Source organism: Aethalodelphis obliquidens, unplaced genomic scaffold (assembly GCF_003676395.1).
Source record: "Aethalodelphis obliquidens isolate GAN/ISIS:26980383/991018 unplaced genomic scaffold, ASM367639v1 scaffold8, whole genome shotgun sequence".
Classification (NCBI taxonomy): Eukaryota; Metazoa; Chordata; class Mammalia; order Artiodactyla; family Delphinidae; genus Aethalodelphis; species Aethalodelphis obliquidens.
The window spans coordinates 37,942,769-38,086,947 of NW_020837952.1; the positions used below are offsets into that span (position 1 = coordinate 37,942,769).

At 39.7% G+C, this 144,179-nt stretch overlaps 4 protein-coding genes across 7 annotated transcripts in view; 2 read left to right on the forward strand and 2 right to left on the reverse strand.

The window, feature by feature from the left end:
- NUDT4 (nudix hydrolase 4) overlaps nt 1–14,721 on the forward strand; it is a 16,380-nt gene extending 1,659 nt beyond the window's left edge. The window contains exons 2-5 of one of the 2 annotated variants that reach the window (XM_027107184.1): nt 8,692–8,802; nt 9,593–9,637; nt 11,513–11,597; nt 11,890–14,721. In XM_027107184.1, coding sequence (XP_026962985.1) covers nt 8,692–8,802; nt 9,593–9,637; nt 11,513–11,597; nt 11,890–12,092 — 444 coding nt within the window. In that variant the 3' untranslated portion in view covers nt 12,093–14,721. Of the gene's footprint in view, nt 1–8,691; nt 8,803–9,592; nt 9,638–11,509; nt 11,598–11,889 lie in introns of both variants that reach the window. The other variant, XM_027107183.1, reaches the window with a different exon arrangement.
- Nucleotides 14,722–21,009: 6,288 nt separating this feature from the next.
- Nucleotides 21,010–56,342, reverse strand: UBE2N (ubiquitin conjugating enzyme E2 N). Its single transcript, XM_027107185.1, has 4 exons — nt 55,985–56,342; nt 23,940–24,186; nt 23,606–23,746; nt 21,010–22,754 (listed from the first exon to the last, which is right to left on the reverse strand). Exons 1-4 carry the CDS (start codon nt 56,012–56,014, stop codon nt 22,714–22,716), a joined length of 459 nt encoding a protein of 152 aa, XP_026962986.1. The 5' UTR covers nt 56,015–56,342; the 3' UTR covers nt 21,010–22,713.
- Nucleotides 56,324–102,452, forward strand: MRPL42 (mitochondrial ribosomal protein L42). Of its 3 annotated transcripts, XM_027107187.1 has the most exons (7): nt 56,324–56,429; nt 71,946–72,117; nt 74,767–74,905; nt 79,086–79,149; nt 80,346–80,430; nt 86,309–86,472; nt 102,279–102,452. In XM_027107187.1, the coding sequence occupies exons 3-7, from the start codon at nt 74,836–74,838 to the stop codon at nt 102,322–102,324; spliced, it is 429 nt and encodes a 142-aa protein (XP_026962988.1). In that variant the 5' UTR covers nt 56,324–56,429; nt 71,946–72,117; nt 74,767–74,835; the 3' UTR covers nt 102,325–102,452. The 3 variants fall into 3 exon arrangements, 2 of the variants coding, with proteins under 2 accessions (XP_026962988.1, XP_026962987.1); XM_027107186.1 differs by lacking the exons at nt 56,324–56,429; nt 71,946–72,117 and adding an exon at nt 73,196–73,235 and having other exon boundaries at nt 74,725–74,905; XR_003432941.1 differs by lacking the exons at nt 56,324–56,429; nt 71,946–72,117 and adding an exon at nt 101,978–102,120 and having other exon boundaries at nt 74,725–74,905.
- On the reverse strand, nt 65,291–65,743 carry LOC113620837 (10 kDa heat shock protein, mitochondrial). The gene has a single exon (XM_027107188.1). It carries the CDS (start codon nt 65,715–65,717, stop codon nt 65,409–65,411), a length of 309 nt encoding a protein of 102 aa, XP_026962989.1. The 5' UTR covers nt 65,718–65,743; the 3' UTR covers nt 65,291–65,408.
- Nucleotides 102,453–144,179: the final 41,727 nt, after the last annotated feature.

Here is a 144,179-nt window from a genome sequence, read left to right on the forward strand (position 1 = left end):
AGTCCCTGTAGTTAGGGTGAGTATGACATAGCGTACTCTCAGTGGCTTAGTTGTTCTTACTATGCTAACAAAGATCAAAGTGCCTCAGAATGGTGCTCTTCAAACTCTTGTCTTGCCTTTATTTTTTGAAAAGAAACCAAGCCCTTTAGTGCTGATCCGGTGCTCAGTTGGGGGTCTCTAAGTGGTTAAACTTAAATTCCAGAAGAGTTTTCAAGGGAAATTGGTGTCTTTGAACTGGGCCTATTTAGGAGAGCCAGAAAGTAGAGAGGGAAAGGTTTTTAGCATTTACAAAGTCAACAAGCTTTAAGTGCATTCTGTTAAAAAGATTAGAAGGTCCTTGAGGGAAGGACCATGTTAGGACAAAGCAAACTTTGAATATAAAATAATACAGTAGCCAGAAGTGATCAAGATAGGTCAAGAATCTTACCTGATTGGCTCCCTATTGTGTAATTATTTTCTTAGTTGGGTGCTTACTAGGTGCTGGGCACTGCCTGAAGACCTTTAAGTTTGTTACATTTAATCCCCTTAGTGCAGGTTTATAGGTGAGGAGACAGTTGCAGAGCATAAGTACTTTGCCCAAAATGACGTAATTAGGAAGTGGTAGAGTCGGAATTCAGCATCGGGTCCTTACTCCTGATGCTGGGCTCTTAACACAGGGCTCAGTCCCTAGCGACTGGGCACACGGAGATTTGCTTGAATGAGTGAGATTTTGTGAGGCTGAGCTTGGAAGACTTTGCGAAAGTAGTGACTTTGAAGTCTTGCCATAACGTGAACTGGGAATTCAGGCTTTGTAAAAACAAAAGTTCCCAGGGGAAGATATGGGAAATGGGAGGAAATTGAAATGATCTGTATTGTGTGAATGGTAAAGCAAAGTCTGAGGAGAGCTTCAGAAGTTAACCTCAGCAAATAAATGAGTTGTTTTTGTGCTTTGAAATTGTTTCTACTGTAATAAATGCTAAATTCCTAGCCTCTGGTCGACTCAAGAGACCAGTGCCATTATAAAATGAAGTAAAGAGCAAGATTTGGAGAATTTAGTAGATAAGTTCATTGCATAAAACTTTGACAACCTGGAGGTTGTGAGACCAAGTGAATCGGTTTGTTAGAGAACATGCTCTTTAATGTCTGGTTTAGATCTTCAAGATCTTCATTTCTGTAGTTGTGTTTATAGAATGTAAGTTGAAATAAAATAGTAATTGCCGTTTGACCCTCAAAAGCTATGCAGTATTCTAGTCTGGCTGTCTGTACTGAAGGGGGTCTCAGTAGACCTTACTTTAGAATAGGTTATTGTAGGAAGGAAAGATGTTCTAACAGCAGGAGTCTTTATTCTTTTGGGTGTGGTTTTATGTACTTTCCCATTGTATCTCTTTCTGCCCTGTGAGCTAAATAATAAGCATTAGCATTTGTATAGGAAGAAATTAGGCAGCAGAAGTAACTTGTCTCGAGGTCACAGAAGCTGGCAGATCATTTTGAGCCCCTTTATTTCTAAATCTCATATTCACTTGATCCTCTCTCCAGCTAGTTATTTCTGTGGGGAACCACCCTTACTTTTGACAGTTGGGCTTCCAGTCAAGGCAACAAGTAAGTGTTCCATAGAGTAGCTGGGATACTCTGCTTGTGCAGTGGAAGTGGACAATACATTCACAAAAGGTAACCCGAAATGGATTCCATTGAACATATTTGCAGATATGATAGTTGGAACAGGGATGCAAAGATGAAAAGTGTCACCTGGTAAGGAACATGCTGTACAGCAGGAGGTTAGACAAATAACTGATAAAAAGGAAATAAAATAAGGTTAAAAGTACCATCAGGTACTCCAGGGTTAAGATTCAACGTAAGTCATTTGGAGTTGGATTTCAGTGAGTGGGAAAGGAAGAACCAAGCCTCACAAACAGTAAGACTTGGGGCTGTGGTCTAGTTAAGCTGCAGCTTAGGATAGCATAGAACAAATAATGGCTGAAAAACAATGAGCACCTTAAATGTAAGGTTAAGGAGTTGCTAGGCAAGAAAGGAACTCTTACTTTTGGACAAGGAATATTTTGATTTTAGATGTATTCAAGTTTGAGAATGATCTGGCAGCAAAATAGGCTAGAATTCTAAAGAGAGAAATAGAAATGACTTGATCCTGGATGGAATCCAGGCACAGTTGCAAGTGGGAAACATAGACAAAGAGTCTTAAGAACTTCCATTTGGACTTTTTGTTCCAATTAACTTTTTTTTTTTTTTTTTTTTTTTTGTGGTACGCGGGCCTCTCACTGTTGTGGCCTCTCCCGTTGCGGAGCACAGGCTCCGGAAGCGCAGGCTCAGCGGCCATGGCTCACGGGCCCAGCCGCTCCGCGGCATGTGGGATCTTCCCGGACCAGGGCACGAACCCGTGTCCCCTGCATCGGCAGGCGGACTCTCAACCACTGCGCCACCATGGAAGCCCCCAATTAATTTTTAAGCTCCCTGAGCCAGGGGCTGCATTCTACAGATAGTAGAATCTCAATGCAGAATGTATGTTTCCAAAATGTCTGCATTCTACAAAATCATGCACTAAAACTAAGACTTGCTGGGAAGAGTAGAGTCTCAAAGCCTACGGAACTCTAAAACCAGAGCTCTCATAAACCAAAACTAATATTAATACTTCTCCCTACTAGTATTTTAACCCCTAGGATCAACAATCCTTTTCAGACATATATTCTGGGACTCTTACTTCCTCAGAGATTTAAGTCCTTGAAGATGCTTCAAATGGAAACCACTTTCATCAGAATTAACTATCCAAAGGTAGCCTTTTCTAAATCCAGGAAAATGTCACCAGCCCTCTTCATCCGTGCCCGCAGCTCTCCCAGACCTAGAGAAGGGCTACTTCGCCTACTCAGCCAGCCACTTCTTTCAAGGGAAGGCACTTCTGTACGATTCACCTCTGGTTTTATTCTTGTGATTTTGGTTTAGCGCCAAGGCATTCTCTGCTTTTGTAAAAGTTTACCTCAGCACTTCAGAACATTAACATGCTAGGAGAAAAAGTCATGGTCAACCCAACTTACCATTATCTACCAATCCATATAATCTAATTTGGGTTAAACACATTTTCAACACAATGCACTGTTATTTCTGATCTTCTTATAGCACTCTGCCTCTATAGCCCAAAAAAGTAGTACTAGTTTGCTTAGTAATAGCAGTTGGTAGTGGTTAGTGGATATAATAACTATTTTTGTAAATTACTATCTTTTAAAATGTGTATGTGTGTAGTAGGTGTTCCTAATATGCTGCGGGCCTAATTTTGGCTAAATGCCTATGAAACAGTTAAGTACGGTAGAGCTCGTTTTAACCATTCATGCTATCCTTATTCATGATAATGTGGGAAGAAAGAACAACAACCCCAAAACAGCTTCTAAATAGCTACAATTCACAAAATAAAATTCTTCATTCTTAGATTTAGGCATCACTTGAGGGGTTCTCTGGATAGCTTTGTTTTTTCTAGGAAAGAAGCGGTAGTTTGTAGTGACTAGTTGTTCGCCGCAGGGGGCCATGACCCAGAGCGGTTCTAAGGGTAAAAGCTGAAACACGAAGGGCAATTTGGGGCCCCTTGGTGTAGGGAACTAACAATCCCATGTACCTCCAGCCTCTGAGGGCATGACTGCATTATATAGACATTGAACAGCGTTTTCTAGTTTACACGCTTTTACGCATCCCCAGTGAGGAGGACTTGGGCAATATAGGGTATAGAATCTATATTATAGGTTATTCCAATTCACAGATAAAGCTTTGTCCAGCAAGACTCAGGACTGGTTCCAAGTGGACCACTATCACTATACTGTTGCTACTAAAAGTGAAGAATACTTCTGTTCCAAATCTTAAAACATTAGGTATCTAAGAAAAAGACAAATGTGAGAAATGACTTCTCAACAATGCCAGGTGAATAGTGTTTTATTCTGATAAATTGCCCAGTACATGAAGAGGGATAAGGTCTGATAGTGCAGTAGGAGGAATGCTGATATGAAGGTGGTCAGGTTGAATCAGGGGAAGAAGTGTCTTCACTTTTCACCACTCTAATGCCATTGGCTTTGGGGTTTGAGTGTGATTCAAGTCCAGCACTGCAACTTGGTGGGTGGACTAGCCTCCTTTTTATAAATCTTTCCTTTGGTCTCAGCTTTGGCTTATCTGGAAGGTTAAAATGTCTACTTTCATCTTTGTCATCTTGTCACTAATGTGACAGACTGTCAACTTGTTGGGTGCATAAAATCTTATATGCCTAGAAAAGTAGTTGAAACGGAATTTAAAACCTGTGAATGACCATGTATGGATCTGTCAGCTGTTGATGTATCCTCTTACTGAATAAGCTTTTGTAACCTATCTTTTGTTACTTCAGTAATACCGTTCTTTTTTTTTTTTTAAAGCATTGGTCATTTCCTTAATAAATAACGGTAATATATAAGTATAAATATATTCATATCCATATATATGTTTAGTGGCAAATATCAGTAGACTTACTTCAAAGCAACTGCTCTGTACCCTCATCCCTTTTGTCTTTTACACCTTATCCCCACTCCCTTCACTGTCTCTCACTTCCTTACAGTGTAGATTGTTTTAACCTCCAGCAAATTTCACCACTTTCTCTCAGATTTTGCATCACAGACGTCTAAGAGGCAACCTGGGATTTTTGGAGCCTGTAAAATTATGGATCCTTTTTGGAAGTCTGAGGGAAGAAAGAAGTTTGTAAAAGTTAATGCAACCATAGAATTTAAAATTGTGATAAGCATTATTTTGAGACAAAGTATAGATGGAAGTGGATAGTCTGAGAACCCTTTTCTCTAGAAGTTTTTGTTTGTTTTTAGTAACACCATTCTTAGAGCATTAGTTAGCATTGCTAAAGCTACATTATAGATCTATTACATTGGGGATGTTATAGAATGTTTAGATGGCTTTGCAGGGGGTGAGAGGGAGATATTGCATAATAATGCTTTGTGATATGGTTCTATAGGTTTTGATTCTTCCAATGTGTAGAAGCGGTTTTAATTGTCCTTGTTTCTGCTTATGGTGCTCAGATTTGTTTCTTCTACCCTGGCAGACCTCTGCCATAATTCTGTTTATTCTTGTCTATGGAATATATCCCTCAGTTCTTGCTCTTTTTTTTTTTTTTTTTCTGTACGCGGGCCTCTCACTGTTGTGGCCTCTCGCGTTGTGGAGCACAGGCTCCGGACGCGCAGGCTCAGCGGCCATGGCTCACGGGCCCAGCCGCTCCGCGGCATGTGGGATCTTCCCTGACCGGGGCACGAACCCGTGTCCCTTGCATCGGCAGGTGGACTCTCAACTGCTGTGCCACCAGGGAAGCCCTCTTGCTCTTTCTTAATCACCATCCTCCTTCCCCCCCCCCACCCCCCATGTAGCCTTGACCTCATTTGAACTCCAAATAAAGTACTCAGGATGAGTAGGCAAGTACTTAATAACATACTGGTTTCCAAATCTGTACCATCACCAAAGGCTCGTTATCAGATCTCTTAAGTTAGTTGTTTAGATGCTGATCATCTAAACATTTAGTTGGTATACCTTAGGTATTACTCATTTTAAATTGACCATTTTTTTAAAAGATACATTTGAAGTTAATGGTTTAATCAAATTTAATCACTTTGGAATGTCAAGAGACTCTTGCAGCATCATAAGTTCTTGATTTCAGCTAAATCATTTGGAAGAAAAGCTTAGTCATATGATAGTGATATCCTGTAGATAAAGATTTGGTTTTAAATCGGAAGCTTAAGTGTTAGTTCAAAAACAGGCACAGACTGTACTAATTGTTTTTCAACATTATTAACCTTATGTAATTTAGTTCTTAAAGACTGTCTTGGTCAAATAGGAACATAATAGTCATTGACCTAGATATATGACACTGAATTTCATTTTTTCAGAACTCAAACATTATAAATATTGATGGTTTTGAAACTCCCTATTTACTAAATGAAGATGTACTTTTCTGGTGGCTAGCCACCTGCACTGTCCTGTTCCATTATGAAGGTAATCAAGGAGGTTGCTTAGAGAGCATAGCATTGTGTAGTAAGAATTTTGTTTGGATAATAGAAACCAGATTATCCCTAACTCACACCTAGTAACCAGGAAAAGAGGCTTCCAACTCTGTGGTCAGGACTGGTGGTTACCATTTACTTCTCCCTTGATGTAAGATATAACACTTTGGTGCCTTAAACATTTTTGTTTTAACTTAAAAACTTACATTCATTTGCCAGTCTTGATAATAGGGTCAGAGTCTTTGAATACCGTAGATTCTTGGCAAGTCTCGTTTTTGAATAAAATACAAAGGTGAAATCTGATTTGCAGTTCGCTTTGTACAGAGTAGAATTTTAACTTTCTGGATTTTTAAAATTTCCTTCTTGTAGTCTTTTTTTAGTATCTCATCCATACTTAATTTGATAGCAATTTTTTAAAATTTATTTTTTTATTATTTATTTTTGGCTGTGTTGGGTCTTCGTTGCTGCATGCGGGCTTTCTCTAGTTTCAGCAAGCAAGGGCTACTCTGCATGCTGTGTGCGGGCTTCTCGTTGTGGTAGCTTCTCTTGCGGAGCATGGGCTCTAGGTGTACAGGCTTCAGTAGTTGCAGCACATGGGCTCAGTGGTTGTGGCTCGTGGGCTCAGAAGTTGAGGCTCGCGGGCTTCAGTAGTTGTGGCACACGGGCTCAGTAGTTGTTGCTCACAGACTTAGTTGCTCCACAGCATGTAGGACCTTCCCAAACCAGGGCTCGAACCCGTGTCCCCTGCATTGGCAGGCAGATTCTTAACCACTGCGTCACTAGGGAAGTCCTTGATAGCAATTTTTAATAACACATTTTTAATGAATCTTTGCAGACCCATTTTTGGTAATTCCTTCTTGCTGTCATTTATCATTAACTGTCAGTAATTATAAAAACAAGTACAACTGGCAAAATTTGGGAAGCAAGCTTATCTTTTTTTTTTTAATTTCTTTATTTTTTGCTGGGTTGGGTCTTTGTTGTGCTCAGGCTTTCTCTAGTTGTGGAGAGCAGAAGTTACTCTTTGTTGCTGTGTGCTGGCTTCTCATTGCGGTGGCTTCTCTTGTTGCAGAGCACGGGCTCTAGGCACATGGGCTTCAGTAGCTGTGGCTTGCGGGCCCAGTAGTTATGGCTCGCGGCCTCTAGAGCGCAGGCTCAGTATTTGTGGCACACGGGCTTAGTTGCTCCGCGGTATGTGGGATCTTCCTGTACTGGGATCAAACCTGTGTCCCTTGCATTGGCAAGTGGATTCTTAACCACTGTGCAACCAGGGACATCCCAACAAGCTTGTCTTGATAGGCTAATTCAACTCAATTGGTGGGAAAGCAGAAGAGCTAGTAATGGCCAACAGTGAGTATTTAGTCTAGGATCTAAGGTATTTAATACTAACACTCAACAGTCTTGAAAGGATAGTTACTTCTTTTTACAGAGGACAACACTGGTACCCATCACCATGTGCATCAAGAAATGAAACACATCTTGTTTATGATCAGTAGAGTTATAAACATCTTCAAGTTGAAACCTGTGCTTTCTAGTTCTTGCTAGATTTGTTTACTCTGGCTCTTTAGTTTCTAATTTTGATACATAAGCCCTATTTGCTAATACTTAAGAAAGCTTAAATTTAAGGCTGTCTTACATTTTACTTTACCAAAATTGCTATATTTGGACTTGGTGGTTCCCTCAGTGTCAGCCATTAGTACTTTAGCTAAGGCTTTGTCAACTGTTGGGTTAATTTACAGTGCTTTCTCTGGACTTGCCACTGTTCTGCCAGTTATATACTTGGAGGAGTGATGCTGGTAGGAGCAGTAGAGTCCTATCCAGATCGAGAATGAGAGAAACGGAGCTCAGATCACTGGAGCATTAGTTGATCCACTGCTCTGTGGTGATGGTGTGTCCATAGGCAAAGGTGTGCTGCTTTTTTCAAGTTGAGGGGGATTGTGCACCTGGACAGGTGTTCCCTCATCTTCCAACCCTGTTTTAGAGGTTTGGGGGAAAGGTGTGGGACTTGCTAAACTACTACTGTCAGCCTGGAACTTTCCATTTGGGGAAGGTTGAGTTCTGGCAACTTACTCAAGTAGGTGAATTCTGGGCTGGCTGTGAACTCCTGAGGGCCATCCGTTCCTCTGGCAGTAGGGAGGAAGCTGGGCAGACAGCTGGCACAGTGTCAGAAAACCAGAACCTGCATTGGGGATCAAGCTTTGCCCTCAGTTGATTGATTTCTGGTGAGAATTCTTTGCGTTTACTTGAAGGCAATATACTAAGGTAATTTTGCAGACATTTTTGTTCAAGTTGGTCAAGATGTTACCTTCATGAACATTATTTGGTTATTTATCATAGCCTTTCTCCACCCCCCCAACTTCGGTGAATTCTAACCTAACCTGGCACACAAATTTTCACTTATAGGATGAATATATATTTCCTGTTTCAGATACCATTAAAAAGTGAACTAATAGGATACTACTCTGTGATAATATAGTGTTTGTTTTTGTTTGTTTGTTTTTAAGTGTGTGCACATTTCAATCTCAATGCTGTTCTTGACCCAGATTTGCAGAGTTTCCTGTAAAGGCCAAACAGTGTTTTAGGCTTTGTGGGTCATACCGTTTCTGTTGCAATTGCCCAATTCTGCTGTTGTAGCATGGGGAAATGAATGTGAATGTGCTTCTGGGGCTGGGGTTTACAATTATGGTCGATCTTGCAGGTGCTGTTGGTGAGCAGCAGTCGGTACCCAGATCAATGGATTGTCCCAGGAGGAGGAATGGAGCCCGAGGAGGAGCCTGGCGGTGCTGCCGTGAGGGAGGTTTATGAAGAGGTAAGATGAAGAGTAGCACGTTCTGGGTGAGATTCACAAACAAGGCACTTTGCTGCGTACACCGGGGAGAAGGCAAGAAGACAGGCAGATCCCACAGGTGCTGTTTGGTTGTCTAATTCAACATTTTAAAGCATGTGACTACAGCTAGTGCTTTGCTAAGCAGATTTTTTTTTCTACCTGGTAAAAATAGACAGTAAGTCTGATAGGTGATCAACATATAACATTATGGCCTTGCCCCAGAGCAAGGTTTGTATTAACTGAGCAAAAATGCACAGAGACATTCCTCATATGCTACAATTCCTTTTCAAATGAATAAAAAAGCCAGTTGCTTTTATTTTACTGGCTTATTCTTAAAGTTCAGTAAAATAAGGGCACACACGTGCACAGAAGCACACTTGGCCTGCCTGTCTTCTCACACCTGATGAGAGATAGAACTTGCTGTTACCCAGGGGCAAAACAGCATAGATCAAGTGCCATAAAAACTTGAACAGCATTTAGGGCATAAATGAGAAGTGAATGGTAAGGCTCTCATTGGGTGTTGGTGCATAATTGGAAAGGTTTCCTAGAGACGGGTCTTAAGGGATGAGCATCCTCTAGGAGACAGCATGTGCCAGTTTGTTATTTTGCAGTATGGGTTTGAATGGGGCACACACCGAAGTTCCAGTGTCACAGTACTAGGTAAAAGGAACAGGACTGTGCAGTGGAAGTGTAACACATAGAAAGAAAATAACTTGCATATAAATTTTGTTATGTAGAGGTAAAAATTTTACATTTCATCTTTTTTTAATAGGCTGGAGTCAAAGGAAAATTGGGCAGACTCCTGGGCATATTTGAGGTGAGTTACAAAAGTAATCCTCATCTTGCTGATGATAGAATTAATGATTTCTTCCTTCCTAACAGGCCAGCAGCCTGAACCAGACATTTCCTACTTCTGGCAGCAGCCTGAACTAGACATTCCTCTAAAACTATCAGTAGGCAAGCAAGTCATAAGGATTAGGAGGGAGGGAAGTAAAAGCTGCTTAACTTTCGTATACCATTAATTTTATACAGCATTATTACAGTGGTAATTTGTTTTATATGACAATACAGTGGGGCTGATATAGACAGACTTACCTCTTGGTTCACTGTATACAGTTTAGGTATAGACTTTTTAGGAGGTGATATCCTCAGTATCACCTAAGGGCTTACGTTTCTCATGGATACTGTCTTGAAATGTACCCTTTGCCTTCAGCATGTAACATTGGGTGATATACATAATGACATGGTATCCTGAAAGGTATCCTGAAAGGTATCATGGTATCCTGAAAGGACACCATGAGGATGCAGAACTCAGATACACAGACTAGATACTAGAAGCATAGAATTTTCTTGTATAATTTGTTATGACTGAAGTCAGAATGGAATTTGTGGAGAGGAAATTTGGAAGTGACAGGTATTCTGTGGAAGGTGGGGAGAAATGAGGTCAGGTCATGAGACCCAAGCTGTTCTCAAATATATTTTCATCCAAAATTCAGACCTAGATACATAGTATATCAGACACATTGTGACCTTTTTTTCCCCCAAGATTAAGTGTTAGTTTAGTCCTGCTGGTAGGACTATGTAAATACAGTCCTTACAGATTTTAATTTTAAGTCTTTTACAGGGATTCAGAAAAAATTCTGATTGTACAGCACTTGATAGAATTGATGACTTCCAGAATACAATAATTGTTAAGAATAAAGTTCTTAAGATACTATTCAAAATTTTTCAGAATTCAGCACTTGCTTTAGCCAGTTAAATAGCACCATCTCCTGGTTAAACTGGAAAACATATTGCGAGTTTTCTTTCATTCTCGAAGACATAAGACACTGAATGAGTGGATTGCTCAGGTGATTTGTGGTAGGAAAAAAATAGGGCAATTATCTAAAGTCTTAGACTATAGCAAACAAGGCTAACTTTAGTCAAGATGAAGATGAGCCCCTTCATCTTAAGGCCAACTTGGGTTTAATTTTGAACCTAGAGACAAGGCTAGGCAGCAGTTTTAATATGGTTAAAAATTGAGTTTGGGCATATAGGACTAAAATATCAATGTAACATTCCAGAAATGGACTATCCTAGGTATTATTCTCAACCATTGCTGCGCATAGTTCACCTGGAAGCTTTTAAATACTTAGGCCTCCTCTCAGACTCACTGAATCAGTGTCTCTTAAAAAAAATTTTCATCCTGGGTGATGAAGTAGATGGTCAAGGTTGAGAGGCCCTGGTCTAGGTTAATAGGGCTGTGCTCTGTATGCATCTTGTGACCCTCTAAGAGGCATGTTCTAAAGGAACTGGGGCTATTTGCTCTTCTACAGAGGTCCTAAAGGAAGCAGTTTCCATAGTCACAAAAGACTGTTGGGATTAGCCCACAGGAATAGGACCTAGGATAAAGATGACAGGAATGCAGTTCTTTTAATATAGATTCCATTCCAATCTTAAGATTTTCTTCATGAAAATTGTCTAATGGACAGAAATCAAAGTGCTAAAAGTTTAGTATTGGGAGCTAATTTCACCATTTTAAATATTTTGTCTCATATAAACTCACTTTTAGGCTGGGTTATGTGACTGAGTATACTTGCCTATATTGGCAAATAGACTATGCTAATGTATGCCACACTGAATTTTTCACACGAAAATGTGTATATGGCTAGGTCTTGTAGATTAAAATGCTTTTCTTTTTATATTCAAGCAGAACCAAGACCGAAAGCACAGAACATATGTTTATGTTCTTACTGTCACTGAAATATTAGAAGACTGGGAAGATTCTGTTAATATAGGTAAATTCCCTTTCCTTTTGCTATCTGAATTCTCTTAATTCAAATACTACATATGTGTATTCAGTTTTCATCTTAAATTATTTTGGGTTACTTTTTAGAGAAGATCAATATACATCTCCAAATTTGAATTATCTTAAAATTGTTCCCCAATATATTGTTGTCTAAGCCATTCCCAAAAACATAGTCATTATTTGTGGAGACAGTTGAGGGGGCATTGTTAATAGTGTATAGCTTTTTAAAATTGACCTCATTATTTTTTATTTTTAGTAACCAATTTCATACTGTTTTTTAGGAAGAAAGAGAGAGTGGTTCAAAGTAGAAGATGCCATCAAAGTTCTCCAGTGTCATAAGCCTGTACATGCCGAGTACCTGGAAAAACTAAAGCTGGGTTGTTCTCCAACCAATGGAAATTCCACAGTCCCTTCCCTTCCAGATAGTAACACCCTGTTTGTAACTGCTGCACAGACCTCTGGGCTGCCATCTAGTGTAAGATAGAGAGAATTGGAAGGACCTCTTCCACCATGTGCAGTCTCGTGGGCAGAGGCTTTATTATCCTTGGCAAACATCTGAATGACGCTTGCAAACTGTCTGAATTTGCCATGCAGGATTTTCAAACAATCTGCATGTTTTTCAGATGCTTTCAAATCTTCTTTAAAAAAAAAAAATAGTGTAAAATATTTTAATAAGCCAAAGCCATGTGGAATTTTTTTTAGATGCCTTAACTGTGCCCCCAGCCCACCAACCTTATTATTTTGGTTGGCATTTTCACAGCATTTTTTTTTTCAGTTTTTTGTCCATTTGATGTCAGTCTGTGGTTTTTGTCAGATCAGCTTATTCGTGGGTATATTTTTCCCCTAAATTGTTTTCTCATTCACAGTATTAACATATTCAACAAATCCTTCTGTTGTGGTAATTTACGACAGTAATTCTTGATATTAAAGCAGTCCATCAACCCAAAAACTTGTTTCATAGGATCACAATTTTGATTCATAGATTCCAGATTTGGACTATTTCTATATGGCCCTATTTTCGGGAATTTGTCAACTCATTTGTCTCAATTTTCACAACCGGTATTATGTCCCTAACTACCTGATATGGCCAATTCCCTTAAAACTCAATAGTTCTTTAACACAAAGTTTAACTCTGTAGAGCTGGTGATTGTTAGGGCAGGTACAGTAAGCAAAATGCATGTAGTACATAACATCACGAAAACTGTATTCATGGAATTTGAGTTAGCATGCTCCATTGCCAATCCCCTTCATCCATAATCTCTCCTTACACAGAATACATGAGAACCACATTTCCCTCAATGTAAATTGCTTTTAAAAACATATTTCCAGTTTTTTAATTTAGTGACATCTCTTTAGTTAAACTTGCTGGTTACCACCTTAAATGCCAGTCAGTGCTGACTGCATCACAATTGAGTGAAATGGCCTCTTGTTCAGCTGTTACAGACCTAGATTGTTAAGGCACCTTAGAACATCTCATCTTTTACAGCTGGTTAGTAGGTACTATTTGTCATATAACTAAATATTGGGGCACTGGAACATACCTGAATTAAGAATTACTTTGTCTTACACTTGTCTTTATATTCACTTAAATCCAAGAATCCCATCTAAAACACATAAATACCTTGTCTGAAACACCTATACTTCCCTGACCAAGTCAGAAATGAGGTGGGGCAAGTGAAAGATGATTCCATATGTAGACATTCGTTAGCTTCTTGTAAATAATTGTAACTGGTGGAATATAAAGTAGAAAATAAGCATAGTTATACATTTGTTCTATAAATTGTTAACCTTTAAAAATATAATTGCTGCTAAAAATAGAGTGCTGTTACACTTAAGGAAAATTGGTGCCACTGTTTTGAAAATGAGATCTTGTGCCATAAATGCAGCTGAACTAAATATAAATATTAGTTCACAAATTAATGCTGTCAAAGGAATGAGTGAAGTAGAAAAACTTTTAACCAGTGCTATTTCATTCTAAATTATGTAGTGTGATCAAACGTGATCATCCAGAATTTTTATATTTTTCTTTGTACAGAGGTTATGTATTCTGGGTGTTTTTTTAAAAGGAAACATTTTAAATCCCACAGATTGACACTTTGTATCAATCTTCAATGGACTAAGGGTTTTTTCCTCAGTGATCTCTGAAGTTTCTTTAAATTATATACTTAACACAGCAGAGAAACTGGATTGTTTTTGTATATAAGACTGTGTACACCTGAAATGTTGTCAGAAGTACTGGGAGTGGGGGGGAGGGCTGGGTATCTTGTATATGATATTAGAAGTAATAATGCATGAACTTATTTTATAAACCCTTGGACTATGTATTTGACATGTAAAATATGTACAGTATTAATGTCAGCCATTTCTTAAAAGTGAGCCTATAAATATTGTTGTATAATTTTCTTTGGTCAGAAACATTTGGACTAAGTAGTGCCACTGGGTCGGGTTTTCTTCAGTGCCATTTAGCAAACCACCTGTCTTTACTATGCAACTAGCAAAAATTTGTATAATGCATCAGAATATTTCAGTCGTCACACTTCAAATTTCACATGAAGGGTTCTTCACTATTCTTTTGGAACCCAGCCTAGCAAAATTAGAGGAAAGGCGCTAAGGAGATTTATTTCTGTTAAGAGAAAAAAGCCTACATTTGCAGACTCAACAGTTGAATCTACTATAAATAACAAATACTGTCTACTATCTCAACTCTTAAAAGTTTACAGTGTTGGGACTGTCATTTGTGCTTTCTGTGGGGTAGTTGGATAAAATTGGGCAGCTAAAATTTTCAGTTCTGTGTGGCTCCTAAATTTTAAAAAGTTTGTAAGTTGATTCGCAGACACAAAGTAGCAGCTATCTTGCATGTGTGTTGTTGGGTTTTTGTTTGTTCGTTCGTTTGTTTGTAAACCGGTGAAATTTTCCAACCAGGCACATGCCATTCAATTTTCTGTTGATCATACAGTTGTATAAAGCAGCAAAACTGAAGGGGGAATGATTATTGTATACACTTTAAATTGCTTTGCATGGTCTCATTTGAGATAATTGGTGTAAGAATCTTGACTTTTTTTATATTTGGAAACATCAAATAAAAAATGGGAATGAATTTTTTTTTTAACATATCTTAACACTGTCCAAGTGAAAACTTGTCTGGCATTCCACAGTAACAACTTTACTGTTTTCCCATGGGTGGCCATATAATTATCTCTTAGTAGTAGTTCATTTATACACTTCCCTTTTATGATCCTTACTAGTGGAACTGAGTTAAAAGGAACAGCTCACCAGTAAGGTGTTGCCATTACGCTCCTAATGTATGTTTTCCATCTTATTGGACACCAGTCATGCCACTGTGGTTGTCTTATTTATTGCTAGTCCCCTTTCCTAATGGGGTTTGTGTTATAATTATTTTAACAATTTTCAAGGGCTCTTGGCTTATTCTGTGAGTATTTTGCTGTAATATGTTGCAGACACTTTCTACACTACCATCACATTTTTTTTTTATATATTTATTTTGGTTGCACTGGGTCTTAGTTGCGGTACTCAGTATCTTCGTTGCCACCTGCAGGATCTTTAGTTGCTGGACGCGGGCTCTAGTTCCCTGACCAGGCATCAAACCCGGGCCCCCTGCATTGGGAGTGTGGAGTCTTAACCACTGGACCACCTGGGATGTCCCCATATTAATTATTACAGCTCTGTTTTAAAAGGGTGACTGGTGAGGCCATTATATTTACCCAAAATATTATTTACCTAAGATGAGCTTTAGAATCCTCACATAAAAGTTCTACTCAAATCTCATTTGGTTTTTCATTAGGATTGTTAAATTGGAGGAAAAGAGAAAACTTGGCATTTTCTAATGTCTTCATGTTGGAATACAAGAATTCTCTACATATCTCTTACACAGACTAAACACTAGTTGAGTATTTATCGAAGTATGATTTGTAATGGATTTGTGACAGCTGGAACGTTGCTGTGTAGCTGACTGTCTCGAAGTTTCCATCCAATACCTTGTTTCATAAATTCTTAATGCAACTGTTTACCATTAGCTGCACAGTAGTCAGCACCTTCTTTATGCCTAGCATTAGAGCTACAGAACAGGTTTGTACCCTCAAGGATCTTATATTCTAGTGAAGTAGAGATGAGTGATAATTATTTATACATCAGAAAATGTCTTTCAACGTGTTAGATCTATTTTTTAAGACATATAGGTACCATCTTCAAAAGCAAAATTTTATATAAAAATGTGATCCCCATCAAATACTTTTATACATACATTTTTATATGGAATTGTAGAACAAAGGTTGAAAAGTGATCTCATCCCTGGTGCTACTTTCTCTCATTTTTAATACCTTCCTGACTAGTGCCATTGGCTAAATTCTAGCAGTAAGATGAGAAGGCTTCTAAGGGCCAGCTTGGCATTGCATTATGTCAAAGACCCTAATTTACTCTGAAACTAGCTTTTTTTTTTTTTGACTGGGTTGGGTCTTCATTGCCGTGCACGGGCTTTCTCTAGCTGTGGCAGGCAGAAGCTACTCTTCATTGCAGTGCACAGGCTTCTCACTGCGGTGGCTCCTCTTGTGAGCACAGGCTCTAGGCGTGTGGGCTTCAGTAGTTGTGGCGCATGGGCTTAGTTGCTGCGCTGCATGTGGGATCTTCCTGGACCAGGGGTCGAACCTGTGTCTCCTGAGTTGGCAGGCGGATTCTTAACCACTGCACCACCAGGGAAGTCCCCAGAAGCTAGTCTTAAATTCCTCTACTTTGATGCGATTTCAACTAATTATCCCAAAAGTTACTCTTCCCAATATGTGGAATACTACCCTCTGGACATCCCATTTCCTGGTTCTAATTAAACACCAGTGCCAGACATTATAATAGCATAATAAAAGCAGTAATTCTTAACTGCTTTTCTCAATTTTTACTCAAATTCATTCCTTAATCAAATTAGTGAAATAAAAAATACTTGGCTATTACTGTGCATCAAGAAATAAAATACCTTTTAATCAAGTTACTACACTAGGAATCTAATCTCCAGGAATGTGGACACCGATGTACCTACCAAGATAAGGCAACCAAAGTGGTGAGATGTGGAAATAAAATGCCCAGGCCCAAAGGGGTAATGGTTAACTAGTAATATATCCATATAATGGAATATTATAGACATAAAAATGGCATTCAGGTTAAGGATGCAGAGTAAACCGGTATGGCCTTTTTGAGAGCAACAGTAGTAGTAACTATCAAAATTTTAAATGCATATAGCCCTTTCACCAATTCCACTTCTGGGAATCTAGTCAACAAAACTACTTCAACAAGTTGCAAAATCAAACTATGGTCAAAGATGTGTATTGCATTATTTATAAAACTGGCATCAATTTAAATGTACAAACTGGGGGATTAAATTATGGTCATCTACTTGATAGACACTATACAGCTACCAAAGAAATGTGCTGCCACAGATGGAGGTCCTTTCAATAATGCTAATTGAAAAAGAATACAGCATTACCTGTTAAGGTCACATTTTTTAAAGGAGCCTGTACAGATTTCAGATTTCCTTTAAAAATCCTGTATAGGGACTTCCCTAGCAGTCCAGTGGTTAAGATTCTGCACTTCCACTTCAGGGGGCACGGGTTCGATCCCTGGTTGGGGAACTAAGATCCTGCATGCCGAGAGGCGCAGCCAAAAAAATAAAATCCTGTATAGTTTTTAAGTGAACGTTCTGAGAAATTTTCAGTGTGAAAATGTTCAATAATCTCAAATGAAAAAACTGGGTTTTATAAGTGCCCAACCTGTATATAACTTATCAAAATATATATTACTATCAAAGCAGAAAAAGGAAATCTGCACCACAAATCTTTTCCGTTATTGGAGTAACAGTAACATATCACTTTTTTTTTTTTTTAAAGGGCTTCAAATGCTTGGCTTATTTATTTGTTTGTTTTTGGCTGTGTTGGGTCTTCATTTCTGTGCGAGGGCTTTCTCTAGTTGTGGCAAGCGGCGGCCACTCTTCATCGTGGGGCGCGGGCCCCTCATTATTGCAGCCTCTCGTTGTGGAGCACAGACTCCAGACGCGCAAGCTCAGCAGTTGTGGCTCACGGGCCCAGTTGCTCTGCGGCATGTGGGATCTTCCCAGACCAGGGCTCGAACCCGTGTCCCCTGCATTAGCAGGCAGATTCTCAACCACTGCGCCACCAAGGAAGCCCCGTATCACTTTTTAAAAGGGGGAGGAGAGACACATCTCCGTCGGTTCTAACACAAGAGCAGTGGAATAATCAATCACTGCCAAGGAGGTAGGGGTTAATTCAGCCTACAGACCAAATGGAGTCCCCAGCCTGTTTTGTGTATAGTCCACAAACTTGGAATGTTTTTAACATTTCTAGTGGTTGGAAAAAAAATACCTGGTGACATGTGAAAATTAAAGTTTTGTTAGAGAAGAGCACAGCATGCCCATTTGTTTAAAATTGTCTATGGATCCTTTCTCACCACACTGGCAGAGTTCAGTAATAGAGACAGACTTATGGCCTGCAGAGCCCAAAATATTTACCGTTTCAGAATGAAAAAACACGGATTACAAGAATTTGGCCCTACTCTTTTGGTTACTCACAGTCCTGATGCTTCCTGCCGAAACATAAGGAAAACAGCACCAAGTTCAAATTTAGTGTAACCAACATATCGTGTCTAACCTGCTTTTGACAGTTCTGAGTAAATCGTCTTGAGTAGTCTACTGTTGAACCTAAGCCAGAATACTTTGTAAACTTGCTAGGTTATAATGAAACAAGAGTTATTGGGATTTACTAATCTAGATCATGAACTATTTCAAAAGGAGTCACATGGTGGGTGAGTATGGATCAGGAATATGTAAAATGGAAATGTGCTAGTTATTCCACATGATAGGAACCTGAGTTATCAAATCTTCCATAATTTCTAAAACTTTTTTTGTCCCATAGGTAAAAATGCTTAGCAGAGCAATGTTAAAGCTCCTTAATGAGCACCATAAAATGTACGTCTACGAGATCATGGGATTTCAGTTGCTCTGCTACGAGACAAGGAAGGTCTAAATATTCAGACAATTACCATATGCTTCTCCAACCAACCAGAAACAACTACATCAAGTCCACAGCGGCTCAGCTTGGTTAGCAAGTCTGCATTCATACGCTTTCGAAATGCTACGCCAACTGGCACATACGAAATGAGATCAGCTAAAGGGTAGCAAAGGTGAAATTGCAGGGAGAAGGGAGGACCCAGACTCTTGATGTTGAGTTCCATACTTAACAGGAAAAACTTTAATCCAACTCCCAGTTTTGCAGCCAATGGGAACTTGTCCAATTTGTAACATAAAGCTGTAGCAAAGCCAACTCTTGGAACAAATCCTCCCAATTTCCAACCTCAATGATAAAAATGGAAATTAACTCAGGGGGTGGGGGATTTGGTTAAGGAAACAAAGTATCACCAGTCTGGATGGTGGAGTACAGATTTTTATTCTTAACATTTCAAGTTATTACAGTCAACTTATTTTGCGTTTGTGATCAAGTCATTTAAAAATAAACCCCTGATATTTCTTAAACGAAGCAGCATGCTAAATAGCTAAATGAAATGTTGCCCCCAGCCCCCAAATACATTATTCCAATGAAATATTTTTTTAAAATAGACTGTTGAATTAGCTGCCCTATAATCATGGCATTTTTTTTTTTGCCACCTTTTGTAGGTAAGGCTGTATTTTTAAACCTTTGCTACTGCAACTAACAAAAAGTTGATGTGGCTAGAGTAAGTAGCCAAAAGATTCCTGAACCATCAAATAGAAAAATAAAGCCGATTCCTATCATTCCCATGATACCATTTAGTTCCATTTAGCTAAAATTGTGTTTATGTCTTAAAGGATACCAGGTTTCCCCGCCACACTCTCCTTTAATAGTGCTAAACCATAGCACCTATGGCTGCTGTGTATTGATTTATTTTTAAATGCTCTGAAACTGTATTAAAAGTGTGTTCTTGGTGTAGAACAGGGTTTAAGTTCTACATAATTTCAAATCTGAGATCTCATTAGACAGCCTCTGAGAGGACCAAGACTAACTAGTGTGGAAGCAAATCACAGCAAAGGAGACAACAAAATTTAAAAATCACATGAAAAACAAAGCTCCTATTAATACCTCAGGATTTCAGAAAAGCTTCTGAATGGGCACAGTTGACTTTCAAGAAGCACTTATCAATATATTCAGATTCTTTTCCTCTCGCAGGGCTTTGCACATGCTGTTCCCCAGCCTGGAGGTGTTGAATCCAGAAGAGCGGCCCCTCCCAAGTGCTTACTTCCCTTCTCCATCAGAGTGGAAACTGCTCTTTGTCCATGCCCCCCTCCCCCATTAGATTAGAAGGTCCACAAAGGAACGTCCCATGCCAGTCTCATACACCTAATCATCCCCAACAAGTAGTACAGTGTTGGGCACATATTAGGCACTCTTACTTGACGAATAACTGTGTCCATAAGCTTAGTAGTTACAAAATCAAAGATTTACGAGCGAGAAGAACTACATAAAGGAGCAGGTGGGCTGGGAGAGGACTCTAACCAGCTGGAGAGTCACTGAATTAAGAGAAGAATGATAAGCTCTTCTTAGGATGGCTGCTACTCAGCTCCTCCCAGAAGGTACCCTACATAAGCCAGGTCATGTCTGCTGCTGCCAGAACTTCAGATCATTCAAGTTACCAGAATTCTGGATTTTCATGTGAGTCTCCTGATTTTTTTAAACGTTGGCACTGAATTCAAAATGTTTTAACCAACCACACTGTGTGGGCCAAGGAAAACAGGCCCCAAAGCCAGATGTAGCTCTCAGTTTTCGAACTCTTATCTTGGACTCTTCCAGAGCCCCTTAAATCTTAAGAAAGCTCAACACACTGGTTCTTGTTTCATCTCACTGGTTGAGAAAGGAAGTATTACCAAAACAATGGGGACTCTTATCAAAATTACAAAGGAAAAAACCATGATGCCATGAAATTAGGAATTCATGTATTTGAAATAAAAACAGTGAATTATTTCATTTCTGTATTTCTAGAACTCAAAAACTCAGAGGCCTATTTTAGATACATTTTGTAGAGCAACAGATTTAAATCTGGAATTTTATAACTTGTAAATCACTATGTAATACTAGCTATCATCATGAGTAGTGCCATCTGCAATAAATAAAGCTGATCTCTATTTAACTGCTTGAAGTGTTCACTCATTTTGGCCCCAGAATGAGATTCAGTTTCCTTACTGGCAAGACAACTAAACAGCTCAAGAATTGTTATAAATGACAACTGCTCTTAAGTCTTTAAATTTACAATATTAGGGTTATGAACAATTTTATTCTGAGTTAAACTAGCATTTGTTTCCAAGCAATGCATTTATTTGGAAGGATATCAGTTACCAGTCATCAAAAACTTTTGTATGTTGAAAATGTAATTTTAATAGATAATTCTTCATCTTACATAGGAGCACAATAAAATACACCACATTCTGAAAAAACTCCAGAAGTTACGAGAATAAGAGGGGGGAAAATTCAGATGGGCTACAATATCCATTACCTTAAACTGCAAGAGACAAAGGTTCCAACCCACAGGTTAACATTTACATACTTATGACTGACTACATTTATGTCTTAAAAATAACAAGAATCAGGAATTAGATATGGAAGGGTGGGAAAGAACAGTTTTGTGGGGGAGGAACTCTGTCAATGCAGAAAAAAGAGTTGATTATCAAATTAAAGAATAAAAGGAGCTCCCGTAGCAAATATTAGAGGGATGACAGTAAGAATCATTAATTGAGGATATGATGCCCTCTAAGGGAGAAACCTTTCTGATGACACTTATGCAAGCTGGCTGCTTGAGATTTGCTCAGCAGGTCTGTAAGAAAGACTCATAAATGGCCTGAGCAAACCCCAAGTGATTATCAGATTGGTGTTTCCTAATAACACACACCAGTGGTCACACATGAAGTTCTGAGACAAGAACTAAGAGCAAAGTCATAATGCAAATGCCAGACACAAATGTGGCACATGTGAAAGTCCCACATAAAGCCAGTCACAAGTGTGGCTGTGCTGTGACTCTCTCTCCTCTACAGTAATTTTCAAACATTGTGGCAAGACACCAATGATCATCTAACTAATCAGACAACACAAACACATTTATTTCAAATTTCTAGGAGGTAAAAAATGTCACATACTGATGCTTTAGGCATGCTCAGGGCCAGCGTATAAATACTCCATTCAGTGATATATCTTAACACAAATTTTGCATTAGTGAAAAGAAACTGGCAAAATCCTCCTCTCGCCATTCAATTTGTCAGACGTTGAAGACCAAAAGAGAATGTTCCATCAGTTTTAATTTTTAAATACGATTGTCACATTGGGAAAAATGAAATAAACACAGTAAAATAAACTGTACAAAGGCAAAGTAGAATAACAAAAAATATTTTACTAAAACATAAGATTTACAGAAGTTTCCAGACAAGCCATACAAAATGGTCACAAGCTTTTTCTTGAAGGGAGGATTCTACACTTGACAGCAAAGTCACAATGTTATTAGTGAGGGCTGTGATGTTTGTTTAATGTTCCCATTTTGGTTCAAACAATCAAGCTTGTCCATCTACAGTGTCTAAATAAAGTTAGACTTGGCTAGAGAGCATATTCTAAAGAACTGGTTAGCTGCTTTTAACCAATGCAATCAGATCACCATAAAAAGGGGGAAAGGAGCCCATAAAATTAAAATAAAACTACCTTCCCCCCACCACCAAAAAAATAATAATAATAAAGAAAAACACCCACACCCCTGCAGCTAACCCTGACAACTACCTTCATTCACAGTGCTTTATACTCAAACCATGATGGGGAAATGAATAAAAGCAGAGAAGGGCCACTGCTTTTAAACGTTTCGCAACAATCCAGATGACACTTCTAGCCTCTGCTCATGCTTTACAACAGTGAATCAGGACAAGACATAGATTTGCTAATGTGCATTTAATCACCAAAGGACTGAAGATGTCTGGGGCTTTTATTCTGTAATGTTTCTAAGACTGTGTCCATTAAATGCAAACAAAAAAGGAAGAAGTCTTGGCAGAACAAGAGAAGTGATGCACACTTGATGATCGGATCGATTTAAATATTATTCATGGCATATAGCCTAGTCCATGCTCTAGCTGCAGACAAAAACAAACACGCAATTATTACTTTACTTACTTCAATATGTTCCTTTCCAAACTCTATAAAAAGTAAACAAACAGTATTAAGTTAATTATGGAAACAGCATGCTGTAATCCCTTAAATTCATGCCATTTTCTATAATCTGGATCAGAGCAGAAAGATTGTCTATGTGTCTAATTACCAAAACACTACAATAGAATTTTAAAGTTCTACAAAATTCAACAGGATGAAAAGAGCTGTCTTCTTTTGTCTCCTTCATTTCTAGACATATAATCCTCCTCATTAATTATGTTAAAATCTGTAGCAAGAAGCTTACTGATTTCAAACTCCCTAACTAAAAACTGACACATAGTTTAGTTTAATCAAACAGATTGCAAAAAGGAAGCTTAAAGGTCTTCCATTATCTTTAAGTACTGCTAGATGAATGGCAGGCACTCAGGTATTTGTTAAATCATGTGTAGTTATGCAAGAGTCCAAGATCTCCCAATTACAGTTCCTCTTTAAATTTGGGAGTCATGTAGCAGGCTATAAGATGGCGTTTGAACATCTTTTGTTAAGAGGTTATTTACATACTATAAGAAAGATCTGATTTTTTTCCTTTTAATGTATTTTTTCTTTTTCTTGTTAAGACTCTAAATGATGTTTTTAAGACGGTGGTACAGGGGAATTCCCTGGCGGTCTAGTGGTTAGGACTCGGTGCTCTCACTGCCCAGGAGACCTTAGGCCCAGGAACTAAGATCTGGCAAGCTGAGCACAGTGCAGCCCCCGCCCAACCCACCCCCCCCAAAAAAGGTACAGGTTGTTTTTTAAAGTGGAAGTGGAGTGAAGGAGAATGAACATTAAATACCTGTTTCTATGGCTTGGGCTTCGTTGCTCTTCCACTGCTCCGCTACATCATTTGCTAATGGATCATCTGGATTGGGAGCACTTAACAAAGCCTGGATCGATAGCAGAACTGTGCGGATCTGCAGTGCTGGGGACCACTTATCTACGAAGGCAACAGGCCCAGAATGACCAAGCATGAAAAAAACAGCCACAGAACTGCTGCATTTCCCTCCTACAGAGTTCTGTGGTCTTTATATTATATAAGGTAAGATTACAATATTCAGATTCTCAAAAGGGAATGCTTAAGAGAAAAAGGAGAAATCTTAATAGCATATAATGATAAAGATAACACTTACCTTTCAAAATATCTAAACATATTCTTCCCAACTTGTCTACATTAGGATGATAAATTTTGGTCATGAAACGTACTTTAGGGGCTGCCATTGGGTATTCTTCTGGAAGGAATAGTTCAAGTTTAAAAGTCCCTCCCTCAAAGGGGGAATCCTGAGGGCCAGCAATGACCACATGAAAATAACGGGCGTTGCTCTCATCTGGTTCTGCTTTAATGCCGGGAACTGGCTCTGCCAGCAAACGCTGGGTTTCCTACAACAGAAAAACATAACACATCTGTGAAACAAATATCATTTTGCTAAACATCAAAATAAAAGTTAGAAAATTTATCTCTTGGAATTGGACATAAAAGAACCTCTCCAATCTCCTAAATAGTTTTTATTTAGCTTAATAAAATGCAAAGTTCAAAGGAAAAAACATAAATAATCACAATCAGCTGAAAGCAACTGCAAGCAAATACTGATGATATCATATACAATTCCAGCTACAAATGTCTACAAATACGTTGAGAATAAAATTAGACTAATGAAACTGATCTTATACTCAAGGAAAAGAAAAAAAAACACTAGAATTACTACATAGGTAAAGTAACTTGCTCTGTTTAAACTTTACCAAAACCAAGCTGTTTAAAAAGTAAAATTAGTTTTTAAAGCCATTGAAAAATCTCCCCTCTGAAAAATATAATGGAACAAAATAAGTACAAGTGCCTAGGCATTTAAACAGGGCTAGAGAAATATACACAACCACGCTGATTAGTCTCTAAAATTGACAACGACTCAAATGGACCCTTCCTGCTCCCTCAGCAATCATATCATTAGTTCTCTTTTCCATCTTTCTCCCTCTCTCCTAAATAACTGTAATATCCTTCCTCCTCTCTGTTCAAACCTCCAATATCTCCATCCACATCCTCACTTTTGGCTGGTAACTCTGCTTTGTATTTCATAAGAAAATAGAAACCTCCTTAAGTTCCCACTGTAGCATTTGTATACCAACCCGCATGTGTGTGCCCATGTGCTCTGCACCTTTTCTCCTGTTACTAAGGATGTAATGGCTGTCACTGGCTAAAACCAACCTCTCCTCTAGATCTTATCTCCTTCTCACCTACTCAAGGACATTGCTCTAGCATCGCTTTCCTCTCTTGAATCATCAGTTTCCCCTCTTTATTGGATCTTTCCCCAAACTGTACAAACTTACTGTAATTTCTCGCCCAAAAAAGGAGAAAATGACCCTTGACCTGACTCTCCCCCACCAGCTACTGCCCCATTGCTTTGCTCCTCTTTGAAAGTTATCTATACTTGGATATCTCCAATTTCTCTCCTCCCCTCCTATCTTGAACACAACTCTCCAATCAGGCTCTAGCCACCAACCTGCTTGTTGAGGTCATCAGTGATTCCCACATGGTAAAATCAAATGGCTAAAGCTTAATCTTCATCTTAATTGACTTAAACACAATGTCTTACCCAGCTGGTCTGCCCTCTCCTTGGTCTGCAAGGCTTCATCCAGCTTCTTGCAGCTGGCTCTCTTCCTACTTGTACACTCTCCTGGCTCTCTTCCTACTTGTATGGCAGCAGCTCCTTGCAGTTTCTTCCCACCTCCCCAATACTCCAATATTGACGTGCGCCAGGGCTCTGTCCTAGGTCTTCTACTCTGCCTACACACTTCCAGAGTGATCTCATCCAGTCCAATGAATTTAAATACTCAATCCACTCCATATATGCTGAAGCCCCAAAAGCATATCCTGCACAGATATCTCCCTGAATCATGCCTCTCCTATCCATAACTGTCTGCTCAACAGCTGCTCTTAAATGTCTAATACGCATCCCAAATGTAGCATGACCTTTCCCCACCCTCAACCTGCTCCTCCTCAAAGCCTTCCTCGAGTCAGTTAACCAGAAATCCATCCTTCCAACTGATCCACCTTTTCCTTCATACCCCACCCATCTAACCTGATCAGCAAATTTTGTTGGCTTGAACTTTGAAATCTACCCGGAATTGGACAGAAGTCTCATCACTCCACTGCTACACTTCTGATCCAAGCCACCATCAGCTCTCACCTGGCAGACTTCAACAGCCAACTAACTTGTTCTACCTGCTTCTGACCCTCAACCCCCATCTGTATTCCACAGAACTTTTAAAAATCAAAGTCCTTATAATGCCCCCCAAAAGAAGCTTTACGTGATCCCCTCATTCCACCTATCTCTTAGCCATCTTCAGCTATGCTTCTGCCACCCTATCCCCCCATCTCATCTGCTTTGTTCCAGCCAGACTAGCTTCTATGTAGTTCTTCAACCTGCGAGGCATACTCCTCCCTCAGGTACTTTGTGCTCACTTTTCTTCCCCCAACTTTCTGTAGAGCTCACCCACCCAGTTCCCAAGATCTCCATTCAAATGTGTTTTCTCTCAGTGAAGCCTCCATAATTGAATCTGCAAACCCCACTCCACCCTATCCCACACCCTCCCCCTCTATCCTTGCTCCCCCCGCCCCACCAACTGTATCTCCAGGGCCTCTGAACATACTACATCTCACTTGTTTTGTTTGGAATGTAAGTAACACAGAAGGGGAGATTTGTGTTTATTTATTGCTATATCCTCAGCATTTGGAACAGTGCCTGGCACCATAGATGTTCAGTAAATATCTTACTGATTTATGAATCTATCTAATGTTACAAAGAACGAGGAATAAACAATCAGAAATTTCATCTTTAACATTAATGTTATTCAAAGCAGGATGAGCACATCACAAGAAGAAAAAGAATCCACTCAGGGGCTTCCCTGGCGGCGCAGTGGTTGAGAGTCCACCTCCCGATGCAGGGGACACGGGTTCATGCCCCGGTCCGGGAAGATCCCACATGCCGCGGAGCAGCTGGGCCTGTGAGCCATGGCTGCTGAGCCTGCACATCCGGAGCCTGTGCTCCGCAACGGGAGAGGCCACAACAGTGGGAGGCCCGCGTACAGCAAAAAAAAAAAAAAAAAAAAAATCCACTCAGGTGTGGGAAGAAGTAATCTAATTTATATTTATAAATTATTTAGCCAGAAAAATGTTAATATTCAATATACAAACTGACAATAATAGTACATGTAGTTTTATATATTAGTAATGTATTTTCAACACTTCGAATACGTATGTGTAGTCAAAAACATTTAGAACACTGCAGTATCTAAACATTTAGGTATGAAAATCAATGAATGAGAATATTGTATTCACACTGCCTTCATTTAAGAAAAATTATACACCTTACACTACTTCACTCTACAGCCTGCAGTGCATATACTAAAAAAAGATTTCTCTGTCAGCACGGTTATATATTGAAATAGTCACAAGATGCAGATACAAAATCAAATCCTTTCCCAAAATGTGTTAAACTCATTTAAAGTAATGCTTTTAGTACTTTAATTCAAGACTAGTTTGTTTTGTTTTGTTTTAATCATGGCAATGCAAGGGCAAATCAAAAACTGAAATGATATACACTACTTTCAGCAAAATATTCTTTAGATTCAAACAAAGTAAAACATTTTTTGGAGCATTAAAAATCTCAAGAGGCAATAAAGAAGCCTCCCATCTTGGGAAGTCCTCCAACATGTAACTAGAACAAAAGAGAAAAAGTAAAGATATCAGGATGAACAGCAGGCGTGAAGGAATGAGAAAAGAAGTGGATGGTAAAATTCCTTGAATTTTGACTCCTCAGCTCCATCCTCCTTTGGTTTTTACCCCAGGTCTTCATATTTTTAGAAAGCCATAAAGAGAGAGACTGGGGGAAAAAAAGAGAAAGCTGGGGTCCAAGAGCCCCAAAACACCGTTCCCTGGTTAAACGAAATAGTAGCTCTATTCAAAGCTATAAAAAGCTTCCAGAAGGGCCTCCAAGATCACATCCCAAAATAGCTTCAAAATCACTCTCTGTAGACATTGTCAGAGGCAGAGAGGGCATTCTCCTCATCTTCAGTTCACCCTCAAAATCAGACAGTCTTTCTAAAGAACGTACATATTAAATATATCATGTGGCCTGATCAAGTATCAGATTTAATCGGAACACATTCTAGAATAAGCTCTTGGGTATCGAAAACTTTTTGAAATAGTTTTTATATGCTCTCAAGTCCTAACGGATTTTGATATAATGAACAGATGCATAATTATTTGACTACACAGCACTGATTTCCCAAACCCACAGCATAAATTACAGGAGGAAAAAAAGAATAAAATCCAAACCAAATGGAACAATTCTCTCCCACAGAAGTTGTCGATTTTTTTCCCTAAAAAGGCAAAAACTGGGTAGGAAATAAAATCCTTCCTGCTACTACTTTCACACATGGTTATAACTGTGAAACACGTTCTAGTTTTATCCTATCCTTTGGTAGAAAGACAGTGAAGTATTCTTCAAGTCTAGAAATAATGGGTTCAAATTACTAGTGCATTGCTTAACTACAGTTTTGAGCACGTAATTTACATTGCTCTGAGCCTCAGCTTCCTCATCTATATAGTTAACATTACCTCTCATGCAGAGGTGCTATGAAGAGCAAATGAGGTAACACTGTAAAAGGACTTGGCAAATGAAGTCACATAAGAGGGCCACAGTCACATTATAACCAACTCAAAAAGAATCTAGGGTAAGAACAAAGCACAGTAACAAGTCTCAAGATTTATTAAATAACAGTGTTTGTTTTTAAAGAAAACAATAACCTGTAGTTGCATTTTGTGATCCTATTTGTTTAAAAGCAATCCTGGGACTGAATCCCAGGTAGAACTTAGGTTAGGCCATGCAGAATAGAAAGTAATGTAGACTAGTTTAGAAAACTGGTTACAAAAAGTAGAAAAGGAAGTACATAAAAGGACAACATGAATTTAAGTGGCAACAAGATTAGGTCGCAAGGAAACTATGTCATCTTACAGAATGCATATAGCAGTTCATGCTACAAATACTTTAAAGGATTTAAATAACATCAAATTGATCTGATTATCAACAGATCTATTGGGACTCAAAGAGCAAATCCCAGAATAACACCACAGTAATGACAACACTTGACATTCAATCAACTAAACTCCATTAACTAGGACTTTTCCTGTTTTTAGGTTCAGTAATAATTTGTGTGCACTATGAAACAATGTAAGGTCTTACAAATTTTAAGGCAATGAATTATGTACAGTAAAATTTTAGATAATAAACCACTCTTAGAAAAAGAGTGGTAATTTTCATGTAGGAAAAGCTGTCCCACTTATTAACTGTATATACCCCCAACACATTATATGTGCAGCAATTAGAGTTTTCCCCATTTAGAATATTCTCTGAAACACAAAACTGCAATTGTGGATCTTTTAGCTCATCTCGCCTAAGATCTGACTCAATAACTCTATCAGGGACTCCCCTGGTGGCGCAGTGGTTAAGAATCTGTGTGCCAATGCAGGGGACACGGGTTCGATAACTGGTCCAGGAGGGTCCTACATGCCGTGTAGCAACTAAGCCCATGCGCCACAACTACTGAGCCTGTGCTCTAGAGTCCTCGAGCCACAACTACTGAGCCCACGTGCTGCAACCACTGAAGCCCATGCACCTACAGCCCGTGCTCCGCAACAAGAGAAGCCACGACAATTAGAAGCCCGTGCACGGCAACCAAGGGTAGCCCCCGCTCGCCGCAACTAGAGAAAGCCCACGCACAGCAGAGAAGACCCAACTCAGCCAAAAATAAATAAATTAAAAAAAAAAAAAAGAGTTCGCATGCTGCAACTAAAGATCCTGCACACAGCAACGAAGATCCCACGTGCTGCAACTGAGACCTGGTGCAGCTAAATAAATAATAAAATAAATTAATTAATTTTTTAAAAGTAATGTGGTAAAAAGAAAAAGGTAAAATTAATTTTAATATTTTATTTAACCCAATATATTCAAAATAGCATTTCAACACGTAGCCAATATAAAAATTATTGATGTATTTTATGATCTTTTTTTATATTGAGTCTTCAAAATTCAGTGCGTAATTTATACTTAGGGCACATATCAATTTGAACTAGACACTTTTCAACTGCAATCTCCACATGGGACTGGTAGCTACCATATAGGACAGTGAAACACAAGACAATCCTGTTATGTGATGATTTTACTTACAGGTCATTAAGAATAATTTAACTTACTTCATATAGTGAGTAAAATTTGGTAGAGAAATTTTAAAGCATCACTATATTCCCCTCAAAAAATTCTTTATGAAAGGTAACGTCAGGGAATTCCTTGGCAGTCCAGTGGTTAGGACTCGGGGCTTTTCACTGCCAAGGGTGCAGGTTTGATCCCTGGTCGGCGAACTAAGATCCTGTAAGCCACACAGCACGGCCAAAAAAAAAAAAAAAGTAATGTCAGACATCTGAATCACTAATGGCGGGAATGTGTATTACTGTTTTTACAGTCACAAGATTGTGTTTGAAAATGATTTGTAGCAATTAAAAAAAAAAACACTGCATGGAGAAAAATTAATTCAAACAAGGCAAGTTCACAATGAAATAAGGGTTAATCGGTGAGAAATAATTTTAATTTTTATGGTTCACACTACCCCCTAGTGGACATAAGACATCATCTACTTATATCAACCCCTTTTCCTTGGCAAATGAAAAATCTGACAATCATATAAGTTAATTATTTTACCCTAATTCACTGTTTTTTAAAATGCTTATCCTAAAGTTAGATGAGAATAATGATTCTAAAGGCACACCCTCCTCCTCCTTTTTCTCCCTCTACTCCCACACACTTAAATCTCATAATTTCTTAGGTGGTACACTCAGAGATGGAAAAATGGAGGTAACTGTTTCAAAGGCTCTGGATACCAAGACATCACTTTGTTGAAAAGCTTTATTTCCAGTCAGACTGATAAGTAACAGTTAGGAAAGTACTCCTGTGTTCCACTTGGAGTAACATCCAATAGATAGGGTGGGATGACTTGGGCAAGAAATCTCTCCATTCTAATTTTTCTCCTCAACCCAAGACCAGATCAATACTTCTGTTAAGTTCAGTGAAAAGGAATGGAGACTTAGGAGCCAGAGAAGAACTTTTCAAAGGCTAAGTATATCCAACCAACTTACTTCTCAGGTCTGAATTTGTCTGGAAGCATCTCCCTATACTTCCAGTTTCCGGCACCTTAGTACCTCCACTCCTCTTACTATAACTAGCACAATAACTTGGTTTACTTGTCAGACCCTATACTATTGGAAGATGGGAACTCCAGCTAGCAAATGGTGGTGGTTAAGTGCTAAATAAAGGCTTCTTCCAGGAGTAAATGCATGCACACTCAGGTCCCACACAGCTGACGAGGATTACTATCCCTGCTGTCAGTTAGTAACTTCTACCCCAGGAACGGCACATACAATTATTCCAATCAGTGACAATGGACAAAAATCTGAAAATCCTACTAACAAACTGTGCATCCAACAAGGAAAACTATTAGGCTGAATTCCTTGTCTTCCTTGTCTACTACCCCCAATTCTTTTGCCCCCTAAACGCATCAGGTTATGTTGCAATCTGTTTCTTTTCCTCCCGCATCACTAGCCTGTAAATTCCATAAGGTCAGGGACTTTATGCAATTATCAAGCAATGTTCCCAGATCAGCAGAGAATCTATAAAAGCTCAAGTAATAAAAAAAAACTAGGTCAAATACCAATTTAAGTGCTTTAAATGTATTACTAACTCATTTAATCCTCAGACCCATTTTACAAATGAGGAAAATGAGGAACTAAGAGTGACCACTTAACAGTATAACCAAAGCTAGCAAGTGACAGAGCCAGGTTTGAAATCCAGGCTATTGGGCTCTACTCACTGTAGCTTCAGAGCCTGTTTTCTTAATCTCAATGGTAAATAGAAAGACAATTAATACAAACAGTAAATATCAAATGTTTGGTAGGACAATAAATAGCACAGAAGTTAAGGAAGGGCTTCATAATCATGAGGAAGTACTTCATGAAAAAGGTAAATTAAGCCATGTCACTAATTTTTTTCTTTTGGGATTGTCAACTGAAGAAGTATATAGTCTTACTAAGATAAATAGGGTAGGGAAAAAAATCTGCTATATTTGATTTAAAAATTGGTATAGACCAATTTTTGCATTCTTTTTTAAATTTTAATAATGGTTATTTTTTATTTATTTGTTTATTTTTGGTTGCGCTGGGTCTTCATTGCTGCGCGTGGGCGTGACCCTAACTATCTGCTATATGGTAAGCCATTCTGTCTCTGATATTACAAAAACCATTATGCTCTGAAATGTTCTGTGACTTTGAAATATGAACTTACTAACAAATGTATTAATTCCTTATTTTGCTCATGGTATTGTGGCATCAACTAACTCTAAGTAAGAGTAAAGTAGAGTCCCTTGCCCCCTCCCACCCCAGGAATTTATTTCAATGTGAGTATAAATATACACAAAAGTCAGAGTTTTTTTTTTAAACATCTTTGTTGGAGTATAATTGATTTACAATGTTGTGTTAGTTTCCGCTGTATAACAAAGTGAGTCAGCTATACGTATACGTATGTCCCCATATCTCCTCCCTCTTGCGTCTCCCTCCCAACCCTCCCTATCCCACCACTCTAGGTGGTCACAAAGCACCTAGCTAATCTCCCCGTGCTATGCAGCTGCTTCCCACTAGCTATCTATTTTACATTTGGTAGTGTATATATGTCAATGCTACTCTCTCATTTCGTCCCAGCTTACCCTTCCCCCTCCCAAAAGTCAGTTTTTGGAAGATGCATTTTAGAATGGGTATCTCAAGGTCTTAGAGTAGGTACAGGTATGAGTTAGGGACACTATATGAACAACAGGACTAGATTGGGGGCATATTTTTTCTTGGTTATTTCTAAAGACACTTTAAAAGTTTTCTGGAAAGACAGAAACTTTACATCTCCATCTTTTTTTCCCTGTTTTTTTGAAAGATTTCTAAATATTGGCATCACAGTTAAAGACAGTATCAACTACTCCTTCATATAGCACTCATGAAATTCTTGGTGGTAAAAATGTCCTTTGAATACCCAGCACTGTAATTAGTAGACTGATAGAAGTTATGTTTCCCCATTTCTCTTGGTTTCTTATTTGATGATGCCATAACACTTCATGGCTTGAAATGACTTTAGCACCAGCTCCAAAACTAAGTCTTTAGTGATTTGAATACTTTAACTGTCCATCTTAATGAATTCTGTGTCTTAGGAATGATATTTTACACCTCTGAATGAAGAGAGGACCTAATAACTTAGTAACACTTCATCAGTGGGATTGCTATTGTGCCAAGGTACTTAAGGCACTGTTAATAAACCCATTTAAAAAAAAAAAACTTGCATATTTAAGATTCTGGTAGGGAGGGTGTAACTTAACAGGTGGGGGAGGGAAAGTCTTCTGAATTCATCCTGAATGGAAACAGGGAAAAATTTTAAATGCCTGTTCCTGTATGGTGAACACTAATTATGAGTGATACATTAGCAAAAACCAGTGAACACGTACTTTTTAAAAAATTCATCTTAAGTTAGAAATGATCTAGATTGTGGGTTTCTTTCTTTCTCAAAGTTTTAACTCATTGTTTGAAGTTGATAATTCATTTTAAGGCCCTTATGTGTGAGTTTAGACAGTTGTCTGTAAATCTATCCACTATTAAGCAACGGTAAAAATTCCCCATTTGTTCATACCTTTCGCTCCTCTTCCTTAGTGCAATGTTCAGGTTGGGAGCTTAAGAAGAATGTGAGGGACTTCTCTGGTGGCGCAGTGGTTAAGAATCGCCTGCCAATGCAGGGGACACGGGTTTGAGCCCTGGTCTGGGAAGATCCACACGCCGCGGAGCAACTAAGCCCATGCGCCACAACTACTGAGCCTGCGCTCTAGAGCCCGTGAGACACAACTACTGAGCCCGCACACCAAGAGCCCATGCTCCACAACAAGAGAAGCCACCAAAATGAGAAGCCTGCACACTGCAACGAAGAGAAGCGCCCACTCACCGCTACTAGAGAAAGCCGGCACGCAGCAATGGAGACCCAACGCAACCAAAAATAAATAAATAAATATTTTAAAAACATAACCACTATATAATTTAAAAAAAAAAAAGAATGCGAAAATTTGAAGTAACTGTTGTAGAAAATAGAAAAACTTATCTGTGGTCACACAGAAGGACTGCCTGGCAGCAGAAGGCAAAATGAGGTTCGTAGTAGACATTCATCATTGCTTTTGGCTACCCAACAGCTAGAACACCCTTTTTTGGGAAGCACACTCCCCAACCTTCATGGATCCTCACCTCCCTCAACAGAAGCTTTAGTCTTATTTCCTAACTCTCTTGCAACCTAGCATGTGAGACCTAGGCTCAGTCAAAAACCTGTGCATCAGAAGCTAAGAAATAAGGATCCATTCTGGAGGGCACAGCAGTAGTTACCTCTAGACAACCAAGTGCAGCCTCCTGTACTTGGCATCAGCAATCACACTGTAGTGTGTGTTGCATGCGATGCCCACAGTGAAGTCCGTGATGTGAGTCCGAGCCTTGTTCCTGACTGCCTCTCTCTTTGGCGCTCCTAAAGACTGTGTTAGATATCTCATAACTCAATAAATACTACTGCGGATTAAAATAGCCAAAGTTGGCTTCCATTTTTTGCTGAAAACAAAGTCTAAGTTAGAAAAGAAAGTGAAGGAAAGGTTAAGAGCTAATAGACTGGGGACTTTCCTGGTGACGCAGTGGTTAAGAATCCGCCTGCCAATGCAGGGGACAAAAGTCCGATCCCTGGTCCAGGAAGATCCCACATGCCGCGAAGCAACTAAGCCCAAGCGCCACAACTACTGAGCCTGCGCTCTAGAGCCCGCCAGCTACAACTATTGAGCCTGCGTACTGCAACTACTGAAGCCTGCGTGCCTAGAGCCCATGCTTCACAAGACAAGCCACCGCAATGAGAAACCCGTGCACCACAATGAAGAGTAGCCCCGCTCGCTGAAACTAGAGAAAGCCTGCGCACGCAACAAAGACCCAACACAGCCAAAACTAAAAATAAAATAAATTAATTTTTTTAAAAAAAGAGCTAATAGACTGCGGGTAAAATGAAGAGGTTAAGAAGCAGCTATCTCTTTGGAATTAAATGGGGTCAAAGGAGGAGAGCAGTGAAGCTGGCTAATTTCTTTATCAAAGAACTTCTACGGGCTTCCCTGGTGGCACAGTGGTTGAGAGTCCGCCTGCCGATGCAGGGGACACGGGTTCGTGCCGCGGTCCGGGAATATCCCACATGCCGCGGAACGTCTAGTCCCGTGAGCCATGGCCGCTGACCCTGCGTGTTCGGAGCCTGTGCTCCGCAACGGGAGAGGCCACAACAGTGAGAGGGCCGTGTACCAAAAAAAAAAACAAAAAAAAAAAAAAAAAAAAAAAAAAAAAAAAAAAGAACTTCTACCTAGTTTAAGAGCCTTTAAAGAGGGAGCTAATTTACGTTAGAGAGCTAACTTCAACTAGGCATCCTCGTGTACCTACTAGGGAAAAAACTTTAGAGCTAGGAATCTGAACTTAATCCCAGTTCTAATTGTGCTAAATTGTTATATAACCCTACAAACTCTTTTACCTCCCCAATCTACTAAAATTTAGTCCCTTGAACATTTCAAAGGTTCTCTCTAGCACCAAACTTGGCTAAACATTTTATCATTGGAATGCGTTAAATCTTACTGCTATATGCTTCCTTCTACTGGACGGTCCCTTTTTGTAATACGCTTTAGCCTTGTAATTACTGTTCAATACTCAGTATTTATTTCATCTTCCCTGTTGAGGGAAGGGATATAAATGAATATACTGTATCCCCAGTATCTATGACAATGCTTAATACCTAAATAAGGAAGAAATCTGTTGCGAATGATACCTGCTTTTTCCCCCAAGTTTATTTCACCTGCTTATTAAAGAAAAATACACATGAAATCAACTTAAAATCGCTCTACTCCTAATAACCAAAATCCGGTTAATATTCCAGTATATTTGTATTTGTTCTGACAAAGACAAAATGCTTAAAAACCGTTTAATGTGTTTACACTTTTTCACTTATTATGTTCCTGCACGGTGCTTTCCTGGTTGCTTTATAGATAATCAATATTCTTTGCAAACCATATGACATAAACAGGCATTTTTCCTGGCCTACCAGCTAGTGGCTACACTTCTACAACTCCTATATATTATTTATTCAATCCTTTTCCTTGATTACTAGTTATTTCAGGTTTCAAATGTGGCAATCACAGCAAAATTTAAGTGCTAAATGCCTAAGGACTCCACTAACAGGAAAGGCCTCTGTTGATATTAACAGACAAGAAGACAGATGGAAGCTCAGCAGTCAAAATTTTCAGTGAGGCAAACAAAAACAAGTTACAGTTGGTCCAGATTTGAATTCTCAATCCATCTGTGTCACTGACATAATTTTGTCCAAAATCCAAACCACCAGAAAGGAAAAATTAAGTTTTTTTCACACTCTGCATGCAACTGTGTGATAAATTAGGAAGCAATCCGATATTAGGGTCTGTCTCCCCCAAATAAGCATCCTTTAACAAGTCTGCCACACTGTACAGCTCCAGGAGAGGACCATTCACATCACAGTCTGCATGAATGACACCGCTTGAAGTTGTGCAGCACAAAATCCTAAATACTCTGGATTAAAAATAAAACTTCAGTTTAGCACCTGTAAAAATAAAGTTTAGTATTGTCTAACACATGGAAAATTGACTACATATATGATAATTCTAATAAAATCAAAATATATTATTTACCCCAAACATCCCATTTCCCTACCCACTGTTGACAAATGGTGTTCACTATGCTTTAAAAATCTATGTCCCATGGAACTTCCCTGATGGCACAGTGGTTAAGAATCCGCCTGCCATTGCAAGGGACACGGGTTTGATCCCTGGTCCAGGAGGATCCCACACGCCGCAGAGCAACTAAGTCCATGCACCACAACTACTGAGTCTGTGCTCTAGAGCCCGCGAGCTACAACTACTGAGCCCATACACCACAACTACTGAGCCCGTGTGCCGCAACTACTGAAGCCCGTGCACTCTAGGGCCTGCGTGCCGCAACTACTGAACCCACGTGCTGCGACTACTGAAGCCCGCACGCCTACAGCCCATGCTCCACAAGAGAAGCTACTGCAATGAGAAGCATGCACACCGCAACGAAGAGTAGCCCCCGTTCGCCCCAACTAGAGAAAGCCCGTGCGCAGCAACAAAGACTCAATGCAGCCAAAAAAAAAAAAATCTATGCCCCATTTCAGAGTTATGTTTAATATTATCTATTTTGTTGAACAAATATGAAATGACAATCATAGGTTTCCCAAACAAAATACGTTCATTCTTCTTAGACTTAGAGTGAGGCAGTATCTTTGCAAAATCAGAAAACAGTAGTAAGCAATATTAAAAAAGGGTCAGAATTACATTAGGCTCTGTTCTATGCAATCCAACTCTCCCAACCACTCTAGAGCTAGATTAGTATATTAAGCAGATAAAGAAGCAGAGAGATCAAGTGAGGATGTCCAAGCTAGTATTTGGCAGAGCTAGAAATCAATCCCAGAGAGCCTGGCCCCAGATTCTGTACTCCTTCCACACATAACCACACATCTCCATATACACAAAATCCTTTTGCTCTTGAGAATTAGGAAGTAGACTTAAGCCATTTAAGCCATAAAACATTATTTTGCCCACAAAGCAGCATTTCTACAATTTTGAAAGTCAACTGACAGTTAAAAGAGGTAAGCAACTGACTAAATGCTACTGTGGCCTCTCCCATTGCGGAGCACAGGCTCCGGACGTGCAGGCTCAGCGGCCATGGCTCACGGGCCCAGCTGCTCCGCGGCATGTGGGATCTTCCCAGACCGGGGCACGAATCCATGTCCCCTGCATCGGCAGGCGGACTCTCAACCACTGCGCCACCAGGGAAGCTCAAATGCTACTGAAAATTGTTGGGAAGCAGGGGTGTACCTTCTGTAGAAGGCCATCCCTTACACACTTCGCCACCCTACTGTTGGTCTCCCAACTACACCTACTCCTATAGGTCAAGGCCCAGGTCTAATGTTTGCAGTCCCAATGCTGAGCACCACACTGTCTCACATTCTGTACCAGCTGAATGAACAGATCTAACTACTACTGACTGGGTAAAGAGGATCCAAGAACTTCCAAAAATGGTAGGCCCAAGGCTTTAAGGAGCCAGATGGTGGCTGTATATGGCTGGAAAAAAAAAAAAAAAAAAAAAAAAAGGACTTTTTTAAAAATTCCAAATCCAATCTTCACAAACTATTTCAAACTTTTTGCTCAAAAGCTTTGGCCTTGGTACCTTCCCTACAGGTTGTGCACTTAAAGGACCAAATACTAAGCAGCAGAGATAGCAGGCTTAAGTTTCTGTTGCCCCTTTAGCAACTGTGAAGATCCAATAGTCATCTTCCTCAACTTTAATAATGATCATTTGCTCAGTACTAACTGGTTGACATATTAAAGATTCAGTCCTCTACCTCAAGGTTTTTAGAAGAATTTGGAATGAAATTTCTCAAGAAGCCAAATTAACATGAGGTTAAGGATTTTAATATTTCAAAGATTATCAATTTGGTTGAAAGTTAAGTAATCTTAAGAGATCCAGCTGGAGTATAACTTAGTACATATAAGTTTTTTTTATTCTTCTGTGATTTCAGGTGATTATTTTGTCTTGTGCTACTGAGCCACAGGAGAAAATGACCATGACAACTCAGATTTTAATATAACTGAAATAAGCACAAATTTACATACCAAGGCAGAAGTATTATATGATACAGCACCTGTGTACAGTAATACTGGTCAAATTCATCCACTTCATGTGGATAGCCTGAGTCTCTGAAACAATGCAACCATACATCTAAAGAATATGAATGCTAGACTTAGGGCTTGCTGGCAATGTGAGCTAATATATTATGTAAAAATACATCTGAACAACAACAATAAAAAAAACAGGCTACAGAACCATAAAATAACTGATTTAAATTGTCCAAGTAAACAATGGCTTCTTTGAGGAAAGGAATTACCTGAAAGTGGAGACACTTTTCAATGAGTACCCCCCTTTGTTGAATTCTGTAACATGTGCAAGACCAAAAAAAAAAAAGTTTTAAAATAAAATCATCTAAAGAAATTGTGCATTTTGAGTAACCCTATTTTGAAAGTAACAATGTCTCATTATCAAGACAATCCTTAAAACTCAGAATAGTCAAAGATTTAAAAAAACAATGCTATTTAGTGCTGTGGAGAAAACTGGATCTCATATACTTGGCTGGTGGGACTACACGCTGGCCAACCTCTAAGAATTCCACCTCTTGGAACATATCCTAAAGAAAAACTGTGGATGTGCTCAAAAGTACACCTCCAGAAATAACGATCACAACAAAGAAAAAAGATACTGTAATGTAACAGTGTAGAAAAATATTCCTTCTATATAAAGTGAAAACACACTTCAAAACAGTATGATCTTTTAATTTAAGTGCTGTGCTGGGGTGATGGAATGTTCTAAATCTTAACTGAGATGGGCTTCACAGCTGTATACATTTGTCAAAACTCAAATTGTACACTTAAAATGAGTGTGTGTAACTGTATGCAAATTGCACCTTAATAAAGTTGATTTAAAAGAAAAAAAAGTACAGTATGTACCGTGCCTTAAGCTTACTGAGGGAAGGAACTGGGTCCTAATTTAGGGAAACAGGGTTCTTTATTCACCTGAGTACTTGCCAGGATTTGGGGGCAGGAGCTGCACAGTTTGACCAGGCATTAGAGAATCTAAGCAGCGGAGCAATGCAAGTGGAGAGAAATGAGAAAAGAGAAAACCGAGAGCCAACAAGGTGAGTTACACCATTTGCTGCTAAACTCCTAACTCAATAAAAATCACTAAACTTGCAAGACGCTTGCAACTAATGGATTCTTGTCTCAGTTAATAGCATGTACAATCCCAGAACCACACAGAAAAAAAGGAAACTTCAAGACCTTAAACTACTAATAAATGGCCAAACTTTGGGCAGGACATTAGACTTTCAGAGCTTAAAGAACTGGAGAGCTAGATAAATTTAGTTAAAACTCCAATGTGCAGGGACTGACAACTGGATTAATCCCTAAAATTGAGTTGGATGTTCACATACATTGTTTCATTTAATTCTCATAAATGCACACAGAAGCCTATCCAGTAGAAGTCCACTCTAGAGCCAAGGGTTCTTTTCACACATCACAATTAGAGCCTGGAATCCTCAGCATCCAGCAGTGCTTCACACCTCTGCCTTCACGTTAGGTGAATGACAAAGAGTTTATAACTAAAAGGTGTAAAGAGAAAATTATAACTAAAAGGTGTAAAGAGAAAATACGTCTCTTAACTTGCTCTGGTAGTATATGAAGCCCTGTCCTTAGGGCTAATGCAGAGTCAAAGGCAGGCGGAACTTGTCCCCCTTGGCATTTTCTCTCTTTAATCCCCACTTGAAGGTATGCAGTTCTGTCTTTCCTGAGATTTGAGGGCTGGCCAAATAAAGTGGGGGATTCCAGTGATTTGGTACAAAGGCATTTCTCTGTAGTATATAATACTTACAAAAAAAATCAAAACAAATACACACATTTTAAAAAACTATAAATTCCTAATACTGTAGGACTGAAGTCAAGCCAAATACTGCCATATCTCAAGAGCTTCTTGCCCTTCCCTGTCATGGGCTGGACCAGAAGGTCAGGCAGCTTTCTATGTTTAAAACGTCTATACTGGGGACTTCCCTGGTGGTGCAGTGGTTAGGAATCTGCCTGCCAATGCAGGGGACACGGGTTCAAGCCCTGGTCCGGGAAGACTCCACATGCCGTGGAGAAACTAAGCCCGTGCACCACAGCTACTGAGCCTATGTGCTGCAACTACCGAAGCCCGTGCACCTAGAGCCTGTGCTCCACAACAAGAGAAGTCACTGCAATGAGAAGCCCGCGCACCTCAATGAAGATTAGTCCCCGCTCGCCCCAACTAGAGAAAGTCCACACGGAGCAACTAAGACCCAACACAGCCAATAAATAAATAAATAAATTTTTAAAAATTAAAAAAGAAACCAAAACCCTCTACACTGGGAAATTTATATCTGTGCCAGATGTAAAGTAAGTATCTCTCACTTATCCTTCTATACTTTGTGATTCTGGAGGTGGGACTCTGCAAACCACATTTCTGCTCTGCCAGGGGCTCCCTGTTAAACTCAGCAGATGAGGTGGGCAGTGCTAAAGCTGCTAGAGGGGACTTGCCTCTTCCAGGCTTCTTGTCCACCTGAAGTGCCTGTGAGCATCACCCAACATCCCTGCAGCAATTCATCCAATTCGCAGTTTATCCCACACTGAGAGAGCCAGTTTGTCACAGCACCTCTCCCTGCACGGCCCCACAGGCTCCCCCACAAGAAGGCGAGACTCTCTTCAGAGGTCTGGATCCCAGCTAGGGCTCCTTCTCTCAAGTTTCTAAATTTTAATAACTTCAACTTTTTCTCTTCATTTCTCCCCCCAGACTTAGGAGATGTAGCTGCTTCCTATAGCTGCTAGCTCCACAATACCTTAAAGTTCTCTTTTCATCTTTCAGTCATCTAAGTAACAACTTGACATATGTGACAGCTCCCAGGTGTTCACAGACTGACAGAGTAAGGATCAGCCCAGCCGCCTGCACTCCACCTAGTACCACCCCACCCCTCTGGCCCTCTACTCAGCAAAAGACACAAAGGACAGCTGGGAAGCAAGAGGGCAGCTGTGCCAGTTAAGGAAATGACAAGTCTAGAGGGAGCCCACACAAGCACCATGGCCCACAGATGTCTGGGAGCCTTTCCACTTGACACAGGCAGAAGCCACAGTGCCCATATCCAACAACTAGAAAATAATCAAATTCGGGATTCAAAGGTGATTTATTGGTATCAAAGTGAGTTTCACAGAAGTCAGGACCAACCCCATACTAACTAAAAGCCACCTTTCCTCGCCTTTCAAAGCAGAGGACCTCAGCTAGATGCTCTTTAGAGAACAATCTGATAATGTGTTCTAAGTAAGCCTCACCCAAGTGTGAATGACCCAAACAGAATTTCACAAACGTGGGAGAATTCTGAGACTCCCAACCACTATCCAACCAACTTCTCCCCAACCATACTTCTCCAGTACCCTGATAAAAGATTTAAAGTCCCGGGCTTCCCTGGTGGTGCAGTGGTTGAGAATCTGCCTGCCAGTGCAGGGGACACTGGTTCGAGCCCTGGTCTGGGAAGATCCCACATGCCGCGGAGCAACTGGGCCCGTGAGCCACAACTGCTGAGCCTGCGCGTCTGGAGCCTGTGCTCTGCAACAAGAGAGGGCCGTGCACCACGATGAAGAGTGGCCCCAGCTCGCTGCAACTAGAGAAAGCCCTCGCACAGAAACGAAGACCCAACACAGCCAAAAATAAATAAATAAATTTATTTAAAAATAAATATTTAAAGTCCAGCAATTCTGCACACAGCTTGGTTATACTTTGAGGCGACAATTTCACATATTTGGGCATCAAATGAATCTAAAGAAAAAGGTAAGCTGCACAAATCAAGATTAAGGAAAATGATCTTCCTGCCAGAGGATATAAATAACCTTTCTCAGTCTTTCTCACTTCCATTATAAAGCTTTTCAGTAGATGTAAGAACAATAAGACTCTTGATACTGAGCAAAATGGGCAATATTTCTGTAGTTCGCAATCACATTTTTCTGTTTTCCAACAGAAGTTATATGATTAACTCTGTGATATAAATAAGAGAGACTAACTAGTATGATAATGTAAACACCTACAATTTTATAATTATAAGGTGAATCTTTGGACTTGGACTGCAACATTTGGGGCTTTAAAAAATACAATCTTCTTTTTTTTTTTAATGAATGTTAGTGTGTTTCTATACTACCCCTCTCCTCCTGCTCCAGCCATACACTGGCTTTCATTTTACTAAAGTCAAATATTTGAATTCAATCATTCTACTACACATGCCAGCTAATGGCAAAATGAAGTAGCTGATATGTACCAAGCAGAAAAAATTACCTTGAGTATTTGTTTTAGTCTGCCATAAACAATAGAGGGACCTGTCAACAATCAGTACAAGGAACACAGTAGATATTCAGTGTACTCACTAATACTCGTAATGTTTAAAATGTTAACATACAGGGCTTCCCTGGTGGCGCAGTGGTTGAGAGTCCGCCTGCCAATGCAGGGGACACGGGTTCGTGCCCCGGTCCAGGAAGATCCCACATACGGCGGAGCGGCTAGGCCCATGAGCCACGGCTGTTGAGCCTGCGCGTCGGAGCCTGTGCTCCACAACGGGAGAGGCCACAACAGTGAGAGGCCTGCGTACCGCAAAAAAATAAAAATAAATAAAAATAAATTTAAAAATTAACATACATTGCTCATAATTTATTTACATAAATACATAACCCCAATTGGCTTAATGATTCAACCAAAGAAATAAAGTAGCAGGACTTCCCTGGTGGCGCAGTGGTCAAGAATCCGCCTGCCAATGCAGGGGATACGGGTTCGAGCCCTGGTCCAGGAAGATCCCACATGCCGTGGAGCAACTAAGCCCGTGCGCCACAACTACTGAGGCTGCGCTCTAGAGTCCTCGAGCCACAACTACTGAGCCCATGTGCCGCAACCACTGAAGCCCATGCACCTAGAGCCCGTGCTCCGCAACAAGAGAAGCCACTGCAATGAGAAGCCCGCGCACTGCAACGAAGAATAGCCCCCGCTCGCCGCAACTAGAGAAAGCCTACGCGCAGCAACGAAGACCCAATGCAGCCAAAATAAATAAATTAAATTAATTTATAAAAAAAGAAAAAAATAAAGTAGCACTTTGCAGTAAAGAAGTGTATGTGTGCACTCTTAAAATATTAAAATTGCTGTAACTTGTGCACTCTTAAAATATTAAAATTGCTATAACTTGATTACTCATAAGAGGGAACATATGCAAGACCTACTTTCTTTTTTCATTATAGTGGACCTAAATATCTGCATTTTTACATCCACACCTGAGGGGCTTAGGGAGTGAAAGCCTGCTGAGTAGGACTGGGTTCTTGGCTATCAGAGTCCCATTGCATACTAATACAGTAAAATCTGCTAGTGCAATCCCTACAACAAATGGAGATGACATTGGTCTTCTCCAACTCGTATGTTTATGGCCCTGTTACAACTAACCCACTATTATCAATTAAGCAGTAGAAAACAAAAGGCTAGTGTGTATGTATGAGAACCATGAGGGCAAGGGTATACAGGCTTTTTAAAAAAGTATACATGGCGCTCAAAACCCTGACCCAAGGAGTGTCAAATATTTTATTTTTCTGATGGCTACAAAGAGCAAATTAAAATATCTTTTCACCAGTTTTTAAAAAAGAATGAAATCTTGCCATTTGTGACAATGTGGATGAACCCAAAAGACATAATGCTAAGTGAGATATGCCAGACACAAAGACAAATGGGCATGTCACTTATGTGCAGAACCTTAAAAAAAAAAAGTCAAACTCAAAATAACAGATTAGAAAGGTGGTTACCAGAGTCTGGAAGGTGGAGGGAAAGGGAAGATATTGATCAAAGGATACAAACTTTCAGTTAGAAGACGAAAGACCTAATGTATAGCATGCTGACCATAGTTAATAGTAATGTATTATATACTTGAAATTTGCTAAGAGATCTCTCTGACCACCAGAACAAAAACAACAAAGGTAAGTAAGTAAGGAAAGTGACAGATAATGTTAGTTTGTGGTAATCATTTCACAATGTATACATATATCAAAACATCACCTTGTACACCTTAAATACACACAATTTTTATTTGTCAAAAATTAAAAAAAGTTTTTTTCACTATGATGACTCAATTAACAATACGTCCAACATTTGTTTCCTAGAGTGCCTTTACAGGATTTCAGAAAATAAAGCAAATGACTTAAATTTTATCCCTGATTTTCTTTTCACGCAGAAAATAGTATTTCTAGTTTCTGTACCACAATATACTTCATACTAGGAATATAAGCAAGATGACTACAGTCAAGATTGTCTCAGAAGGAGAAAAAAAACCCAATCCCAACCAACACAGAGTGCTGGGCAGTCACATTTCATACAAAGGATGTTCCCTTGCCAACATGGCATAATTCAAAAGTTGGAAAATACATCATTTTAACTGGTAAACACCATCAGTATCAGACGTTGTATAGGAGAGGGGAGACAGGGAAGGAGATGGCAATGAATTAAGATGAAAAGACCAGGTTGTGAAAAAGCCTTGCATGCCAAGTTAAGGAATCTGAACTCTAGCCTGAACACAGTAGAGAGTAACATGATCACATTGGGTGTTTTTAGAATAATGTGGCAATGTGGAAAATGAAGAGAGAGAGAGAAACAGCACGTGTGTGTGTGTGTGTGTGTGTGAGTGTGAGTGAGTGAAGACAAAAAGATTTGTTCTCCGATTACTGCAAAAACATGCAGGAGAGGGTAAGAACCTGAGAGGATGGGAGACAGGAATGGGTTAGGAGGACAGGCATTTCTCAGGTTCAGTCGGCTTATGACTGAATGTCGAAGAGAGAAGAGCGGGGAGGAGAGAAGAGGAAACAGAAGTCAATTGTAGGCAACTGGGTAATGTTAATGTAATTAATAAAGAAAAGAAACACCAAAGGTACTAATGCAAGGGAGGGGGAGACAGCAAAATGAATACATTCCACTGTAAAATAAAGTTGATTTTAAAATGTGTGCAAGACATCTAAGTGGAGATAAAAAGTAGGCACTTGGAGAGACCTGAGACTCACCATTAGATTTTGGAATCACTGATCAATGCTGACTGCAGCCAAGAAAATGAATAAATGTGTTCAGGAGAATATATAATGAGAAAAGGTCCAAGGTCTGAACCCCAAGAGAACATGAACATTTAAAGGCTTTAAAACTATCATAGCAGATAGGATACAGGCCTTCATATTAGCTATACTGGAAAGCTATTCAAAATTTCAGAATATTGCTACTACTCAGCATTTGTCCTGGGTTGTTTTTTTTTTTTTTTTTTTTTTTTTGAGAATTGCTTAAAGTCCAATCTAAAAGCCAAAAAGGAAAGTCAGTTCCAGGATTAAATGATCATGGCTTTGTCTCAACGAGAACTTTTTAAAAAGGAACTAGAAATAATGGAGGCCCAGGAAAAGTGAGTTGGCCAAGGTCACAAAGTTTCTTAATACTTAAGACAAAAATAAAAGTCAGTGCTGTTCCTACCCATTATTCACCAGAATTGGCTCAAGTTTTTCATTCTCCAGCAATCAAAACCAATCTTTTTTTTTTTTTTTGGCCGTGCTGTGCAGCTTGCAAGATATTAATTCCCTGACCAATGATTGAACCCAGGCCCGGTGGTGAAAGTGCCCGCTGGACTGCCAAAGAATTCCCCAAATCCAATCTTTAACGATAAAAATTTACTGGCTGCTGACAATTTAAAAAATAATAACAACGGCTCACAAGGCTAAAGGATACTTCTTAAACGTTAGAAAGAAATGCAGGTTGCAAATGTGATTAGTTTTATGGGAACCAATACAGATTTTTACCTGCTAAAACTTCTGCTTTGCTTCATTCAGCATTGTAATTTCTTAAAAGTATTTACTTAGAAAAATTTCAACTAAAAAAATTTAAAAAGGAATGAAGTACTGATACATACTACAATATGGGTGAACTTTGAAAACATGCTAAGTGAAAGAAGTCTGACACCAAAAGCTGTATTGTATGATTCCATTTATATGAAATGTCCAGAATAGGTGAATCCATAGAGAAAGTAGCTGCACGGGTGCCAGGGGTTGAGGGAGTAGGGACAGAGAGGGACTGCTAAAGGGTAGAGGGTTTCTTCTTCGGATGATGAAAAAGTTCTGGAATTAGAAAGCGGTGATAGTTGCACAACTTCGTGAATGTTAAAACCACTGAATTGTACATTTGAAAAGGTGAATTTTATATGTGATTTGTATCTCAAAAATATGAAGCATTTTGGTTTTCCTTTCATATTCAGTAAGATTTTAGCATTTTTTCTATGAAGTGGAGACTGGAATAGCAAAAGAAAGTGAAGGGGAAATCATCTGTATTACTGGATTATTTTTAGTTTGTAACAGTTTGTATACTGACTTTTTAGTAATGACTATATATCCATGAATTACACTTCTAAAGGAAAAAAAACTCTTTCAAATTAAAGACTGCATTTGAAGTGTCTGTGGTCCAAGCGAAGAAGTGCTGACTCACGTTACAGTTTTAGCACTGCTCAAATATCTTCCTAGAGTTTGATATGTCTAACCTGGAATGACATTCTTCTCCCCCGACCCCGTTTTTCTACTTATCTTTCAAACTTCAGCTCAAATGTCACCCCCCTAAAAACTTCTTTCCCTAAACCAAACTTGGAGGGTTTCCCCATCCAGAATGTCACATCTTCGGTGTTCCCACTGATGCTTTTGTTTTCTATATGAGAAACTACTGGCTTTATGTATGATTTTAGTTCTACCACATTCTACCCAACTTCGCATTGAAGCCAAGCATATACTAGGCCATTGTTTCTGCAAGGTGCACACTAAAATCATCTGGAGATCTTAAGACAAAACATAACAAAAAAAATTCTGGGGCTGGCAACTGTTAAATTTATAAACACCCAGGTAATTCTGATGCACTACCATAAACTGCTCAGATTACAGACCAATATTCACAGAAAATATCTTCTACTTCCTACCACTCAAGACATCAGCAGCCCACCCAATTAAACTAAGGGAAGATTCTGATAAGAAATAGGCAAGGTTTGGCCAAGTGTTTACTGACCTCTAATCACAGTCAGTGGCAGGAACCTGAACGGAGATTGCAGCACTTTTAGTTTAACCCTTATCTGAACCACAACAATAAAGACAGGGTAGACAGTACTTCGTTCAGGGGGAAAAAAAAAAATTTACTTAATGGGAATAGCTCTTTTACAGCTAAAGGTAAGAAACTTCAAGCTTTATAGCTGTAAATCACTGTGCCTCCAACTGTGAAAAGAAATGACTTTTTTAAAAAAGCCAAAGCAAGAACTGCAGTGCAAACGTAGGGGGAATTTTACTGGAAAGCACTTTTCCTTATTCTCTCTAAATACAAGTGAGGAAATTAAGTAGGTACAAATACCCTCCACTTAGTGGAAAACACGAAATTCAAATTAAGATATAAACAAATGTAAGATAATTCTATCTTTAGGCTTACTGAATGAAAAACGTCTTGTTTAAAACTCACATTAGAGTGGTTATGGTCTGATGCAGTGATACCTCAAATGTATTTTCCACCTGCTCTTTAGTTCCTTCTCACTGGAACCCCGAACTTCCCCAAATCCAGGGACCCAGGAGAGCAGGAGAGGAATATGCCACCCCAGAGAGGCAGTCCATCTTAAGGTAAACTATATTACTAAACAGCACTCACGCAAAAGCCTGTAATTAAACTACAATAAGACACTATCCACCACACATAATGGATCTCTGGTATATATAATGCATTCATGCTTGCTTTCTCTCCCTCTCTCCCTCTTTCTCTCTCCCTCTCTCTCCTTCCAGCTTTCATATCTACTATTCCCTGTGTCCACTCTCCCCACTGCTCTTCAAGTTTAAAAACACTCCTCAACAGATATTGATACCTTTTCTCAGACTATGGTAAATCCCAGATATTCCTTCTTTTATAACACACCTCACTGTAATTTCTTGTTTCACAGCTCTATTTTTCACCAGACAGCGATGCCTATCTTTTTTTACTGGCTTAGTGAATACATACTGTGCATTCAATAAATGTCCATTTAATTGAACTGAAACATGTTTTATGAATGGATAATAAAAAGGCAGACAAATCGCAATGTTATGGAAGATTGAAATTTGGCCTTGGGCTCTTACTAGCTTACTAAAGCCACTTTTGCCCCTGCTCCATAGTAAGGGGGTAAAGGGGATGGTAATCCCAATGGTCCTTAAAGGTCACTAAAAACACAGTGACTTTACAGCAATAGCATTTTCCTTAGTATAAACTATAAAGAAATCTTAGAAAGCTCTAAAGAAATAAAAAGCACCCATAGTCTCAAGACACAAAGATAACATTTGTTAGATTTCTTTCTAGTATTTTCTCCACTACAGTGCCTTCAGTCACTGGATTGTAGACTTTAAAAATAAAAACTGATTTGCCCAAAACAGACCAAACCTCTGACAGTGACATATTGTGATGGTACTGAAAACTAAAGGAGTTTGAAAATATGAAGAGGAAATAGACAATTAAAAAAAAAAAAAGCAGGGCTTCCCTGGTGGCGCAGTGGTTTAGAGTTCGCCTGCCGATGCAGGGGACACGGGTTCGTGCCCCGGTGCGGGAAGATCCCACATGCCACGGAGCGGCTGGGCCCATGAGCCATGGCCGCTGAGCCTGCGCGTCCGGAGCCTGTGCTCCGCAACGGGAGAGGCCACAACAGTGAGAGGCCTGTGTACCGCAAAAAAAAAAAAAAAAGAAAAAGAAAAAGAAAAAGAAAAAGAAAAATATGTCAACATTAGATTCTGAAACCAATGCCTAGAAGTACTTCAAATTATAGCCTAATCCTAATTATTCAGAAACATCTGAGTTACAGGTCAACTCAGAACTATAAAAATTTCTATGCCTAAGTATCCCTAGGGGATTTTAGAATAGCTACATCCAGGATTTTAACAAACATACAATGCCCTGAATGGTGTGGTGTAGCTCTTGGAAAAATGGATAATAAAGAATGCTTTCTGTTGATTCTCTGAGGGCTCTTAACCAGTTACCTACCCATTTCTTCCGATCACACATGGTTTCTGTCACCAGAGATGCCAGGGCCACAGATCTCACTCTCAGACTATGGTGATCCCACAGACTATTTAATCTACAAATTGAAGATGACTACTTAGTATTTAAAATAAAAAAAACTTGGGAAGCATTTTTAAAAGTTGCTAAGATTTTAGCTGAAGTTAACTGATTCCCTATTATCCATCTCCTAATTTGTATATCCATGCTGATGTCCTTCATACATTACATTTCTTTCATATAGGAAAAAAAGAATTCTTATTTCTTGATGTAACATTGCTACATATATTATGCCTTTCAGATCTATTTCATTTTTAGAAAGGAAAATTATATAATATAGTAATTAGGCACCCACATTAGAACTGTGATGACTACAACCATAATGTCCAAAGCTCCTGCTGCATGCCATCCTCATTTCCTTGGTTCTGCTATTTATTTCTACAGTGCTTATGCATCAACGTTCATGATAGCACATTCAAATGTATGTTCAAAATCCATACTACTTGAATCTGAGGTGCGTAAGTTATTTTCTTCTTAAATCCATTTACACATAGGTAAACCGAAACACTAGATACAGCATAGGGAAAAAAGCAAAGATACTGACTTGCAGGCCAGGAATCTCAGTCATCCAATTTCTTTGGCCTACAGTCTCCTCATCAGAGAAGGAAAAGGATAGTGTTCTCTACTGTATATGGCTGTAAGTCATCACAAGTGTGGGAAAAAACTCAATTACTACAAAGCAAATGCATAATATTTCTGATATCATTATTTAGCATGCTGGATACTCAGGAAGTACTTAATAATTTGACAACTCTCAATTTCTATTGTGTGAGAGCTGATCAATCTGGACTGAAGAAAGTGCTTGACAAAGAAAAGCTTCAAAAACAACACTTGATTTTTAACCTACTTTCAGTTATGCCTACATTCCATAATCAAAACATTAGGTAATATATTAAATAATATCCATATAGCCTGAAAGTTTAATCACTACCAAAAGTAGTTCAGGGATTCTTAACCTGGAATCCGTGGAGATCGAGGGGATTCACGAATAAGCTTGTCAAGAATCTGAATCCCCAGAAGTCATATGCAAAAAGTATGGTTTATTGTACTAGGAAGAAGGTCAGAAAACTCTTAAATTGGGACAACAACCAAAAGAGCTAAAAACTACACTGTTTCTACTCAAGTTTTTTTTTTTTTTTTTTGCGGTACGCGGGCCTCTCACTGTTGTGGCCTCTCCCGTTGCGGAGCACAGTCTCCGGACGCACAGGCTCAGCGGCCATGGCTCACGGGCCCAGCCACTCCGCGGCATGTGGGATCTTCCCGGACCGGGGCACGAACCCACGTCCCCTGCATCGGCAGGCAGACTCTCAACCACTGCGCCACCAGGGAAGTCCTCTACTCAAGTTTTTACTATATGAGTTTATCTGCTTCGTAAGAATGTTTTAATTACGATTTATAACAAGTCCATCTTCATCATGGTAAGTTTTCATGCCTTTTTTTTTTTTAAATGGGAAAAAACATTATGAGCCAAAGATTCTCAGGGCTTAAAAAAAGGGTCAGTTTTCTGAATCGTTTTTCTTACTAAAAACTACCTTATATACTAAAATACATATCAAATGAGTGGCTTTTAAATGGTGATAAGAGGGACTTCCCTGGTGGCGCAGTGGTTAGGAATCCTCCTGCCAACGCAGGGAACACGGGCTCGAGCCCTGGTCCAGGAAGATCCCACATGCCGCGGAGCAATTAAGCCCATGCACCACAACTACTGAAGCCCACACACCTATAGCCCGTGCTCTGCAACAAGAGAAGCCACCACAATGAGAAGCCTGTGCACCGCAACAGAGTAGCCCCCGCTCGCCACAACTAGAGAGAGCCTGCGTGCAGCAACAAAGACCCAACGCAGCCAAAGATAAATAAATAAAATAAATTTATTATAAACTATAATTTTAAAAATCTGTATTTTTTAAAATAAAAATTATTAAAGTAAAAAACAGAACTCAAGACTCAGTCAGCTCATAACAGGTTTTTAAGAGTTTGAAACTAAACCTCACCAAAGAGAAAATAAATTGTAGGGAAGACTGGTGAAATTCTAATTTCAGAAGGTTGGTTTGCTAGGTTTTAATCAAATAAGTCAACTGCTTGAGTAAGTTAACTGTTTCCTAAGCCTATATTTTATTGACTTCATGATTAATTTTGAGAAGAAAATTAAAGGAATGTCATTCTGTCAGTGTAACACGTAAAGCTGAAATAAATTTGTTTTTGACCAAGCCACAACTACAGATTTCATTTATTTGTTCGCAAAATACTCCGGTTCTTTATGACAGATAGATTAAGGAGGATCTCTTATTTTAGGTGGCTTTCAACTTATGTGACTTTAAGCTTTAATTGCTCTGTCACTTTTAGAGACTAAAAGAGGTTTTGCCCAGGAAAAGAGAGAGAAAAAAAAATCCTATAATTGTAGCTAAACACGTAACTGCCAAGATTCAGTGTAACTCATACATGTGCAAAATATCACTACATATAAGACCATTCATTACAGCACTGTTTGTATAGCAAAATATGGGGAACAATCTAATAGTTATCAATATGCAATTAGTTAAATTAAGGCCTAACCACAAGGTTCCACAAAACAGCTCTTTAGAAAACTAGTCACCTCGAAGACATAGGTGGGGGCAAGGGAAGGAATCAGGTACAGCATTTACTTGGGGAGGAGGGGAATAGGCCTAACATATATGCACTAAGTCTCTCTGGTCTTTTGGGAAGAATATACAATAAAAGTTGTGGCTGTCTGGGGAGGGAAACTGGAATGCTGAAGGACAGATGAGTCTTAATTTTCCTCTATGTACCCTTTAGAACCTTTCAAAGGTGCTCTATGTATTTCCCAGTCAACAAAATAAAAGATTGATTTGTTTTGTTTTTAATGAATTTATGGGTAGAATTAGAAACTTTTAGCTCAGGCACAGATTCAGATAGAATCTACTGAGCAGTAACAATGTCAAATTATATAGAATAACTCTCCTGAAACTTTCTTTCAAAGAGACTGAAGCTCATTCATTCATTCAATCAGTATTTCAGAGCCGAGACATTAGATTTGCAGGTTATGTGTTCTAGGCATTTCAACAATGCCCAAGTCATCCAAGAATTCCTGCTTTCATGGAGCTTTAGTGGGAGTAGAGATAAACAGTAAATAATATAACTTTGAGTGATGATATGTGCTATACAGAAGAGACGAAATAGGGGCTAAAGAGCAACCATGGGGGAGGAGGGAGGACTGTGTTTTAGGACAGTTAAGGTAATCCTCTCTGAGAATATGACATGTGAGCCAAGAACTGAACATTATGACAAAGCAAGCAACGCAATAAACAGGAGGAAAGCCCTGTGAATGGAACACGCGTAGCCTCTTATTGTTCAGGGTACAGCAGAGCAACAGTGTGGCTGCAATGGAGTGACCCAAGGGGAGAAGTGTGGGAGATGATCTCAGAGGTAGGCAGATCCCAGATGGATGGAGGGCCTTGTAGCTAGGAGGGAAAAAAAGTCAAGATTTTAAGTGTGCTGCAGAACCTCTGTGGAGTTCTGAGCAGGGAAGTAACAAGATCTATGTTTTTAAAAGTAACACTAGCTGCTGTTTAAAAGGAGATCAATACAGTAGGCCAGGTAACAAATGATGGAACTGAACAGTGGTTTCAGAGAGATAGGGAAATGTGTCTGATTCAGGATATAATTTGAAAAATAGAGCCCACAGAATTTGCTACTGGATTAGAAATGGGAATCTGAGTGGGACAGCAACTGGGTGAATAGTAATTCAAAAAATCACCTTTATGGGTATGGTTACAGTTGTTAAGGTACTTTGACATATATTACGTCATTTCATAATAACAAGGGGCAGGGGAAGGTCACACTGGGTCAAGATCCAAGTTCTGCCTCCTGCCAGTTTTAAGACCCTAGGAAAGTCCTTTGAATGGGTTTCTAGCCTATATAATGTATTGTCTACTTCACAAGACTTCTGCAAGTACCAAGTGGTTGAAGAATTTTGCAAATGTAAATAATGCCCATTTTGAGGTAGAAAGCATCACACTGTCCAATGAGAGATGGTACATTCCCATCATTCAGGATAGTGGGGCTACCCCATTATATTCCACTGCCACCATTATATTCCACACAGAACCTTGTATTGTAGTTGACATAGAAGAGACAAGCTTCTTTTTTTAAATTCTGATATAAAAAATAAACATTTTCACAGATTATGAAAAACCCTACATAATATAAGCATGGGCACTAGAAAGAAAATAGTATAATCTTTTAATCCTTCCTAGGGATTGGAGAAAACAGTTCTTTTTGCTATAAATGGCATTAAAGTAAAACCACCGAACTCTTACAAGATAATACCCAAACCAAGGGACCTTTCATTAGAGAGATGTTATCAACAAGACTTTAAATTAAGAGTATATATGACTTATCACTGTCATGTTTTAAATAGCAAAATGCAAAAGCCTGGTGTAAACTAAATTATTGTATGCCAAATGAACTGAATTATGAGGACTTCAACTTATTGCTTCAAGTCATATCTATAAGTTTATATACAAGGTCCCACAGAATTTATTTTTCCATCTAAGACTTTCATATTATTGCAGAATATCTCCAGCATTAAGCAAAAATGAAAAAAATATGTAAAGTCTTTCATTCATTATGTATTTTGGAGAATTATCTTGAATGTCAATGTGTACTAGGTACTTAGTCGATAACCTGAATAACAGTAAATAAAAATCTAAGGATATCTGATGTACACAGCTCTATCTTCCACCCCTCATTTTCAAGTGGGGCCTCAATAAACATGACCACTGGGGCCATGTGATTGTATTACAACCACATTGTTAAGTACCCTCCAACACACAGCCATTAAACTGCCTTGGACGGAGTCGAAGACAAATCTTTAACACAACAAATGAAGATTTTGTTTTACACAACACTATGAAGGTTCACATCATTAGACTCCAGCGCACAATGACAATCTGTTCTACTTCTCCACTTGCTAACACTTGCTACTTTACAAAACACGTCTTATTTCTCTAAATTAAGCACCTTTAGGTCAGAGACACCCCCATCTCAGATATATGTCATTGCAATCGCACTACACAATACACCATCCTTCAATCACTTAGCATGCATCTCCCCCCAAACTTAAAGGACAAACTAGATTAAATACACGTTCAGAGTTACAGCAAACAAAATGATGCTGCAATTTAGACACTTTAACTCGCATACTGAGCAACACAGAGGTTCAACTAATTTCCTTCACTAAAATTGACCAAAAAAACCTAAAGGTTTTGTCTTCGTGGACTGCAAGAAATATTTCACGTCTGAGGACTTGATATTTATGTAAAGAGTTTACAAAACCAAGATGAATTTTTCATGGTTCCATTGATACTTGTCAAAGAACATATTCATGAAGAGCTAAAAAACGGTATTGATAATTTAAAGCGCACAAAATCGAGAGGCAAAAGGTTTCACAAGGTCCCCCGTACCTGTACTGCACCCCCTCCCCCAATCCCCGCTCGGTCTCGTGTTAGAACTATTTCCTCTAAACAGAAACAGTCCTAAAAGAGTTTGCCAACTAGAGTAAACTCACTTCGCGAAGATAACGAGCGGAAACGCATTTAAAGAGGAGATCACGGAAGCGAGAGTGACGGGGCGCGGAGCCCCCACGTCCCCCGAACCCCGGCAGCCAGGGGCGAGCATGTGCCGGCGGCTGCAGGATGCGCGGCCCTCCCGGAGCCGCCTCCCGTGGCACAGGGCCCCGCCCGGCCTCACCCTCCCGGTTCATTCATTCTGAACCTGCAGCTGCCGCACCCCCGCGCTCCCGCCCGGGCCGAGACACGGATCCGAGGCCGAGGGACCATGTCGGGCCACAGCCCCCGCCTGAAGTCCGGGCCCCGCCGCGATTCCCGCGCGCCCGCGGCCTCCGCTCGGGGGTGGTCTTAGACACCGCGGAGGCCCGCTCCCAAGACCAGAGCCCCGCAAGCCCGCGGCCCCACCCTCTGCCAGGGCGCGGGCCAGGCCTTCCCCGCTCGCGGGCCGACCGCCTGGGAGCCCCCGATCCCCGCTGCCGGGCTGCCCCACTGCGGCCGGAAGTCTCCCCGGCGCCCCCTCCCCAGCGCCCGACTTCCCTTGCCGCCGCGGCCAGACCCTCTCCGCGCTGCCTCGGGCCTCCCAGCGCGGGCCGCGGGCCGGAGGAAGCGAGGGACCGCTCCGCCCGGTCCGCCGAGAGGGCAAGAGCAGAGCGGGTAGCCGGAAGCGGGCCCGGGCGGTTACCTTGATAATCCTGCGGGGCAGCCCGGCCATCTTGTCAGATCCCGAGTTCGGCCTCTGGTCTCGTCTCCGGCTCCGCTCGCCTCACGCACGAGTGGAAGTCCCGGGCTCCACTTCCGGGGAACGTTGCCGCGCCCGCCGCTGCCGCGCCGAGGCCCCCCGGGAAATGTAGTCCCTGCTCGGGCGCGGGCGGACTTCCCTCGGACCTGGCCCCCTCCCCCGCGCTCCCCGCCCCAGCCGCGGCCTGGGGGTGGCGGAAGTGACGCGCCGCGGCGGGGCAGGGATTTGGGAGAGGTAGTGCGGGACGGCGCGGAGCCCCACAGAGCCCCGTCGCTAGTGGCTGGTCCTGGTGCGCGCTGGTGGGACTGAGAGGTCTGCGACCAGCAGGCCTCTTATCCGCGGCCACGCCCGCGCCAATGGGCGACGTAACAGAGGCCTGGCCGTAGAGGTAGCCCATTCGTTCGTTCGTTCATTCAACGCTACTGCAGGGTGCGCGGTCGGGGCTGGCGCTGGCCGAACGCCTGAGGTCAAGTTGATCCGCGAGCTCCTTCCTCACAAGTAGGGGAAGACCGAAAGTCAGTAGCAAAGCTCCCAACTGTGGGTCTCGAAAGTTATCCAGGAAAAGCCTAGCCAGAATTTTGATGTTTAAATTTCGCATAAATCGGGTGTCTTTGACACACCCCTTAGACCAGGAAAAGCTAAAAGGGTTTGGAGAGAGTTGGGGGGCGGGGAAGAAGAATGGCCTCTGAACGCCTGGCCCTAGTGGTTGACTCGCGGATTGGAGAGCTGGAGGAATGACCCAGGAGAGGATTAGAGATCCCAGCGTAATCCCTAAAAGAGGGATTACCTTTAGAGTGCGGGGCCCTAAAGGAGGATTAGAGTGAGGGTGCCCGGAAATGGGATTGTTGGGGAAGGCATTTCCTAACATCCTGATGATTGATTGCTTGCTCTGTAATGGGCTTTTTGCGAGAATTATTTTACTTTATCGTCATAGCAATCTTAAAGTGCTTCCTCCACTTTACAAATGAGGCTCGGAGACATTCACTCTTTCCAAGGTTATGAGGGAAATGGAGCTGTTTTGTTCCCACGCAGGTCTGCCAAAACGTGGACCCCTTAACTCCTTAGCCACGGTGTTTCCTAGCACAGTAGCACAGACAGTAGATGGTGAATAAAGATGTGCCAGATGCTATGTTAGTGGATGAGAATACAAAGAGGCTGACCCTAGGGAATTCCCTGGCGGTCAAGTGGTTAGGTCTCGGGGCTTTCATTGCTGCGGCCGGGTCCAATCGCTGGTCGGGGCATTAAGATCCCGCAATCCGCGCCAGGTGGCCAAAACTCAAAACAAAAAAGAGGCTGACCCTGCCTTCCAGGAACTTAGAGTCCATCGGAGAAGAGAGACTAGTGAACAATAATTACAATCCGGTGTGTTAAGGGCCGTAATAGAGATTCCTCCAAGGTGCTATTTGAGCACAAGGGAGGCATTAATTGCTTGAGAAGTCAGAGAAGGCTTCTCAAATGAGAAGTGGCATCCTAAAGGATGAGTAAGAATCTAACTGACCTGGTTGGGGGAGCATGCCAGGCCTAGAAAAAAGACTGTGAAATGGCATTGAGCTATAAGAAAAAAAAAAAAAAGTGCATTAAAGAAATGGAGAATATGAATGCAAGAAACCTAGTAAGAGTAATAAGAGAAAACATTATCATTAGCACGATGCTAAATAATTACATGGATTATCTCATTTAATGATAAAGTATATAAGGTAGGCTTTCTTATTACTATTGCTTTTTAGATGAGAAACCAAGACTCAGAGGCAATAATGAGAACTTCAAATAACCAGAAGTCTGAAATGAGTGGTTCTTCTGTATTTAGAAGAATTTGGGAAAGTAAATGACATTGGAGAAAGATACTTCCAGAATATTTTAGAGAGGGTCTGGAACCCGCCCTGATAGAAAGAAAGGCAGAGGGAATATGGGGTTAGAAGGGTACTAGTCCAGTTAGCTCTTGCATAACAATTCAGCTCAAATTTAGTGCTTAAAAGAACAATAATCATTTGTTTAGCTCTTGAATCTGCAATGTAGGCAGGGCTTGGCAGGAAAGACACATCTCTGCTCCATGCTGTGTCAGCCTGGGCAGCTTGACTGGGACCAGAACCACTTCTAGAATGGCTCACATAGCAGGCAAGTTGGTACAGACTGTTAGTTCCTCTCCGAGTGGGCCTCTCCCTGGAGCTACTTGGGCTTCCTCACTGCATGGTGGCTGGGTTCCAAGAACGAGTGTTCTAGCAGGCAAAAGTGGAAGCTGTCACCTTTTTCGACCCAACCTTGGAAGTCACGTAGCATCACTCCCACCATAATCTATTGGTTGACTCATCACAAAAGCCCACCCAGTTTGAAAAGTAGGGGACATGGACCCCCTCTCTTGAAAGAAGAGTCCAAGATTCTGGAAACTAGCTGGGTATGTGTGATACAAGATACAGTTGTGACCAACTTCGAAAAACACCAACTGCCACAGGTATATTTATCACAGTATGCTTACAAGCCACCATGCTTACAGTCACCTGCAATGCTGGTTAAAATAAGCATTCCTGGAGCCCTTCCCAGAGATTCTAATATTCTAGTTTATTGCTGAGGCCTGGGACTCTGCATGTAAACATCACAGGTAATTTTGATAGATCCTAAAATTTGAGAACAAAAGATTTTGAATAAACAACAAAAATTGTTGCCATGTGCCTTCTTTTGGCTATTCTCTATTGGAATAGATAGTGAGTATCCTGCAGATTAAGAGTGAGGGCCCCGAAGCCCTGCCTGGATTTGAAAACTTAGAATTTGCTTAACTTGTCTGACCTTCGTTTTTTTCACCTATAAAATGTACTTCATGTTCTTGTTGTGAAGTTTCAATATATATTAAGTACTTAGAGGGGGTATTATTTTTGTAATCTTGATAAGAACCAGGTATAGTTTTCTTTAGGAAACCAGATTTTTAAAATTTGACAGTATAACCTTGTTTGGCAGAGATTCATTTGATGGCATGAAATTCTCTTAGATAAATACATAATTTTTTAATGTCCTTTCCCATTCTTTTTTTTTTTTTAACATCTTTATTGGGGTATAATTGCTTTACAATGGTGTGTTAGTTTCTGCTTTATAACAAAGTGAATCAGTCATACATAAACATATGTTCCCATATGTCTTCCCTCTTGCGTCTCCCTCCCTCCCACCCTCCCTATCCCACCCCTCCAGGCTGTCACAAAGCACCGAGCCAATATCCCTGTGCCATGCGGCTGCTTCCCACTAGCTATCTACCTTACTACGTTTGTTAGTGTGTATATGTCCATGACTCTCTCTCGCCCTGTCACAGCTCACCCTTCCCCCTCCCCATAACCTCAAGTCCGTTCTCTAGAAGGTCTGCGTCTTTATTCCTGCCTTACCCCTAGGTTCTTCATGACATTTTTTTTTCTTAAATTCCATATATATGTGTTAGCATACGGTATTTGTCTTTTTCTTTCTGACTTACTTCACTCTGTATGACAGACTCTAGGTCTATCCACCTCATTACAAATAGCTCAATTTCGTTTCTTTTTATGGCTGAGTAATATTCCATTGTATATATGTGCCACATCTTCTTTATCCATTCATCCGATGATGGGCACTTAGGTTGTTTCCATCTCCGGGCTATTGTAAATAGAGCTGCAATGAACATTTTGGTACATGACTCTTTTTGAATTATGGTTTTCTCAGGGTATGTGCCCAGTAGTGGGATTGCTGGGTCATATGGTAGTTCTATTTGTAGTTTTTTAAGGAACCTCCATACTGTTCTCCATAGTGGCTGAACCAATTCACATTCCCACCGGCAGTGCAAGAGTGTTCCCTTTTCTCCACACCCTCTCCAGCATTTATTGTTTCTAGATTTTTTGATGACGGCCATTCTGACTGGTGTGAGATGATATCTCACTGTAGTTTTGATTTGCATTTCTCTAATGATTAATGATGTTGAGCATTCTTTCATGTGTTTGTTGGCAGTCTGTATATCTTCTTTGGAGAAATGTCTATTTAGGTCTTCTGCCCATTTTTGGATTGGGTTGTTTGTTTTTTTGTTATTGAGCTGCATGAGCTGCTTGTAAATTTTGGAGATTAATCCTTTGTCGGTTGCTTCATTTGCAAATATTTTCTCCCATTCTGAGGGTTGTCTTTTGGTCTTGTTTATGGTTTCCTTTGCTGTGCAAAAGCTTTGAAGTTTCATTAGGTCCCATTTGTTTATTTTTGTTTTTATTTCCATTACTCTAGGAGGTGGGTCAGAAAGGATCTTGCTGTGATTTATGTCATAGAGTGTTCTGCCTATGTTTTCCTCTTAAGAGTTTGATAGTTTCTGGCCTTACATTTAGGTCTTTAATCCATTTTGAGCTTATTTTTGTGTATGGTGTTAGGGAGTGATCTAATCTCATACTTTTACATGTACCTGTCCAGTTTTCCCATGTCCTTTCCCATTCTTTTCCCCCTTGAGAACAACTCACACTATATGCATCTGGAAAATAAAATCCGAACTTCTGATTCATGTAAGTCCTGTAGAACAGGATATATTCTAGAAGGACATGTTGCCACATGGCTGAGATGCAGGGTTTATTCTCAGGTTAGAAAGCTGGTTAAGAATCCTACTTACTATACCCATAAAATATGGTTAAAATAAAGATATCCACAAAACTAATTCCTTCCAGGCAGAGATGTTAGACAGCTGAAGAATAGAGGTAAAACAGACTTTTTACTTTATACTCTTGTACCTTTTGGATGTTGAGCTATATGAATGTGTTACCTATTCAAAACATAAAATAATCCAATTCACTAATTTCAACAGTCTAATCTAAAAGGTGTTCAATGCTCTTTACATGCTGATCAAGAATGATATCATACAACTAAAGGGGAAAAAAAGAAAAAATAATTTAAAAAAAGAAAAAGAATTATATCATACACTCAAAATTCAAAAGATTCTCGTCCATGGTATGGAATAAATAAGAGTGACCAAATAGCTTCACTAAACTGAACAGTGCTAGGCAGAACTCTTAGCTAGTTAATCTTTTTTTTTTTTTTGCGGTACGCGGGCCTCTCACTGTTGTGGCCTCTCCCATTGCAGAGCACAGGCTCCAGACGCACAGGCTCAGCGGCCATGGCTCACGGGCCTAGCCACTTCGCGGCATGTGGGATCTTCCCAGACCGGGGCACGAACCCGTGTCCCCTGCATCAGCAGGCAGACTCTCAACCACTGCGCCACCAGGGAAGTCCCCTGGCTAATCTTTTTTTGGCTCTTCATCAGGCCTCATTCTTGGCCATGATTTTTTTTCCAGGCTCTGCTTCCTTCAGGACTCAAACTCCAAGTGCCTTTGCATTATAATATAAGAAAGAGGGCCCAAGAACACTGTGTTGAAGAAATTAGAGGAATCCTGATCTATGCAAATCTTACTCCCCAGAATAATATTTAGTGCCTCCTGTTCCTTCCCCACCCCCTACCCACAAATATTTCAGTTTCACTACTTTGGCCCTATAATAGCAGATGTATAAGTACTGTTTACCCTGCAGGTAGTGTCTTAAGACATTTATACCTGAGCTCCTCAGAGCCATGGATCTCTTCCATCTTGGGCACCCCTGGATCCCTGGGGGCTAGCTCAAGGCCTACAACATGAGAGCTCTCAAAAAGTACTGGTCAAGGGAATGAATGCATGAGTGCAGGATGAAGATAAACACCTGTTGGAGAATGGTTGCCTTAAATTCATGATCCATAAGTGAAACACAGGATGTTTATGTTCATCCCTAAACTTTTCAACTTGACTTCCTGGAAGACAACAGAGCTTTTTTCACAAACTCTCTCATACTTTGCAGAGACAAAATAGAATAGTTTGGAAAATGATAGATCAGTCACCTTTAATAGAGGTCCTGTTTCCATTATGAGCAATAGTCTTCATGGAGATGTATTTGTTTGCAATACCCATATTGTTTCTTGCAGCATAGGAAAACTTTCGTGGGCTATCAAGCAGAAGTATCTGTGAGAAGAGGGTTCCTGAACACTGACTCGAAGTGGGTGGGGAGGATGAAAAGGCTGCACACTGATTTTTAAAAAGAAAAAAAAAACTGAAAAACACCTGCTGCCTCATATTCATGACTTCAACATAAATAGCTGAGTACTTACAAACGGTTAACCAACACAATGCCAGCCCATGAGAAGGATCTGAGCGGGGTCATCCAGGGTCATAGGAGCACTATCTCAAAGTGGAAGGACTCTGGAAAGAAGACACCCAAGAGAACTGGAGTAATAAGGCTGACCTGTGTTTAGCGCTTCATGCTGTACAAAGCATTTTTGAATGTTATCTCATCCACAGAGAGCTTTAAGTGCATGCACCACTGGAGGCATTCTGCAAAACCCATCACTGATTCTGCGATGTTTCTATAAAGGTAGAGGAAGGGGGGTATTCCTCTCTTTGTGCCAGTTCCCAGTGGAAACAGGATTCCAGAGGATGGTGACTCAAGGCTTGGCCAGAAGCCTGGATGGAACAGGAACTCTGAAAGCAAGGCTCTTTCCCATGCCTCTGTGTGTCACCCTTTCAGGTTCCCAAGAGAACTGTTTACATTCCATGTCCTTGGGCTCCAGTCGCTCTGTGACTCCACCTGTGAAGTGCTTACTCAGCCTATCCAGCCTAAACTGTTCCCCCACTTCTTCCCGCCTGTTGTCCCCGCCCAAGCTTCTTGTCAGTACACTCCCATCACGTTTCTTCCTCCCCACCATCACCAATCTCTCTCCAGTCCTACTGATTTCTCATATGCTTCTCACTTGTGTCTCTTGCTTTCTGCAGAAAACTGCCCACCTGCTTCCAATGTGATTAGAAATGTTTTGAAAACTTTGTTTTGCTTCTGAGTACAATGATTTGGGATCTGATATACTCTGAAGCAGAGGTTTTCAAACTTTGGAGTGCTAACCACCTCCTAGGCTGGTTAAACATACAGCTGCAGGAGCCCCACCCAAGATCTTCCGTATGCAAGTCCCAGGCCCTATGCATCTGTGATTTTAACAAGCTCCCCACCCCCCGCACCACTGAAGGGTTCAAAGCTTGAGAGTCACTGTCCCATATTATCTGATCTGATCAAGAAAACAAAACGGTTCCAAGAGCAACCTCGACTTATACATTTCTTTTATATTTTTTTGAATTTTATTTTATTTATTTTTTAAATTTTATTTTATTTTTTTGTGGTACGCGGGCCTCTCACTGTGTGGCCTCTCCCATTGCGGAGCACAGGCTCCGGACGCGCAGGCCCAGCGGCCATGGCTCACGGGCCCAGCTGCTCCACGGCATGTGGGATCCTCCCAGACTGGGGCACGAACCCATGTCCCCTACATCAGCAGGCGGACTCTCAACCACTGCACCACCAGGGAAGCCCTATTTTATTTATTTTTTATACAGCAGGTTCTTATTAGTTATCTATTTTATACATATTTGTGGACTTATATTTCTTGTTCCTGTTTTTCTAATTCCTTTTGGCCCAATACCCATATCTTTCCTCCTGTCTGTTCTAATTCTCTTGATCCAAGTGTTAGATATTCCAGATAGTTGGAGTTTAAGTTGGCCCACGTGTTCAGTATTCCAGATTGCTGGGTTTTGAGGAGGCCAATAAATAACACCCAATTTCCACTCCTGAAATGATAACCAGTTGAAAGAGATGGAGACCAAAATGTTGCCTTCATTACCAATAAAGCTGATTGGAGAAAACAGTTCTAAGTGGGCAGTCATTTGGGCTTATTAATAGTCCTCCCACCAGCTCCCCAGTTGCAAGCACAGCCACCCAGTCACTTAGCACAGCCAGACAACTGCAGGCTCCTTAAGCCAAGACAGAGCAGATGCGCATGCATGAGAGCAGAAGACAGACTGCTTTAAAAAAAAAAAAAAAAAGGAAGGAAGGAAGAAGGAGAGAAAGAAATAGAAGGGAGAAAGGAAAAGAGAGGGAAAAGGGAGGGAGGGGAGAAAAAGAAAGGAGGGAAGGAGACAAGGCTGAGAGGACCCAGCTCATTATTTTAAATTCACCAATTAGAAAACTTACTCCTCTCACCTTCTAATCACAAAACCACCTGACATTTTCTTAAACTACTGCTTACTTTCTATCCCAGTTCCCCAAAGGCAACCTCAGCCCGCAATATGGACAATCTCATCGTTGCTTTGAATATCCCGTGATCCATCATACATATTCTCTCTCTAACATCATCATTTTCACATCTTGTTGCCTTGTCACTGATGTCATGTTGCCTTTTTATCCACCCATATTCTTATTTGCTGTGTGTCCAGCGGTAACATAATGCTTAGCACATATCCCCTCCTTCCTGCCTTCCTTCATTCTCTACCTATTATGTACTAGACCTTCCCTAGGAGATGTTTTTTTTAAATGAGCAAGATAGGATCTTTGATCTTGAACTTATGTTCTTATAGGGGAGACAGACATTTAAACAAATTAATATATTTGATGTGATAAGTTCTGTAATTGAGATACCACATAAGATACAGTGAAGAGTATACGTAAGACACAGGGAAGGTTTTATTCACTCAGTTATTCAATAAACAGTTAGTAAAAGCCTGCTAAGTGCTAGGCACAATATTAGTTTCTGCAGGGAAAATGATGAGCCAAACCAGACAAGGAATTACCCTGGGAGAGAATGGATGCAAATATATATTAATGACATTAATACAAGGTAAGTGTGAAATGTTATTTTAGTCAGGGTTCCTGGGTGCAGGCATAGAAGCTGATTCGGACTAACAGATACAGAATTTATTGGGAGGACATCAGGTGTTTCATATGGTCACAGGGAAGGCTGCAGACCAGAGGATACTGGCATTCTGGAGGTGGGCAAGGAAGGGAGCCCGGGGGCTTGCCTGGTCAGTTTCCTGTTGGACGCTTCTCCCTTACCCTCCTCCAGGTATGTGTTCCTGAGTCTACAGCTTCTCAGATTCAGATTCCCATTTCTGACCAGGATGGGCTGGCGTGTATGGGAGTCTTGGGTCTAACTGCACCTCATACTGACCTTCAAATATTCCATCAGTTTTCAGCCCCTTCCTCACTCCCTCTTCCTGAATATATGGTGCTACCAATTACTTGAGCCTTGGTACAACCTGCATGCTTAACTTTCCTCTGCTCTGCTAAGTCAGGAGCCATTCCTGCATCTCTTGACTTTCCCATCTTGTTCTCATTGTTGTTTGAGTATAATTTTTTTTTTTTCATTTATATACTTTTATTTGGGAATGTTTAAATCAATACAGAGAAACTAAATTTGAGAGACACTGAATATCATTAGTTTGGATATCATTACTTTATTATAAAAGAAACACGGGAATTATTTACATGATGAAAGATTTCAGAACTTCAGTGGCAGCTTCACGTGATGCCATTTCAATAGTGACTTATTTTAGTCGACGTATTTTCCAAGAATGTCACCATCTCTAAATAAGAAATAATCCTTGTCATCTAGAACTACTTTGGTGCCTCCATATTCTGGGAGAAGAACTTTATCTCCAACTTTCACACTAACTGGTTGAATCTCTCCACCCTTTCCTTTAGAGCCTGATCCAACAGCTACTACCGTTGCTTGCAATACTTTTCCTTGTGATTTTTCTGGAAGCATAATGCCTCCCTTGGTTACAGTTTCGGCTGCACTTCTTTCAACTAATACTCGGTCAAAGAGGGGAAGAAACTTTCTAAATGCCTGTCCTGCCATGACTCGGGTTGCAACACTTCGTACTCTCGCTCTCTGGCCGCCGCCGAAAGGAGAGAGTATAATTTTTGAGAGAGGAGGGCAAAAACATCTTTATGCTGACAAGAGTATTTTTGGTGTCTTTGAGGCAGTTTTCCTGCACAAGGAGATATTTCACAGATTAGTTTTTAATTAACATTCAATTTACTGTAGTGACAGTAAAGTCTAGTTTTTCCTTAAGCTTTCAAATTCAGTTTACAAATCTTATTATTCTGTTTATAAGACCAGCAACTAAAATAAAACTCTTTTAAGGGAATTTTTCATAAAAGTAAATTACCTACGTTTAAACATTTTAAATTGCACTTGTAAATTTAACACATTCAATTTTATTTTCCAGCCCTTCAATTTTGACAAACATTCCCAAGCACCTAAATAATTCTTATAAATGAAAAAAAATTCTAATACAGTGAGTCTTCTATTAAGTATTGTAATACTGCTTCCAAACAATATAATTCTTTCACACCCTTCAACACAGAATCATAAGCCTAAATCAGTCACCTAATGACAAGTTCAAATTGGAATCACAACTTACAGAAAACACAAGGGACTTAGGAACATGTTAAAGTTTGCTCCAGAATGTACTCAGCAAAGCCCAGATTGTCAGAATCTCTACAGGAAAAACACCTGGTTTCTTTAACAAATAAGTACAAGGAAAAAAGAGAAAGACAAATGGAGAAGGAACTTATAAGTTAAAGAGACTTAAAAATGTTATTAAGCAAACGAAAGGTGTGGATCTAATTTGGATCTGATTCAAACAAGCAAACTAAATAGAAAATATGACATTCATGAGCCATTTGGAAAGTTGCATGTTGACTGGATATTTAATGATGTTAAATAATCATCATCTTTTTTTTTAAGTTGTGTAATATTGTGGTTATGTTTGAAGAAAGGAGGCCTTATCTTTTAGCATTTCTTACTGGGCTATTTATAGATGAAATAATAGGCTACTTGAAATTTGCTTCAAAATGATATAGGAGAAGGAACATGGTGGGAGTATAAATTCACTTATTTATTTATTTTTGGCTGTGTTGGGTCTTTGTTGCTGCACGTGGGCTTTCTCTACTTGTGGCAAGCAGAGTCTACTCTTGGTTGCGGCGCGCGTGCCTCTCACTGCGGTGGCTTCTCTTGTTGTGGAGCACAGGCTATAGGCGCACGGGCTTCAGTAGTTGTGGCACACGGGCTCAGTAGTTGTGGCTCGCGGGCTCTAGAGCATGGCCTTCGTAGTTGTGGCACATGGGCTTAGTTGCTCTACGGCATGTGGGATCTTCCCGGACCAGGGCTCGACCCCATGTCCCCTGCATTGGCAGGCGGATTCTTATCCACTGCACCACCAGGGAAGTCCCCAATGGTGGGAGTATAGATGAAACAAAATTGCCCATAAGCTGACAATTGTTGAAGCTGAATGAGGGGTACATGGTGGTTTATTATACTTTTCTTTCTAATTTGTATGTGTTTGAAATTTTCTGTAATAAAAAGTTTTTAAAAATTAGAATCAAAAAGCTATCTAACAGCAAAGTTAACAGTCCAAATTCTCTTATATATTCTAAATACTTAAATATAAACATAGAATACACATGTTTGTGTGTTATATTCTCAATGCTAACTGGAAAATAATATTACTAGGTGGGTTTGATTTACATCATCATTTCTACATTTAATTCAAAATCTTTATGGAGCTAAAAGTCACTTACACCCAAGGAAACAAGTAACCCCCAAGTAACCTGGGGTAACTTACGCAAGCAGTTTGGGGTGCCTTCCAGGTTGGTTGTGAGGGTGAGGTCTGGAAGTGCAGTCTTCCAGGACCTTCTTCTATATGACCTGAAAGGAGAAACAGAGCCCTCTTTTATGGTTGCTGTGCCAATAGGAATTCCAGTCCACACTCTCCAAATGGAGTGGTCTCACCACCCATGTCACCTAAATTCACGTTATACATTTTACCAAATCTTCAGTATGATTTGAGTTTCTAACCTCCTACCCAAGCTGTTTCACTGATTTATCAACATATTCAATAAAGGTATTTACTGCTGGAAGCTATTCAGAATTCTTTTCACTTTCTAACAGTATGGGCTGTTTATATTTAAATAACATCCAATTGGATTACTAAACCAATCTCTGGCTTTACAGTCAGAATACCAAAGGCGTCCCAAGGACACTTATTCTGACATGGTGCCAGGAACCTCCCTTTTGTTCCTCCAAATCCACTCTTCATCTTGTCCACTCTGCTCTCTGCCCAGGAAGCAGACTCGAATAGACTACACTATATGGAGGGGGTTCCTTCACCTCTGGTTTCTGTTTGGTTTGGGCCAATGAGAAGCCCTTGCAGGAGATTAGAGAAGGAAAGGATAGGGAAGTCAGATTAATTATTACCCTGGGTTGCTCCTGGCAAGGTCACCTCAGGCTGGCTACGCCCTTGAACAGATGACTGCTCTCCTCAAGGTAGCCAACTACAGGATTCTCTCCTGGCATCCAGTTACTGCTCCCTCTCTTTGTCCCTTCTGGCCTGGAAGGAACAGCCAGTGGTACTAAGCCCAGGTTATACCACTACTGCTCCTGGAATGATACCAGTTTGAGTATGTCATTTGCTTTCCTCTGAGACTAAGTGATATGCCAACTTAAAGCTAGAAATAATTATTGTCCATTTTAGACTAAGTCCATTTATTCATTTTTAATTACATTCAGTAGATTATTCCTGACAGTCAAAATATATATTTTAATGCCAAAGAAATAAGTAACCTCTTTGGGTCAGATGTTCATAAAAATTTATTATACAAATATTTATTAAGCAGCTACAAGATACAATTATTGCTAGTATTGATTGAGTGCTTACTACATGTCAGGTACTTTGCAAAGCATTTTACTTACCTTCTGTTATTTACCCAATAATTCTATAAAGTAGGGAATATAATTATTATTCCCCCTTTTATGAAGAGTAAACTGAGACTAAAAAATATTAAGAAAATAAATTTCTCCAAATATCATAGCTAGGAAGTCATGGAATCAAGATTCAAATTTAGGCAGAGATTCTCAGAATCTACTTGTTAACCTCTGCACTCTACTGCCTCCTTAACATTATGCTATACATGTGAGCTCTATAGTTGGAAAATAAGGTTCACCTACATGCAGGAAGCCCAAGATCTTATGGGTAGAGAAGACATAAATGTAAAAACCACTTGGAGCATTCATAAGAGAGCTTTTGAAGGAAAAGCCGTTTATAACTTGTACTCCGTATTATGTTCAGTGTTATGGAGGACCTTACATTTTATTTTATTTTATTTTTTTAATTTTTTTAAGAAGAAATTTCCATCTTCAGGAAACAACTTTTTTTAAAATAAATTTATTTATTTATTCATTTATTTTTGGCTATGTTGTGTCTTTGTTGCTGCCCAGGGGCGACTCTTGGTTGCGGTGTGCAGGCTTCTCATTGCAGTGGCTTCTCTTGTTGTGGAGCACAGGCTATAGGCACTTGGGCTTCAGTAGTTGTGGCACACGAGTTCAGTAGTTGTGGCTCACGGGCTCTAGAGCACAGGCTCAGTAGTTGTGGTGCATGGGCTTAGTTACTCCGCAGCGTGTGGGATCTTCCCAGACCAGGGCTTGAACCCGTGTCCCCTGCATTGGCAGGCAGATTCTTAACTACTGTGCAACCAGGGAAGTCCAAGGCCCTTACATTTTAATCAGTACTAATCCTTTAGATATATTTTTCTTGAATCATTTGTGATTTGAACTATTTTCATTCTGTCATTTCAGTGAGGATTAGGTTCCACTATTAGAAAAGAGGCTCAAAGTAACACTGAGTTAAACAAGATAAAAGTTTACTTCTCTCTTGTAAAAATCCCTAAGTAGGAAGTGCAGGGACTAGGAGCTCTGGTCCACAAAGTTATCAAAAACCCAGACTCCTTCCAGCTGACTACTCCATCATTCCTAAGTCTAGGCCCTCTAAATGCTAGTGTTCTAAGATAGTGACCATAACATCCACTCTCCTGGAGAAAGGATGGAGTAAGGGGCAAAGAGTGCCCACCAGCTATCTTTAAGGAAGAGAGCAAAGCTGCTGCAAGACACATTTGCTTACATTTCATTGGCCAGCACTTAGTCACATGACTACATCTATGCTTGCAAGGGAGGCTGGGAAATGTAGATTTTTTAATTCAGAGTAGACATACACTCAGTAGAAGATTAGGGGTTCTATTAACATGGAAGAAAGGGAGAAATAGCTATAGGGGAATAACAGTTTCTGCTGTAAATTTCTCACAGTTCCTGGTGAGATTATTTATCAATGTAATTAAAGGTGTGCAATTTATCTTCACAAGGCAAAACAAACACTTCTTAAGGACAATACTCAATGCATACTAGAAAAACGGGGTCTTGTTATTTTGGATAAGTTTCAAATATATGTGGTCTCCCAGAAAGCCCTTTATAAGCATTACCTGCCAAGTGTGAAATAGTTCTTAAAAATATAAAATAGATCTGCCTTTGTCACCAGCCTCATTGTTTTTGCTAGCACTCTGTATTCTAGTCACATTGACCTTATTTTTGTTTCTTGTAAGAATCATACTACTTCCTACCTTAGGGCCCTCACTCAGGCTGTTCTCTCTTGTACTCTTCATCTTTATAACTTCTACCCTTCCTTCAGATTTCTGCTTAAATTCATATCCTCAGGGGAGCCTTTCCTAACCCTAATAGACTAGTCAGACACCAACAGACTAGTTATATGCTCCGCGGCATTTTTTTCCCTCTGAGCACTCAGGACAATGATAATAAAATAATTAATTACACAATTATACATTAACTATCTGTCATCCCCACTTGATGTATAATCTCTGAAGACATAAACTGTTGCTCTGGTGTTTGGTACATCTAATAAGTGCTCAATAAATAGTTGTTGAATGAATGAACAAAGTAGAATAAAGTTAAAATTTAGGAGTCGCAGGAAAGCATCTAATAATGAAATAACTTTAGACTATAGTGTGAGGATCTTTAATAATCTAAAGTAAGTCCTGATGATCTCTAGGAGCCTTGCAGTTTGAAACTGACAATATTTAAGCTATTCAGAGGAAAGATGTTCATGATACACGGTTAAGTGGGAAAAAAGATATATTAAGAAAGAAAATCTATTGTGCATGCATGTTTATCTGTACATGTATATTAACAGTAATAAAAGAAAACCTAAATATAATGTGTTTGTGTGAAAGAGAGGGGGGCTGAAGGAGAACCAGGCTGGCTGGTTCACATCTCAGCTCCATCACTGGCCAAGGGCTTTAAAATAGTACACATCATGTGTCCAATAAATGTTAGCTATTATCATAATATAGATATACGAAGAGACAAAAGTGAAAGGTTTTACATCAAAATATTAGCAGTGATTATCTCTTGGGTTTTGTTTTTAAAATCTGTGTTAGCACTTTTTTTTTTGGCCACACTGCGCAGCTTGTTGGATCTTCGTCCCCCCCACCCCACACCGCCAGGGACTGAACCCGGGGCCACAGTGAAAGTGCAGAGTCCTAATCACTGGCCCACCAGGGAATTCCCTGTGTTAGTGCTTTTTTTTTTTTTTTTTTTTTTTTTGCAGTACGCGGTCCTCTCACTGTTGTGGCCTCTCCCTTTGCGGAGCACAGGCTCCAGACGGGCAGGCCCAGTAGCCATGGCTCACGGGCCCAGCCGCTCCGCGGCATGTGGGACCTTCCCGGACAAGGGCATGAACCCATGTCCCCTGCATCGGCAGGCGTACTCTCAACCACTGCGCCACCAGGGAAGCCCTGCCCTACTGTATTAAAATAACATCTACACAAATGAATCTGTGTCCTAATTCCATGTTATTACCACCAAGGCCTATAAAGCCCAACATGACCTGCACCTTACCCCATCTCCTGCTGCTCTCCTCCACACCATACTCCAGCATATGATAAGCTGTTTCCACCCCCTTTTAGACTTTTAAATTGTTCCCTCAGCCTAGAGCTGTCTCTGCTCTCTTTCACATGCACATGGCTGGCTTCTTTCCTGGTCTCAGCTTTGTGAACCTTTCCTGGCTGCACTGAGTCTCCCTGTTGGTCAGTGGTCCCCACTCTACTCACAGCCATCAAGACATGTCCTGTGGAATCATCTTTGATCCGTCCCTCTTCTGCTTTGCACAGTGAATGTTTGACAAGTCCAGTTGATAGTTCATTCAAGTATGTTTCTTCTCTCTGTCTCTCCCTACAGCATAGTCCAGAAAGACTACGGGGCGGCTTTGAAGGATGGACAAGATTCGAAAGGACAGAGATGGGTCCTCAATGTGAGCTTCCATAGGAGCAAAGATAAGCAGCAGAACCAGCCTGATATTCTGTGGGAAGTGAAGAGAGACATCACAGCAGTCCAAATTTATGCTGTGAATGTAAGTGAACTTACATTCACTTATTTTCGATATTAAGGACTACTTCAGGACTATGGCCCTTAAATTTTTGAGAGATTGATTAACCCCCTTGATTACATGTTAAAAGCTATGAATCCTTTTCAGAAAAATGTACATAAATCCGAAATTTTGCAGATCATGAAGGAAAGGAATTCCCAGGTGAAACTAGGCTTTATCAGTCAATCACCTACTATCTTGAATACATGCAGTGTTATTTAATTATTTTATTCATTCAACAAATATTGGAGGCCTACGATGAGGCCAAGCACAGTTCTAGATATTAGATTTGTATACCGTATAGAACATACCTGTCCCTCTTGGCCTTCATGGATCTTGAATTCTGGCATAAGAGACAGACATTAAACAAGGAAACAAATGAAAATATAATGTCATATAATGGTAAATGTTATGAAAAAAATAAAGGAGGGCAATGGGACAAGGGCGGGTGAAGCTATTTTAATGATGTGGTCCTCTCTGAAATGATATTTGAGCAAGAGCTGCATAAACTAAGTCAGTGGTCATGAGAAGCAGTGAGAGAAGACCATTGCTGGCAATGAGAACAGAAAGGGCCCAGTCCCAGGGGCCTTTTCTTCTCTCTAAGATACATGGCGAGGTCCAGGATCCTGCACGTCCTCCTCCCATAATGAATAACTGTTCTGGTTAGCACAGTTCTCAGAACATAGGTTGAAGCCTGTCCCATGCTTCCCCATTTCAAACGTCAAATCCAACCACACCCGGCTTCAGTACTTCTCTGAAATGCCTCTTCCCCTGGGAAACCTAACTCATGCAAGGAGGGATCTCAAGTTGCTCTAATTATTAGTATAAACTTTAAAAAATAGCGTTCGTTACTTTCTAAGGATATGTGTGGGGGCAGTGAATTTGTTTTCTTGGGTAGCGCCGGTAAAGCTGCAGGCAAACTGCTGGAACTAAACGCGGGCGCACGTTGGGTGGATCCCCGCCTTACCCACGGCAACCGGGGCTCTTTCCCGCGGAGACTACATTTCCCAGAGTGCCCCGCGAGCCAGGAAGGCGCGTGGAGAGGTGTCTCTTAGGACCCGGGTTGAGGTAAGATGGCGGGCTCGCGGTGAGTTGCAGTTAATGTAACCAGTTCTCTCTCCTTCTCCCGTCTAGGAATCCCTAAGAGCTGGGCAAGCCCAGAAAGTTTATAGGCAGCTGTCGAGGTCTCCTGCCTGTCGTTTGCGGCAAGATAAAGCCTCTGGCATTACCAGACTCGGTCCGTCCTGCAGAAGGGCCGGCGTGTGGCTGCGCGCTTACCGTGGGGTCTGGTTCTGGTAGCCTGTTCCTCAAGCCTCAGTCCCTCCCAGACTCTCCGCAGTCCTCTATTGCTCCAGCGTTGAATTCCGGGCCAGGGGGTTTACCCTCTGAATTCTCTCTCTGGGGTGAATAATGTGACCTCTGGGTTTCGGACAGAGGGGACCTAACGTCCCCTCAAGTGTTTTGTTTCTCATTTCGTGGTCAGAAGCTGTGGGCTTGCGTTACACCCATAGTACCTATTAAGCAGCAGTAAAGTGGCAGGTAAACCGTTTGAGCTTTCGGAGCCTCGCTTCTTAGTGTTTTAAATGGAGACGCCTACTTCACAGACTTGTGAAGGAGCATATAATGTATAGGAAAATGGGTCGTAAAGTGTAGGAGGCACACTGTAGGTACTCAGGGATGGCAGTGCTAATGTACCGACAGTGCAAGGAATCAGCCTGCGTAGTTCAACGACTAAGACTGATGAAATAAGCTTTTATCACTGTGCGGGGGTGGTGGGAGGGGAATAGTCATCGAGGCCAATTGAAAACAAGTGATGTATGTCATTTATTCACAACAGACCTGGAGCTTGGGGTTGTTTCCTCCCATTTTACCGTGGAATGCTTCGTTAATGACTTGCCCAAACTTTTCCCGTTTGTAAGGGATTGACTCTGAAGTTCTTGGAAGCAATTTAGTTAAATTTTGTACCTTAGTTTCTTCATGAATCAAAATAAAGATGCCTCTTATGATTAGGATGAGAGTAAAATGAATGGTAGTGGAAGCACCTTGGAAAGTTAAAAAGCTTATATAAAAGGGTGAAATTTTATTTGGGATTTTGGGTGTTTATATGTGTTTCTCCAAGTCAATATTTAATAAGCCAAGGCTAGGCCTTCTTGTTTAATATTTCATTTAATCAGAAACAGAATACCCCTTTAAGAGATGTAATAAAATCTTGTGTATGGTACCTGGGAGGTTGTACACCGACACATTTGCTTTATGAAAGGAGAATGCTCTGTGTAGCATGTGTGAGTGACTGTTTCTAAGAGTAATTACACATTGGCTGAGCACTCATTGAATGGAAAGAACTACACTAGGTGTTGAGAAGTTTGCATTTAAGATAAATAGTAATGGACATAGTTCTTGGGTTTCTGATCTTACTATACATTTTGATGATGTTGCTTTTTGTACTGTATTGCCTGGAAATGGAAAGTTGTTTAAAAGTTTTGTGTTAGGCAACTGTAGTTCTTGGCAGTGATCCTATTTTGTAGTGTTCAGTGTATTGTGTCACTTTAATTTATCATAGGTAGCACTGATTTTTCTTTATCTCTTATGCAGGGGTGAAAATAGTATACCTAGAAGCAATTTTTTTTTTTTTAGAAGCAGATTTTAAAAGCAGTTTCTCTTCAAATCATCTTTCATACCACCTGATAAGCATCTTGATTCACCATGGCGTTGGCAGCAGTAAAATGGGCTATATCAAGCAGAACTATCTTGAAACATTTATTTCCAATTCAAAGTAAGTGAGTTTTTTAATGTTTAAAAAGTGTTTGTTTCTTTTATATTTATTAATTTATTTTGGCTGTGCCAGATCTTCGTTTTGGCATGCATGCGGGATCAAGTTCCCTGACCAGGGATTGAACTCTGCCCTCCTGCGTTGGGAGCATGGAGTCTTATCCACTGGACCACCAGGGAAGTCCAATGTTTAAAAAGTTTTAAACTTTTTCAAATATTATAGTAATACATGTTCATTGAAGAACATTTAATGTAGTTATTGTATATGCCTGCTATTGTATAGGAGTGTAACGTGGAAAGATCTCTGTATAGAAGGGGGAAAAAGTATGTCATAGAACAGTATATATCGTATGATCTCATTGTGCATTTAAAAGATGATCGACCATATATGTGTGTGTGTATATATGTATAAATGCAGAGTAAAAGATGTGAACCAAATAAGTTATCTCTGTAGACCACAAGTGGGATTTAACCGAGGGCAAGGGAGGGATTGATAAAGAGGAACTTTTTCTAGTTTGAATCACTTTTATTTATATTTTCACATACTGCTTTTTTTAGTAGTTCCTAAAATTAGCAAAGGGCAAATTTACAATTCCATCTTACAGGGTGATTATTGTTACTATTTTGGTGTGTTCTTTTGTGTTTTTTTCTGTGTAATTTAAAAAAAAATGTAATTTCTGAAGAAACGTAGTCACATATTTTCTTCAAAGCCTATTAACACATGTTTGATAGTCAAAAATTGATCTATATAAATAGTCTATTAAAATCTTATTTCCTGACCAACCTTCTTTTCACTTTACTTTTCCTCTGTCTGTGAACTGCATTCTCCCATTTGTAAAGAAGACACGGTTAGAAGCTACAATAGGTTTGCTTTTTCATGTTTAGTGAGCCAACTTTTTTTACACATCTCTGCCTGACCTTAATTGCTTCCTTCATGTTTCCTATTGAATACCATTTGTAATTGAACATTTTTATTGAATTAAGAGGAAAAGAGTTGTTTGAAGACTAGGGTAAAAAGCTGTATAAATGAAAGTATAATTAAGTAAACAGAGGAGGAGATTGCCAAGAGACTGTAGGTATACACTAAAATCATAGTGAAAACAAAACTGTAGTCAGCTCTTGATTACCTAGGAGCATTTTGTTGTTGTTGTTGAGAATTGGGAGAGAGACCTCTGCTGCTTAGTTTCCCTTTTACCCTGATAGGAACTCAGCCTCAAGGCTGATGGGAACTCAGACGTAATCAGTTTTTACCTAGCTCATGTCCTGAAACAGCAATTTGTCCTCACTCAGGTTAATCTGCAAACCAGTTCATCTGCCCCTGGGTAAGTTAAAATTGTCTGTGTATACTTTACCAACTAGATTGTAAATTTGTACAGTGTCTATTTTAGTGTCCTCAGTGCCTCTCATACATGATAGGTGATAAATAAAAGTTTGTTGAATGGATCTTAGTGAATCGCAGTTGTCAAAATATCTGATTAGTGAAGAATGAATTTGGGCTACCCCAGAAAATTATTCCATTGTCACTCAGTCATCCTAGTAATTAATGACTACCTAACTTCTTGCATCCTTAAGCCTCTTGTTTTACACAATTTTTATTATTACTATTGAAGGTAAAGTATTATTACTGTTACTATTGATATTTTATATGAAAAGGAAGGACATTAAGATTAGAGGCAAAGCAAAACTGTGATTGGAAAGTTCAGTGAGCACAAATAAAAAGGCCTCCCTGTATTCCAGAAGGAACATTTAAAACCTTCCAAAATATACAGTCAATGTGGGAATTTTACAGCTTTTAAGCATATTAAGTCATTTGGTCTTTACAACTTTGAATTTTAGAATAACTTACCTATCACGTGGCATTATTCTCTTTCTGAAGATGAAGGAACTTGGGTTCTCTTGCCCTCAGAAGCTCAACCAAAGTTGCATATCTGGTAAATTAGACCTATGATCAAAACCTATGTCTTCCCAATATATTTTCTGCTATACCTTCTTTGTTGTTGTAGTTTAAAATATTCAACATTTGAAAATGAAGTGGGACTATCAGCTTTTATAGATCATGTCAAAATGCAATTAAATGTGTGTGTGTATAAATATATATATGTAAAACAAGAAAAGCCTGTGAGTTGTGGAGAGCTGACTCTCATTGAAATTCTTTTCGGCACATTGAGTTGATTTGGATTGATTGATGTTAACTTTGGCATCAGTTCTAATTATGCATTTAGAACCTCTGATACTTAACCATATCTAGAATTTTTCTCTTGATAAAATGTCAAATGCATTTTTCAAGTATTAATTATGCAGAAATTAACATTTTAGAGGCAGTTTGACAATCTCTTCTTTATTAGTAGGAACTATAGGGGACACAGTAATGAACAAGGTGGGATTCCTGGCCTTAAGGAACTTATTTAGACTTGTAGTTGAAACAGACACCTATGGAAACAATACCTGGAATATGATGTGGTAGAATGTGATGTATGTCATGAGGGTACAAACAAATGTCTAGGTTAGTGCAGAGTACAAATTTTGCAGTTTCCTGTTGAACTAAATACTGTTGTCTTGAGTTTTCCCTCCTGCCTAGTTAAGAATGGTAGATTCTGTCTGTCCTGCCTCTGCCACCCAACCCTGTTTCTTTCAGCAAACATGTACATCACTTAGCTGGTGTATTCAGAGAATACAAACTGCTTTTAATATTAATCCATACATAATTAAGAAGATCCCCAACAGTGTCAGACAAGAAAATAAAATATGTGTAAATGATTTTTACATTACCCTCTGATTTATCTTAATAAATGCTCTTCTGTACTAGCACAGATATTTGAAAATTAATAAATCTTTTGAAAGATGAGGTTATATTTCTAATTCTTTGTATTTTGTTATCTTTATATCAATAGAATTTTGGGGTTGACATTTTGCTGAGTAATCTTTTATGATACTAATGAATTTTGTTAAGGTACTTTTAATGCATTGGAGTAAGAATTTATATTTAGACCTCTAAGTATATGCAATCCTTTGGGAAAGGAGAGTTTACAAATCTTTGTTTAGACATCTTTGATACATATAAATAACTGATGCATTAAAAAAAAGGACACAATGATGGTATAGCAATGTCATATGGAGTGTTGGTTGTGGGACATGTAAAATAGACAACTCTTTCTGTGATGGGGATGTAGGGCAGGAAGGGGGAAAAGGATTTCATGGAAGGGTAGCATTTGACTCTTGAAAGATGAGTGGTATTTGAACAAAGTGGGGATGGCATTCCATACTCAGGAGCAAGTGGCTCAGTTGAGAGAAGTTGATCCTTGGTTTTAGCCAAGATATATTCAGAATTTTTTTTTAACCGTACTGAGCTACATTTACATTTTTTCTTTATATTTAAAAGAACATAATTTCTCTGAACATAGAGGGACTTTCACAAACTTTAAAAAAAGTAGTTATGGCTCTTGAATTTGCAGGTATTCTAAAAACGGAAAATATGCTTTGAAGTGTTGCATTTTGATTAAGAAAAGTTGATTTTGAACAGTTTATTTTGTATTTCATTACTTAAGCACTTGCCCTTTATGAGCTATGCACACACTAAAGTTTTTATTTTATTATATTATTTATTTGGCTGAGCCGTGCAGCCTGCGGGACCTTAGTTCCCCAAGCAGGGATTGAACCCAGACCCCAGCAGTGAAAGTGCTGAGTCCTAACCACTGGACCACCAGGGAATTCCCAACACTAAAGTTTTTAGAATACTCAGAAACTTTATGTTCTTTCTTTCCTCTGGTCCTGGCACTTTTTATTCCCTCTGCAAGGAACACTGTACTCATCCCCTAACAACTCCAGCTTACTCCATCATCCTTCAGAACACCTTAAACATCATCTCCACTGGAAAAGCATTCTTGAACCTGTACACTCCTGTTTTGTAATCTGTCCGTGTGTCCCTTTCACTTCCAATGCTTACCCTTCCTAACAGGGTTTATCTTTATATTGGAATTGTTTACTTGTCTCTCTCTCACCAGACTTGTACCCTTTTTGAGGTCAGGGACTGGATGTTAACTTGTTGAATCCCTAGCTCCACGTACAGCCCTGTTTCATAGTGAATACAGTAAATAGTGGTTGAATGAGTAAAACTAGCTTTACATTGGTGTGAGGACATATGCTCAAATTAACTAAATCCATCTTACTGTTTGGGGTTTTTGCAGATGGAGCCTTATATTGTGTTTGTCATAAAACTACGTATTCTTCTCTTCCAGATGACTATAATTGGTATGTATTGAAATCCAATTGAAAAAAAAAAGTTCGTTAGCTCTATCTGAAATGATTTAATTTTATTTCTTGTTTTGGTATTTTCTGCTTTCTTTTCTGATTATTCTTTCTTTAATTTTGTTTTTAAAAATTATTTCAGTGATCTTATTTACCCAGTGTCTGGGCTTATAAATGGTTTAAATAAAAATCATTATCATTGTGTTTCACTGAATACTTCATTTGTTGTAAGACAGACTTGCTGATAGAAATGCTGTCTTTTCTTCCTGAAGTATTCTTTAGCTTTTTGGAAAAACTAAATACTTTTTATGGTTTTCTCTTAGGGTTCATATGTATTAGCTTAAGCAGTTATTTATCTTATCTTTTGTTAACATTGAATAATCCTAAATTACAAATATTTAATTCAACCACAATTTATTTGGTACTTATTCTAGTCAGTATGCTAAGAACTAGGAATAACATATGAATGAAATATTGTCCTTTATCTCTATAGCAGCGTCTTATGTGCAGAAACTACAACGTGTTTTCTTAAGTTACATTGTTTTCATTGTGAATTTTAGTAAAAATGTATTTTCTTCCCTCTTGACACCAGTTTTAATTGTAAATTTAGTAAGTATTAAGATAGTGATGAAATAAGACTAGGAAATAGGTAGCACTTTTGAACCTGAAAAGATTGAGTCTTATGTGACGTGTTTTGCATTATGCCAAAGGCACTTGGAGAAATGCTGATCTAGAAAAAGTGCTCAGCTACAGTCTTTATGATTGGAAATTCAGGTGATCCTTTACCTGGAAGATTATGTATTTTGCTGATCTTCGGCTTTAATAATTTAAGTAATCTCCTTACAGCTTTTTGAAGGTAGCTTTTAGATAAGGAAAAGAAGTTCTATTAATAGTGATGAATGAACTTGAAGATCTCTTCCAAAGGTTAAGAAAACAAGTAACTTTAACAAAACAAATAATTTGAAGAATAATTTAGATAAAATAGTGGGTAATGCAGTAAAGGTTTGTTGTGGTAGTTAAGCTGATATATTTTGTGGGATGGTATGAGTTGTCCCCTGTAATATGGGTACCTGGTTTGCCAGTCCAGTGACATGATGGCATTTATTCTTCAGGGATTTGTGATTAACAAATTTTGGCTCTAATAATCATTTTGCCTTGAATACAGTATAACTCTGTTTCTAAAACATTCTTTTTTTTAGCAAAGTAGAGCTTGCTTTGACATCTGATGGCAGGACAATAGTATGCTATCACCCTTCTGTGGACATTCCGTATGAACACACAAAAGTATGTATAAGAAAATCTCTTGTAATTTTTAATTTGTTGTTGGACTATTCACCCTTCTTTACAGTATCCAAAGAGAAGGGAATTGTTTGATTTTCTTTATTTGGTTTAGATCTTTTGGCTTTTTTATTTTACTGTTTTGATTTTTCTCTTATTTCTTTTCATCATTTTTCTCTAAAGGTTTTTTTCAGTACACAAAGTGAAACATTTAAACACAATTACAACATTAGTTTTCTGGTCTAAAATTTGGTAGATTTCTGACTAGGGATCAAACACACCTAGTATAAATTTTAAAAACACATTGTCCCGGGCTTCCCTGGTGGCGCAGTGGTTGAGAGTCCGCCTACCGATGCAGGGGACACGGGTTCGTGCCCCGGTCCGGGAAGATCCCACATGCCCCGGAGCGGCTAGGCCCGTGAGCCATGGCCTCTGAGCCTGCACGTCCGGAGCCTGTGCTCCGCAACGGGAGAGGCCGCAACAGTGAGAGGCCTGCGTACCGCAAAAAAACAACAACAACACATTGTCCCATACTACTTACTATATATTGCAATCTAATAAATTATGAAAAGTTTGTATTTTAGTGTACTGTTACATAACTTTTATATTGTGTTGGTTTTTTTTTTTTTTTTTTTTATTGTGTTGGTTTTGATAATCCTTTTCATGTTTGGTGAATTTCTTCTTTTTTCGGTTAGTTTTTTCTTTTGCTTTTTTTTAAAAAAATAAATTTATTTATTTTTGGCTGCATTGGGTCTTCGTTGCTGCGCACAGGCTTTTCTCTAGTTGTGGTGAGCGGGGGCCACTCTTCATTGTGGTGCGCAGGCTTCTCATGGCGGTGGCTTCTCTTGTTGCGGAGCATGGGCTCTAGGCGTGTGGGCTTCAGTAGTTGTGGCTTGTGGGCTCAGTAGTTGTGGCTCACGGGCTCAGTAGTTGTGGCTCACGGGCTCGAGTGCAGGCTCAGTAGTTGTGGTGCACGGGCTTAGTTGCTCTGCGGCATGTGGGATCTTACCGGACCAGAGCTCGAACCCGCGTCTCCTGCATTGGCAGGTGGATTCTCAATCACAGCACCACCAGGGAAGCCCCTGGTTTTTTTTTTCTAATGGGCCAACATGGGCATATATTTTAACTGGCCTAGTTTAATTTTTTCCATATATCTTCAAAAGCCAGGCACTAGATAAAGGAGGTTTTGTTTTTATTTTTAATATAATTTAACTTGACCCAAGTCTTTTTATTATTTTATATATGAATAGCTTCCTCTTATTTCTTTAAGCCCTCTTCTGCTATATTTCGTAATGTTTGATTTGCTTTTTGAGGAGAAAATAATTCGTCACATGATGCATCTAGTGATATCTATTTTTAAAAATCATCATTAGGGCCAGAGTACCGGTTTGACAAAACAAATTAATGTTATTTTACTAGTTTGTATTCCCTTTTTAAAACTTCACCATTTTGTCTGCCTGCTTTGTATTCTAGCTAGATACTGTAGGCAGTATTCCAGTATTCCTTTTTTGTTTCATTTCTTTGGACAGTGTGTAGAAAATAGGAGTAAGTCACTGACTTTTGGCCTGTAAACCTCTAGCTCATACTATATTGTGCCTTCTTACATTGTTATTTTTTGTTATATTTCTGGTCGCGTGCTTTATCCTTGTTTTAGCAGTTTATACTAAGAAGCCCAGGACTGTGTGATCATTTCTCAGTGTCCAAACTCTCATCCCCATATGGCTCTTTGCATCCCTGAATCTGATGATTTTCCTATCTTTCCCAACTCTCAAAACTTTTCCACTGTACTTTTAGAACTTACTATCATCATTAAAATCTCTCATGACCTTAACTTCTTCCAGAATGTTGCCTTCACCTTCTGACTCTAACAGAAACTTGGCTGTACCCTGGTGTCATTGCTTCCCTAGCACTCTTAAGTAGTTGTGCTTTTCTCTCCTAAACCCTTTTACTACTGAGCATAGAGATGGAATAGGTGTCCCTGTTGCTCTTCACTGTCATATCCAGATCATCTTTCCTCCTCCGTAACAATTTCTAGCTTTGTAGTTTGTATCATTAAACCATACCATCTACTTATCTTTTTTCTTTTGCTGTTATCTGTCATCACGCATTTCACTTCTCCTCACCCTCACGTGCCCCCATCCCTCCACTCTTCTTTGAAGATTTTAGATGTACTCTCACACTCTCCAACACTGTGTCCTAATTCTTTGTTATTTCAGTGTCCATGTAGATGATCTGTCTACTACCCCAGCCTCTTAACTTTTTGATCTTTTTTCTGCATGGGAGTGGAGCCCCCCCCCCACTCCTGTGGTTGTACCCTAGAGATGTTTTAATCACAAATAACTCCTCTTCCTTCCTCCCAATCTAGATTTTTAAGAATTCCACTAGCTTACTACCAACTCCCCCTAGTTTCCCAGCTTCAGGAATTATTCATCCCCTCATTAAGATCTGCATCAGTTGATCGAACCACTTGTTCACAGTCCTTCATGTATCTTGTACATTCTCACTTCTTTCTTTACCCAGCATAGATTCCATGGTCATCATCATAATCACTCCCTTGCATACATACCCATCTCCCTGCCTCTTTTTTTGTTGAACTCCCTTTGTTGTATCAGTTGTCTCCTCTCCCATGTCCTCAGTATTCCTCTCTCTAGTCTAGGAGATCACTCCTGTCAGTTCACACTAATCTCTCTACTGGTACCACACTGGCCTCCATGCTGTTCTTTAAGGTAAGTACTTAGGAAGCTCCTGCCTCAGGGCCTTTGTAGTTACTGCTTCCTCTGCCTGGAATGCTTTTCCCCCAGAAATCCTCATAGTTTATTCCCTTTCCTTTAGATCTTTCCATATTTGTTACCTAGAGACCCTCCTTGCCACTACATTTAAAATAGTACCCCTGCCCCTGGAATCCCTATTGTCCTTCACTTTGCTTTGCTTTTCTTAATAGCATTTATCATTTCTGGCACACTGGATATTTTCTTGCTTTTCTGTCTGTCTCCCTCCATTAAAATGTAAGCTCCACGAGGACAGGGCCTTGTCTGTTTTGTTCCCTGCTAGCACCTGGAATAATACCTGTACTTGGTAGGTGCACAATAAATATTGTTGATTAAATAAATAAATTTGGCCCTCTCTCTTCATGCTTAAGGGTTTTCTGTTTTAAGGCTAAGAGATATTTACATGGAGAAGCATGGAAATTTTTTGCTTCTAAAGTAATAAATTATAGATTGGACTTTATTTACAATAAGAAACATTCTTGAAAACATGTTACTGTTAAAATATGTTCCTTTTGAATCCAGATTTACAAATTTCATGAAGATAGTATATAACATTAAATAACTATATTTAAAGGTGACTTAAAATTTAGATTTGATTTTCTTCTTTTCTCAAGGAAGTAGCTGCAACTCTAGTGAGCCCTTTCATTCTCTAGGCCCTGGAAAGCATATTGCATACAGAGATCCTGGTCATAAGTAGAAATACCTACTGACACTGGCTTTAGGAAAGTGAAGATGATTTGTATCTTTGGTTTTCTGGTAATTTACATTTGAATCTAAAAGATGTTGATTATTTTCCATGGATCCAGGTAAAAAGATCCTTCTTTCTGTTTCAGCCAGGTATGTGTTTTATTAAAACTAAAAATATTTTTCTAGAATTTAGGATTTCTAGTTTAGGGAGATAAAGATTTTAAACCAGGGGCAAAAAATAATGATTTGGAAAAATAAAGTAAAAATGTAAGTACTCAAAATTCTTTTTAGTGGTTGATTTAGTGGAAATTTTCAAAAGTCAAATTTGAAAATTATTAAGAAAAACAAGGGAAATTCAGGATGACAGTTCTGAATGTTTTTTTTTAAAGTTGACATTCAGTTTTATTTTAGTTTTTACTTTTTACTGAAATATTCATGTACCCTTTCTTTGAAGTTTGATCAAGGAGATCAAATACAACCTAAAAATCAGTTCTGAGTCTGCAGAAGCTTTTGGTTTAGACTTCTAAGAAGCCATTAATTTCAATGTCTTTTATCTGTATGCCTGGAAAAGCAATACAAAGCAGAGAGAATTTGTTATATATTAGAATTGAGCCTGTTGGGAATAGGAAGAGAGACAATGAACTTTTATTAACACTTGAAAATAACTGTTTGATAATAGTTAAAACATTTGACCTTTAGCAACAAGTGTAGTAACCTAAAAGAGAAAACTATAGGCTCTAATCTAGCATTTGCTAGTATACCTCAGGGTCTGATAGTAACTTGCAAAGACACAAATATTAATATTTCATTCTACATGTAAGAGATGATCATATAAAATGACTTAAAATGTCTAAGGAGCACTTTTTTTAAAATAAATTTATATCACTGTTTTTGTGTTTGAGGCCTTAAAATAAATGTTAACAGCTACCTACCATTATTGACCTCAAAGAGTACAAGGGACAGCTCAGCATGTTATTATTTCACTTAATCCTCATCAAACCCTTATTAGGTAGGTAATTACTCCTTAGATTTTACAAAAGGGAGATTAAGAGCTTAAATAACTATTCCAAGGTCACAGAGATAGTAGTTATTGACCAAAGCCCAATTCTTAACCTCTTCATTATACTTTCTCCTTATTCCCTCTCACACTAAGGAAGTGGTTCCTTATTCCTACTTAAAGGAAATTGTTACACTTAAATCTAACTTTGAAAGCTTTTCATAATCTGATTTCTCAAGATCCATTTTTTAAGATCACCTGCTTATTGTATGTTTTTACCTACTTTGCTTTATGTATAATGTTTGTTATTCCTTCTAGAATTCATTCTGCACTCTGTGACAAGGCTCTGACTTGGCTCCTGTTCTATTTCTCACTAATATCTTTGTTAATTTGCATCTCTATAGTACTTAGTCAGTTGTGCCACCATCATGTACTTATATATTGCCTTTTAAAGAGGTTTCAGTTTTTCCTGTACATAAACTAAATAAATATGAGTCTATGCTGTAACATTCAGTACAGTGGTAGAATGTAGCAGTTGTCGTTAATAGTGTGCGAATGTAAAGAAGACATCTGTGTTTGAATTGTTTCTTTTTTGATGGTAAATTTAGGTTTTCATTGTGTTGTAATACATATCTATGGTATTTGTAAAGCAAGGCAATGTTACAGTCTTGTGTTACATATGTTATCACTTAATATTTAAAATATAGGTAGCTTGACTTTCCAAGATACTGATTTTTAAGGGCTTTAGTCAGCCAGCGTTGCTGATGGGCATATGTTATATCACTCATGTGTTGGGAGGAGATGAGATTTTTTTTAGTAATTAATGTCTTTGGGGGAAAAAACTACTCGAATTACCATAAAGCATCATTTGATGGCATTTCAGGTACCTAAAATGAAAACATTGAAAAATTTCCTGCTTCTTTTGGATATAAGAAATGTCATTTTCTATTAAAGGTTTTTCATTGTATCTCACTTTAATGGTATGCAAGGTAGAGACTAAACTTTTAAGTTAAAAAATAATGGGCACAATTTATAGTTTTGAGAAATAGAAACTAAAATATGTTTTATTATTGGGGGAAAATAACTTTAAGAACTTTATTATTGGAAAGGGAACCCAAAACTTGATATGAGAAGAAAAATATTTCTGGGGAATTCCCTGACAATCCAGTGGTTAGGACTCTGTTCTTCCACTGCAGGGGGCATGGGTTCGATCCCTGGTCAGGGAACTAAGATCCTGCCTGGTGTGGCCAAAAAAAAAATTCTGATTCTTTAATGAATAGTACAGCTAAGTGAAACTGTTCTGATGACTTATTTACCCACCTTTAGGTACGATAATGAAGTACTCAGTGTGGTAATTATTTTATTGTAAACTCAATCAGATGCTGGCTAACATTCCTACATTTTGATTTGTTCATTGCTGATTATTTTGCAGCCTATCCCTCGGCCAGATCCTGTGCAGAATAATGAAGAAACACATGATCTAGTGCTGAAAACCAGATTAGAAGAAAAAGGTGAATACTTAGAGCAAGGACCCATGATAGAACAACTTAGCAAAATGTTCTTTACTACTAAGCACCGTTGGTATCCTCGTGGACAGTAAGTTCTATTTTCTTTTCTTCTTCAACTCTCACTGAACCCTACAGAAATACATAACTTTACTTCTATTAACAAACTTCTGAGGTTGTACTTTGCATGAAGGAATTAACACCCAGTATATCACCTATTAAATTGTATTTTTAAATCTACATATATATAGCTAAAATGAAATAGTACTTCTTTTCCTTTATTTTAGTGGGGGAGTTTAACCAAAGCTTTCAGGGAATTTTGCAAGAGTTCTTGAAAATTTTTCCATTCCGTGATGTAGTCATTTTATGTATTGTTTTTATTCATCTTCTTGATGAATACTTGATCTTGTCCTCAGCCCTCTATCCATTTATTTAACAGATTTTGAGTTATTGCAGAAAAAATTGGGGTACAGCAAATGATTGGGAAGTATATATATTTCTCAGTTCCTTTAGGAACTACAGTTGCCCCTCTGTTTCCCAGTACTCACATTTTGTTACATTGATTCTTACCTCGTATCTAATTCTGGCTTTAATTTGTTTACTTCTTTTGATTCTTATTTCTTTCATATCTATCTTATTCCCTACTAAACTAAGAAACTAAAACTAAGAAGTGGCTTTTTAAAATTGTTTGTTTGAGCAAACTTTGTTTTTATTCACTTGTTTTATTCACTTTGCTTTTACTCACCCAGTAACTAGCACTGGGCTGGCACATTTATGGCAGGACATGCTTATGGAATTAATGAATATGCAATCATTGAGCTGCTTGAAGTGATGGGTGATCAGAAACACAATCGTTGTTTGTAAGTTGTTAATAGTCAAGGAAGGAAGATAGTAGAGTAAATAAACAAATCAAGAGATTGACATTTGAAGGATGGTTAGGAGCTAGCCATGCAGAATGGGGAAAAGGCTTCACAGGCTGAGAACAGTATGTCATAGAGTAAGCTGGGGAAACTGCAAGTAGTTCAGTTTGGATGGGACCCAGAATATGAGGAGGGAATGTAAGAAGGGTCTTATGAAGGATTTTGTGTCGTGCTGAGGAGTTTAGGTTTTATTTTCATTGCCAAATTCTAAGAATCAAACTGACATCCCCAAAGTTTATGCATTAGGAGATCCTTCAGTAGGTTCTGTATTTGGGATAAGGTGATACGTGGAAAGATTGGAGTCAGAGGGACTTGCTATGAAACTGTTAAAATAGTCCAGGTGAAATTTGTTGAAGATCTACATGAAAGGACTAGCAACGGGAACAGAAAGGGGGAAAGTTAGAGATAGGAGACCTCTCAAGTTTCTGACAGAGGTGTTCAGGTGGATGGTGGTGCCACTCATACAAGTGGGGAAACAGTAGAGAGTGAGGAAGATGAACCTATTGTTGGTTATGTTGAGTCTGAAGACTCTGGATCATCTGGTGGGGAGCAGTTCTGAAAGCAGGGGCATGTATGGACCTGGAGCTTGGTTTACTTTTTTAGTTTCTCTTTAGAAGGTACTTTCTCCCTTATCTGTAGTTACAGTAGAGATTCCTCAGGGCTCTGCCTTATACTCCATGTCTTGCTAAAATTTGTTCTGAGAGCTTCAATTACATTCATTATATAGATGACATGCAACCTGCTCCATTATACATTTTTTAATTTCCTCAGCCTTATTCCCAATGTCATTGTTCTTAGAATATTACTAACTAGATAACTGTCCAAAGTTTTAAATTCATTATAACAAAACACAACTCTTCTTTTCCTGTCTTAAAAAAGCACCTCCCTTAATAATTTTCCTGTAATAGAAGTGATATTTCTGTATCAATTTCCCAAGGAAAAAATCTGTGATTTTTTTTGACCACTGTAGTGCCTTTTTTTTTTTTTTAAATAAATTTATTTATTTCATGTATTTATTTTTGTCTGTTTTGGGTCTTCGTCGCTGCATGCGGGCTTTCTCTAGTTGTGGCAAACGGGAGTGGGCTTCTCATTGTGGTGGTTTCTCTTGTTGTGGAGCACGGGCTCTAGGCGCACGGGCTCAGTAGTTGTAGCACATGGGCTCTAGAGCACAGGCTCAGTAGTTGTGGCCCACGGGCTTAGTTGCTCCACGGCATGTGGGATCTTCCCAGACCAGGGCTCGAACCCGTGTCCCCTGCATTGGCACACAGATTCTTAACCACTGTGCCACCAGGGAACTCTCTTGTAGAGCCTTTTTTTTTTTTAAGGTAAAACAATATTTGTTTTTATTTATTTGTCGAAGTACAGTCAACCTACAATGTTACATTATTAGTGTACAACATAGTGATTGAATATTTTTATAGATTATACTCCATTTAAAGTTAATAGAAAATAATGGCTATATTTTGCTGTGTTGTGCAATATATCCTTTTTATTTATTTTATACATAGCAGTTTGTGTTTCTTAATCCCATACCTGTATCTTGCCCCTTCCCCTTTTCTCTCCCCACTGGAAACCACTAGTTTGTTTGCTATATATGTGAGTCTTCTGTTTCTGTTTTGTTATATACATTTGTTTGTTTTACTTTTTAGATTTCACATGTAAGTGATAACATAGAGTATTTGTCTTTCTCTGACTTGTTTCACTAAACTTAATACTGGGAATCCCCTGGTGGTCCAGTGGTTAGGACTTCATGCTTTCACTGCCGAGGGCATAATTTCAATCCCTGGTCAGGAACTAGGATCCCGCAAGCCATGCTGCGTGGCCAAAAATAAATAGATAAATAAAACTAAAGTTTTAAAAAAATATATAATACTATCTAGGTCCATCTATGTCACTGCAAATGGCAGAATTCCGTTATTTTTTATGGCTGAGTAATATTCCATTGTATGTATTTATCACATCTTCCTTATCCATTCATCTCTTGACCACCATAATGTCTTTCAATTTCTGCATCTGTTTTATGTCCCCTTCCTTGATTTTTCTTTCTTATTTTGTATCCACTTTGTTTATGCATTCCCTCTTTGTAATTGTAAGTTAGGTTATGGGAAAACAAATTAGCAAGCCATTATATAGCCCCGTATCTAAATCACTGCTGTATTCTAAGATTTCTTTCCATGATTCATAACATTGTTCATGTTTATCTTTTATTTCTGTCCTATTAGGTAGATACTTTAGTTCAAGCCCCACCTTGAAATTTTTCTATAATGGATTTCAGTACCTGTTTCTTTCCTGCATGTTTCATGTTGCTGCAGTTTTTTTGCCATCTTTTGTTCATAACCAGATCGCTGAAGTTATGAAAATCCTCTGTAGATGTGTAATGGAAAGGGGGCAAGACTGAAGGCAAGAAGACCATTGGGGAGTCTTAAAACCAAACATGTTATCTCCAGACATTTTTGTCTAGTACCCCACCTATGTTTAATCTTATTACTTATTTAATCTTATTAGTGCTAATTAGCTTTGACTGCTAATTGATTTAATCTCTATGGTATGTCTTCTTGCATCCGGATTTCTAGGCACTTTCAGTTATAAGCAGACTTTAATTAGATACAATTGATTATCCCAGTGTCTCTCCTAATAAAGAGTTCAACAGGAAAACTCTAGATGCTAGCTTATGTGTATAAGGAAAATTTTAACCTGTAGGCATTATCCTTGTGATGCATCATCTTTCAAAATTTTAAATAAGCTAATGTGTGATTACTGATACTCAACAAGTATTTATTTGGTATCTACATATATATTTTGGATTAATGTAAGCCATTTCAAATGTTGGTTTCTAGATGTTAGCACCTCTTAAACATCAGGCAGTATATAGAAGGATGTTTTACTAAATATTTCACAATTTTAGATTTATAACAGAAGAATGGGACCCATTATGAATTTAATAATTAGAGATATATAACATCTTTTTAAACATTTTTTAAAATTTATTTTTGGTTGCATTGGGTCTTTGTTGCTGTACGCGGGCCTTCTCTAGTTGCAGCCAGCAGGGGCTACTCTTCGTTCCGATGCTTGGTCTTCTTATTGCGGTGGTTTCTCTTGTTGTGAAGCACGGGCTGTAGGTGCATGGGCTTCAGTAGTTGTGGCACATGGGCTCAGTAGTTGTGGCTTGCGGGCTCCAGAGTGCAGGCTCAGTAGTTGTGGCTCACGGGCTTAGTTGCTCCGTGGCATGTGGGATCTTCCCAGACCAGGGACAGAACCCGTGTCCCCTGCATTGGCAGGCAGATTCTTAACCACTGCGCCACCAGGGAAGCCCCCTATAACATCTTTTTAAATATGTTACTGAAAGGTATAAAATGCTTGTTTAAGAAATATTTTTAAACAATTCAGAAGTATTTAAAGTATAAAATAAAAATCTTTTTTATACCTACTAATGCCCTATTCCCCATAGATGAACACTGTTAAACTCTACCTTTGTGAATAGCCCAACCTCATATTATACTCAGTTTTGTGCTTTTTGAACTCCAATAAAGTAGAACACTTTTCTGAGAGTACAAGTTTTTGTTAAAGAGGCCAGACTGACTCAAATCATCTTGTCTCTGCTACTTACTAGCTAGTTATTCAATCTTATTATCTATTAAAGAAAGTAGAAATAATAATGCCTAATTTACTTGGTGGTTTTGAGATAAAATATAATCATTTAAGTTAAGCACCTGGCATACAGTATATGTAAGTAATAATGTGGTAATGATAATTATTAACATTGTCTCCTACTCATAGTTTTTCTCTTATTCTTTTAGAAGCATCTTTTTTTTTTTTTTTTTTGACTGTGCCACTTGGCTTGTGGCATCTCAGTTCCCCAACCAGGGACTGAACCTGGGCCATGGCAGTGAAAGTGCCAAATCCTAACCACTAGACCACCAGGGAACTCCCTGAAGCATCTTTTCTTAACTAGGCTCTTTTTTTTTTTTTTTTTTTTTGGCGGTACGCGGGCCTCTCACTGTTGTGGCCTCTCCCGCTGCGGGCACAGGCTCCGGACACGCAGGCTCAGCGGCCATGGCTCACAGGCCCAGCCACTCCGCAGCATGTGGGATCCTCCCGGACCGGGGCACGAACCCGTGTCCCCTGCATCGGCAGGCGGACTCTCAACCACTGCGCCACTGGGGAAGCCCAACTAGGCTCTTTTGAGGTATAATTTACATCCTTCAAATTTACCAGTTTTAAGTATACAACTTCATGAGGGTTTTTGTTTTTTTTTTTTAAATTTTATTTTTGTCTGCGTTGGGTTTTTGTTGCGGCGCGCGGGCTTCGCATTGCAGTGGCTTCTCTTATTGCGGAGCATGGCGCGCAGGCTTCAGTAGTTGTGGCGCACGGGCTTAGTTGCTCCGCAGCATGTGGGATCTGCCCAGGCCAGGGCTCGAACCCGTGTCCCCTGCATTGGCAGGTGGATTCTTAACCACTGCGCCACCAGGGAAGCCCTTTTTTTTTTTTTTAATTTATTTATTTTATTTATTTTTGGCTGCGTTGGGTACAACTTCATGAGTTTTGACAAATGTTTTAAGTAAAGCATTCACCAGTTTAAGTACACAGTTCGATGCGTTTTAACAAATGTATACAGTTGTATAATTGTTACCGAAAATGGGGGTCCAGCTACTTGCCACTCAAAAGCCAATAAAGAGGCAAGGTTGGTGGAAAGGAAAGTTTGCTTTATTTTGGAGGCTGGCACCCAAGGTGGGGGTGGTTTACTGCTGCCTGTCCAAAGGCTGAGCCCCCCACTGACTATTAGTGGGCAAAAGCTTTTATAGACAGAGGGAGGGAGCTAGATGCAGAAACAGCACAGTCAGCTCTGACAGTCATCTTGAAATTGGTTATCAGTGGTCTGGCCAGCATCATTTTGATTGTTTTAAGTACAGTTAATCTTCAGTTCCAGGGTTGGTTTGTTCCCATTTCTTTGAGTCCAGCTCTCGGAATTGTGGCAGCTTATGTCATGGCTACAGTCTGGTCATCATCTAATTAACTTCTTCCTCCTGGTGGGGGTTTCAGTATCTATAAGACAGCTCACAGGATACAGCTCAGAATATTATCTACATCCCTTGAAGAGGAACTAAAGGTCCTAGACTATGCTTAATGACTAAACTTGTCTTTTTGGGCTGTTAGTCTTGTTGGGCTGTTTTCCTTTGTTTATCCATTTTCTCACTTCTCTGATTAAACTTATTCATTGGCTAAAGTTTTTCCACAGACATAAGGCAGGCTGAGGACATGGGGGGCAAGGACCATAGCATCCTGCTACGTTTCATAATCACTACTACAATCATAAATATAGACTAGTCTCATAACGCCAGAAAGTTCTTCCATGCCCTTTTGCAGTCAGTTCCCTTCCTATAACCCTCACCCTGGGCAATTACTTCTCTGCTTTCTATCACTTCCTAGAATTTCATGGATTTCTAGAATTTCATGTTTTACCCTTTCTAGAATTTCATGTAAATGGAATTATACAGTACATAACCTTTTGTGTCTCACTTATTTCACTATGTACAATGCTTTCAAGATTCATCCATGTTGTTGTGTATACCAGTAGTTTGTCCCTTTTTACTCTGAATAGTATTCCCTTGTATGGATAGACCACAGTTTGTTTATTAACCAGTTGGACATTTTGGGTTCTTTCCAGTTTGTTGGCTGTAAATAAAGCTGCATAAACATTCAAGTACAAGTCATTGTATGGACATGTTTTTATTTCTCTTCAGTAAATATCTAAGGGTAGGATTACTTGGTCATGTGATAAGGACATGTTTAAATTCATGAGCCACAGTTAAAGTGGCTGAACCATTTTACATTCCCACTTAGCAGTGTGAGAGTTCTAGTTGCTCTACATCCTTCCCAACACTTGATATCATCAGTTTTTACAATTTCAATCATTCTGTTGGGTGAGTAGTAGTATTTCATTGTGGTTTTAATTTATGTTGCCCTAATGAATTACTAATCATTTTGAGCATCTTTTCATGTGCTTATTGGCAATGCATACATTTGTTTTTTGGTTTTTTTTGTTACTTGGTTAAGTATCTGTACAAATCTTTTGCCTGTTTTTTAAAAAGCAGATTGGTTTTCTTATTAAGGTGTAAAACTTGTGGATCAAAGTCCTTTATGGGACAAATGTTTTGCAAGTATTTTCTCCCTGTCTGTGGCTTGCTTTTTTATGTCCTTAATAGTGTATTTTGAAGATCAGAAGTTTTTAAATTTTGGTGAAGTTCAGTTTACAAATTTTTCAGACTTTTTGCATCCTACTTAAAAAATCTTTGCCTAACCTAAGGTCACTAAGACTTTCTCCTATGTTTTCTTCCCAAAGTTTTAATTTTTATGTATGGTGTGAGGCATAGGTTGGGGATCTTTTTCTTTTTTGCTTATGTATATCCAGTTGTCCCAACACCACTAGTTGAAAGTATTATCTTTCCCCATTAAATTGCCCTAACACCCTTATTGAAACCATATATGTGGGTCCTGGACTCTATTTTGTTCCATTAATATATGTTCGTCTTTGGAATACCACACAGTTTGGGCTATTATAACTAAAGTCTTGAAACCAGGTAGAGTAAGTCTTCTAATTTTGTTCTTTTTTAAAAAATTGTCTTAGCAGTCATAGGTCTTTTGCATTTTCTTACAACTTTTAGAATCAGCTTATCCGTTTCTACAAAAAGCCTGCAGGGATTTTGAAGGAGATTGCATTCAGTCTCTAGATCAATTTCAGGAGAATTGATGTCTTAACAGTATTGAATCGTCCCATCAATTAAAATAGTATATTTCTCCATTATTTAGGTCTTTTAAAAAATATCACTTAACAGTGTTTCATAGTTTGCAGTGTATGAATATTGTACATTTTTTGTTAAATTTATCCCAAACATTTTGTATTCTTTATGCTATTGTAAATAGTATTTTTAATTTAAATTTTCAGTGGATTATTATTCATATGTAGAAATACAGTGGATTCTTGTATATTGACATTGTATCCTGTGATCTTGAGATAATTCTAGTAGCTTTTTTTTTTCAATTTATTTTTTTTATACAGCAGGTTCTTATTAGTTACCTATTTTATACATATTAGTGTATATATTGTCAATCCCAATCTCCCAATTCATCCCACCCCCCCCCCACCCGCCCCCGCTTTCCCCCCTTGGTGTCCGTATGTTTGTTCTCCACATCTGTGTCTCTATTTCTGCCTTGCAGACCGGCTCATCGGTACCATTTTTCTAGATTCCACATATATGCATTAATATAAGATTTTTGTTTTTCTCTTTCTGACTCACTTCACTCTGTATTGACAGTCTCTAGATCCATCCACATCTCTACAAATGACCCAGTTTTGTTCCTTTTTATGGCTGAGTAATATTCCGTTGTACATATGTACCACACCTTCTTTATCCATTCATCTGTCGATGGGCATTTACGTTGCTTCCATGCCCTGGCTATTGCAAATAGTGCTGCAGTGAACGCTGGGGTGCATGTGTCTTTTTGAATTATGGTTTTCTCTGGGCATATGCCCAGTAGTGGGATTGCTGGGTCATATGATAACTCTATTTTTAGTTACTGAAGGAACCTCCATACTATTCTCCATAGTGGCTGTATCAATTTACATTCCCACCAACAGTGCAAGAGGGTTCTCTTTTCTCCACACCCTCTCCAGCATTTGTTGTTTGTAGATTTTCTGATGATGCCCATTGTAACTGGTGTGAGGTGATACCTCATTGTAGTTTTGATTTACATTTCTCTAGCCATTAGTGATGTTGAGTAACTTTTCATGTGCCTCTTGGCCATCTGTATGTCTTCCCTGGAGAAATGTCTATTTAGGTCTTTTGCCCATTTTTTTTTTTTTAATTTATTTAGTTTGGCTGTGTTGGGTCTTTGTTGCTGCACGCAGGCTTTCTTTAGTTGCGGTGAGCAGGGACTACTCTTTGTTGCAGTGGGCGGGTTTCTCACTGTAGTGGCTTCTCTTGTTGCAGAGCATGGGCTCTAGCCGTGAGAGCTGCAGTAGTTTTGGCACTTGGTGTCAGTAGTTGTGGCTTGTGGACTTTAGAACGCAGGCTCAGTAGTTGTGGCGCACAGGCTTAGTTGCTCCGCGGCATGTGGGATCTTCCTGGACCAGGGCTCGAACCTGTGTCCCCTGCATTGGCAGGCAGATTCTTAACCACTGCGCCACCAGGGAAGCCCCTTCTGCCCATTTTTTGATTGGGTTTTTTGGTTTTTTAATATTGAGCTGCATGAGCTGTTTATATATTTTGGAGATGAATCCTTTGTCCGTTGATTTGTTTGTAAATATTTTCTCCCATTCTGAGGGTTGTCTTTTCATCTTGTTTATAGTTTCCTTTGCTGTGCAAAAGTTTTTGAGTTTCATTAGGTCCCATTTGTTTATTTTTCTTTTTATTTCCATTAATCTAGGAGGTGGGTCAGAAAAGATCTTGCTGTGATTTATGTCAAAGAGTGTTCTTCCTGTGTTTTCCTCTAAGAGTTTTATAGTGTCTGGCCTTACATTTAGGTCTTTAATCCATTTTGAGTTTACTTTTGTGTATGGTGTTAGGGAGTGTTCTAATTTCATTCTTTTACATGTAGCTGTCCAGTTTCCCCAGCACCACTTATTGAAGAGACTGTCTTTTCTCCATTGTATGTCCTTGCCTCCTTTGTCATAGATTAGTTGACCATAGGTGTGTGGGTTTATCTTTGGACTTTCTATCCTGTTCCATTGATCTATATTTCTTTTTTTGTGCCAGTACCATATTGTCTTGATTACTGTAGCTTTGTAGTATAAAGTCCGGGAGGCTGATTGCTCCAGCTCCGTTTTTTTCCCTCAAGATTGCTTTGGCTTCTTGGACTAGGGCTCAAACCCATGTCTCCTGCATTGGCAGGTGGATTCTTAGCCACTGTGCCAGCAGGGAAGCCCATACTTAATGTTTAAAGACCCACTAAAACTGGGAAAAGGGCAATGATGTCCACACTCAACACTTAATACTCAACAGTATACTAAAGGTCCTAAGCAGTGCAATAGGACAAGAGAAAGAAATAAAAAGCATTCAGATTGTAAAAGGAGAAGTAAAATTGTCTTTATTCAATGATGGCATGATCATCTATGCAGAAAACTCCTAGGAACATATTAAAAAGCAGCCAAAAGTAAATTAATTAATTAAAAAAATCATCTAAACATTAACTATGATGTTCAGTATGGGTCTTTTTTTTTTTTTTTTAAATAAATTTTATTTATTTATTTATTTTTGGCTGAGTTAGGTCTTCGTTGCTGCGTGTGCGCTTTCTCTAGTTGCGGTGAGCCGGGACTAGCTACTCTTTGTTGCATGCAGGCTTCTCATTGCGGTAGCTTCTCTTGCAGGGCACAGGCTCTAGGCACGCGGGCTTCAGTAGTTGCGGCATGCAAGCTCAGTAGTTGTGGTGCATGGGCTTAGTTGCTCTGCAGCATGTGGGATCTTCCTGGACCGGGGCATGAACCCGTGTCCCCTGCATCGGCAGGCGGACTCTCAACCACTGCGCCACCAGGGAAGCCCTGTGGTTTCCTTTGTTGTGTAAAAATTTTTAAGTTTAAAGTGGGTCTTTTTTAATGAATAATAGAATATAGTTGGATTTTGCTTTTTTATCCAATGTGACTTCTCATTTCAGTGTCAAGTCATCTTAAGTGCATTCTGTTTTGATTTTCAGGACTTTCACTCTTCCTCTGCCATTTGCCCTTAGCTCACTTTTTTCATGAAATTTAATTTGATTATAGTCACTTTGAATAGCTACCACCCCTATTAGCATAACTATATGCAACTATATTAGATATTAGATATCTGTTATTAGAGATCTGTTAATGTTATATTTGTGGGTAATTTTTTGTTTTCATCATTTGCTCTCAATTATTCTGTCTTTATCAGGGATGCAACTTCTGTTTTGTAGTTTACCAGAAGACCTCTAATACAATATCTTTAATACAATGTATGTGTGTTAAGTTACTGTCTGATGGAATATTATCTTACCTAATTATCTTCACAGCTTCTTGAAGGTGTTCAGTTTTTCTTTGAGACCATACTTTATGCTAGTCTTTGGGTTGGTCTGCTGGTAAATTTCCCAGTGATTCTTGGAAGTTTTATTCCCAGAGTTCAGCTATCAAGTCATGTGGATTTATCTAATTTCCATTTTATCTAGGTAGGTCACCTGTGGATTAAGATGTTCTTCATTATCAAATTCTGAATCAAGGTCAGCAGAGGCTTTATGATCCCAGGGTGTTGCCCACCTCATCCAATCCCAAACCTACCTGCATTTAATTATTGGCCTCACCCAGGGTGGGGTGGACTGAGAGTATATGTAGTATGACTATACAGAATTGATGCTGAAATAGTCTAGTAGGCAATAAGCACTGGAGATTAGATTATCTCAAGTCTGGAGATCGAAGGTTAAAATTGTTACCACTAAATTTATGATTTGGATATTACTGTTTCCTAATCCTGGTGATCCTGTTTGCTTTAGGATGGCAATTCAAAGAGTCTTCTTAGATTTAGGCTTTATACTGAAACTGGATACTAGAACTATTTGAATTTTTAGTGTGAGAGATTAGTGGTGAGGAAATCCAGGACATTGGGCTTGAGGTTAAATTGAACTTTTAGTTCCCTGCTCTCTGCCTTTGCCTGAATGACTATTTTTATATTCAGTTGTGCAAAGGTTGGTTTAAAAAAATAGCATCTGTAACCATGAGGCTCCTGCTACTTCCTGTTTGATGATATTACAGGTGATGAAAACAAATTAAACTAACTTAGCCACTACATTATAATTTACCTGAAGTAATGGGGCTTCGAACATATTCTTTGAAAGGTGCTCCTTATGCAAATCAATTTTTTTGTATTCCTGTAGCAATTTGCATTAGGTAGCTCCTCTGTAAATAGTTGCTGGGGACATGATTCTGAGTTGTTTTGCGCTTCTCTGCAACCCCTGAGGTATCTCCTGTTGGCCTGTAGTGTTGCCAGTACTCAGGAAGCAGGACATATCAGTGCTTCACTTGCCAGCATCTGTGTACAAGCTCTTTTTCCTTTTTTCAGTCTTCCTCAATTGGCATGAAAAAAATAAAAAAGTCAGTGGAGCATTCCTTCCATTATAATTCTTTGCAAAATACATCATTTTAGCAATATGGCAGAGTTCCTAATGGTTTTGTTTGAGTTTTCCATTGTTTTTCTCATTAATTCAACCTTAATAAGTTTGTTGAAACTCTGTTTATGTACCCAAAGTTCATATACTATCTTGGTTTCTCTTGCTGATTCCATTTCATTTCCCTTATCTCTAAATTTTGGAGTTTCCCAAGGATCAGTCCTTGGTTCTCTTCTCTTTTCTCTCCCATTCCCTAAGACAGTGATCTCATCCAGTCTCATGGCTTTAAATACCATCTGCATTGGCTCCCAAATCTATCTCTTCCTGTCCCTTCACCTCCAGACCTGTATATCCACGGGCCTACTTGTCTAACGGACATCCCTAACTTAATGTGTCTCTAACTGAGCTTTTCGTGGTCCCTCACAAACCAGCTTCTTTTGCAGCCTTCCCTGTCTCAGTTAATGCGAGTTCCATTGTTCTAGCTGCTTGGGCCAGAAATCTTGGTGCCATTTTTGACTTTTCTCTTTGTCTCATACCCAACATCTGGTCTATAAGCAAACCCTGTTGGCTCTATCTCCAAAATGTATCCGGATTTGACCATTTATCACCATTCCCTCTGCCATCATCCTGGTACACGCCACCATCTTTTGCCTGGTTCATAGAAGTGGCTTTCTAACTGGTCTCCCTACTTCTGCCTTTGCTTCCCTGTGGTCTGTTCTTAGCACACAGCCAGAGTAATCCTGTTAAAAATTCCACTAGTTCTTATGATTTTTCTGTTGAAAACCCTCCAACAGCTTTCCATCTCATTTAGAGAAAAGCTATAGGCCTTAACTATTATCTACTAGAACCTATGTGATCTGACCCTCTTTTACCTTTCCACTCTCATTTCCTACTATTCTCTTCTTTCTTCACTCTGTTCCAGCCACATGACCTCTTTTCTGTTCCTTGAACATGCCCTTCCTTCTACCTCAGAGCCCTTATACCTGCTGTTTACTCTATATAGAATACTTTTTCTTGCTGATACCAGCAAAGATAGCTGTCTTACTTATTTTGCGTTTTTACTCACTGAAGCCTTCCCTGGTCAACTTGTTTATCTTGTTTTTCTGTCTAATACACTGGAATGTAATCTCCATGAGGGTGGGGATTTTGTCATGTTTTGTGTACCACAGAAACCTTAGCGCCTAAAATTGGTGCCTGGCATGTGGTAGATGCTCCACACCTTTAAAATGAATGAATAAATGAATGAGCGAATGATTCTGATTTTCATAATATCTCTTAAAAAAGAAAATAGCTAACATAACTCCACTAAATGTAAAGTTATGTTGAAAGAAAGAAGGATGGAAGGATTGAAAGAAGTCTGGATAGAAAGTAAGAAGGATCTGGAAAGTAATTCTAAATTTCTGAAATATAAAGCAATTCTATAAATGTATGAATAGCTGCACGACTTTATTTAAAGGACTACTTTAATATTTTTCCATGGAGGCAACAAAAATTAGCTACCACCATGAGTAGGAGACATTTGAACATCTAGCTGCATTGTGAACCAGGAGGTGAAGTTCTGTCTTGGACTAAGAACTGTAGACAGATCTTTCAGATACCACTGGGTCATTGTGTAATTTAAGAAGGGTAACAATATGTTTTGGTTTCCCAGGGACAGTCTCAGTTTAACTCTTTTGTTAATTATTAATAGAGTGGGTTTTTATTCTTTAAAGGATCCCAGTTTGGATGATAAGTTATAAGGGCACCCTAAAATTCAGGTGCTTGCTTCTGAGTGATTATAGCATATATTGACATTCATGCATGATAAGAAATCTGTAAATGCTATTTAACATTTATTGAGCATATTTCAGAGCTCGACTTTGTTAGGTTTAGGGCTATCAGGGTCTCAGGCATTTTCAGTCAGTCTTGGGTAGTGAAAATGGTTGAGCATTGTAAGCTGAATCACATTTTTATAGGATAATGCTTAGATTTTTAGGGCCACAGACTTCATTGAGAATCTGATGAAACCTATGAATCCACTTCCCAGAAAAACACATATACAAAATTCTTATAAATAATTTCAGTAAGTTTGTGACTTCCCAAACCCCCCTATTCTGGTATCTAACTGCTTTGAGAGAACACCTTTCAGGGATACTATTGCACTAGTAAAACCTTGATTATCTGGCACATAACTGGAACCCTTAAGAAAACCGTAATTTTCTCAATGCCAATATAAGTACATGTAGAAATGTTTATTTAGATAATTGATATTATGCTATATGTATTATTCTACAGCTTAGGGTTCCATGTTAGTATATATAGATATGCTTCATTTTTTTAAGTTAATTTCTGTATTTTGCAATTTGTCAAAAAATCAATATCAAAAAACAGTGTATAGGAAAGTTGCCTTATGAAACCTTAAGATAAGCAAAAAATACTGAAGATCATCTTTTTTTTTTTAATTCATTTATTTATTTAATTGGTTGCACCAGGTCTTAGTTGCTGCAGGTGCGCTCCTTAGTTGCGGCTCGCTGGCTCCTTAGTTGCAGCACGTGGGCTCCTTAGTTGTAGCATGTGGGCTCCTTAGTTGTGGCATGTGAATCTTAGTTGCAGCATACATGTGGGATCTAGTTCCCCGACCAGGGATCGAACCCAGGCCCCCTGCATTGGGAGCACAGAGTCTTATCCACTGCAGCACCAGGGAAGTCCCCCCAGATCATCTTAATCACAACAACGAAAGAGCATAAGAACATGTCTTATCATTTATGGTGTAGAGATCTTTACAGTGAATGTCCACACTAGCAAAAAAAGTTAAAAATTAGCTCAGACCAACTTGCAAGATTCTGGCCTTAAGGGAATTTTTGAAGAGAATTCATCACCGAAAGCAAATGTACTCTGTGCAGACATTTTCTTAACTCAATAAAGAAAATAAGGAAATGTTGAGAAGAAGAAAGAATTCTTCATGGCGAAATCACTTAGTCACTGCTAACAATGCATTTTATTTCTCTTTTTCTTCCTATACATAAATTTTATTAGTTTGCATAAATTTTTACATGGTTTTAATCTTTATTAGTTCACATAAATTTTTACATGGTTTTTATCATACTGTATATATAAATTTGCATCCTGTATCATCCCTTTCCCCATTAATATTTTAATATTAAAATAGTTAATATTTTAACTGCTTACTTATTGCTTTAGGATAGATTTCCAGAAGAGGAATTACTAGGTCAAAAATTATGATTATTAAAAAAAATTTTTTTAAGTATTGCCACACTGTTTTTCAAAAGTGTTATACTGATTAATACTTTAAGCAGTTGGGTCTGATATTACTTGCTTCACCATACTCATACTTGGATTGTGCATTATAATTTTTAAAATATTTGTGATTGCAAAAAAAAGTAAAAACGTTTCTCACTGTTTTAATTTGCATTTCTTCCATTTTTGTGATATTGCACATTTTTCCATATACATATTACTAATCGTATTTTATTATAAAAACATGATCTTGCAGCTTTAGAGGCCTCCATTTAGAGCTGATCATCCCCTTTTGAATAAAACTTTAATAGAGCACGTTCTGCATGTTCACAGTGTTTAATGAACAGTCATCCAGATTGCCGTATTGAAACTACCTCAAGATCTGAAAAAAAGACTTTCCAAATGCTTAATTAATAGAAGACAATTTTCACAGCAGGAAAATGTGACTTATTATTAAGAAGTATCTTCTACCTGAGGTGTGTCTAACTGTGTGTGTGTGTGTGTGTGTGTATTAGGTTTCACTGATTTTTTTGAATACCAGTAAACAGCAGGGTAATAGAAATTTGATATTTCTATCAGAAACAGTTAACTTGTATTAAAATAATCTTATCTTAAATATTTTCTTCTTTTCAAGGTATCATAGACGTCGTAGGAAACTGAATCCTCCAAAAGACAGATGATATTGAGGTTTTCAGGAATCAAAGAGAAATGTTATCCTGCGTCTCATTTGCCATTTGAGAAAATACAAATTGCGTATATTCATTAATACGTTATATAGTAAAATAATAAAATGTCTTCTCATATATTAGAATGTGTATTTCTTTATATATATTAAGTAGTTCTGGATTTCACATTCTTATTTATGGAAGCCTATTTTTATTTTCCTTTTGAGTTATTAAAGTCTACTATTTATTTTTATGCGCCTGGTATGATTAAGTACTTTTACATTATCAGCCAAATAGTAGTATAAATATGATGAATAAAAACGTGCATGATTCTCCTGAAGAGTTTTAAACTGCCTTTGAAAAGAAACTCATGAGATCCACACAGAAAATAGATGTTACAATGTTTCCGTTTTTGTGGCTCTAGGAAATAGTTACATTTTAATCAGTTTCTACTACCTGCTAGGTCTTTAGTTTACATTATTATTAAATTCTCACAATAATCCTTTGAAGAAGGTGCATCATCCCCATTTTACAGATAAGGCTAAGTGACTTGAAGCCTACCTACCTAGCAAGTGGGAGAGCCAGGATCCAAACTGTCCAGAGCCTTTTTTACAAGGCATCACTATGACAAGAGGTGTTTTCTTTCACCCAAGAATGTGCTTTCCTAGAAAGAATATTATATTATTCATTTTGAGATTTTTTTTCTGAGCTTCAGAGCACATACAACTCTGTGATTAAAATGTTAATATTACTAAAGTAGTCTTAAGAAATGTTAATAGTCTATTCTGTTGATTATCCCTACCAGCTTATATATGATCCTTAATAGCATTGATGCCCCTGTGATTTCTATTTAGGAGGTGAGGAGTCTTTATTAAGAAGGTGAAAAGGTGCTTTATTCAAACTTGTGCAATATTTGTGATATTTTAAAATTTGGTGTGAAAAATGATTTCACATTCAAAGTCTATTGCTTAATCTAGTTCTTTGAATAGAGGAAGGTGAAGGGTCAAGTGTTGAGTAAAATGTAAGGAATAGTGAATAGGAAAGAGTAAAGAAAATAATAATGGCCACCCTCTATTACAGAAAGGAAGTGTTTTTAAGCGGTTTATGCTCTTTTCATTAATATATTATTCATTTGGGGGGAAAGATCAAAGGAAAAACAAGTCAATAGAGTTGGATAATCAGAAATATTAACTGGCTGTGTTTGGTGACATAGCTTCGAAAATAGTTTTTTTCTGGTTGATTTATATCCAAATTTTTACAAAGATTGAGATATGCCATGTTATAAAAGTAGGAAGAATAAAAACTAAATTAATTAAATAACAAATTTTCTTCTAAGTACAAGGATCTACTAAATAGAGATTGTTCAATTGTAAGATGCCCAAACCACACATTCACATGTCAGTGCTTTGGAGAATTAAGTTAGTTCTTGTTGTACTGGAAATATATTACATTGTAGTTAACATTGTAGTTCCTGGAATTTTGGTCTTCATGAGTTGCTGAATAAGTACGTATTTCATCACCACTATCACTTCCCCTCTGCTTCTCCACCTCAGAGGAGTAACCTATTATCCACTATCACTAACACTTTGTGAAAGGTCAGTTTGTTTTTTTCAGAAATTTAAAAAGTACATAAAGTCTGATGGTTCTTTAAATGGAATAAATTTAGCTTCATGAAAATCTTACTACCCTGTTCTTACTCTCATATTTCTTTCCATTGGTGCGGGGGATTCACACACTTCAAATTGATAAAAAGCATTGTCAGTGAAACCACCAGAGGGCACTCTCACATAGGGTTTAATTTGAACATTCCTCAACCAAAGGATAGTGACTTAACAGTCAACAGACAATTTGTGGATTTCTTTAGTTAAGAATGACTAGTAGAGTAAATGACGTAGTGAAATTAAGTGAGGCCATTATTGTATTCATTCTATCGATCTAGTCATTAAGCATTTATTGAACCCCTACTACATATGGAGAGGCATTATACTTTTTGGCAGGCCAATAACAAAAAATAGGCCCTTCTTAAGGAGCATAGTATCTACTTAACTAGTATCTATTGAGCTACTTAACTTTTCTAATGACGTTGCTTTTTCTTTTTTTTAAATTAATTAATCTTTGGCTGCGTTGGGTCTTTGTTGCTGTGCACGGGCTTTCTCTAGTTGCAGCGATGGGGGCTACATTTTGTAGCGTTGCGCGGTCTTCTCCTCGCGGTGGCTTCTCTTGTTGCAGAGCACGGGCTCTAGGCACACGGGCTTCAGTAGTTCTGGCACACGGGCTCAGTAGTTCTGGCTCGTGGGCTCTAGAGCACAGGCTTAATAGTTGTGGCACACGGATCCAGCCACTCCTCAGCATGTGGAATCTTCCTGGACCAGGGATCGAACCCGCGTCCCCTGCACTGGCAGGTGGATTCCTAACCGCTGCACCACCAGGGAAGTCCAACGTTGCTTTTTAAACATGAGTATAATGCATCATTTTTTTTTTAAATTAGAGACTAAATAAATAGAAAATAAAATTACCCATAATTGCCCCAGCTAAAGATAACACTAACATTTTTGCTGCCTTTCTTTCTTGTTATTTTGCTGCATAAATATATTTCAAAAAAATTATATTTATTATGCATGTTGTTTTATAACTTGCTTTTTCACTTAATATCATAAATTTTTTTTGCCATATCAGTAAATACTCTCATTTAATGGATTCATATTATTTTATAATGTAGATTGTCATAATTTAATTAACTCCGTACTGTTAGACATAATCGTTGTTTCTGTTTGTTCCCTGTTAGGAAGAACGCTCTTATTAACATCCTGGTAGATACTTTTTATTGAAAGCCGTTTTAATTTTTAAAAATTTTATTCTAATATAGTTGATTTACAATGTTGTGTTAGTTTCAGGTGTACAGCAAAGTGAATCAGTTATACATATATATATATATATATCTCCATTCTTTTTCAGATTCTTTTCCTATATAGGTTATTACAGAATATTGAGAAGAGTTCCCTGTGCTATACAGTAGGTCCTTGTTAGTTATCTATTTCATATATAGTAGTGTGTATATGTTAATCCCAATCTCCTAATTATCACCTCCCCCCATGTTTCCCCTTTGGTAACCGTAAGTTTGATTTCAAGATCTGTGAGTCTGTTTCTCTTTTGTAAATAAGTTCATTTGTATCATTTTTAAAATTAGATTCTATATATAGATGTGCTGTTATATGATATTCTGCTTTCTCTGTCTGACTTCACTTAGCATGGTAATCTCTAGGTCCATCCATGTTGCTGCAAATGGCATTATTTCATTCTTTTTTATGGCTGAGTAAAATTCCATTGTATGTATGTACCACATCTTCTTTATCTGTTCCTCTGTCAGTGGACATTTAGGTGGCTCCCATGTCTTGGCTATTGTAAATAGTGCTGCAGTGAACATTGGGGTGCATGTATCTTTTTGAATTATGTTTTTCCCCAGATACATGACCAGGAGTGGGATTGCTAGATGATATGGTAGTTCTATTTTTAGGTTTTTGTTTTGTTTTGTTTTGTTTTGTTTGCAGTACGCGGGCTTCTCACTGTTGTGGCCTCTCCCATTGCAGAGCACAGGCTCCAGACGCACAGGCTCAGCAGCCATGGCTCACGGGCCTAGCCACTCCGTGGCACGTGGAATCTTCCCGGACCGGGGCATGAACCTGTGTCCCCTGCATCAGCAGGTGGACTCTCGATCACTGCGCCACCAGGGAATCCCCTGTTTTTAGTTTTTTAAGGAACCTCTGTACTGTTCTCCATAATGGTTGTACAACTTTACATTCCAAGAACAGTGGAGGAGGGTTCCCTTTTCTCCACACCCTCTCCAGCATTTATTGTTTGTAGATTTTTTGATGATGGCCATTCTGACCAGTGTGAGGTGGTACTTCATTGTAGTTTTGATTTGCGTTTCTCTAATAATTAGAGACGTTGAGCTCTTTTTATGTGCCTGTTGGCCATCTGTATTTCTTCTTTGGAGAAATGTCTGTTTAGGTCTTCTGCCCATTTTTCGATTGGGTTGTTTGTTTTTTTGTTGTTGTCATTTCTATCCCTTTATTTTTAACCTATATGTGTCTGTATGTTTAAAATAGGTTTCTTGCAGACAGCATATAGTTGGTCTTGTTTTCTGATCCACTCTGACAATGTCTGTCTTTTAATCGGTGCATTTAGACCATTGACATTCAAAGTGATTATTGATACAGTTGGAATACTATCTGCCATATTTGTTACTGTTCTCTATTTGTTGCCCTTGTTCTTATTTTTGTCTTCTACTCTTTTTTGCCTTTGTTTTTTTTTGTTTTTGTTTGTTTGTTTGCGGTACGCGGGCCTCTCACTGTTGTGGCCTCTCTCGTTGCGGAGCACAGGCTCCGGACGCGCAGGCTCAGCAGCCATGGCTCACGGGCCCAGCTGCTCTGCAGCATGTGGGATCCTCCCGGACTGGGGCATGAACCCACATCCCCTGCATCGGCAGGCAGACTCTCAACCACTGCGCCACCAGGGAAGCCCTTGCCTTTGGTTTTAAATAATAATTTTATATGATTCTGTTTTCTCTTAGCATATTTCTCATACTTCTTTTTTTTTAGACCTTTTATAGTGATTGCCGTAGAGCTTGCAATACATATTTGCAACTAAGCCAAGTCCACCCCATACTGCTGGATTATTTTGTTATTATAAGGTTCTTGCACTACCCCATAACCCTATACTGCTTCATGGGTAGTGCAATAACCTTATAATAACAAAACCCCAATTCCTCCCTTCTATCCCTTATATCATTGCTGTCATTCATTTCTCATACACAAGCATATATATGCATAATCAAATACTTTGTTATTATTTTTATTTATTTATTTATTTTGTTGTGCCGGGTCTTAGTTGCTCCCTGGTGGGCTGCTTAGTTGTGGCTCTCTGGCTCCTTATTTGCAGCACATGGGCTCCTTAATTGCGGCTCTCCGGCTCCTTAGTTGTGGCATGCAAACTCTTAGTTGCAGCCTGCATGTGGAATCTAGTTCCTTGACTGAGGTTTGAACCTGGGCCCCTTGTATTGGGAGCGTGGAGTCTTAACCACTGAACTGTCAGGGAAGTTCCAAAAAAAGTTTTTATTTCACCTTCACTTATTCCTTCTCCACTGCTCTTCCTTTCTTTGTGTAGATCTGCATTTCTGACCTATATCATTTTACTTTTCTCTAAAGAACTTCTTTTAGCATTTTTCACAAGGCAGATCTACTGGCAGAAAATTCCCTCAACTTTTGTTTGAGAAAGTATTTATCCTTTACTTTTGAAGGATAATATTGCAGGGTACAGAATTCTATGTTGGTGGATTTTTTAATCTCAGCATTTTAAATATTTCACTTCATTCTCTTCTTTCTTGCATGGTGTCTGAAAAGAGATCAGATGTAATTCTTTTCTCCATTATACTTGATAAAAGTTTTTAATTAGGCATTTTTGCGTGTGTGTGATTATTTGATAAATGTCCATCTTCCCTAGTAGACTGTAAACTCCATGACTTGCAAAGACCCTCAGTGGCTATGTGTACCACCATGTCCCTAGAGCCTAATATGGCCTGGTACATTCATTGTACCACAAGCATCTTAATATGATTTGTAAAAGAAATTACTCTAGTGCAGAGATTTTAACCTAAGGATTCTGTAAATGGGATTTGGGGTTGGGATTATCTATGAAACTCCTGAAATTGTGTAGAATTTTGAGAATTTTTTGTCTGTGGTTTTTCCTAGGAATAGTTTTTCAGCAGTTCCTTAAAGACTATGTCACATTATGCTCTAGTTCTTATTTGCCTGCAGCTAAGCACATAGTAACATTAGTACTGGAATGATACTGATATGCCTGAAAGAAAGTGTGGTTTCCACATATTCTCAGAAGCAACCTTAATTAGATTCCAGCATTTTTAAGAAAAGAGGAAAACAAGACATCATGTGCCTTCATTTTGGATGGGATAATTCCATCAAGGAATATTTTTCCAGTTTCAGATGTGTATTTGGAAATGAGTCAGCTTGGATATCAGTGCATAAACACAAGAAGTTAGCAAACCATTTCTTTTGCTGAAGGCATAAATAAATGTCTCCATTGCTTATAGTCAAAGGGAATGATTTCTTAGATTTTTTTTCCACGGAAGTTCAAAATTACTTGCTAATATTTTTACCAAAATAATTTGCAAATATTCCAATGCTAAAGACATTTTTCCCTATTACAGCTCAGCTATTAGCCCCTTACTATTTTCTCATGTGCTGTTTAACCTTTGAAAGTTAAACAGTTAAATGCACTGGGAAGAAATGCTCAGAAAGAGTATGTACTGTGTTTTCTAATTCTGCAGAAAGGCATCTACTTAGATTTAGTAACATCACCTCACATTTATATAACATTTTCCTGCAGGAAGCCTAAAATACTTCACAGTCATGATTGCCTGAATTTTTGCTTAAAAAATGAGTGCTTGTTTTTAGATGGAGAAACTGAGGCAAAATCTCACTGTTACACCTGGTAATCTCAAGTAGAACTTCATTTCAGCAGGATAGTATCTTCTAAAGTTTTATTCAGGGGCTAATCATTTCAGCAAATTTTATTAAGCACCTACAGAGTTCAAGCCACTGTGGATTCAAAGATGAGATCTCATTCCTGATTGATAAAATATCTTGCCCAGACCTTCTCTTCTTTCCCCTCTACTCAGAATTCACCTCTTCCTCCTCCATAACCCAAAACACATTTAATTACTACTATACCACCACTTTAGTTTGTATTGAATTAGAGCAAAGTTTGTGGTTAGTAGCATGGTCAGTGTGATATTTGAATTGCTCCCATTGGCCTTTTCCGTCATTGCCATCCAGGTATAATTACCATCATTAGGATCATAGAAGATAGAATAGTAGACCTGAAAGAAACCTTTAAAGATGATTTTTAGGCATAGACTGATTTTACAGATATGGGAACAGATTCAGTAAGACTAATTGACTTGCCCAAGGTCATATATCATGGCAGAACCAACCAATGTCATCGTCTTTTTTTTTTTTAGATTAATTTATATATATATTTTATTTTTGGCTGCATTGGGTCTTCGTTGCTTCACACAGGCTTTCTCTAGTGGCAAACAGGCTTCTCATTGTGGTGGTCTCTTTTGTTGCGGAGCATGGGCTCTAGGTGCGTGGTCTTCAGTAGTTGTGGGCTTGACAGCTCCAGAGCGCAGGCTCAGTAGTTGTGGTGCATGGACTTAGTTGCTCTGCGACATGTGGGATCTTCCCGGAGCAGGGATCAAACTCCTGTCCGCTGCGTTGGCAGGCAGATTCTTAACCACTACGCCACCAGGGAAACCCTAAGGATGTTTTAATGTATATATGTATGTATACACCTACTGATGAAATTTGCCTCCAATAGCAGATGTGCCCAGTGGTATACTAGTAAAGGTTTAACAACTGGCTCTGATTGGGAGTGCTTGCCAATTTCCATGGTGTAAGTATATTCATCATGGCTGATTTAATCTACCAGTGGTTTAGCAACTGGCTCACAAAATTTCTGAAAATTTAATAATTGGATCTCACAGGTTGGTGTGAACTAGCTCTAGCATTCCTCTGGCTGTACCCCTGAAATCATACACTTACTATTAAAACATTGGATTATTTCCTCACTCATTCTAGTTATCTATTCAGAGACACTTTACCTTATTTTCTGATTAATATTTCCAGGGAGAAAAACTATTCCTTACGTGGCAGCTTCAACCTTCACTTTCAGTTTCTTTTAAGGATTTAATGACTTGTTGATAAGTGTCTAAAATTACTTGGTCTGTCTTTTAAGAGAACTTTGTATGAATCCTTGAGTATTTGTTATTTATTGCTAAGTTACAAATTACCCCGAAACTCATTGGCTTAAAACGACAACTTAGTTCACAGTTCTTTTGGGTACTCTTCTGGTGTAGGCTGGGCTTATACATCTGGTTATTAATTGGGTTGATGAGACTGGCTAGTCTTGGATGGCATCATCTGTATGTCAACAGCGATTGAATGGCTGTCAGCTGGGGCAATAAGAGGACCTTTGTGTTTCTCATTATCCAGCAAGCCAGCCCTGGTTTGTTCACATGGCTTCAGGGTCTCAAGGGTACAAGACTGGAAGCTGTAAAGTCTCTTAAGGCCAAGCCTTTGAACTGGCTCAGCATCACTTCCACAAGGCCATCCCAGGTTCAGGGAGTGGGGAAAGAGACTCTGCCTTTTGAAAAGAGAAGCAGCAAATATGATGACCCTTCCATCACAATAGGAATCACTAATCTTAACTGATTTACTTTTGCGTTTAGATCATCATGTGTCTGTAGGACAGAGCTGAATGCACATGGTATGGTTGGCTTTTAGTGAGAAATTGAAGTTTTCTTTCCCAGAAGAAATTCGGACAATTTCTTTTACTTATAAACCAGCTCTCCTTGAATGATCACTCACTGATATGCTCAATAACTGATAATTTCCTTCAATTAAACCATATATTTTAATACTGTCTCTTTTACACACACACTGGTTAGCTAAGGGTGTGGTGGGGGTGGGAGAGAGCTAAACAATAAAGCAGCATGGTCTGCTTAACAATTGGAGGCCAGAATAAGATGTTAAGTAATCAACTGATGAATTGAGTACCGTCATTCAAGTTCAGGAAAAGAAGCAGTCACTGAGGATTAGATTAGTTGAGGAAGATTGCTTCTTGGAGAACCATTTTTTAAATCCACCTTATTGAGATATTATTTACATACAATAAAATGCACATATTTAAACATAGGGTTTAATGACCTTTGTTAAATGTATACACTGATGTAACTGCCACCACAAGCAAGCTAGAGAACTTTTTTTTTTTTTTTTGCGTTACGCGGGCCTCTCCCTATTGTGGCCTCTCCCGTTGCGGAGCACATGCTCCGGACGCGCAGGCTCAGCAGCCATGGATCATGGGCCTAGCCGCTCCATGGCATGTGGGATCCTCCCGGACCGGGGCACGAACCCGTGTCCCCTGCATCGGCAGGCGGACTCTCAACCACTGCGCCATCAGGGAAGCCCAAGATAGAGAACATTTTTAAAAATTGAAGTATAGTTGATTTACAATATTAGTTTCAAGTGTACAACACAGTGATTCAAATTTTTTATAGATTATAGTCCATTTAAAGTTATAAAATATTGGCTATATTCCCTGTCCTATACTATATATCCTTGTAGCATATTTATTTTATACATAGTAGTTTTTACCTCTTAATCTCCTACCCTTGTCTTGCCACTCCCCTCTCCCCACTGGTAACCACTAGTTTGTTCTCTGCATCTGTGTGTCTGTTTATGTTTTGTTATATTCATTCATTTCTTTTACTTTTTTAGATTCCACATATAAGTCATAATCTGCAGTATTTGTCTTTCTTTGTCTGACTTATTTCACTAAGCGTATTACCCTCCAGGTCCATCCATGTTGTTGCAAATGGCAAAATTTTATTCTTTTTATGGCTGAGTAATATTTCATTGTGTGTGTGTGTGTATATATATATATATATATATATATATATATATATATATATGCCACATCTTCTTTTTCCATTTACCTGTTGATGAACACTTAAGTTGCTTCCATATTTTGGCTATTGTAAATAATGCTGCTATGAACATTGGGTGCGTGTATCTTCTCCATGGAGTGTTTTTGTTTTCTTCGGATATATACCCAGGAGTGGAATTGCTGGATCATACGGTAGTTCTAATTTTTAGTTTTTTGAGGAATCTCCGTACTGTACCGTTTTCCATAGTGGCTGTACCAATTTACATTCCACCAACAGTGCACAAGAGTTTCCTCTTCTCCACAATCTCGCCAACATTTGTTATTGGTGGTCTTGATGATGGCCATTCTGACAGGTGTGAGGTGGTTTCTCATTGTGGTTTTGATTTGCCTTTCTCTGATGATTAGCAGTGTTGAGCATCTTTACGTGTGCCTGTCAAAGAGTGTTCTGCCTATGTTTTCTTCTAGGAGTTTTATGATTTCTGGTTTTACGTTTAAGTCTTTAATCTGTTTTGAGTTTATTTTTGTATATGGTGTGAGAAAACATTCTAACTTCATTCTTTTACATGTAGCTGTCCAGTTTTCCCAGCACCACTTGTTAAAGAGACTGTCTTTTCCCCATTGTATATTCTCACCTCCTTTTTTATAAATTAATTGTCCATAAACGTGTGGGTTTATTTCTGGGCTCTGTTCTGTTTCATGTGTCGGTTTTTGTGCCAGTACCATACTCTTTTGATGACGGTAGCTTTGTAGTATAGTCTGAAGTCAGGGAGCATGATTTCTCTAGCTCTTTTCTTCTTAAGATTACTTTGGCAAGATAGAGAACATTTCCATCATCCCTCAGATTGACCTCTTGCTCCTTTTGCTGCCTGTCCTCCCCAACTCCCAGCCTTAGACGATCAGAGACAAGTCCAAAGAATTCTCTTTTTCAGCTTCATTGCTGACAAACATAACTAACTGTAAACAACAGAAAGCTGTGAAAGATTACATTGTTAATGAATGTGGTTTGAAATTTTGAGTAGGAATACAATTAGATGAATAGCTGCAATGATAAGAAAACATTCTGGAGTAGTTGCTTAAATTAAGGACCTTGACCCAGAATATAAGTTAACATACCACTTCTTTCTTTCAGAAAGTCTTTGTATAAAAAGCTCATCAGCTGAATTAAAGTGTGCTAGTGACTTAGTAAATATTATAAATTATGTAAAGGCTAATCCAATAAATTTGAAATTACTCTTTATTATGTGATAATTGGGAAACATCATAAAGAACTATGATTTCATGCTGAGATATGATGGTTATCTGGGGGAAAATTCTATTGAGTATATTTGAATATTTAGCATCATTGCAAGAAGCCAGCTTGGTCCCAACTTTTTTTTTTTTTTTTTTGCGCTACGCGGGCCTCTCACCGCTGCGGCCTCTCCTGCCGCAGAGCACAGGCTCCAGACGCACAGGCCCAGCGGCCACGGCTCACGGGCCCAGTCGCTCTGTGGCACGTGGGATCCTCCTGGACCAGGGCACGAACCCGCATCCCCTGCAACGGCCCAACTTTTTAGATATAAATTGGCCAGCTAGAGTTATTAATTTGTTTGATATCTCCAGAATTTGAATCTTCAGAATTTGTCCACTCAAAGGAGGAATGCAAGGTGTTTTTCAGTGGAAGATAAAATCAAAGGGCAAAAACAAAATGTAGAAGCCTGGAAGAACAGGGTTTCTACAGATCGTGATTACATGTTCCATAATTTAACAATTGTCAGTGAAAGAGGTGATTATCTTGATGTTGCACATCTGCAAAAAGTTATCATCAAACTATTATTAATTTGATAGAATGCTTAGAATTTTATTTTCCATTAAAAGAATGTCCAGACAGTAAATTCATAGATGTGGTATCCATTTATTTCATCAAAAGATGATTTAAGTTTAATTATAGGCTTACAGGATACATTGTTCTAACTGGCAACTAATGAAGAATTAAAAATAAAATTTGAAATTACAGGATCACTCCCTTCATTTTGGAGAAAAGTTAAAAATGAATAGTTTGAGCATGCTGAAATTATTTTAAAACCTCTCTTTTCCATTCCCATCATCATCCCTTTATACACTCAGTTCTCTTTTTTTTTTATGATATGAGCCATAGGTTTTGTTTCTTATTTTTAAACTCACTTCTTTCTTATGAATGATATTAAAACATCTCATAGAAGTAGTTTAGATGTACATCATTCCCTGAAAGTACCATTGTCGTCAATCCAACCTGGATTAAATTTTTTTTAAATAACTTTATTTAGGTCTGCATTGGGTCTTTGTTGCTGCGCGCGGGCTTTTCACTAGTTGCGGTGAGCGGGGGCTACTCTTCGTTGTGGTGGGCGGACTTCTCATTGCGGTGGCTTCTCTTGTTGTGGAGCACGGGCTCTAGGCATGTGGGCTTCAGTAGTTGTGGCTCACGGACTCTAGAGCGCAGGCTCAGTAGTTGTGGCTTACGGGCTTAGTTGCTCTACGGCATGTGGGATCTCCCGGATCAGGGCTTGAACCCATGTCTCCTGCATTGACAGGTGGATTCTTAACCACTACGCCACCAGGGAAGCCCTGTTGTAGATATTTTAACAAGAAAGAAACAAGCTCATTTGTCACACGGTGTTTTAAAATATTAAAACTTTACAATATTAATATGCAAGGTATTTATTCAAAGTATGCATATATTGGGCTAATCTAGAAAACTGCTAATTCACTCATAATTTTTTTCAGTTACAATTGAAGAACAACAAAATGTTAATAGTTATAGAAATTTTCTATATTAATCCTAAATGTACATGTTCAATGAACAAGTTTTATCATTCTTTTTTATTTCCTTTATGTTTGTTCTAATTCTATTTATTAAAATTTAAGTTTATATTCATTGAATTAGGTAATAAAACTTCTGAGCTTGTACTTTTAATTTTTTTCTTTTCATTCTACTAATTTAGTTTTATTATAATTTATAAAAGTATTGGACCACAATGGATTAAAAAAACTGTACCTTTATCACAGATGGTTTGACATCTCCTGTTTTATAGCATTCTTTCCAGACAGTTATTCAGCTTTGGCTTGAACCCTTCTAGTAACCAGGAGTTCATTACCTTTTTAGGCAGCTAACTCATTATTGGACAGTTCCAATTATTAGGAAGTGTTTCCTTATACTGAGTAGAAATCAATCTTCCTATGATTTGTAATTCTCAGAATTGATCCTGTCCTCAGAACTATACAAAATATATTTAGTCCCTCCTACATATGACAGCTCTTTGGATATTAGAAAATACTTGTCATATCCCTATTTTTCTTTAAGCTCTACTTTTTCTGATTATCCATATGCCATGGTTTCCCTGTCCTGGTTGCCCTCTTCTGGACATATTTTAAAAATAATGTCTTAAAATGTATTACCTAGAACTGAACTGAACATCATTTTCTTGTTCTGGACAGTATACTTCTGCTAATGGTGTCAATAATGCATTGTTTTTTAGCAGTCATGTCACTCTGTTGATTTGTATTGAGTCATAAGGCGTATCAAAATAGTGTCCAAATTCAGCTGATTCCTTGTGTAAAAGTAAATTCTTCCACCCTTCTTAATTCCTTTTAGGGAGAAAAGAATAGTTTTATTTCAGTGCTAACCTCAGTGATTTTTAATTTTACCATTTAAATGTTAGCAACATGACTGATAATGTAACCAAAGAAGATTTTAAGCAGGGGTGATATTTTTAGAAACTTCATTCTGGCTAACTGGGGGAGGGTAGAGGATGGACTAGAACAGGAGCAAGATGAAATGTGGGGTGACTGATGTAGTAATTCAGATGACAAATGATAATGGCCTGGATTAGAGAAGCAGAAAAGAAGATGGAGAGAAGGGGACAGATTCTAGAGATATGTAGGAAGTAAAATTAATAGGACTTGGTAAGAAATTTATATGTGAATGACAGAGAGTAATGAATGAGAAAGAGGGGGAAAAAAGCAGCTGTTGACATGCAGAATCTGACCTGGCATTCAGAGTTAGGCCATGTTATTTTCTGTTGGCATAAGAATCTCACAGAATACCAGCATCAGATAAGATTATTCTGAGACCATCACAACATGAGACAAAACAAGTCCAGTTGATAATTTTGTTGAAGCACAGACAAAAACAGGGTCACTGTGCCATCCACAAAACACAAAACACCCCGCCCCTCTCTCGGCTGAAATGAGTGACAGCTACTTCTTTACCAATATATAGTGCTATCCTTGCTCTGGGGCGTCCTTCCTGTAGATAAGATGTATTGAGATGCCGGTCGTAAAATTTAGCCTCTTCTTTCCAACAGTGGCCGATCTAGAGCAGACCCCTGCTGCCTCAGCCCTCTCTCAGCTCACTCAACCAAATCTCAAATTCTCTAATAGGTTCTTTCAAACACTCTCTTTCTGAGTCCTGGGGTTCCCTAGGCTGTGTATCCTCCTTCACTACAATGAGTAATAAATTCAGTTTGTTCAACTAGAGATGTGTTTCTGGTGATCTCTGGCTGAAGTGCACTGACATTAAGAATAACCCCAGAGTTTCTTGCTTAGACAGTCAGATGTTGGTAGCATCGGTAATAGAAATAAAGAATACTAGACGAGATGACAAAAATGTCTTCAGTTTTTAACAGGTTATCTTAGAGATATCAGTGAGTTAACTAAGTGGAGATATCCAGGAGGCAATTGGATGGACTTATGGTTCTGGAGCTTTAAGAGAGTTGTCTGTGCTAAATCTATCTCTCCTCTGCTACCTACATATAAATATACTTGCAAGTACATATTTGAGAGCCATTGTTTATATAATAATTGAAGCTGTGGGATTAGCTAAGATCACTCAGGGAGGGAATAGAATGAGAAAAGTGCTGAGGACAGAACCCCAAGGAACACCTGTGTTTATGAGGTGGGCAGAAAATGAGATACCCAGAAAAGACTCTTAGAAGGAGCTGTTATTGAGAAAATGACCAGAAGTTAGAGGACATGAGAGTTTCAAGAAGGAGGATGAGATTAATAGTTTTATATACTGCTAAGAATTCAGTTAAGATAAGGAGCCCTACAAGCTCTTTGACATTCCCCATCAGTTTTGAGCGCCTCTTTATTTGCTGGTACAATAAGGTGTTTCAGGCTCCTCTTGTACTTCCTTCCTGTAGCTTTGGAATCAGCCATTTCTAAGGACTCCTGTTTCCTTTGAGTGGAAAATGGTACTTAGAAACCAAGATCTTGCGTACTACTCCTTTTAAGAAGCATGTCTGTGAAGGGCTGTGGCTCTGCAGTGTCACATAAGAGAATGGAAGGACGGAGAGAGGGGGAAACTTGGCTTAGGTAAAGATGAGCAAAGCAGAGGTCTGATTATTAGAATTGAAACTTAAGGTCAAAAGCAGGTGAAAGATGATTTGATCTTGAGTCCCAGAGTGGCACATAGAACTCCAAGGTTAAGGTTAGGATTCATTTTAGGAAATCTGGGCAGAGCTCTGACTTTCAACAGACACTACATGATCTCAGCAGGGTAGGGAGGCCATCTGACAAGGGTGGACAGCCAGCAAAGCCTGACACCACCTGTGAAATGTTTGGTTATCTACCTGTGCCAAGCATTTCATCTTGGTTTGTGGTCTTTAGCATTGAAATTGTAACTCTCTACTTGTTAAGTGATAATTATGTTTATTGGCATTAATATTCCTTATTATTAAGGAAAAAATTGGATGTTTGATGTGAACATCTCTGGTTTTGTTGACCTAGCATTTCAACCCTCTTTCTTCTGGAAAATGTTTATTTTTCTAACACAAACATCTTGTAGGGAGTCCCAACTCCTGGCCTTAGCAAATTGGACTAGAGATGAGTAACCATATCAAGTAGGGCTGATCAAAATACGGTGTTTTGGTCCTGAGTTTGCAGATAACCTAAACCAGGCCAATGAGAGTCCTTCTTCAGGATTTGAAAAACTGGCCCTGGGCAAAGAGGCTTACTCTCTCCCTAAGACAAATTGAGAAGTGGAACATTCGATTTGTTTTTGGCATAATTCCTAGGAATAAAGCCAGCATAAGAGAAACAGAGATAAGGGATTAAAGGAGAAGACTCTGGGTGGTGTTTGAATCTCTGATTCCTTGTCTGTGAGGCCCAGGTGTGTCCTTGCCATCTCAGGACTATCTGAGCCTTCCAACATAGATTCTTTTTTGCCTAAGCTAGTTTGATGTGGGTTTCAGTCACTTTTTACCCAAAGAGAGAGACCTCACTCATATGACTTCAAGTAAATCTGTGTTTAACTGACATTGTCAAAAGCTAACTTCACTTATATTGTCAAAAGTTAACTTCAGGGCTTCCTTGGTGGCGCAGTGGTTGAGAGTCCGCCTGCTGATGCAGGGGACATGGGTTCGTGCCCTGGTCTGGGAAGATCCCACATGCTGCGGAGCGGCTGGGCCCATGAGCCATGGCCACTGAGCCTGCGCATCCGGAGCCTGTGCTCCACAACGGGAGAGGCCACAGCAGTGAGAGGCCCACGTACCGCAAAAAAAAAAAAAAAAAAGAAAGTTAACTTCATTTTGATAAGCATCTCAAACATCCCACCCAAAATGGTAAGAAGTAAAGTGACCATAAATGCTGTTGTATTTTTCCTAATAAGAGTTGCAGTTGTCCAAAATGATTTTTTTCTATCTATGCCTAATATTAGAACACCTATCCATGCAGTGTCCCAAGGATCTCTTTCTTGTTAGCAACCTTAGTTTAAATTGTATTTCCATTCCTACCTCCCCCATCACACTATTGCACTGAATGTGTATTATCTTGTCACTTTATCAAGTACTTCCTTTCCTAAAGCAACAAGAAATAAATCAGTTTTGTAAGAGAAAATAATCTTTCCTTTAGTTACAAACAACTTCCCAAGTGCCTACTCAAGCTTACACTTTCTCTAATGAAGAGTTACTTTAACAGGTTTTACTGTCTCTATTAGATTTTCTAGTCCTTAAGGCTAAGTAGAAACCCTAATCCTTGTGTTTACCCAGACATTGGCTGAGTTCAAGGACAGCTATCCAAGCTGGTTAATGGCTGTATTCTTATTTTTTTTTTGCGGTACGCGGGCCTCTCACTGTTGTGGCCTCTCCCATTGCGGAGCACAGGCTCCGGACGTGCAGGCTCAGTGGCCATGGCTCACGGGCCCAGTCTCTCCGCGGCATGTGGGATCCTCCCGGACCGGGGCACGAACCCGTGTCCCCTGCATTGGCAGGCAGACTCTCAACCACTGTGCCACCAGGGAAGCCCATGGCTGTATTCTTTAAAAAGAATCTGGGTTTGGTTCAATGCTTATAATCATCCAATGCTGTCAATGGTAGTGTTAATCATTGCATTCCATCATTTTTCTTTGCCTACCTCTCCTTGCAGAATCAGCCTCCAATTTTCTTCTGGGGATTTACCCTTTCCCCATTCTCAGTCTTTGAGGTCTCAGTGGCATTCTGATCCCTACATCGAGTGGAGCCATGACCCAGGCCCGAGACAGCCTGCACATGTGTTCCTGAGTGGGTACCTGACCTAAACCAGTGCAATTCAAGGACATGTCAAGACTTTTATGAATGCCACCAGCAGATATATTTTTTCTCTCCACTGGATATGAACTTAAGGGTCTGTGAGGCTGGCATTCCTGCAGCCATCTTATGACCATGTGGAGATTGTCTGTCTGAGAATGGAGCTGACCCAAAAGTCAGGAAGCTGAGAGATGGAGAAAGAAAAACTAGGTTCTAGTTACACTGAAACTTACCTTTGCTTAATCACAATTGAATGGATCTTTCTTTTACTTCCAACCAAGAGTCTTAACTGATGTAACAATGATCACGTAAAATTCACTTGAATAAGAGTCAAAGTTGGATAAATACATATAAATCTGAATTTTTTTAGGAGCAAGATCTGAAAACAAATGAAAACTCAGAATATATTGCCCATGACAGCTCCTCCTATAGGCTTCCCAAAATTAATTGTCTAGAAAAGAGAGTAAAACATAAGAAAGCAGGCTTTGAATATTCTGAAAAATCCAACCAATTGCTTGAGATAACTGAGAGGCTGAGATTTAATCTACTCCCTTAACAATGCATTACAATGAGAACAGTTGTTCTGAGTTGTGACCATGAGACACTAGAAAGGCACTGTTATCAGAGAGTAAGAGTCATAGGGTCATAGAATTTTAGGTTACTACTTAGTAATGCAGGGAAATGAACTCATGCCATTTTCAACAATATATGGATGAGCCTTGAACAACACGGGTTTGAACTGTGTGGGTCCACTTATACGCAGATTTTTTTTCAAGAGTAAATACTTCAGTACTACACCATCCCCGGTTGGTTGAATCCAGGGATGCAGAACCGCTGATATGGAGGAACTGCATATATAGAGGAACAGGGTATATGGAGGGCCAACTATACATCTTATGTGGATTTTAAACTGTGTGGAGGGTCAGAGTCGGCACCTCTAACCCCTGTGTTGTTCAAGGGTCAACTGTACATTCTTAAATAACTGAAAACTTAAATATATGAAAACAATGGTTTTCCAATCCCTTCTACTGACTAAGGCTCTATGATACAAGGGGATTTTACCGTGGCTGGGCCGTCTTAGGTCTTGGGCAACATAGAAGCTTAAAAATCAACCCCTACCTCTTTTCTCCATCCTATAATTCATATGTGGGATAAATGGTCTACTTTTTAAAGTAACCTTTGAGGAATGTCACACATTTTGATTCAAATTATTTGGGAGGAAGCATGTGAAATACAAAATGGAAGAAATTTAGAGTTAGCAGATTTTCATTTGGGTCTTATCCCTGTCCATAACTGTGTCAGCTAGCTACTAGATGTAAGCCCATGAGGGCACGGTCCAGATCTATCTTAATTCACTGATGAACACACCATGCCAAGCACATATATTAGATGTTCAATACATTTTTTTAACATCTTTATTGGAGTATAATTGCCTTACAGTGTTGTGTTAGTTTCTGCTGTATAACAAAGTGAATCAGCTATATTCATATGTATATGCCCATATCCCCTCCCTCTTGCATCTCCCTCCCACCCTCCTTATCCCACCCCTCTAGGTGGTCACAAAGCGCCAAGCGGAACTCCCTGTGCTATGCAGCTGCTTCCCACTAGCTATTTTACATTTGGTAGTGTATATATGGCATTGCCACTCTCTCACTTCATCCCAGCTTACACTTCCCCTCCCTGTGTCCTCAAGTCCATTCTCTACGTCTGCATCTTTATTCCTGTCCTGCCCCTACGTTCTTCAGAACCTTTTTTTTTTTTTTTTAGATTCCACATATATGTGTTAGCATACGGTATTTGTTTTTCTCTTTCTGACTTCACTCTGTATGACAGATTCTAGGTCCATCCACCACACTACAAATAACTCAATTTCGTTTCTTTTTATGGCTGAGTAATACGCCATTGTATATATGTGCCACATCTTTTTTATCCATTCATCTGCCGATGGACACTTAGGTTGCTTCCATGTTCTGGCTATTGTGAATAGTGCTACAATGAACATTGTGGTACATGACTCTTTGAATTATGGTTTTCTCAGGGTATGTGCCCAGTAGTGGGATTGCTGGGTCATATGGTAGTTCTATTTGTAGTTTTTTAAGGAAGCTCCATACTCTTCTCCATAGTGGCTGTATCAATTTACATTCCCACCAACAGTGCCAGAGTGCTCCCTTTTCTCCACACCCTCTCTAGCATTTATTGTTTCTATATTTTTTGATGATGGCCATTCTGACTGGTGTGAGGTGATAACTCATTGTAGTTTTGATTTGCATTTCTCTAATGATTAGTGATTTTCAGCATCTTTTCATGTGTTTGTTGGCAATCTGTATATCTTCTTTGGAGAAATGTCTGTTTAGGTCTTCTGCCCATTTTTTGATTGGGTTGTTTGTTTTTTTGATATTGAGCTGCATGAGCTCCTTGTAAATTTTGGAGATTAATCCTTTGTCAGTTGCTTCATTTGAAAATATTGTCTCCCATTCTGAGGGTTGTCTTTTCGTCTTGTTTATGGTTTCCTTTGATGTGCAAAAGCTTTGAAGTTTCATTAGGTCCCATTTGTTTGTTTTTATTTCCATTTCTCTAGAAGGTGGGTCAGAAAAGATCTTGCTGTGATTTATGTCATAGAGTGTTCTGCCTATTTTTCCTCTAAGAGTTTTATAGTGTCTGGCCTTACACTTAGGTCTTTAATCCATTTTGAGTTTATTTTTGTGTATGGTGTTAGGGAGTGTTCTAATTTCATTCTTTGACATGTAGCTGTCCAGTTTTCCCAGCACCACTTATTGAAGAGGCTGTCTTTTCTCCATTGTATACTCTTACCTCCTTTATCAAAGGTAAGGTGGCCATACATGCATGGGTTTATCTCTGGGCTTTCTATCCTGTTCCATTGATCTGTATTTCTTTTTTTGTGCCAGTACCATACTGCCTTGATTACTGTAGCTTTGTAGTATGTCTGAAGTCAGGGAGCCTGATGCCTCCAGCTCCGTTTTTTCTTTCTCAAGATTGCTTTGTTTATTTGGGGTCTTTTGTGTTTACATACAAATTGTGCAATTTTTTGTTCTAGTTCTGTGAAAAATGCCAGTGGTAGTTTGATAGGGATTGCATTGAATCTGTAGATTGCTTTGGGTAGTATAGTCATTTTCACAATGTTGATTCTTCCAATCCAAGAACATGATATATCTCTCCATCTGTTTGTATCATCTTTAATTTCTTTCATCAGTGTCTTATAGTTTTCTGCATACAGGTCTTTGGTCTCCTTAGGTAGGTTTATTCCTAGGTGTTTTATTCTTTTTGTTGCAATGGTAAATGGGAGTGTTTCCTTAATTTCTTTTTCAGATTTTTCAGCAGTAGTGTATAGGAATGCAAGAGATTTCTGTGCATTAATTTTGTATCCTGCAGCTTTACCAGATTCATTGATTAGCTCTAGTAGTTTTCTGGTAGCATCTTTAGGATTCTGTATGTATAGTATCATGTCATCTGCAAACAGTGACAGTTTTACTTCTTCTTTTCTGATTTGGATTCCTTTTATTTCTTTTTTCTTCTCTGATTGCTGTGACTAAAACTTCCAAAACTATGTTGAATAGTAGTGGTTAGAGTGGGCAACCTTGTCTTGTTCCTGATCTTAGAGGAAATGGTTTCAGTTTTTCACTATTGAGAACAATGTTGGCTGTGGGTTTGTCATATATGGCCTTTATTATGTTGAGGTAGGTTCCCTCTATGCCTACTTTTTGGAGAGTTTTTATCATAAATTTGTGTTGAATTTTGTTGAAAGCTTTTTCTGCATCTATTAAGATTATCATATGGTTTTTATCCTTCAGTTTGTTAATATGGTGTATCACATTGATTGATTTGTGTGTATTGAAGAATCCTTGCATTCCTGGGGTAAACCCCACTTGATCATGGTGTATGATCCTTTTAATGTGTTGTTGGATTCTGTTTGCTAGTATTTTGTTGAGGATTTTTGCATCTATGTTCATCAGTGATATTGGCCTGTAGTGTTCTTTCTTTGTGACATCTTTGTCTGGTTTTGGTATCAGGGTGATGGTGGCCTCGTAGAATGAGTTTGGGAGTGTTCCTCCCTCTGCTATATTTTGGAAGAGTTTGAGAAGGATAGGTGTTAGCTCTTCTCTAAATGTTTGATAGAATTCACCTTTGAAGCCTCTGGTCCTGGGCTTTTGTTTGTTGGAAGATTTTTAATCACAGTCTCAATTTCAGTGCTTGTGATTGGTGTGTTTATATTTTCTATTTCTTCCTGGTTCAGTGTGGGAAGGTTGTGCTTTTCTACAAATGTGTCCATTTATTCCTGGTTGTCCATTTTATAGGCATATAGTTGCTTTTAGTAATCTTTCATGATCCTTTGTATTTCTGCAGTGTCAGTTGTTACTTCTCCTTTTTCATTTCTAATTCTGTTGATTTGAGTCTTCTCCCTTTTTTTCTTGATGAGTCTGGCTAATGGTTTATCAATTTTGTTTATCTTCTCAAAGAACCAGCTTTTAGTTTTATTGATCTTTGCTATTGTTTCCTTCATTTCTTTTTCATTTATTTCTGATCTGATCTTTATGATTTCTTTCCTTCTGCTAACTTTGGTTTTTTTTAATTCTTCTTTCTCTAATTGCTTTAGGTGTAAGGTTAGGTTGTTTGTTTGAGATTTTTCTTGTTTATTGAGGTCGGATTTTACTGCTATAAACTTCCCTCTTAGAACTGCTTTTGCTGCATCCCATAGGTTTTGAGTCATTGTGTTTTCATTGTCATTTGTTTCTAGGTATTTTTTGATTTCCTCTTTGATTTCTTCAGTGATCTCTTGGTTATTTAGTAGTATATTGTTTAGCCTCCATGTGTTTGTATTTTTTACAGTTTTTTTCCTGTAATTGGTATCTAGTCTCATAGAGTTGTGGTTGGAAGAGATACTTGATACAATTTCCGTTTTTTAAAATTTACCAAGGCTTGATTTGTGATCCAAGATATGGTCTATCCTGGAGAATGTTCCATGATCACTTGAGAAGAAAGTGTATTCTGTTGTTTTTGGATGGAATGTCCTATAAATATCTGTTGAGTCCATCTTGTTTAATGTGTCATTTAAAGCTTGTGTTCCCTTATTTATTTTTATTTTGGATGATCTGTCCATTGGTGAAAGTGGGGTGTTAATAAAGTCCCTTACTATGATTATGTTACTGTCGATTTCCCCTTTTATGGCTGTTAGCACTTGCCGTATGTATTGAGGTGCTCCTATGTTGGGTGCATAAATATTTACAATTGTTATATCTTCTTGGATTGATCCCTTGCTCATTATGTAGTGTCCTTCTTTGTCTCTTGTAATAGTCTTTATTTTAAAGTCTGTTTTGTCTGATATGAGAATTGCTACTCCAGCTTTCTTTTGATTTCCATTGGCATGGAATATCTTTTTCCATCCCCTCACTTTCAGTCTGTATGGGTCCCTAGGTCTGAAGTGGGTCTCTTGTAGACAGTGTATGTATGGGTCTTGTTTTTGTATCCATTCAGCTAGTGTATGTCTTTTGGCTGGAGCATTTAATCCATTTACATTTAAGGTAATTATCGATATGTATTTTCCTATTACCATTTTCTTAATTGTTTTCCGTTTGTTTTTGTAGGTCTTTTCCTGTTCCTGTGTTTCCTACCTAGACAGGTTCCTTTAGCATTTGTTGTAAAGCTCATTTGGTGGTGCTGAATTCTCTTAACTTTTGCTTGTCTGTAAAGATTTTGATTATTCCATCGAATCTGAATGAGATCCTTGCTGGGTAGAGTAATCTTGAGTGTATGTTTTTCCCTTTCATCACTTTAAATATGTCCTGCCACTCCCTTCTGGCTTGCAGAGTTTCTGCTGAAAAATCAGCTGTTAACCTTATGGGGATTCCCTTGTATGTTATTTGTTGCTTTCCCCTTGCTGCTTTTAATTTTTTTCCTTTGTATTTCATTTTTGATAGTTTGATTAATATGTATTTCAGCGTGTTTCTTGTTGGGTTTATCCTGCGTGGGACTGTTGGCGCTTCTTGGACTTGGGTGGCTATTTCATTTCCCATGCTAGGGAAGTTTTTGACTGTAATCTCTTCAGATATTTTCTCAGACCCTTTCTTTTTCTCTTCTTCTTCTGGGACCCCTGTAATTCAAATGCTCGTGCGTTTGATGTTGTCCCAGAGGTCTCTGAGACTGTCCTCAATTCTTTTCATTCTTTTTTCTTTATTCTGCTCCTCGGCAGTTATTTCCACCATTGTATCTTCCAGCTCACTTATCCGTTCTTCTGCCTCAGTTATTCTGTTATTGATTCCTTCTAGAGTATTTTTAGTTTCAATAATTGTGTTGTTCATCACTGTTTGCTCTTTAGTTCTTCTAGATCCTTGTTAAATGTTTCTTGTATTTTCTCCATTCTGTTTCCGAGATTTTGGATCATCTTTACTGTCATTACTCTGAATTCTTTTTCAGATAGGTTGCCTATTTTGTCTTCATTTATTTGGTCTTGTAGGCTTTTACCTTGCTCCTTCATCTGTAACATATTTTTTGTCATTTTATTTATTTATTTTTTTGATGGGTCCTGTTGTATTCCTGTCTTACTGGTTGTTTGATCTGAGACTTCCAGCACCGGAGTCTGCAGGCAGTTGGTTAGAGCTGGGTCTTGGTGCTGAGGTGAGGACCTCCGGGAGGCCTCACTCCAATTGATAGTCCCTGGGGTCTGAGGTTCTCTGTTAGTCCAGTGGTTTGGACTCAGAGCTCCCACTGCAGGAGTTTGGGCCCGACCTCTGGCCTGGGAACCAAGACCCCGCAAGCTTTGTGGTGTGGTTAAAAAAAAAAAAAAAAAGGAAGAAATAAGGAAAAGAAGGAGCAGTATAGTATTAAAGAATAAAAAGCAAAATAAAATTAGAAAGATAAAAAATATATTAGGAAAAATAAAACTATAATTGAAACAACTGCAAAAAGGTCAAATAAAACCACAACAGAAAAAAGAAAAAAATAAAAGAGGTATGTGGGGGGAAATAAGCCAGAAGGAGAGAACAATAACAAAGTATAAAGAATAAAATAAAATTAGAAAAATAAAAGATTTATTAGGAGAAATAAAAAAAAGAATCAACAACAATGAATCAACAAGATAAAACAGAACCCCAGTCTAAAAGAGGAAAAAAAAAAAAAAGCCTTGGCTATGGGGGCGGAGTTTTGGCAGGGGTGGAACTTAGGCAGGAGCCGGGGGACTAGGTGAGGCGACGTTCAAGCGTGGGATGGGGCCTCTGCTTCGGACCTGCACGGAAGGGGAGAGGCAGCGGTGGAAAGGAGGGCCTCTGGAATGTGGAGTTCCGGAGTTTGGAGGTAGGGCCCTGCGTGAGGGTGTGTGGGTGGGGTTTGGGCCCAGCGTGTTGGAGGGGGTCTCCGAGTGTAGAGGTGGGGCCCTGGGTGGGGCTGTAGGGGCGGGGCTCAGGTTCTGTGCAGCAGGAGGGAGGCTCCGAGGGCAGAGCATTAGGCCCAGGAGCCCAACAGGCTCCCCAGTGCCTAAGTGGACAGGGAAAGCACTGGCCCTGTTCCCTTACGTTCCTTCGTGCCCCTCCCCCACCGTCTCCCCAAGGGTCTCTGTCGCCACTGGACCCCTAACCATGGGTGGATCCCACTGGGTGTAGGAACTCCTCCCGTCCCCCAGCCACCCTTAAGGAGTGCCAATCCCTGAGGTCCGGCCTTTACTTTTGCTCCCCCTTCCCTTCCTCCCTGACCCTCAGGCAGGACCCGCACAACTGGAGGGGGCCTAGGTGGGCAGAGGATCAGGCCCGAGATCTCAGCAGGTTCCTAGAGACCCGAGTGGGCAGGGGAAACCTGGCCACGCTCCCTTTTGATCCTCTGCCCTCCCAGTGGTTCCGCAGTTTCCCCCTTTGGGTGTGGGATACCTTCCCCTCCCCCAGCTGCCCCTCAGGGGTGCCAGTCCTGTCCCACCTCCACTTCTCCCCCTTCACTTCCCCCACACCCCACATCCTACCCAGTTGCTGGGGGTTCCTCCCATCCCCTTAGGTGTGTGTGGTCCTCCACCAGTGCCTGGTAGGTGCCCTTACATTATTTTGTTAAATAAATTAATATATGGATTTTGCATGAGTCCCTTAGTTTTTCTTATGTTATTTAGGCTAACTGGTGCAACAAGGTCAAAACATCAGTGCCTGGACAGAGGAAGGGCTTATTTCTCATTACTGCTATACTCTCACTTGGGTCAATGAATGGGAAAAACATCTCTGCTCCACAGAGTCATTCAGAGACCCAGGCTCCTACCAGTGGGTGGCTTCACCATCCCTTGAAGCCGCGAACTCCAGATCCCATGCATCTGGATGCCAGGCAAAGGAGAAGAGAAAATGTGAAGAGAGGATTGTATGGTGGGTCAGCCCTAAAGGAGGAGGCTTCTGCCATATTTCATTGGGCAGAAACTTAATTCTCTGCTGCTCTACCCCTCCAACTGCAAGAGAGCTAGGAACAGTGATCTAGTGACGCACCCTAGAAGAAGAGAAACTCATACATCAGTAAGAATTCACTTGCTCTGCTTCACTCTCTGAGCCCCAACTTCTGAAAAGAATTAACAATTGCTATTTGTCAACACTTTATGGGGATTTAATTAGGCAATAAATGTGGAAGTATTTAGTAAAGTGCTAATCAAATGTTAGTTATGAATATTCCTGGGTAATTTAGTCCCTTTACTCCTGCTTTCATGGGTGAAATGTATAGGCTGAAATGCCCTCTAAGAATCCTTTCCAGCTCTAAAATGCTTAGCTTCTGTGGTTCTTTTAAACCTTCAGCAAGCAGGTGCCTTTCTGACCTTGTGGTGGTGCCTGGGATAAGCCCTTTAGGATCCTACAACCCAACCCGCCTGTCCCCAAACCCTCTTTGATTGCTATAATATTGCCTGTGTTCTTTCTGAGACATAAGCTGACCCAGTCTTATCTCATTTTAATTCTGTTCATTCCAACTATGGGTAAAAGATAACTTTTGCTTCCTGTTGCATCAGCAAGTTGTAGCCCATTAGATTCTTAATTTCAGAAGAAAATTGTAGATGAGGGAATAGAACCCAAGAAAGCATTCTACAGATTTGAAATACTAAAAACAAACAGGATTACTTTAATCCTGCCTTGAAAGATTCAGTGTAATAGAACTGATTCAATCTACTGCCTTTGTGGTTTCTTCAGTCTCTTACCTCAGCTTCCCAACCTTTTTCTCCAGCTAAATTCCCTTTGTGGTTCATTGACAACTGTTTTGCACAACTCGTAGAGGAGGTGAGCAAGGAGAAGTCTGAATTCTCCTCTGTTAAGGACAGAATATGCATTGATGATATGCATTGATGCTCGGGGGTATTCCAGCTTCTAGGTAATTTGAATAAAGCAGAGGAAATGATCTACCCACTTCCATTCAGGCCCCTTCTTATCTTTCTCCAGACCACAGCCAGGGGGCTTTTTTCACATTGCAAATCTGATGTCATTCCTGTGGTTAAACAATTTAATGTGTATTGTACTTTAAAAAAAAAACTTTGATATATGTTATACAAATAATACAATGCACAGATCTTCAATACAGTTTCAGGAGTTTTGATAATTGGATATGCTTGTGAAATCACCATCCCAAACAAAATATAGAACATTTTTATCACCTCAGAAAGTTCTCTTGCTCCCCTTTTCCAGTGATTTCACTCCCTGCCCAGCCCATTTTCAGATCCATACGAATATAAATACACAGTACGGACTTTTTTTGTGCCTGGCTATTTTTACTCAAAATAGTCTTCTGGACAGCATTCTGTGTTGTTGTGTGTTCATTCCTTTCAGTTGAGTATGAATATACTGCAATTTAATTATCCATTCTCTTGTTGATGGACATTTGGATTGTTTCCAGTTTTAGGCTATTTTAAGGCAGCTGTGAATATTCATGTTAAGTCTTTTGGGGATATAAGTTTTCATTTCTCTTGGGTAAATACCTAAGAGTGGAATTGTTAAGTAATAGGGGCTTTAACAGTCTAACAACCCATTTAGGATGAAGACCAAAATCCTGCATGACCTTGATCATGGGGTCATCCCACAAACTCCCCCCTTCTCTTCACTCTGTGACTGCAGCCCCTCTGTTCATGCTCTTCCCTCTGCCTATCTTCCCTCTGGAAAAGAGGCCTTTCTTGCCTCTTTTCCAGTTTATCCTTCAGATCTAAAGTCCAGCAACAGCTGCCCGCCTTCCCCATTAAGGTAAATCCTTTATCACAGGCATCCACACCTCTGTGTTCTCGATGCCCTGCACACACCAAGACTGTGGTTTTATATTCATGGGCATGAGTACAGCTGACCCTCGAACAACTCGGGGGTTAGGGGCGCTGACCCTCTGCACAGTGGAAAATCCATAGTCGGCCCTCCCTATCCACAGTTCAGCATCCACAGATTCAACCAGCCCTGGTGATGTAGTACTGTAGTATTTGAAAAAAACTAAAAAAAAAAATCTGCATATAAGTGGACCTGCGCAGTTCAAGCCGTGTTGTTCAAGGGTCAACTGTATTTGTTTAGTGTTTGCTTCTCACTCAGCTCAGGCTCCATGAGAGCAGGCTATCTGTCTGTTTCACTCACACAGTGCCTGGTCTAGTTTCTGGCACACACTAGGCATTCAATAAGTCACTGTTGGATGAATGAATGATGGTGCTGTCCCTTACCACACCACAGATTCTGTCCTCCACTTTGGTAAAACCCCTTTTGTTTATCCAGAGAAGAAACTCTTTGTCCCCTCATGGACTTCTCCATAGCTGGGACTCAGCTGGAGAGAAAAAAAAAGACCAGGCAATCAGTTATGTTTAGGCTGCCTGGCTTCCAGGAAAGAGAAGAGCTTGAATTTCAATCTTAATCATCTTTGTCTAAAGCAGACCATTATATAAATGAACTCCCTGCTAAAAGGGCTTCTGATCCAAATGAGACTACAAAGCAATGCAGTTAGCAAGTATTCCACCTTGAACTACATCGACGGGGACTTGCTCCTAGTTTTCTTTGTTTCCCCTAGTTTTTCTTCTTGAGGACAAAATACTGGGAGCATTCTCAAGACAGCACTGGTTTTCTTGGAAAGCAGAAATTCTTCTTAGTAGAGAGTCAGGGAATGAAGCGGTTCCAGAATAAAAGTGAGAGGATAAAATGCTATGCAATGAAATTTGCTTATATATTGAAAAGCGCCTCCGTGAGGCATTTTTACCAGTTGACTTGCCAGAGCAGAGGTGCTGATGAGGTGGGAAGGCTCCTTTACTCCATGTGCTGTTATTGTGAGCAAGGCTAATCAGGGAGATGCTTAACTGTACATTCTCTCTCCTCCTCAAACCCTCCCAATACGTAGAGGAATGAAGATGATTACTCGAATCTTACATACCTTTGCATGATTCCATATTTCTCATGAGTGATTTCCTTTCTGAGTTGAGTCTTTGTTTGCGTAGAGTGATAACAATGAGCAGATGAGTGTGTGGCTACTCTTTCTTCTCTAAGTATTTTGCCTTTAGGAATCAGCAAATCTCTGTAGAAGGAATGGAACATACTCTCCTGTCTTTAAATAGGGGTGGGTGATTCTCCCTTTGATGAAGATTTCAGGAAGTCAAAGGTGGTAATATGCATCAGAAACTCTGCCAGGATGTTTATTAAGAAACTTCAGAGTGTTCATACCCTTTGATCTAGTAATTCCACTCCTAGATATCTGTTCTGAAGAATTAATCATAGATATAGACAAGAGACTATTGCAAGGAAGGTCATTGCTGCATAATTTACAATAGGGAGATATTGGAAATGGTCTAAGTGTTTAACAAAAAGAGAATGGCTAAATAAATTCTGGGGTCTGCTTATCATAAATATTATGATATTAAAGTGTTTGCAAAGTCTAGTTAGTATGATAGGGAAAATTCTCCTAGTGAAAGAAGTACCTAGAATAGGGCCTGAGATATTGTAGGTACTCTGTAAATATTTGTTAAAGTAATAGATGGATAGATTATTTTTATAACCAGAAAAAGTGATTTGAAAGTCTGCCAGAGAAATGGAGGTTAACATTTTAAAAAAATATAGTTAGGGTTAACACTTCTGGAAAGGCATTTTGCAGAGGGAAAGAAGATGAAAGCAATTCTCCCCTCTCCTCCCTAAAAACCAACAGAAAACTTGACCTTAAATGTAGGCCAATGGAAAGACCTCTCTCCCAGGACATTTTAGATGGAAACAGAGTCCATTTGCAATGATGGCCAGGGTGGGGGGGTGCTTTGCTCTAAAAGGAGAATTTGTTAACTTAATAGTTCTTGAGCACTTATTTTGGTGTATGTGCTAAAAATTTTGCTGAGATATTGGTTTGAGAGATTTTTCTAATTTAAAAGAGTTTTGTTCCTTCACTGTTTTGTTAGGTGAAGAGTTGGAAATATTTCTGCCTCATCAAACAGCCTCAATTCCAGAGAGACACCCAGACAGAACATCTGCCATGTAAGCCTTTTTCCTCCTCTTGCCCTCTAAAGTTGAGACTGGCAGCTGTGGGCGTTCTTGGAAGTGTTTGCCTTGTACATTTGAGCTCAAACAACTGGCTCATTGCCAATCTACACTCCAGATACTTAAATCTTAAATACTTAGTATTCTTCTGAAACTTAAATAGAAGATGCAACTTCACCAGATATAGACGAGTGCGCGCACGCGTGCGTGTGTGTGCGCGCGCGTGTGTGTGTAGGGGGGCAGCGGGGAGAGGCACAAAAAGAAGATCGACAAAAAGGTGTAGATTGGAAGCTATACTCTGAGCCAAGTGCTGCGCTTCAGTGGAATTAGGGGTCCACCTACAACAGGAATGTTTCAAAACAAAGATCAGGACAGAGCCAGCAAGGTCCAAGGTCACCCCTAGGGATACATGGATTCTGAAGCAAATTTCTCTGGGCTTCACTGACTGGGAAGACCCAGCTTTGGGAGGTGAAGGGAGGCATTATAATTTTGGAAACCCTCTTTAAGAAAAGAATACAATTTTATGCTGCAAATACTATAACAAGAAGACATGACAGTGCTTACATCTACTAAGCCCCACTATGTGAATCCCCAAGCCGACTTTCCTTTAGCCAGATCCCAACATGTCCAAGGACTCTCCAAGGCTCCCTGACACGTGGGAAATTGTAATGGGAGGAATGTCAGAGAACAAGGACGGAGGTCTTAACTGACTGCGGTTACAATGTCTTAATTTTGCAAATTTAACAAAAACACGTGCCCTTGTGAGCATTGTTGGACTTTTCCTAGGGCCTTTACAAGGTGGGGGCTTTGAAACTCGAACTTCATTAACTTTGAGATGAATCCCCTCTGACCCATGCCCCACCCTTAGCATTTTTCTGCAGATTACATCAGACTAAAGTTAAAGGCAGCCATAAGTGGAACGCAGAAATTATAGAAAGGGAACTCGTCACATAAGTTCTTATAAGTCCTGTGATCTGATGAAGGACATGTTAGGTCTTCTGGAAGATTCAGTAAAGGAATCTTGGGGCTGAAGATCCAGCCTCCTGAGATAAGCATTAGCACAAGTTGGGAAACAAGGCTGCTTCAACCCAGTGGAGAAGGGAAAGTGACTTAGAAGGGCAGAGGAGTTACTTGGAGGTGAGAAAGATAGCAGATAGTGCCTTGTCCAGGGACCTTACTTTGCTACTTGGCTTGGCAATCATTGCTAGCTTTGCAGTTCCCTCCAGGAGGGCAAATGAAGAACTTGGAGCAAGTTTCTCAGGGAAGAGGGCTACACAAATGAAAAAAAACAAGGTTGACTTTTGGGTGAGAGCATTAAGTGGGTGCAGGCACTGGATGGGTGGTGGGGGGGGGGGGCGTGTGGCAGAGAGAACTCTTGAATGAGATGTGAAGTCAAACCATTTAGGTCAATTAAAAATACGAGCTTACCAAACAGCACATACTTTATAAGAACACAGAAACAAAAGAATGCAAACTAAATACATTAGAAGGGGTGTCTGTGGGAGAGGGTTAAGAGTACGACTGGGGTTAAAAGGGAACATATTACTCACTTACCCAGTTCTTAATAAACAAGAGAGGAGCCATGAAAACAATCAAATAAAACAAAACACTCCAGCAGCAATGGGAGAGCATCAGTTTTTTGTGAAACGGCGAGATTTCCGGTAATAACTCTGGGTGGGATCTGCATACAACAGTTTCAGGCTCTCAGTAGTCCCAAGGTTGTGTAGCTTTGGGAAACAAGGGCTGCCCATGTATGAGAATAGAAGGGATATTTTAAAAAACTGCTTCACAGTTTTTTGGGGAAAATGATACATGATTTTGGTTTTCTTAAAAATGCAAACCATACAGGTTATTGAATGAATTTAATCCATGTAAAATACTGGAAAGAATGCCTGACACATAGTGTGCCCCCAATAAATGTTACAAAACTAACCTGAAATTCCACCACTCGTAGATAACTAGAATTAAGATTCTGGTAAACATCCTTTCCAGGAAATATAGCAGTTTACTTCTTCAATTGTATATAAATGAGATAAAACTCTACATGATGTTCTGTAATAAAATGAAACTCAGTCTCTATATACACACATCCTGTCGGTTCTGCTTCTCTGGAGAACCCTGACTAATACAGTTTGTTAGGTTGCCCAGCTCAAATGTTTATTGACTTTCTGTATTTATTTCTTTTCTTTTAACCTTTCCTTTCTTTCTTTCTCTCTCTCTTTCTCCCTCTTTCTTTCCTTCTTTCTTTCTTTCCTTCTTTCCTTTTCTTTCCCCTCCCTCCCTCCCTCCTTTCCTTCCTTCCTTCCTTCCTTCATTCTAAAAATTATATCCTAGCCCTGTGTCTGGATCTTTTTCAGCTCCTCTGCTTATGCCTGACATGAGGCAACGTGACCTCGGAATCCCCCAAAGTGAGGGGCTCTAACCTATAATCCCTGGGTTTTTGGGGGAGTGAGGAGCCTTTTTGACTAGGGAGTTGTACTTCAAGTGAGATTATAGAAATAAATAGGTCGAATAAATAAAGCCAAGTAATTGAGAATTACTGGCTTTAGTTAAGGGAACTTACTTTAACAACCAGTTCCTCCTTCATTTATCAGTTTACAGCTGAATGTAGAATTTCCTGTTGTTTCTTTCCCCCCCACCCCACCGGTAGTGGTTGATGTCATCACTGCCACCTAAAAAACAATTTTTTACAGTGATGAAGGTTCTGTGATGTCATTGGGATTACAAAAGCTGGCAAGGAAATCTGCTATCAGCACTTATCACCGGAAATTACAAAGGAAATTAATTGTAAGCTTTCTAAGAAAGGACTGTTCAGTGAAACTAAACTTTTTTTTTTTTTCTTAATTTATTATACAATGAGTCTTTCCTCTCTCTACAGAGAGAATGCCCTACAACTTCAGGAGACTAAATAAACAGGGTTTGTGTAAGAGATAGATTGTCCTACTTTGTGAGTGCTTGATTGGCTAAGTATCTGTGCCAAAATGGTAACTATCTTCTTACCGGGTGGTTTGGTGATGGACCGTTTTTAAAGCAATCAGTCCTTGCCTGAGGAAGCTTTGAAATTTCCCCCTTTCTGTATCTTAGGTCAGATCTCCTAAGCAGGGTTCCCCTGCCCCCGCCCCTCCCACCCACCCCCCACCCCAAGCCGTTAGAATGGAATTAGCATGTGTTTGTTTCCTGTGGCTGCTGTAACCAATTACCACAAACCGGTGGCTTAAAACAATAAGAAATTTATTTTCTTCCAGTTCTGGGGGCCAGAAGTTCAAAATCAAGGTGTCAGGAGGGTTGGATTGGATCACACCTGAACAACACTGAGCAGGGAGAAGCAGTTGCTGCAAGTAAGGGCAATACTGTCACCAGAAGGAAGGGAGCACATGCAGCTGGGCAGCTTCAAACACCAGGCCAAGAGTGCAGGGAGAAAGGCAGGGAGTTCAGTTCAGACATGCTGAGTTGTGGCGTGGCTGGTGAGGCACCCAAGCGGTGATGCCCGTCTATTGGATTTGGTAGCAGGCGCACCGTGTTTGCCTTCAGGGAGAATGCTTTCAGTGGCATGTAAGGCAGGGGGACTATGGAAGGGAGGTGAAGAATGAATGGGATTGAGGAAAGCTGAGATGGGGGTGGTCAGAAGCCAAAGAGAATGAGGATCTTTTGCACTGAGGACAGGCTTTCAGGGCCCAAGGCGATGCCCTAGAGCAGTAGTTGTCGAAGGCTGGTACCCAAACCTGCAGCAGCAGGCACCCGGTAACTTACCAGGAAAGCAAGGGACCTACCCGAGACTTAACTGAATCAAAAACCATAGGCTTGAGCCCAGAAATCAGTGTTTAACAAGCTCCCAGGTGATTCTGATGTAGGCTGAAGTCTGAGAACTAGGCCCTAGGAGGCAGGAGAAACAAGCTTTGATAGAGCTGGTGGTGCCATCTGTCATCAGGGAGGCATCTGGGCGGGTTGTGAACATGTTGAGTCCGGCTGGGCTGGCTGGAAGCAGAAAGTCTGGCCTGGGGGGGGTGGGTGGTATTGGACCTAAGGGCATGAATTTCTGTAAAGCAAGCAAATGAGGAAAGGGACTGACTGGTTCCTTCCCAGGGCAGGATCCCTGCTGCTTGAGTATGAAATACACCTGTTTTGATCTTTCGAGCAGACCATCAATTCTACATCTTTCCACTCCTCTGAGCAACATAGTAGTGAGCGGATCTCTTGAAGCAGGAGCCTGGTGTTTGGCTGAAGCTGTCACAAAGTGGCATTTCTCACAGTATTTGCAGAGCCCCTGGGAAATGTTAACCAGAAACTCGGTCTGCTCTTTGACTTCAGTCTTTATGGTTGAAAACCTTTCTAAAATGGATATTTTTGTCACTTCAGAGACTAGGATAATATCCAGAGTAGCAAAGTTGTGAAAGATTTATTATCTTTCACAGATAAAGATAAAACAGAGTGGCTTTAAGATGAGCTCTCAAATAGTGGCACTCTTACTCACTTGTGTTCTGATTTGCCTTCTTGAGAGGAAAGGATTGGGATGGAAGGAGTTCCTGCTGGGTGCTGGGACTTGCTTGTGACCTTCGGCATACATGATCTATGACACACTCTGTTATGAATGTCTCTATCGGATTTCCCTTTAATGGCTATCATGAAAGTCATCTGTCCAGTGGCAGATAGCAGGAAGGTTGGCACAGTGTAAACCTGATGAGAGCAGGGCTGGTTAGTTCTTGGTTTTCTCTCTAAAACTTAGAATTATAACAGCACCCAGTAAACATGTGGAATGAATAAAAATACATGGTAATTATGGGGCTTCCCTGGTGGCGCAGTGGTTGGGAGTCCGCCTGCCGATGCAGGGGACGCGGGTTCATGCCCCGGTCCGGGAGGATCCCACGTGCCGCGGAGCGGCTGGGCCCGTGAGCCATGGCCGCTGAGCCTGCGCGTCTGGAGCCTGTGCTCCACAACAGGAGAGCCCACAGCAGTGAGAGGCCCGCGTACCGCAAAAAAAAAAAGCGGGATGTGGGCGTAGGGGCTGTTTGCCAGGAAATCCAGTAAAAGTCCCAAGCCTGCGCTGTGAGCCAGGGTTGTTGGGTTGGATAAACCCAGAATATATGACCCAGGAGTGAAAAGGAGAGTTGCGCTGTGCCACGTAGAGTAATGCTCTCAACTCCACTCCAAAGAGGTCTATATCTCAATCTGGAAGGAACTGTGAATAGGTTACATGGCAAAGAGGAATTAAGGTTGCCAATCAGCTGACCTTAAACTAGTGAGATTATCCAGGTAAACCCAATATAATCACCAGCATTCTTAAAAGTGGAAGAAGGAGGCAGAAGAGGGACAACCAGAGAGATGGTAGCATGAGAAGGACTTGGCCTGATGTTGCCGGCTTTGAAGATGGAGGAATGAGGCCATTAGCCATGGTATGTGGGTAGTCTCTAGAAACTGGAAAACGCAGAGGAACAGATTCTTCCCAAGGGCTTCCAGGAGGACCCAGCCCTGCTGATACCTTGACTTTAGCTCAGTGAGACCTATTTTTGATTTCCAACCTCCAGAAGTAAGTAAATAAGATGATAATTTTGTATTATTTTCAGCCACTAAATTTATGGTGGTTTGTTACAGCAATGATAGAAAACTAGTACATTCCCCAACAGGAAAATTTTAGAGCACTCCTACTAAAACAAGGGGGAAATACTGGGCAAACAAACAGACCAGACAGATGGGTGCTGTAGACTAGATCTCTGGGATCTCTTGTTCTATGGCTCCCTGGGTATTTTCCTAGGGGAGACAGAATATACTATACAAAGTGTTGTCAATAGTAGCATGCACATGTTCCAGAAAACCAAAGCTCACGGCACCTGCCAGCAAGAGCAGAAAAGCCTGAGAGTGTTGCTCTGAAGGCACTCCACCTAGCCTGGAAACCTGGTTCCTTCACCCATCAGCTGAGTTACTGTAGGCAAGTTAACCTCTATGTGCCTTAGTAAAAGAGGATGATAAATATGTATCTGATGGAGTTTTTATGAGATTTAACCATGTTAATACATAAAATTAATAATCATGACTGGCATGTGGTTAAGGCTCAGTAAATGTTAATGGTTGCTGTTATGACTAGGCAGTATGTATAGAGGTTAGTAACTCTGGATCTGGAGCCAAACTCCCTGGGGTCAAAGCCAGCTCTGTCACTTACATCATCTATGCTGGGGCAAGTTATTTAACATCTACGAGGCCTAGTTTTTTCATGTGTAAAATGGGGATATTAAAGGTACTCACAGTTGTGATGGGGATTAATCAATTAATACACGTAGAGTCCTAGAACAATGTCTGATACATCCAGTAAAGGTCATCTGTCGTCGTCATCATCATCGTCATCAGTATTATGGGACCACTGTCACTCTAGATGATTAACAACTAAACAACCCCCATCATGAATTCAGTAGCATCTCATGTGATCATCCAGACCTTTTAGGTTAAGGAGAACCATGGTTCCCAGACTGTGGGAGTTACAGGGAGCAGCACCATCTTTCTTATAAGGAAATCAAATCATAGTAGCACCTAGGTAAGATGCATGCGAAAGGAAAGTGAAAAAATTAGTCATCAGAAACACCAGTAAGGAAAGACTCTTAGATAAGAGAGAGCCTACCTACTTCTCTTTTTTCCTCTACTCTGCAATTATGCAGGGCTGTACTTCCCTGTTGCTTTTGATTCAATGTTTTTACACTTTGTAACATAGTAAGAACATTAGGTTAAGGAACCTTGCCACTTTCTTATTCAGAGCAGTCCTCTCCACAATGCCAAGCATTCTCACTTCGGTAGATAATGACAAGAAATACGACACCCCATTAGTAAACAGGCAAATCATTTCGTGGCAACAGCCGATTTAATCAAAACATTCTGGTTTTTCCCTCATCTGAACCCACACAAGGAATGAACCAATCCAATGGGAAAAAATATTTGTTTTATCTTTACCACATTTATTTACTCTTAGGGACTGTTTAACTTCATCGGGCAGAGAAGTTGGAAAGAACAAAAATACTCGAGGCACTGAACAGCCTTCTCTATCTCCGGCACCAGACGGGAATGGCCTGGAGGTATTTCCACAGGGACGTGTTCTTGAGCTTTTTCTTGAAATCCTTTGCCCTCTTCTTCACAGGGGAGAACTAACCTATTTGTGCACCACGTTTTGGGGGGTAGGGTGCAGAATGGGAATTGAAGGATAAGTCAGTCGTTTAACAATCCCGCCCATCCATGCAAATGATTTCAAAATATGAAATACTCATTCCAGAAAATTTATTGACAATTTATTATGCAAGGTATTGTGTAGGTGTTACAGAAAGACAAAGGTAAATTACACATGGATCAAATCTCAAGGAACTCCCTGTCAAAGAAGTCATGTAAAAGACACACAGATAACTGTGGGGAGTAGAAAGCTATGGGTGTGTTTTAGGTTGGATTCCTGGAAGTACAGCTAGAGCAGGGCTTGTGGGCTTTATTGAGGGAGGGATCTGGGGTGAAAACTTTGAGGCTGTGAGCCGAGAAGGACAGAGCAGGAGAGAAGCTAGGCAAAGAGGTGGGTGTAGCTGGAGCCTGATCCCATGAGGAGCTCTAAAGGATGATTTGTGCCTGTGGTATAATAAAAAATATACATCTGGTCTTTGTCCCTGATTTTGGAGTACAGAGCTCCTAAAACCCTTACAAGTTATCTTCTGTATGCTAATGAGGTGAGTCCTGTGGAGGCCCCAGATCGTCTCAGGATGGGAGCTGGTCACAAGAAAAGCCAGCTATATGATTAGAGGGTTGGAACTCTCAGCCCCATTTCCCAACTTCTGGGGAGGGCAGAGGGGCTGGAGATTGAGGTCAGTTCCCTGATGGCCAATGACTTAATCAATCATGCCTGCATAATGAAACCTCCATAAAACCCCTAAACAATGGGATTCAGAGAGTTTCTTTTTTTTTTAATTGAAGTATAGTTGATTTACAATGTTAATTTCTGCTGTAGAGCAAAGCGATTCAGAAATATATATCTATATACGTAGATATATATACATAGATATACGTATATATATATATACACATTCTTTTTTTTAAATATTCTTTTCCATTATGGTTTATGACAGGATATTGACTATAGTTCCCTGTGCTATACGGTAGGACCTTGTTTATCCATTCTATATATTAAAAGCTTATATCTGCTGACCCCAAACTCCCACTCCATCTCTCCCCCAACCTCTTCCCCTTTGGCAACCACATGTCTGTTCTCTGTGTGAGTCTGTTTCTGTTTCATAGATAAGTTCATTTGTGTCACAGTTTAGATTCCAAATATAAGTGATATCATATGGTATTTGTCTTTCTCTTTCTGACTTACTTTACTTAGTATGATAATCTCTAGTTCCATCCCTGTTGCTGCAAATGGTATTATTTTGTTGTTTTTTATGGCTGAGTGGTATTCCATTGTATATATTATTACATCTTCTTTATCCATTCATCTGTCGACGGACATTTAGGTTGCTTCCATGTCTTGGGTATTGTGAATAGTGCTGCTGTGAACATTGGGGTGCATGTATCTTTTCAAGTTATAGTTTGGTCTGGATATATGCCCAGGAGTGGGATTGCTGGATCATATGGTAATTCTAGTTTCTGAGTTGGTGAACACATCCATGTGCTGGGGGGGTGGCTCACCCCAACTCCATAGTGCAGAAGCGCCTGTGCTTGGGACCCTTCTGGAACTTGCCCTATGTACTTCTTCATCTGGCTGTTCATCTGCATTCTTTGTAGTTAATTACAACATAAGTGGAGCACTTTCCGGAGTTCTCTGAGTCATTCCAGTGAATTATCAAACTTGAGGGGGCATCATAGGAACCCCTGAATTTGTAATCAGTTGGGCAGAAGTGTGGGTCTCCTGGTGATCCCACTTCTGACTGGCATCTGAAGTGGGGGGCCGTCTGGCGGGACTGAGCCTTTTAAATTGTGGGATCCAATGCCAGCTAACTCCAAGTAAATAGCGTTAGAATTTAACTGAGTGGTTGGATACCCAGTTGATGTTGGAGAATTGGTTGGTGTCAGGAAGAACCATACATTTTGTGTTAGAAGTGGTGTCAGAAAACAATATGTAGTACCACAAAGGGGAAAAGCTGTTGTACACTGTATCAGCTAGCCATTGGCTGTGGGCTGCCCCTGGGGATAGAATAAGCTCCCAAACATTTCTGGGCAAGGCGGCTCCCATGAGTCAAGGGCAAACTCTCCAGAGTAGGAGGCAGCTGTAAGCCTGTAGCAGCTGACACAGCAGCTGTGGGATGCCCACATCTGCCTGGCAAAAGCATCTGGACAGGACACAACAGCACTGATTACAAGGTCGCATTCAGAGGAGGATAGGAAAGTGTTGAGGGGAGTTCCAGTGAGAAGTGAACTGAGCCATTGAAATCAGCAGGAGAGAGGTCATTCAAATGGAGGTTCTTCCAAAGGAAGTAAAACAAATACCTCAGAACAGTCATCGAGGAAGCTCCTGCCTGAAGATTCCAGTAGGACATAGGTGATTGTATCAGCCAGGGTTCTCCAGAGAAACAGTACCAATAAGGGCAAGTAACTTGCTAAGGGTCACTCAGCAAAGGAGTGGGGTTCCTGCCCAATCCGTGACTCCCACTGCCGCTGCTCCCCACACCATGCCACCGCCTCCTCCTTCACGCTTTCTCCTTAGCTTCCCTATGACTCAGTGGTTCTCAAACTTCAGTGTGCATCAGAGTCACCTGGGGTGCTTCTTCAACCAGACGGCTGGGCCTGGCCATAAGAGTTTTGATTCAGGTGGTCTGGACCCAGGCAGAGAGACAGCTGCAAAATTCACTGCGTCCAGTGCAAAAAGAAAATGCAGGGCCCTGTCCTGGGGGGGAGTCCATCTCCCCTTCCCACAGGCCCACGGCCCCGGTCCACCCTTAACAGATACCCTCGCCTATTCCCAAGGAAATGCAACCTCCACACCAGGATACACTCAGTACCCGGATCAGGGCCGGCGAGAGGCCCCTGAAAAGTCACTGTGGTACTGCCCACCTGGGATGGGGACAGCACCACCTTGCCCTGACCTGAGCACCAAGGGGGCGAGGGGTGCGTGTCCCACCCCTCCCCTCCCTGTGTCTGTAATCAGGGCCCAGCCTGGGGCAGAGGACAATGGCAAATGCAAGCCTCCCCTCATCACTGCCACTTGGCTACCCACCCCCCTTCCCTGAGTGGAGGGAGGCAGGGTCCTGGGGCAGGGAGGGTGGAGGCAGAGGGCCTAGAACCCGGGCAGGGAAGCGCTGGGAGGCTCCAAGGTCCTGAACCATTGTCCGAGCTGACTTCACTTAGGAAACACTCAAAGATAAAACTAAACTTCAACTGCCGGGCTCTTCTGAACCAGTGGCTGTGTGTAGCTACACTGGTTGCACGCCATGAATCCCGCTCTGGCCACAGGGGATATTTGCATTTCTAGCAAGTTCCTAGGCATTTCTGAGAACCGTGTAATCATTCTTTTTTTTTTTTTTAAGTGAGGCAAAACGTTGCTGCATGCTGTGGCTTTCCTTCCCTTCTCTGTAAAATGATGACACTTCTGCCTCACTGGATTGGGGGAGAGGACACAGGGGAGCAGGCTTAGCACAGAGCTGAGAACACAGGCCACACTCTAGCGTAATGATGTCAGCAACAACGACACTGGTAGTAATGATCACTACTGTCATCACTACCTCTACTTTTGTGCAGGCTATTGTGTCTAATGCTTTTATCTGTCGTTTCCCGCTTATTTCCTCTCCGCTGTCTGTCACCTCAATTTTGAGAAGGAACTGAAAAGTACAGGGGAGGGCTTGGGGTGGGAGTGGGGATGGACACCTCTGGCCAAAGCCAGCTGTGGCAGGAAGCCACGTCGAGAGGAAATGTGTAAGGATGCTGCCATTTGCCTTAACAAATATCAACCTTGGATCCTCTGAAATTGGCACTAGAGGGAGAAGCTAAGTGTGAGGAGGCGTTGGTGGACCGCTGCGCCCCATATTCCCCTGGGGACTGAGCTTCTGCTCTGTAAAGGACATATGAGTATCTTTAGGGAGGAGACAGCTCCAGGTGGTATTCAGAAAAGGACAAGATACAGTCCTGGGGATGGAGATGCAGTTCTCACTGCCACCCCTCCTGTCCCTTCAGGTGTGAGTGGAGAGGGGCCGCTTTTCCCATCAGCATCTAGACCAGGTTAAGACGTCCAGAAGCACAAGACTGCAGCAATTCTGTTTCATTTCCACAAGGCTTTATTAAAGTCAGGCTTACGGGGCCTTGCTTGCTCTCCAAGACTTGCCCCATCCCATCCCCTGTAGAAAGAATACACTGTTCTCAAATTCTAGTGTGGGGAGACTAAGGCCCAGAGAGAGAATGAGACTGAGTGCCTCTGCAATGGGTCTCAACCTTGGAATCTTCCTAGGAACTAAAAAACACCAGTGCTTAGGGCCTACCCCAGGGGTTCTGATTTAATTCATTTGGGGGGCATTCTAGGCACTGGTGTCTAAAAAAACCTCCGCTGGTGTAACGACTGTGTATGGAGGTTGAAAACCACTGCTGTACAGCTCACTCAGCTCTGGGTGGCTCTGGGGACCCTTCCATGCAGAATGAGCCACGCAATCAGGGGCACATCCATTATTCACAATGATGTGTCCTTGCCTGAGTGGCTATCCAGGAAGTCCTCAGGACACACAACATGCACACAAGAGAGGGCCACTATAAGGCCAGATGAGGATGGGGTGTGGAATCATTTTAAGGGGAAGTGGGAGGGTCACTGTGGAATCATTTTAAGGGGAAGTGGGAGGGTCACTGGGTCACAAGTCACCACAGGGTGAAAAATCAAGAGGAGGGATTCTAGGGTTGTGTCTAGAGTATGTCCCCTGGAAATAAAGTGAATGATATAGAAAATCTTCCTCTTGCTGTTCTGATTGGCAGGAACCCCTTCCTCACGGCCTTAAAGCAGCTGTGCTGGAGGGTGTTTTCACCACTGTGTCCTGAGACCTAAGCCTGGGGTAGGTGCCGGATGTTTATGAGAATTTTGCCTGGTCTGCCCTCTCCTCTTTGCCAGATACAAGCTGCCAACTTGAGTACAATCTCCTCACCTGAAATCAATTCTACAAACATTTATGGAACATCTTTTCTCTGACGGCAGCACACGAGGAACTAGGGAGCACACGATAAATAGCTGTTGTCATTGTTGATTAATACTCTTTTTAGAATGTTGACCTCAAGCAAGTTAACTTGCCTCGCAATATTTTAGTTTCCTAACCTGAAAACGTGATAATAATAGGGCTTACCTTGAAAGGTTGTCTGAGGTCTAAATGAGTTAACACATCAGAACACTTAGAAGGATGCCTGGCGTATATTAAGTACTTAACAAGCATTAGCCAGTGTTATTATGATGATTAATATTAATGTTACTAACTGGGGTACCACA

What these genes read in the sequence shown, in the direction of transcription:
- UBE2N (XM_027107185.1), bottom strand. Translation starts at nt 56,014, where the DNA reads ATGGCCGGGCTGCCCCGCAGGATTATCAAG. An exon ending in TGCCCCGCAGGATTATCAAG is followed by an intron (nt 24,187 to 55,984) that starts GTAACCGCCCGG and finishes TTTCTGTTGTAG; the next exon opens with GAAACCCAGCGTTTGCTGGC. An exon ending in AGCCCAAGCCATAGAAACAG is followed by an intron (nt 22,755 to 23,605) that starts GTATTTAATGTT and finishes TTTTGTCTGCAG; the next exon opens with CTAGAGCATGGACTAGGCTA.
- LOC113620837 (XM_027107188.1), bottom strand. Translation starts at nt 65,717, where the DNA reads ATGGCAGGACAGGCATTTAGAAAGTTTCTTCCCCTCTTTGACCGAGTA.
- MRPL42 (XM_027107187.1), top strand. Translation starts at nt 74,836, where the DNA reads ATGGCGTTGGCAGCAGTAAAATGGGCTATATCAAGCAGAACTATCTTG. An exon ending in CTTCCAGATGACTATAATTG is followed by an intron (nt 79,150 to 80,345) that starts GTATGTATTGAA and finishes TCTTTTTTTTAG; the next exon opens with CAAAGTAGAGCTTGCTTTGA. An exon ending in TTCCGTATGAACACACAAAA is followed by an intron (nt 80,431 to 86,308) that starts GTATGTATAAGA and finishes ATTATTTTGCAG; the next exon opens with CCTATCCCTCGGCCAGATCC.